This window comes from Ochotona curzoniae, unplaced genomic scaffold (genome assembly GCF_017591425.1).
Source record: "Ochotona curzoniae isolate NIBS_2020 unplaced genomic scaffold, NIBS_Ocur_1.0 scaffold_4505, whole genome shotgun sequence".
In the NCBI taxonomy this organism is placed as follows: Eukaryota; Metazoa; Chordata; class Mammalia; order Lagomorpha; family Ochotonidae; genus Ochotona; species Ochotona curzoniae.
In genome coordinates, this window is record NW_024467118.1 from 33,826,791 (window position 1) to 33,970,969 (window position 144,179).

The following is a 144,179-nucleotide window of genomic DNA, read 5'->3' on the forward strand; positions in this document are numbered from 1 at the left end:
AGAATAGAATCCTGCCTGGTAGACAGGATGTCCCTCATTTTTATAGAATGTATTGGTGTACCACTTAACAGTCACTGATGATGTGCTGTTTCTAAAATTCTTTTCTGTAACAGGTATTATCAAGATCCAACTATACTCAACGTCAAAACACATACACATTTTCCGTTAAATTTATATTTAATGCTTCTTAGAACATGTTAATAAAATAATTTACATGTCCTTGAAACCCTTGATGGGGGTAAACTATTTTACTCATCTTCATAGCATTTGAAACGATTCCTTTGAAATATAGATGTATAATAAAAAGCCTATTGGAACAGCATGTTAACAATCAATGTCCCACACTAAATTTTTTAAAATTGTTTAAACAAATTGCTTTATTTCAAAGGCAGAGAAGTGGGGAACAGGAGGGTGGACAAAGAAAGAGAAAGTGATTTACACTTCAAATGCACAAGCCAGCCTTACAGAAGCCAGGCTACAGTCGGGGACTTTGAAAACATTCCAGTGCTCCTACATGGGTGGTAGGGACGCAAAGGAGACTTGAGCCATCGTCTACTGCCTCCCAGGGTGCACATGAGCAGGAGAGTGGATCTGAAGCAGACCAAGAGACACAAGCCCAGGGACACTCAACTTCCACACCAACACCCACCTTTTCCTCTCCCATACTTTGCAAGATACATGTTTTCAAACAAAGCAGATTTATCACATAGAAGGAAATTTTTTCAGCTCCATGAACCCCTTTCCATTCTCTCACATAATTTCTATAAATGAAACTGTCAGAATGGGAAAACCAGCCTGTACTTGTACTCACCGTACACAAAAACAATGAAGAAGCTATCTTGATGGAGTTCTACATTAGGCATTCTAGAACTTACATTATCAGAAGAGTTTGAAATATGATTGTTGTCATACACACAATACTAAAGAATAAGCAGATGCATATGCAGTTAGCCTGGCCCTGTGGGCACAGGATCCATAGGAGCCAGCCCTGGAACCAATGACACCCTTTGCTAGTGTCCAATTTCCTACCTTCAGAAATGACCTAAATCAGTTTCTCGATATTTCCTTTGAGAGACATAACTTTCAGAGGTGCAATGAAACCATTAAGAATTTACCTAAAGACTTCAGCTGGGGCCCGGGTCAGTAGCCTAGTGGCTAAAGTCCTCGCCTTGCACACACCAGGGTCCCATATGGGAAATGTTTTAAATCCCGGTGGCCCCATTTCCCATCCAGCTCCCTGCTTGTGGCCTGGGAAAGCAGTAGAAGATGACCCACATGGAAGACCCAGAAGAAGTTCCCGGCTCCTGGCTTCAGATTGGCTCAGCTCCAGCCATTGCGGTCACTTGGAGAGTGAATCAGCAGCTGTGAGATCTTCCTCTTTGCCTCTCCTCCTCTCTGTACATCTGACTTCCCAATAAAAATAAATAAATCTCTTCTTTTAAAGTAAGACTTCAGCCTATGAAAATACTTGCCAGGGAAGCTGTCATCCCTGCTTTGTCCAGTGCACACAATGACATAAAACTGGACTCAAGGATAAGACTGAACTTTTCACCTCACCTGTGATGGCATGGAGAATAAGTGGGTTCTTCCTTCCTCCACTGGCCATCAGTTCTGACCAACTCTTCATCTCTGCCCAGCAGGCCAACTCAGGAGCTGCAGTTTGCAGTTTCTTGCCAAATCTGTTCCCCACATAAATGAATAAATACAGAACTGAGAACCTTTCTTGGTCCTTGACTCCCACCCTGGTCTCTACCCATCAGGCTTCATGATAATGCTGCCTTCTCTCACCCCACTAGCCCTCATATTAGTGATCAGCAAATTGACAGATAATCAGACAGAATTGGATATGAATAAAATATCTTGGTTGTGCCTGTCTGCCGCTTAGTTTGTATTTAAACAAACAAAAAGAAAATCCACCTTATGATTATTTCTCATCATAAACACGAATTACAAAAAGTAAAACATTGATCTGCTAGGCAAGATGGGGAAAACAAACCAAGACTTAGTCAAACTCTAGCATGTTAAGAAGCAAGGTGTAGAAATAACAATAAAAGCAAAAATAATAAAACCCATGGGAGGTAACAAAAACAATGTTGAAACAGACATTTATAACATCAGGTGCTTACAAACAATCAAAATGTCTCAAGTAAATGATCTAGTAATGCATCTCAAGGTCTTATTAAAAAAATTAAAGAAAGAAAGAAAGAGAGAAAGAGAGAAAGAAAGAAAGAAAGAAAGAAAGAAAGAAAGAAAGAAAGAAAGAAAGAAAGGAAGGAAGGAAGGAAGGAAGGAAGGAAGGAAGGAAGGAAGGAAGGAAGGAAGGAAGGAAGGAAGGAAGGAAGAAAGAAAGAAAGAAAGAAAGAAAGAAAGAAAGAAAGAAAGAAAGAAAGAAAGAAAGAAAGAAAGAAAGAAAAGGAAGGAAAGAAAGAAAAGGAAGGAAGGAAGGAAGGAAGGAAGGAAGGAAGGAAGGAAGGAAGGAAGGAAGGAAGGAAGGAAGAGAAGTCTATTTTGAGACTTTGTGAGTCATGTGGCTCTGAGTCATATAGTTTTTTGCTTGTTTTGCTTTTGTTTGCTTATTTTTATCCTGAGGAGTCCTACAAAATGTAAGGCTAGGAAGCTCTATTTCCAATGAAATATAGCTTACTGGAAATATAACCCCTGTAAAAGCACCAAATTGTGTTGCTAGTGTTAGAACTCTTCTCTCATTTTGATGATTTCTGTATCTCAACTACACACTCAGTTTATGTTAAGACATTTTCTTACTGAAAAATTTTATGATTTGGGTTCAGAAAAAATTAAGTTTCTACCTTTAAATTACTTTGAGCCAATTCATTTAATTTTTCTAATTTTGTTCAATTGCCTCATCTTAAAAATGTGTGCTAGAAGTAAGTATCTTAGAAGATTTTTCAGAGAATCCAGCAAGATAATGTATGTAAAAGTTCTAATGTAAATCACAAAGTCCATTAATGTTAGCTGGTATTACTGTTATAAAATGCCTAGGAAATGCAATTACTCTGATGACATGACGGTTCCAATGATAGAGTGTGGGAAAATCGAAAGAAATATTGGTTTGAGCCATAAATTATTTGAAACCTTCGAACTTTTCTTAGAAACTCCTATTTTGTTTGTGTGGGAAACTATTTGTGAGGAAAAGATGTTGTGGTTTTCTAAATTTCCACTTTCAGAGGAGAAAAACCATGAAAGAAATAATTCTTTTTGTTAAAAGAATTGCAGAGATCAGTTTTCAAATAGTAATTTTTTTCCTCTTGAAATTAAAATGAACACCCATTTATTTAGAAAAGGGAAAATAGAGATTTTGTTGAAAATTGCTATAACATTTAGTAAAAAAAAAAAAAAGGCAAACAAAAAAAATAGAATAGATCGACAGAGAACAACAAGGAAAGCTTAGAACCAGACAGAAAACGGTCAGCGTGGATTCACATATATCTTACTAGGTGGGATACAAAGATTAGTTACTCCTCACTTAGGTAGTGAAGAGTTCTCCGCACACCCCTCCCAAAACTGTTCTGCACCTCAGTTGTTGACATATGCCTTGTTAGAGTTATAACCCAGTTTAGACTATCCTAAAATCTGCCAAGTTCAGCAAAATAATGCTTCAACACTATAAACTGCTAAATACCATAACGAAAATAGACACAAGAGAGCTGAATAGTACCCTATAGCCATTTTAAGGTGTATAGCAGCCGGTACTGCATACAAACTAAAATTGAAATGCCAATGAAGTAGTCACAGGATGTGGTTAAAAACTTGCATTTTTTATATACTGGTTATCCAATACCATGTCAATTAATCCCATAATGTTGTAAATTGTTGTTGATGTTATGTTGGGGCTTTTAATGGATCGGGGTGATATTCTGCCAGCTCTACCTTCAGACCAGAGATGGTCTCCCCAAGAAATCGTTGAATTTATCTGGACAATAAAATGCTGGACTCTATGCTTGGTATATGTTTGCAAAGAAAGAATCTTGTCTGAATTTGAACTGTGATACTGCAACAAGGTGGAGGAATCCACCATAGGGGGAGGGCACGGGGAGGGGTTGGGGGAATCCCAGAGCCTATGAAACTGTGTCACATAATGCAATGTAATTATTAAAAAAAAACAATAAAAATAATCAACTACTGAAAAAAAAGAAAAGATGCATATTCAACTAAATATGAGTAGCTAGTTGTAACTGCAATCCTAAAGTACTGGTCGCTAACAGCCTAAAATCAAGGACTTGAAATACGTAAAGAGCTCTTACACATCAATAAAAATACAGTCCATTACAATTACAAACATGGAAAAGACTTTCAGAAATTAGGATATCCAAATAGATATTACATACATTTTATAGCTTCCTAATACACTAGTAAAATGAAAATTAAATACAAAATATAACATACACACACACCAGAACAACCAAAATGAAGAATACGGAGGAACGAGACATTTAGTAAATAGACCTACAAGAATAAATTAGAACAAGCAACTTTTGGAAACTGTTTGGCAGTTATCCACTGATACTGAATCTTCATGTTCTCTAGGGCCCTGAGACTTCACTCCTCTATGTAACCTGCCCCCTAACAGGTGTGCATGCTCATAACTGTACAAGAGACTTATACAAGCATGTTGATGACACCTTTATTCATGAAAGTATTCTTACATGCATAAGGAATCTGCAATTTGTGCCCTATTATTACACAATTACTCTAGAGCTGTACTATGTAGCTTGGAATATACCAGTCATTTGTATTTAAATCTGAATTATTTAAAAATAAGTAAAATCAGAAATCTCACTTACTTAGTAACATTAAATGCTTTCAAATGCTCACTGGCCATCTGTGCTAGTATCACCTTGGAGAGCAGAATGTAGACAACCGGTATCCTTCAGAGGTTTATTCAGAAAAAACAATGTACATGTAACAAGAATACATTTCATGTATAATAATGATTGAAAGAAGTCAGATGCAAAAAAAAAATCCATGGCTCAACAGAATTCCATGCTTATAAAAGTACTGGGACTCTGTCTAGATTTGCTTTTCTCAATCAGAAATTTTATTTTGTGAAATCTATCTAGCCATGTACTTATGATTCTATAGTTTTGGTTTTTTCTACACAAATTATCTGTCAATAAATATTTGTCTGAAGCTAAGTAAGAAATAACAATCAAAATTCCAGAAATAGGCCTGAATATTTTTCAAGAAAAAGGAGTGAAATTCCCAATAAGCAGGAAATTTTAAATATCAGTGCTAATTCTATACACACACACACACACACAGCTAAAACTAAGAAAACTCACAACAGAATATTGTGTACTGTTGATATAGTATACCTGGTATTATTATGCTGGGAAAATCAATGTATACATCTATGAAAATAACATATACATAATCTAAGAATTTCATTTCTAGAAATAAATATAAAAATTCAGACCCATGTGTACCCAAAAGCTTTTAATGTATGTTCTTGACAATACTGATCATAATAGGTAAACACTGTACATCATCCAAATGTCCCAAAAAATAGAAGGGAAAAATAAATATGAGTTAATTCATATCTGAAATAGTTTATATCAATGAAATGCTATTTAGCAAAATTAATAAACTACATACTTGACTTACAGAGGACAGTACAATTGAACCTCACAAACACAATCTTGAACCACCTAATCAAATACTCATAGTACTGATCGCTTTATATGAAGTTGATCAAGAAGCATACATATGAAATTAGACCTTAACACAGTGGTTTCCTGTGGGAAAGGAGTTCCTAGGGTTTGGGGAATGTTCTGGTTCACAGTCTGGGTAACTGGAAGCCTACCTCACTGTATACTTACAGCTCACACAGCTTTCTGTTTCTGTGATTTGCTTTGATTTTAAAGTTTAAGCAAAACATAATAAATGTCAATTTCTAAGGAATTTTATGAATCTTTAAAGGGCACAACTAATATCCAACAGAATAGGAGCAAATTCTTATTTTGTGAAATTTTAGAAGATAAAAAACAAAGCCTCAAAATTACTGGAGACATAAAATACAACTTGCACCATAATGTATTTCTCCCAAGTACCCTGAGTTTATCAATTTACAACGTGTGTGTGTGTGCACATACATATATATACCAAAGCATCAAATTATACTCAATAAATATATTCAATTATAAAGTATCAATAAAAATAAAATTTAAAACATTTGGGGCCCTCAACATAATCATTTAACAATAAATTATAACAAGCTTGATAACAAATGTATAATGTTATAAATATTAATGCTCTAAATTAAGAAAAGAAAATACAACAGAATTTTACTACCAATAAAAATGATCTTTAGAGAGAAAATAAACAAATGTGCCTTCAGATATAGACATATTAAGAAAACATTATGCATCTTGCAAAAGCATCAGTGAAGAAATATTGAAGATTGCATTTTAACAAGAATAAAAGACCCATAACAGAAGACATTTTTGCCTCCAGTTTTCATTAATGTGTCTCAACACTGTATGGGAAAGAGCTTAAAAACATTTATGAGATGAAAAAGGAAAGTGAACTCAGAGGAAAGCAGCAGGCTACAAAGAAGAGAGAAGAAATGATAAAGTATGTTGGCAAGTTTAATTCTAGTTATTGTCAATTTTTATATGTTAAAAGGAGAATTAAATTATAATAGGTAATAATAAGGACTGGAAAATGCAGTTTGATAGATAATAAAAAACGTGCCACATTAATGCTTAAATGCGGGGAAAGAGCACACTTTTTAAATTTTTGCTTGAAAACATGTACATAGGAATAACAAATATTTGACAGTAACCATGAACAAAATAAAAATAAAATACATGATCTTTTAAAAACACTATCAGAAAACGAGTAACTTTATCAATCCTGTAGGAAGAGGGGGAAAAAGAAGGAAAAGCAGAGAAAAAAGATAATAGAAAATGTAACATGCATGAAAGAAATACAGATCAATGAAACTAAACCTTTCAGTTATCACACTGCCTGTGGAGAGTGGAAAAGCATTTTGTATAGCAGGATGACACGGTTAAACTCATTGGGATGCCTCGTAAAACATCTCTGTAAAATCATGACCCAGAAAAGCTCCAAGTAAGTAGCTGAAAACAAATAAGCCCAAAATAATCTAAAACAAAATCAGGGTAGAAATACTAATATCAGCTCCTACGTCTGTATTGTGAAATACATGAAACTTGTTCATTTTATGTAAACAAAATAAGTTATAAAATAGAAGTGTATATTAATATTGGACCAAATAAACATTTGGGAATGATATTTAACAGGAAAAACAATGGAGTATTATACTTTGCTGTGGCATTAATGTTTTCTGTCACTCCCTCAACACCATGCACAGCACTGAATGAATAATCATGAACTGAAGTACATCTAGATACAGTATCAAATACGATAATTGCCAGAATAGGAGAGCATGTTAAAGTACATCATAATGGAAGACCTTGATTACTTATATTAGAAACTATCGTGTTGAGAAGATCTAAAATTAGTAAGAATGAATAATTCTTCCTAAGAATTGATTCAGTAGTAGTATAGCATCCAGCAAATGGACAGTATGCATTTTTCAAGCACATATGAAGCCTTTCAAAAATTAACCATAGAATACATCACAAACAAATTTAAGTCAGAAGGCCAGAATCCCACAAGGGCTCTGTGTTTCAGCCCTGGCTGCTGCACTTCTCCTATAGTTCCCTGCTGGTGTTCCAGAGGAAGCAGTGGATGGTGTCCCCAGAGTGAACATGCACCCACCTGGAAGATTTAGAAGAAGCTCCTGCCTCCTGGCCCAGCCTGGCCCATCTGTGAAGTGAACTATATAGAAAATATTATATATAAAATATATAATAGAAATATTTTCTCTCTGCGACTTGGCCTTTCAAATAAATAAATACTCAAGAATAGGCTTTAGTTAATATCACATGATTTCCCTTGATATCTCTGCAAGTAGGTACATGTCTACATGAAAGAAATGACTAAAATTTAAAACTAAAACACCTAATTAATATAAAGACTGAAATACATAAAATGTTTAGAACTGAATTTTTTAGAAATTCAATAGTATCAAGTATTAGAGTGCATTAAGTAGAATTCAGGTTTTTTTGTTTGTTTTGTTTTGCTATAACTGCAGTTGATGTGGAAGAAATTTTGAGAGTAATTTAGTAAAATGTCCAACTTGCTGAGATCCAAAGTGCCAGAAAAAATTATTTATAAAAAACAGATTATTTCATGCAACATCTTGATACATTTTCATGCAAGCCACAAGAACCTAAAAAGAAGTAGATTTTGTTCTTTATATAACATCCTAAAATAAAAGTTGTCAGGTAGAAATCATATTCGCTGTTGTTGGGATGTAAGGTGCACGAGGATAGGTTAAGGAGAGAGGGCTGTTGGGGTGTGGGGTGGGTGAAGGTAAGTGATCAGAACTGCTACGTATCAATATCCTGTTTATATGCTTTTCTATGGTTTTGTAAGATGTTACCAATGAGGAAACTGATAAAGAGCATAAAGGGGTTTTCCATTATTTCCTACAACTAGATGTGACCTATAACCATTTACAATAGTAATAAATTGACATAACGGAGATGACAACAAGACAGCATAATAGTGGGTCCCAGGCTTCACCCTCACCCAACAGAGAGCTCAGATGGCAAATATCCCCACACAAAAGCTTGAAATATTGAACCCTGATCCAAGATCTCACACAAAATCAACCAATGGATTAAAGACTTAAAGGCAAGATCTGACACTAAAATTCCTGAAACAAAACACAGCTGGGACAGATTCTTGGCTGAGTCTTGGCAATTATTTCTTAAATTCGACACCAAAAGCACAGGCAACAAACCCCAAAATAGATGAAGATTACAGGAAAACAAAAACTTTTGCACAGCAAAGTAAACAACATCAGAGTAAAGAGGCAATCTATTTTAGCAGTAGAAAACATTTGCAAACCATGCATTCAGTAAGAAGCTAATGACCAACATATACAGAGAACCAGGAAAATCCAGTAGCAATAAAACAATTAGATTTCAAAATGGGCAGAGCATCTGAACAGACATTTCCCAAAAGAAGACGTACCAATGATAAATAAACACATGAAAAAATGCTTTAAAAAATAGTCATTGCTTAATAAACTTAAAATCGCAGTTAGATTTCACCTCGCAGCTGTTAGAATGACTATTTTTAAATTTTTTATCTATTTGAGAAGCAGGAGGAGGGAGAGGAATCTTGGATCCGTTCACTTCTCGAATGTTCATAGCAACCTGGACTAAGCCAGGCTGAAACCAGAAGCTGCAAATTCAAGCTAGATCTCCCTCATGGCTAACAGGAATTCAACTACTTGCACCATCAACAGCTGTTTCCCAGGGTGCACAATCACAAGAAACTTGCCTCTGGAGCCAGGCTTCCTCAGGGAGTGCTGTCAGAATGGCTGCTGTCAAAAAGATGGAAAAAAGTAAATATGGGTGAGGACACAGGAAAAGGAACCCTTTAACACTGCTGCCAAGAATGTAAAGGAATGAAGGTTTCCCCAGACACTATAAATAGAATTACCATTTGATCAGCAATCCCACTTCTGAGTGGCTAGCCAGAGGGTTTGAAATCAGTATGTCAGAGAGATCTTAGTACTCATAATCATTGCAGTAATATTAACAGCCAAGTTATGAAATCAACCTACATGTCCATCAACAGATAAGAGACTAAAGAAGATGGTGTACATATATAGTCATATATAATATATTCATAAGCATATTACATAGCAACTATATGTTGCATTTCATATAGAATTTAAATAATACATCATATAAAAATGAAATCAACCTTAAGAAGAAATTCCTTCATTTGCAGCAACATGGATGAGCTATGATAAGTGAAATCTGCCACCCTAAAAGATGAACAGCACATGGTCCACTTCCATGTGAAATCTAGAACAAGGCCACTGTTAGAGTAGGCTGCTGGTTATCAGAAGCTGAACGAGGCGGGGGAATCAGATGTTCAAAAGTACAATATTTTTGTTAGGAAAAAAAAATCTGTTCTTTGAAATCTACTGCATAGAAGGTGACTATAATCAGTAGTAATGTATTCTACAATCCCTAATTGTTACGAGAATAAGCTTTAAATGTTCTTGCTATAAAAAAAGCAAAAAAAATTGAAGTGATAAACATTGTCTCAATTTCAACATTCCACATTATATACATTGTGGGTTACTACATTACTTAGTAACCCACAAATATATATAATAAAAACATGGATTTATCATTTAAATTTTAATTTAAAAAATAAAATTAAGAAATAAAATAAACTCCTGACCAAAATTAAATTATATCTAAAAGCCAATAGGAAGAAACAAATTATCAAAACTTCTAGAATAAAATAACTAACAGAAATAAATTAATCAAAATCTGTTATTTAATACTATAGTCTAAGGTGTTACTGCTAGGACAAATCAAAAGTAGTAGAAGGAAGTAAAGAAAAGAGATAAATGTACAAATTAATACAGAAGAATAAAAATGAGAAAAAAGAGATTATCAACAAAATCACAGCAGATATTTTATAACACATACATTGTGAAGTGTAGTTCATTTTTTTTTCAGATAGTAAAATTGGAATTGCAAATCAAAAGAAAAACATTGTGAGAAAACAACAGCCCAATGTTATTAGTAAAATCACTGGAAAAACACTTCTAAATAAATTTTTAGAATTGCAGGCATACAAAATAAATGTTATAATCATTTTATCGGTTGAAAAAATATTCACTATAAAACCTATAAATCCAAGTAAGTATAGTAATATCATGTGGTCATCTTAGTAGCTACAGAAATAAAAGACACTCTTATCTAAGATTACTTAACTAAAGGAAAATGAAAACCAGTCAATTTTATTTCTCATGTTTAGAAACTTGTCATTAGAAATAGCACCCAGCTGGCTAGCATTCTCAGCCAGGAAGGCTTTCTCAGACCACAGACAATGTAACAGTTCTTTCCAAGAACTCACCCTTCACAGTTGGTGTTAAAACCAGAATGTCTTGACCTCCAGTGTTTCCTTTGGACTATTAAAGTCATCTTAATTGTACTCATTTAATGGTTACAATCAGAAAAAAAAAAGATAAAGGAAAGTTTCAGAAAGTGACAAAATAAAAGGGTAAAAAATGTTTTATTTTGCTTCTTCTCATGCAAGAGAGGGTAAGACTATCCCTACTCATTTCTGAACCACGTTTTCTTTTTGAAAGAAGTATCGACAGTTAAATTAGCAAGAGTGGATAAAAACTTTGGATATTGATTCTGAACTCAGGTTTATCTTTCAGTACATGGGAAGAATAAGTATTTCGCCAGCCTAAAATTATACCATATTATCTACCGAACTGCAGTCAGAGAAATATAAAAAACACTTTTCGTCAGTGGTCATTCTACAGGGGTTCATCTCAGAACTTTTTATCATTGGTGCAAATTCCCTTCCTATGGGCTCATTCGAGTCCCACCTGAAGTATTCAGTATGAAAAAAAAAGTCCCTGAGAATAGCCCCTGTAATTTCTTTCATGAGATGAATTTTGATGACAGAGAAAAATCACTGATAATCAAGCTTCTATAAAATATGCAGAAAATATGAACAAAGTTTACATTTTCCCCAGGTATACACTGACATGTCATTTCTTGTTGATGAATGGGAGAGCATCTCTTCTTACATAAATTCATGAAGTTCATTCTTTAAATATCTTTAACAAGAAAACACAAGAGATACCATAAAACGCTGGCATTATGCATTAATTTTGGTCCTCCATGAAATAGACACTCAAACATGATTAATCATGCAAGCAATTGACTCGGGAAATGCCTGTGATTGAAGCAAGGAAGTCAGAGAAATCAAGGAAGGTCCAAACTGCAATCCAAGTGGTAACTCTGAAAGGAGGGAAACCAGGAGAATTGGGAAAGATAAAGTGTCAGATCTATTCCATTTAATTTTTAAAAGATGCATTTTTTATTTTTGAAAGGAAGAGTGGAAGAGAAAGGGAGAGGGAAAAAGAGAGGGAGACCCATCCACTGGTTCACTCTAAAATGCCCACAACCCTGGGGCTTCGCTGAGCAGAAGCCAGAATCCCAGGGCTCCTTTGGGGTCTCCCACATGACTGGCAGGGGCCCAAACACCGGGGTCAACCTCCACTGACTTCCCAGGCACGTCAGCATGAAACTCTAGAAGCAAAGTCGCTGAGACTCAGATCAGTACTCTGATATGGCTGCCAGCATTTGTTTCATAATCAGATTCAAATCAATAAACACATTTATGAGCCTGTAACAATCCCTCAGCAACAAAGGTAAAGTATATCTATACTTTGCATAGATCATTATTTGGAGTTTTTAGTTCCTTTATCAGAAGATAGTTAGCAAAAGTCTTAAGAGAATTTGATTGGCATGTCTCAATCCCATGTGCAATCACAGACCAAATTGTTATCTCCCTGACCAGTTGCACATTGATCTGACTCCATACTCTACTCTCATTGTTCCAGGAGTGCATGTATGCATAGTGCCCTGTATAGATATGGAGCAAAGTTACTGTCTGTGGATAATGAGAATTGGGGCAGATAGGAACAAAGACTGAATTATTTTCTCATCAAAGACTTCCTTCAGCAGTGCCTGTGCACTGTGCAGTTTCTCAGCTCAATAAAGGATTAGAACACAGCATACAACGTTTGGTTGGAGAATCGTGATTTGATACTGTGTCAATATCTTTGTGAGCAATGTTTTTCATTTTCCTCTCACTTTAAGGTTTTAAGCCTTAGAAGAATTAGCTGAAAAGCCAGGTCCTTCTGGTAGATACTAACATTAAGCCCTCTAGTCTGTTCCTTGGAATCATAAATCCCGGAAAACAGCTCCCAATTCCATTGTGTTTTGTTTTCTAAGAAAATGATGTACAATTTTTTCTGAAGCCTCACTTGCTAACTTTCTTTCTAGCCAGAATACAGTCAAACTGAAGAGGTTGGGAACATGTTAGCTATTCAGCACTGCTTCTCTAGCGTGATTGCTTCAGTGCTTCTAAAGACACACACACACACACACACACACACACACACACACACACACACACACACAGAGTCACTCACTCTAAGTTTCAACTATTGATCTACTCTCCTCAACTTCTGTCTGCCGACCAGAACCCTACTTATCCTTCAAATTCTAGGAGAACCAGTATCATCCCAAGAATCTGCTGTGACTCTTCTCCTTCAGTGGATTTCTTGGCCTCCAGCTCACCTGATTTCAACAGTAGCACCACCAAGTCCAGCCGGAAGCACCCTTCCCCTGACATGCCAGGTTCTTCAGAGCCTGGCTTTGACCCTCTAAAGTCATTTCCTTCCTACTGGGGCAAGTCCAGGGGACTAATATGATATGTTGACGCCTGCTGTGAATGCCCACTCAACCAATTTCAGGATCTTTAGGCCTTTGTCCAAGCAGAAAATATCAAAACTGTCTACACCTGAGGCCCAGGACCAAGGGAATCTGTCTAGACATAGCAGCCAGGGTGTTCACGATTATTTGGAGGGTTCTTCAAGATGAAGACAGAGAGGGCTGGTGCCATGGCTCAGCAGGCTAATTCTCTACCTGCAAGTGCCAGCATCACATATAGGTACCAGTTCATGTTCTGGCTGCTTTACTTCCCATCCAGCTCCCTGCTTATGGCCGGGGAAGACAACAGAGGATGACCCAAGTACTTGGTACCCTGCATCCTCATGGGAGCCCCATAAGAAGCTCCTGGCTTCAGATCGGCTCAGCTCTGACCATTGTGACCACAAGTGGAGTGAACCAGAAGATAGAAAGTCTTTCCCTTCCTGTCTCTCCTTCTTCCTATAAGTCGGTCTTTTAAGTAAAAATAAATAAATCTTTTAAAAAATACAGATAGAGGAGGAGGAGAAGTGGGTGCAGGAAAGGAGTAGCCAATGGGTAGAGCCAGTTCTATGTTGCCCCATTGGGTCACTGTGGTTTCACAGGGTTGAGTAAATGCCTAGTTCATTTAGCACATGCTCTAGATAATTCTACCAGTGTTTATGTATTAGTCTAAGCTAGAAGTAAACTTCACTTGACAGTAATAAACAAGATGAACAGCAAGGGGAAAGGGCTATCAATGTAAACAACAAGAGTTAACATGCATGATCACCTGCATATGACCCTAATACAAACATACTTCAAAAGCTTGTGGAAAATGGGCTGAAAAGTTTATTTTGCTTCAAGAGTTTTTTGGAACCCTTGCACAGTTTCAATTTTTTTAGATATGTCAACTTTTTAAGACTTCACATAATGATCTAGTGGTGTTTCACTGTCGCTTAAAAAATCAAGAGAGCAGAGCTCAGAAAAGCTAAATTCCTCCATGTTCTCATAGGAGGGGAGGAGACATAATCATTATGATTCCACATTATATTCTATGTTCACTCCTCCTAACCATGTACAACCATGTCACCATTCCTTAACAGTAAGCAATGGATGGGTGGTCCCTACTGGTAAATTATTAGCCAGCAACTAAAAAATTGGTTAGTGTTACAAAGACTGATAGTCACAGGTGGAAAGCAGATTTGAAGCACTCAGTTGGTGGCACACACACCTACACACACAAAAGAAAAGTAAGAAGAAAAACTTGTTCTGTTACTGACACCAGCAATTTCATCCATGGGGTAGGAAAATGTACATAGGATTGATTTTGGGGTGTAGTGGAGGGTGAGTTCCAAAGACCCTAATAAATGCTGACCTTAGGAAGCTCAGCAAGTTCCAACCTGTCATTCCTGCCAAAACACGACATCTCTGTAGCATGGAGCTTCAGAGAGAACTCACGTTCACAGCATGTTAGTGAATATGAACTGAATCAATGTGGAGCCCTTGTGGCAGACGGCATTTCTGAAGAACAGACACCTAACACACATTGAGTGGTAAGGTGTTAAGAGCTGTAACCTAGCCTCCTGCATTTGTGGGGATAATCTCAGAGGAAGCCAATGACATCGCAATCAGTGAGCCAGGGCTAGAAGCAGCCAGGTTTCCTGTCTGTTTGCCCATGGGTTTCTTCTGCAGTAGCAAATTCAGCTTTTGCGTGAGCAACCCATTGTACACAAATGTTTTTAAAATAATTTAAGTGGAATAAAATTTGGGATACATTTGGGATAAAAATAGGGATGAGAACATTCCTGTAACAGAGGAAAGCGTACAGTTTTTGTGCACAAAAACGAAATACAAATAATAGATCTTCAATGACCTCGAACTCCCAAACTCCCCCATAAACATTCCTCTACAGAATTTTGAAATGTATTGCTACAAATACTTTTCATAATACAAAATGCTAATAAATGTGTGATCAGAGAGAATTTCACTGGATATCACTGTTTTAAGCTATTTTTTTCATTGTCAAGCTCACTGGTAAGATTTAAGAATAGTATGTTTATCTGAATCAACAAAAATTAAAGACGATGACTTAAAAGATAAGAATCAAGCGGAGAAAATTATTGTATGTTCCTAATAATCTGAAATACTTAGTGTTTTCTCCAGTCATCAGGTAAACAGCAAATAATTTACCAAAAAGAAAATTAAAGACTAGCCCTACCAGTTTTTCATACTCCAACTATTAATAAATCAAAGTATATTAAAGAGAAACAACACTTTTTGAAGAAGACATTCTCATGAAAACGGGGGTGGGTGGGGACACATACAGCATTTTAAAAACAGTAAACCACTTGAAAACTTACAGTGGAAAAAAACGATTTCTAAACCCATGTGTCAGGTTAACCACATTAAGTGATGTCTTTCTGTAAACACAATCGTATTACAAAGAACTCTACTGAAATTTATCTAATTTTAGTTGAAACATCCGATGGTAGTGTAACACACCTCCACGGTTCAACCCATGCTTCTTTCTGATTTCATAGAGCCTAGACCACGTGTCAATGAGTCTAGCTGTTCAAAGTAACTTAGCCGAGCTTTTGTGTAATGGCCCGAGTGTTCATTTTTGTTAATTCTTATACTAAGGTAATAGAAGGAAGTTATTTACTCCCTCCCCCCACACGCACACATATGCAATGCTTTTAAAAGAAAGCGAGAGAATGCGCTCCATACAGGAGGGAATAAATTCTGGTTGTGCATACTTGGGCAGGTTGCCGCAGAGTAATACGGTAACAGCAGGAGATTACGGTACTAGCTGGGCTCCTGCTCTTGTTACGTCAGCGAGAGCTGCAAAGTTGCTCGCCGTTCTTTTCTGGTGTCAGGGATATTAAAAGGGGTGATAGTGGAGTCAATGCTTAGCTGCATTTTTTAAATTTTTCCTCTTTTCACTCTTCATTTTAAAATACCCAAGTGAAGTATGAGATAGGGAGCCTGGAGCTTGAAGACATTGGTAGTGGAGGGGTGAGTCAGCGAGTGCAAAAGCACTAGGATTTGGTTCCTTGGAGAGACGGTGCTCTTGCCCCCAACCCGTGAAGCAGCAGAAAGCTCCTGGGAGCGAAGCTGTGGCTATCGCTCCCCCCGCGCGCCTGCGGGTGGCTCGGCATCCGCGCTTCAGGTGAGTGCGCTGCGGCGCGGGGCGCGGGGTGCTGGCACCCAACAGGGCCCGATGGGTGAGGGCTGCAGGTCCCCAAGCTCCGGCGTGGAGGAAGCCCCGGCCGGCCCCCAGCTGGCCCCAAGCGGCTCTTGCTTTTCTCCGCGGGGTTTGATACCAGCACTTTTACCTCACCCCCGTTTCCCACGATATATTCTGGAAAGTTACTTCTAGCCAACAAGTGTCTTTTGAACCCCAAGAAATCGCCCCGAGGAGAAGGAAAATCAGTGTCTGCAGTGGCTTGCTGTTAATGACACCTGTGAGGTCTTGCGTGTGTGAGCTTCACAAGGGCCTTTGCGGAGAAGATTCCTCCTAAGAACCCAACCCCAGGAGGCGAGTAGGGGGTGAGGGCCCCGTACTCCGGCCGGGGATCTTTCCAGTTGCTTGCCGCTATGAAACCCCCAGTTTCCGACTCAGAACGTGTCTTCCCAGCCCCGAAAATCCGAGGCGTCTCCAGTCTGTTGGCAAGCGGACTGGGTTTTCATGTTTGCAGATTCCGCCGCAGTGACTGCCACTTGCGAAGCCCCTTCCGCAGCATCATGCCCCCACCCCCACCACGCACGCTGCACCCACCCGTTTTCCCAGAAGTCTGGGTGTGGCTCGCGGCTCACGCCCCTCGGGAACGGTCCACTCTGTGGTCTGGCACACTCAGGTCGCGTTCAGCCCTCCGGATCTGCTCGGATTTGCTCCGGACCCGGCCCCAAGACGCGCGCTCTCTACACAACCAAACGCAAATTCCTCAGGCTGGAACTAGTCCTGAGGTGCCTGGGTCGCAGCGGTCCCCTCTTCTAGGCCGCCCCCTCCAGATGACTGCGTTTGCAACCTGTTAACCGGCTAACCCCTGTGGATTGCACCTGCCGGGCTCCGGACAACACGTCCGCCCGCTGTACTCTTAGCCTTTGATGAGCCTTGGTGCTGTTGTTTCCTTTATTCTTTCTTCTGTTTTTGGCTTCGGATCCTGAACTTGGTTCAGAGGCGGCGAAGCGGAGCGCGTGAGGGCAGGTTCCCAACGCGCCGCGCATTCCCCACCAGTGTAGTCCCGACGCGGCGGCTCCCAGCTTCTCCTGAGCCGTAGAGGTGTCGGGGCTGGCGGCTGGGGTCGTGCTGCCCGCCGGGTTCCGCGCGGCCTCTCTCCCCGGGATGCCTGGCTCACAGTCCTGCTTTCTTTTTGCGTTCTTACAGGAGAACGCCGTCAAGCGCCGGTTGGAGCCTCTTGGGTCTCGACAAATATTTCACACCCGTGTCCCCCGGCCCGTGAGCCAAAAGCTGGAGCCAGCAGGAGTGGGGCGGACGAGCTGCGGGGAGCTGAGGACGGCAAGCTGAGCCCAGTCATCAAGGCTGCTTTTGTGCACCGACGGCCGACGGCCGAGCGCTGCTCCCCTGTGGTTGAGGGAAGCCTGGCGCTGCAATTTTGAATTCCAAATTACGTACACAATGCGCAATCTTCAGACAGTGCTGAAAAGCCCACTCGTCTCATTGTAGGACTGCAAAGCTCCTCCCGGAGCTTCACGCCCAGCTTCACGCCCCCGCGCCCCCTCCAAGTCACTTCGGGAGCGCGCAGCAGGTGGAGAGGGTCTCCGGGCTGCCGCGACTGGCCTTGGTCATGCCGCTGGTAACGCCCGGCCCCTTAGCTTGGCCCTCCAAGGGTTCCCAGGGCCGCCCCCGGCTGTTTCCCATTCTCGCGTCCTCTCCCGCCACCAGCCAAACCTAGCTGGCAGGGCCATCCGGCGCGGGGGAGACCTTTTGACTCCTCACTGCCTCGCTCGCGTCTCCGCCCCCGCCCGAGGGTGGCCCTTGACAGCCGGAGCTCTCCCGGCCCGGCCGGGACCATGGTGTTTCTCTCCGGAAACGCTTCTGACAGCTCCAACTGCACCCACCCGCCGGCACCGGTGAACATTTCCAAAGCCATTCTGCTTGGGGTGATCTTAGGGGGCCTCATCCTCTTCGGGGTCCTGGGGAACATTCTGGTGATCCTTTCAGTGGCCTGTCACCGGCACCTGCATTCGGTTACCCACTACTACATCGTCAACCTGGCCGTGGCCGACCTCCTGCTCACCTCCACCGTCCTACCCTTCTCCGCCATCTTCGAGATCCTGGGCTACTGGGCCTTCGGCAGAGTCTTCTGCAACATCTGGGCGGCGGTGGACGTCCTGTGCTGTAGCGCGTCCATCATCAGCCTGTGCGTAATCTCCATCGACCGCTACATCGGCGTGAGCTACCCACTGCGCTACCCCACCATCGTCACCCAGCGCCGGGGCCTGAGGGCCCTGCTTTGTGTCTGGGCCGTCTCCCTGGTCATCTCGATCGGGCCCCTGTTCGGCTGGAGGCAGCCAGCCCCGGACGACGAGACCATCTGCCAGATCAACGAGGAGCCCGGCTACGTGCTCTTCTCGGCGCTGGGTTCCTTCTACGTACCTCTCACCATCATCCTGGTTATGTACTGCCGGGTCTACGTGGTAGCCAAGAGGGAGAGCAGGGGCCTCAAGTCCGGCCTCAAGACCGACAAGTCTGACTCGGAGCAGGTGACGCTCCGCATCCACCGGAAAAATGCTCCCACGGGGGGCAGCGGGGTGGCCAGCGCCAAAAACAAGACGCATTTCTCCGTGCGGCTCCTCAAGTTTTCCCGGGAAAAGAAAGCGGCCAAGACGCTGGGCATCGTGGTCGGCTGCTTCGTCCTCTGCTGGTTGCCGTTTTTTCTGGTGATGCCCATCGGTAAGTCTGTACCACGCCTCATCTTACTATTTCGGGGGGGGGGGGTCTTCATTCTCCTCCTACCCCCAGACTCGCAGTGGCGGGGTTGGGAGAATAGAAGGGGCACGGCCTGCATTTCAAAGGGCACAGCCCGCAGAGTGGTTGCAAAAGGCTTCCTTGGAGAAAATGTGAATTTTCATTCTCTTTCGCCTCCAGTCTCATTTACATTCGGTCCTAGGACACCTTTTCAGCCACTCGGAGCTGGCTTCCCACGGATGTAGATTAATTGGTCTCCTTCGTGAGAATGTGGACTTTTCTTAAAGCCTTTAAGCCTGTGATTAATTTAAACGCAGGCACCCTCTTCCAAGTCTGCAGGAATCTCCACTGGAGAACTTAGATCACTTTAGCTCTGCTAGGGAATGGAAATGCAAATTCTCCTGGCCTGAAAACAAGCACAGAGCTTATTCTGGACGAACGTGTGGTTTTGTTATTACATTAGGCTATTCACAAGGTTGGTTTAATGGTCTGCTTATGTTCAGTATCTGTGTTAACTCAATTTTTTTTGGCCTTGACATGGAAAAAAGTATGGTGAACCACTAACAGGGCAAGCAAACTGATGTCCAATGTAAGCCATAAAAAATTCATCATAATGTTTCTGATAAACACTAATTCCTTTACTCCAGTCGTAAGTAATAAAACAAATGCTATTCCTAGGCAAAATCATCCAGAAAACTGCAGATGACTTTGTTTGAAAATAAGACTGTACTGTTACCAATCCAATTTTTGTAGATGCTAAATTGACTGTTGTCAAAGTTAATCAGCTCTTTGTTAGTATCAGCAAGTGGGTGCACTTGAAATAGTTATTAAGCTCAGAAAGGCCTTCAATGAGAGCCCCAAATGGTCGTTTGCTATTTTTAGTTTGTGAGATCAAATATAGACTCACGCTTTGGCTATCTCCTAACTCTAAGAAATAAAAAGTCATGGTAAAAGTTAATGTTTCAGGTGCTTTAGAGCCAAATTTAAATGGCGTGTACTTCAAGTGCTTCAATGTGCAACTCTGGGTAATAAATAGCAGCTATTATTTTTTGAGTGGCGACTGTGTTCCAGACATTTTACTGGGCTTTTCATTTCATTAGTCTTCTCAGCAACTCAATGAGGTATGCATTATTATCATGAAATGACAAGTGAGAGGCAGGGATTCCTCAGGGTCTAATACCAAAGCCACCCATCACATACAGCTATTTAAACGTGAATGAAGATTAAGCCACACTAGTGTCGGTTTCTCAGTCCCATTTGAAGTGTTCAATATTCATCTGTTGACCAGTGGCTACTGCACTGGATGGCAGAAATGCAGAACATCTCCCACTGCAGACATTTCCAGCCAGCAGGGCTGCTGGAGAAGCAGTCTTCTACTTGACCTTCACTGTTTCTGTCCATCACTGTTGTTTACTGGGCTCCTGGAACTCATCAGAGTTTTGAGTTTACAAAATAACACAGTAACCACCTGCTTGTTTATCGTCCTGTATCCCAGCCACACTGCCTGTTGAACAGGGCACATTTATCCATGCATGCGTCCACTCAGGTATTCATTGGGCACACTATTCTAGATACTTCAGATGGATGAGGCAGAGAAATCCTTATCCACAGGATGTTTGCATTCTCTTGGAGAAGATAGCCATAAACAGAGGTATCCTGAAAGGTTAGGAATTAGCATTATGCTATTGTAATAATATGGGGGGGAAGCAGTTGGGGGAGGGCTGGAAGGTGGGATCCCTGTGCCCAGGGAACCATATCATGGAAACTAAGTAAAGCCTGCAGAGTAAGAGCATGGAGAGAGACAAGGCTGATGGGTTGGGTGGGAAGGAGAGTCCTGACAGTGTTTAAGCAGGACCGTGACTGATGTGGGAAGCAGGATTGCAAGGTTTGGGAGGAAAAGCTTCCAGGCATAGGGAACAGCAAATAGAGATAGGAAAGAGCTAGACCTGGGAAGAGCAAAAGCTCTTATAGCTCGTGGCCAAGCTACAAACAAGAAAAGGAAGACAAGTTCAGTGAGAGGCTGGGAAGACAGATGGGATCGAAATCACGTTCAGTGAAGAATGTGATTTGGGGGAGGGCAGGTGAGGGAGGGATAAAAATGAAAGTGGGGAGTCTTCGTTCAAGAAGTCAGAAAGAGAAAGGTCACAATGTGTGGATTCAGTTGGAACAAGTGGAGGTGGTGAGAAGTGGTCATATTAAACATACTTCAAAGATGGAACTGACAAGTTTGGCATAGGCTGTGAGAAAAACAGAAGAACTAATGATAATTTTCAGGTTTAGTGCTTGAATAACTGAGCAAATGGTAGTCCATTTTACTGATACTGGGAAAAAACAGATAATGATACAAAAAGGCTGGAGGGGGTGCAAACTAGAAGAATTTACTCTATATAGCATATGTTGAGAAGGCTACTAAGCATCTAAGTGGAACAGTAAAATAGACAGACTTATGCATTTGGAGCTTAGAAAAAAGGGTGGGCTGTGGATAACTTGGGAACATATGAGCATATATAATGCCACAGGAAAGAAAAGAACTAGGAAAACAAAACTATTAAAAGACAGGTAATAAAAAAAAATGGCAGGGGAGGTGTGGCAAGATGGCTCAATACCTAAATCCTCACTTTGCATGTGCCAGAATCTCATATGCTGTCAGTTTGCGTCCTGGCTGCTCCACTGTCCATTCAGCTCCTTGTGTCTGGCTTGGGAATATGTGAGACCCAGAAGAAGCTCCTGGCTCCTGGTTTTTGATTGGCTCAGTTCTGATTGTTGTGGCCATTCGGGGAGTGAACCAGCAGATGGATTATCTATCTTTCCCTCTCTCTGTAAATCTGCCTTTCCAATGAAAATAAATAAATCCTTTTTTAAAAAAATAAAGATAAGAATTCAGCCTTGAAAGCATTGTGATACTTGGAGGTCAGGTAAAGAGTGAATTAGCAAAATCGACTAAGCAGAAAAGACCTATAAAAAAAGGAGAACGTTCAAGAGTGTGGGAGCATAGTGTCCCTGATGCTCAGGGCGTGGGGAAATGTTTCAGGAAAACAACAGTAATCAGAATGTCCCATGCAACTGCTAGATCAAGGAAGAGGAAGACTGGGAACCCACACTGATTTCCCAATAAGCTGGTCCTTGATGTTAGGAAGAAAGCATATGAGACAGATAGCTTCAGTGGAGTGGCAGGAATTAAAGCCTGATTATGTGCTTTCTAGAAGGAACAAAGCTGAAGGAGCTGAAACAGAGAAATAGACAAGTCTTGAAAATCTATGCTAGAGTAGAGCTGGGAAATGGGTGTAGCTGGAGGGAACTAAGAGGTTTTCAAAGATAAGGGTTGTGGAATCATGATTATATTTTGGTGAGAATGATAGGACAGAGAAAAACATGAGATGATCACTACAGGCAAGAGAGGTAGTGGAATCCATTGCATGAGTGGAGGTTGGGAAGTGAGAGGAAGACATGTGCATGAGCACTGAGGGAAAGGGAGACATCTCAGAATATTTTAACATCTTCAATCAAATTACAAGCAAGATTGTTAGCTAAAAGCAAAAATAAAAAAAGAAAGAAAGAAAAGAAAAAAGGAATGGAGAATGTTGACAATTTGAGGAGTAGACATGTGAAATGTTCATCTCTGAGAATAGGTCCATAAACATATTGTGGAAGTTTAGGAGTCATCAGGAAATCATGAGGGTGCATTTGATATGTAGGGTCATAAATTTAAAATACAGTAGTCAAGAAGGCTGTATATTGCTTTCTAACAGCTTAGTGCCTGAGAGATGTAGGGGTGTTTAAGTGACAGGGCTCTAGGAAACAAGATGAAGAAGGAGAGGGTGCTTGGTAAAGGGAACAGTTTGAATCAAAGCTCAGGGAACATGCAGAACCAGCTGCTGTAGAGGAGCTCCATGGAGGGCAGGAGACCTGAGAGTTCGAAACTTGTGGTGACTGAGCTGTATAAGATGTGGCACATCGGCTGGGGTCCTGGCACCCTAAATGGGAGGGTGGGTGCTCTGCTCTAATCATAGCTTCTCTCTTGAATCTGTGCTTTTGTGGTAGGTGTCAGTGTTAAGGTGAAGAAGCTATGGTGCAGAGAACTTGTGGTAATCAATGGGCTTCCTGCCAGGTACTAATAAGGTGGTATAAGACAATGAAAACTTAGAGTTGACAGAGAACAAAGGATTCAGATATCTACAGTGTGTGGCCTGCAATTTGTTCCTGATCCTGATGGAGCAAGAGACTATCTCCTGTAAGATACACTGACCACAAAAGAAGTACTAGACGTGGAACGTGAATCAAAAGATAACTCACATTCGTAGCCCTTGACAGTTTCATACTCTAGTTAAGGAGACAACTTATGAACCGTTAATACAAGTCTGTAAGGCTTCTGCTCAATGCAGAATTATTTAGAGGTGCTGAGGAATACAGCAGTTTTCCGTATCCGGAAGATTATTGTAGAAGCCTCCAGAAGTATTGCTGTCAACCAAGTAAGTACTTAAAGGTGGCACTACTTCTGCTGGTTCATCAACTGAGATATTATTTGTTTGTATTAACAATCTTTTTTAAAGATTTATTTCATTTTTATTGGAAAGGCAGATATACAGAGAGGAGGAGAGACAGAGTGGAAGATCTTCCGTCTGTTGGTTCACTCCACAAGTGACCGCAACGGCCAAAGCTGAGCCAATCCGAAGCCAGGAACCCAGAGTCTCTTCCGGGTCTCCCACTCAGATATAGGGTCCCAAAGCTTTGGGTCATCCTCCACTGCTTTCCCAGGCCACAAGCAGGGAGATGGATGGGAAGCAGGGCTGCCGAGATTAGAACCGTTGCCCATTTAAGATCCCGGCGCATGCAAGGCGAGTACTTTATCTGCTAGGCTACCACACCAGGACCTGTATTAACAATCTTAAGACCATTTTTCGTGCAAAACGTGAGCAGAAAAATAAGCGTGCCACTCTACTATCATACATAAGGGACAATAACTCTTAAGCATGAGGAGTGTTCTCTTAGGAAGAAGAGGGTTTTAGTCTGCTCTTAGCTAACAAAGAGCACAGGAATTAGAAACAGGGATGAGGCTGAAAGGTGAAGTGCGCACATGTGATAGGAATCAACCCAGGAAGTGAATGTCAGTGGACTCCCTCCTCACCTAAGATTCCATCTCTGTACTGTGATCTTGACCTCCTTACTGCCTTCCAAGTTCCCTCTCCCCCAAGCTCCCCCGCACCAAGGCTGGCTGCTGGCAGGACTGGTGTGACTGCAGATAGGACCTCGACTTGACTGTTTCAAAGCCTATATTTTGCTGGTCTTATTCCTTTTTTGCTTTGCTTTTATCCTAGCAATTTTGCTGAAATTCAGAGCATTTTCATCAGAAAAATGTCACACTTGAGGTTAGCCATTTATATCATGGAGTGAATACTTTCATGAAACAAGTTTTACAAGCAGGTGGATAGAGACATTGAAGGCATCAGCCTTGAGCACGTGAAAGAGAAAGGAGAAATGAACATTCTATCCCTCGGGGAAATACTCATACCTGAAGCCTATGCTCACACCTGTTCATCCCATAATCCCAATCCTACTGGCCCAAGAGGCTCTATTCTGAGTGGGAGCAGCATTGGCCTGAGATTTAAGTCATGGCTTCTCAGTGACAGGATGGGAGATGTTATCCAGGTTGCTGCCCAGCATACTTGCTTAGCATAGAGAAAATGGTAATAAATGCTAATTTCACCAGAATTCATATGATTCACAGATCATTACTGACATATGTCAATCAACATATGTATGTTGCCATGAAGTGTGGTCTAGAGGTCTGAAAAGAGAGAACATCAAAGAAAGTCATGAGGCAGCAACATTTACTGAACACTTAAGTTATGTGTCTAACTTTTGAGACTGTTTTCTGATTTAAATACAAAGCCTAACATTATTGTTGGACCTCAGCCATTCCTAGTCCCTGAATCAAAGAATACAGCATAGTACTGTGACATGGCTCATGTGTAATAGGATATCCAGGCTATGTTTCCAAAGAGATGGAGACAACCAGTGGTGGGTAGGGACAATATGTTCTTGGATGGGATATTTGTGGGAGGTAGAGAAGATGGGGACTTTTTGAAGGTGAGAGCAATGAGGTAGGAACTCATTACTTCACCAAGGTTCCCCTGCACATGTACCATACACCAGGCAGCTGAAGAATCACTGGAAATAAAGACAAATCCTTACCATCACGGAACTGCAAATCTGATCAATTAAATGCCAAGTACAGTTTCAGATGGTGATCTGTGAAACATGCAGATAAAGAGATATGAATGACAGAAGTATTGTTGGATTGCCAAAGCAACCAGGAATTAGGTGTGCCTCATTGCAGGTACCCAGAGACGAGATCCCTGATTCTTCTTATTTTATTTTATTATTTTAAGAGCCTTTATCAGCCAAGACTAGTTGGGACAGTTGGGACAGCAAGATGCTGATAGGCTACAGGTCCCTGATTCTTAAGGCAGCCATGAACCTCTTAGTGACAATGGCATAAAGAGAATCCAATAGCCATTTGGATTTATTGTAAGACAAAATGCCACTAGGGATGGCATGGTGGCATAGCTGTCTGATCTTCCACATGTAGCATCTGCATTAATATGGACACCAGTTCATGTCCTGGCTGCTCCAATTTCAATCCATCTCTACTAATGGCCTGGGAATGTAGTAGAGGATGACCCAAGACCTTGAGCCCCTACACCTAGGTGGGAAACCTGAAAGAAGCTTCTGGCTTCCAGCTTTGGATAGCCCAGTTCCAGCCACTGTGGTCATTTGGAAGAATGAACCAGTGGATAGGTCTCTCTCTTTTTCTTCACTCTCTCTCTCTCTTTAACTCTGACTTTCAAGTAAAATAAATTAATCTTTATGTGTGTGTGTGTGTTGTGTGTCTGTGTATAAAAGACCGTGTTTTTGGGCCCGGCGCGATGGCGCAGTGGTTAAGGTCCTCGCCTTGCACGCCTGGGATCCCATATGGGCACCAGTTCTAATCCCAGCAGCCCTGCTTCCCATCCAGCTCCCTGCCTGTGGCCTGGGAAAGCAGTCGAGGATGGCCCAAGGCTTTGGGACCCTGCACCCACGTGGGACCGATGCATAGCATTGGCTGTTGCGCTCACTTGGGGAGTGAATCATCGGACGGAAGATCTTCCTCTCTGTCTCTCCTCTCTGTATATCCGCCTTTCCAATAAAAATTTTAAAATTTTTTTTAAAAAGACCATGTTTTTGGTTACTCTAATGGCCCTCTTATGAAAACCATCTTAAAGCAATAGCATCTTATGATTCATGAGTCAGTAGACCAGGAATGTGTTTGCTCATCTGGCATGGCAGACAGGCCTGACTGTCAATCTTGATGTCCTCTCTTCCTGCAGTGATTTAAATCAGTATTCATGTAGCATGGCAATTCTTTCCAAGATAGCCAAGGCAGAAGCTTCTGGGGCCTTGAAGAGCTGGTCTACACCTGACCTTGCATCCCTGCTGCCTCATTCTGTGATCAGAGCAAGTCATGAATCCAGACTCTTCCCAAGGGGAAGAAAAAGTAACTTGATCTCTTGATGAAGTAGCAGGTGCATAGTGAACTGGGGAAACACTGTAATTCTTCTGTAGAACACTCACTTCCCAAACAAGTCAAGCAACATTTCTCTTTGAGCTGTTATGTCAAGAATTTCCCATGTGTTGGGCTGCATACTGTACTTTAAGTAAGAACAGGCAGGGTCTTGGGCTCCTTACAGACTTCTAATCTCTGGCTTTCTGATTATCAGAAACCACATAAACTGTATATGGTACCATGAAAGGCAAAGAAGTGGTGCCTTGAAATCATATACTATGGATAAGGGAAGTGTTGGGCAAGACGAACAGGAAAATCTGGCTGCCCATTGAGCCAAGGTCTGCAGGGTAAGTAGGAGTTTGATGGTTCTAAGAGGGAGAGTGTGTCCAGGCAAGCCTAGTGTCCATGAGATTTTTGTGGATGACCACTCTAGTTAGAGCTGAGAATCCAAGAGATAAGTGATGACAAATGAAGCTGGAAGCAGGGGGACCAGACTAAACAAACCTTACTAGCTATTATACATGGTTTTGTTCTCATCCAAAGAAGACTTGGGAGCAGGGATGACTTCCAACCCCAGGATTTAGTGGAAAGCGATTCTGTGGCTAGCAGAGTTGGGAGACCTTCCCGTAGTACAGAGAGATAGCTCATCAAGACTGCTCCTTAGAACATGTCATTGAAAATACTTATTTCCATGACCCACTGAATGGCTATAGCGTGCCTCTGTTGTCACTGCCTTCCAAGTTTAGATTTACGAGAAAGCTGTGCCTGTAGATCACAAACAATATAACAAGACTTGGCTTTAAATTAATTTGGCTCTGTGCGCAAGACAAGCCTGTCAATGAAGATTTATTGTCACATTCAAAAGAATGTGTTACAGGCTCCAAAGACCATGACAGTGAGTTCTAACAATGCTTTGAACGATGGCTGACTTAGGTCAGGCCATACAAAGGCAAGTTATGACTTTGAAGGCAGGATAACCCCTAAGTCACTAAATAACAAAGCTATTGCTCTTTTCTATTATTCCATAGTTTTATGGTAGGTGGGAGGACACTTTTTGAATTCTTTCTAGCAATTGTACAGTGTTTGGCCTACCATTTTGAACTTGCATCATGAGTTTTTTCACTTTTACATTTTATATATCTTTTTATTTGAACATTCCTTTCACATTTTCATTCCTTTCACTTATATAACTTTGGTGGATTGGCCTGTCTATTCTTATGGGCCACTTTTACATGGTGACATTTCTATTTCTCCTTTACTTGTAAGTTCATTTGATCCACTGACAATATTAGTCACTTCCCTATTATCATTACTGGGTTGCCCAATTTCTAAGGCTAAATTCAGATGTGCCAGAAAGTACTGCTTCTTTATCTCCCAAAAACTGATATAATTTTCTCACAGACTTCTGTGAAAACTCTCTCTCACACACACACACACACATACACACATACACCACACACATACTCACACTCTTTTAGTGAAATCCAGTAAACTCAGATCCAATAATTTATTATGCTTTTCAATACTCTGATTCTTTTGGATAACTCAATGTCTTAGTCCACTAAGGCTGATATTTTAAAACACCTTATATTGGCTAATTTATGAGCAATATATATTTATTTCTCATGGTTTTGGAAGCATGAAAGTCCTCCATCAAGGCTCTGGGAGATGATGTCTTTGAGAATGAAAGCCCACTATCTAATTCACAGATGGAACCTCTAACTGTAGGAAAAGTGGGGCAACTCTGTGGAGTCTCTTTCCCAATCCCTCCCTCAAATCCCATCTCCAAATGCCACCACAATGAGGGTCAGGATTTCAACATAGGCACTTTGAAGGAACTCAAATGTTCAGATCACAGCATGCCATTTTTGAGAACTGTTCTCTAAGCTGTTGATCAGACTTATGGGCCTGTATAATCTCACATAGTCAGGAAGGGATAGAAACTTGGGCCCTTGGCACTATTGGTGATTTTTGTTGTTTTTGTTTTTGAGTTGTATATGTGTGTGTGTGTGTGTGTGTGTGTGTGTGTACTGCACTTGGGGAAATTGGTATACTCTAGTGACTGTGGCACTATCCTCCTCATGCTGTTTTTTCCTCCTTTCTTCATGTTTGTTGTTTTATTTTCATTTTATTTGAGAAGGGGAGAGAGATTTATACAGTGAGATACCCCTCCTCCTTCCCAGGTAGCATCCATCTTCTGTGGACTAGCAATGGCAGGTGACAGCAGGAAGAGGGAGAGAGAGATTCATTAAAGGGGATAACTAGGAATCTTAAAATACTGTAATCCTGGTACATATTTTGTAGCTGTTTTTCACATTGAATTATTTGCTTTTTATTGCTTTTATGATCTTTACAAATATATTGAGACATATTTTGGGGGCCAGAGTTGTGGCACAAAGGGTTTAACTACCACTTGCAACACCAACATCCCTTATCATGTTCCAGCTCTTCCGTTTCCAGTCCAGCAGCTCCCTGCTCATGCATCGGGAAAAGCAGCACAAGATGGCCCAAGTGCTTGAGCCCCTGCCACCCACCTGGGAGAGCCGAATGGAGTTTATGGCTCTTGGCTTCAGCATGACCAGCCCCTACTGTTGCTAGCATTCAGGGAGTGAACTCATAGGTGGAATATCTCTTGCGCTCTCACTATAATTGCCATTCAAATAAATCACCAAATTTTTTTTGAAAATACATAGTTAAATGATTTTATTTGCTTCATCATGGAATGTGCCTTCTCAGGGACGCTTGGCATGGATTTTCCCAGCATCAGTCGGATAACCTCTATATCCTCCCAGCTCTCCTAGAGAATTGCTTGTCATTTACCTGGAATTTATGTTTATGCTTTGGTTGGTGAGGCCAACTGTATTTGTTTTTAAATGCTTAGCCAGATGATCTCAAAAGAGTTACTGAATAATTAATCATTTCCTGTTGTGTGTGGAAAACATGTTACATTAAAAATAATCTTGAATCTATTTTGAGTCTCCCACTTCTATTCCACTTATCTGTCTCTCTAACATTGGTGTCGCAAAACTGCAATGACTGTAGATTGATGACAGATTTTCATCTTTTCTGGCCTAAGTCCTCTGGATGAATGTTCTTTTTCAAAATTATCTTGTCTATTCTTATATTTCCATTCTTCCCAGAAATCTCTGGACTCATCTTGTCATTTTCTTCCATTACAGTACGACTTTCAAGCTCTACACTTTTAATCACACTGGCTGACATCTCCTAAAAACCTGATTATACATTGGAGCTGAGAAACACTTTCTGAATATTTTGACACTGACTATTGTCATTACATCATATTGTCAATATGATCAATACACTTTATAATATTAAGGAAGTATCTTTCTATAGTTTGTAGGACTGTAAAGATCAAATTTTAAATGCCTCTCACATTTTAAAATGCAACTATATAATAAATGCTGCATTTAAAAGCATAACTGTACATTTAATTTATTAAACCAACAACTTCATACTTTTAATCTATCCATTCATTCTTAGATTAGACACTTCTTGACACGATGACAATACTATTTTTGTAGTACCGTATTCTAATAAATATTTTACCTCTTGTTTACATTTACATTTCTGTGTAAAATGAGTCTGTTGGTTTAGTGTGCTGTTTTTCTCACGTTGTGGTGTCACGTTTATTATAACTTCAGAAAGCAAATTGTAGCACTTTTTTCTGTCATCTGTAACAGTTTAAATAGCAAAAGAATTATGTGTTCCTGGAAGGTTTGACAAACTCACCCATAAAACATTTGGGCACAGCTCCTTTTATGGGTGCATTTCTCTGAAACTGGTTTCTATTTCTTCCCTCGATAGTGATCTATTCTGATGTGTTAAACTTTGTTTTCTTATTTTCTATTTTACTTCTCACTGAGGTTCATCTTCTGAACATGTATGCTTCCATATAAATTCTGTTACCTTTCATTTTTTGCTGTCTTTCTCATGTCACACATGATGCACTAAAGAGTTCTTTCTTTTTGTCCTGAGACTTTTAGACCGACCATTTTATTCATTTTTTTTTCAAACTTCAGTCCTATACTTATTCTTCATTTTACTCTGTTTTGCACTTCATTAACTTAATCTCCAGAAATGTCTCTCACTTGTTTCCAATATAAGTTTAAGAAGAATGTTTAGCTCACGCATTTCAATTCAATCCTGTCTAGGATTAAAGGCAATCAAAGCTCTCTGTTTTCCTCTAAGCAAACTAGTTCCTTCCCTTAAGTTTTGCTAGGTAATATTCTCATTCAGTGAGTCTATATTCTGCTTTTTTTTATTTTTTAAAGATTAATTTATTTTTATTGTAAAGTAAGATATACAGAAAGGAGGACAGACAGAGAGGAAGATCTTCTGTCCGATGATTCATTCCCTAAGTGGCTGCAACAGCCGGAGCTGCACCAATCCAAAGCCAAGAGCCAGGAACATCCTCCAGGTCTCCTACACCGGCACAGGGTCCCAAGGTTTTGGGCTGGCCTCGACTGCTTTACCGAGGCACAGGCAGGGATGCAAGGATGCCAGGATCAGAACCGGCATCCATATGGGATCCTTGTGTGTTCAAGGCGAGGACTTTAACTACTAGACCACTGCACCAGGCCATATATTCTTATTTTGATTTCCTTTGTCTTATTGCATAAAAAAGGATTCATGTTATCTTACTGTTTGTTAATTTGAAAATAATCAGTAGTTTCCCTTCCACTCTCTAAAAAATTCATTTTAATTTACTGCATTACAGTCAGAGAGTGTTAACTAAATATTTTTTAGTTTATGGAATTATGGATTTCTTTAAGACATAATTTATAATCAGTAAGTAATATGTTGAATAGCAGTTTTTTTCAGGTCATCTTTACCCACTCTTCTTGATTTGGGCCATGATCCATCATCTGCTTTATCAAATATCAAGAGAGATATTATCAACTTTTCCACTGGTGCCAGTGTCTTCTAACTAGTTTGTATAGTTTCAACAGGTTTTGTTTCAAATATGTTGCTGCTATTATTTGATTCATAAAAGATTGCGTCAGTAAGTTTCATTTTAAAACACTCCTTTGTTCGAATTATTTTTTGTCATGTACATTAAAAATTAGCATTACAATCTTTAATATATCTTTGCCTATCATTTCACATATCGATCAAATGGATGGAATTTGCTTTATCAACTGTGAGAAATAAGGATCACTGTGCTTTTGTAAATAAAGTCTTATTGGGATACAACTATTCCCATTCATTTACAGATTATCTGTGGCTGCTTCCATGTTACAGGGGCACACATGAATAGTTTCTATGGAGACTGTGGTCACAATGTTTAAAATGTTTGATATTTATATTAAGGAAGAGCATAACTCCAAATAATATTTTACCAATAAAAATATGAGCAGATGACTTTTGTAAGCACCTATGGAGCTGCAGTTTAACACATGCAGGGCAACTTGTCTAATACAGAAGTAAGGTTAGCTATTTTTACATCTCAAACACTGTTTTCATTTTTTCTCTTTTATATCTTGTTTAGTGCTTTATGCATGACTTAAGGCCAATTCAATTATTATTATTTCTTGTTGGATACTCTCTTTATGTGTTCACTTTTCAGACAAGAGATTTACAAAATTTTCTGCTATCAAATTATATGTGTATAGGAGATTCTGAGGATAACTTTTTATCGTTATCACCTGGGATATCACCTAGGACTGAATGCAATATTTGGCTCCAAATTCAAAGAATCCGCCAAGAGTCACCTTCTCTACTCTGCTCTTTCTCAAAAGCATACATGTATAAGTTACATTTTGGATCTTGCATATTTACTCCCTTTTTCTCTCATATATTTTACCTCCTGAGTACTTTGGATTTCTGTTTGAATCTCTCGGGTTCAGGTTTCACTGTATCTGTTTGGCTTTAGTAGGGAGCACATCTCTGCTCCCTTCCGTCAAATACACTTCACTTCACTGGTGATCATCCCACCTTTACTAACACCTACACTCACTTCATAACCCAAGTTCTAAGTCTCAGTTCAGTGTGAGTCCAAGACCTCAAAAGATAGATCCCTGCTCAGACTCCTCAGATCCAACCCGCCCAATGAAGAGCTAAATCTTCTCACAAGGACCATCATTTTTCTCCTTTTGTTTGATCTCCTCAAGAAGAACTAGGCATATAACGGGAAATGCTCTGTGTTGGAAACTGGGTAAGTCCCTGTTCAAAATCTTTCAGATACAGATTAAGGAGAGAAGAAGAGGCTCGTTCTTATTATAGCTTGAATTTGCCAAGGCACAGATCTGTGCATGTTTATTCAGAGGGAGCAGAAGAGTTGTGCTTCTGCACAGCAGTTTCCTTGTTCTGTTTGCTCAGCACAGTGGGTATAGCAGCATCCTACTCTGGGTTCTGGACTGACCCCCTGGGAACCACATCCCAGAGCCACCTCCTACCCCCAGCCCAGGTTTGTCTGCTAACCCTGACAAAAAAGACCGAGGAAACTTCCCACCTGACACGGAACTTAGCATTGTTGATCTCAGACACTAGACTGCCAGCCAAGCTTATCTTTGAGAGCTGCCCTGTGCCCACCTGTGTTTCCAGTTTCTGTAACTCCAAGCCCTGGAACCTAACAGCTGGGAGCAGTCAACTTGGCCGCTTTCTCTTGAGATTAAAACAAGTCCTTCACTCAGCTGGTTCTGACCAAAGTGCAGTTTTCAGAAATTTCTCAGTAATTCTGGTTGTGAATATCTGATTTCCCTGGATTTTTGCCAGTGATGTAAATGTCACATACATAGATACTCTTTCAGATGTGTTAAGAATTTAGCAAGAGGATCTGGTAGTTCAAGTTGATCTGAGTCACTCACCATGAGAGCTTCTTTTCATGTGTCCTAGGGTAAAGCCACAATGAGACCCATGTGAAGTGAGAACTTCGCCTTCAATGCTAACGATGTTTGTGGGTCCAAAGCACACTAGTCACCCCACAGCCTCTTCTCAGTAAAGTTGGAGGAAAACACCTGTGGGGTCATAGAGCATCAGTGCCCCTGAACTATTCAATAAGCTAAACTTTTCATTGTGACTCTGATCACAAAGAATTAGTAAAGCCATGTGATGGGTATGTCAAGTCTCTTCCCAGAGAAGAAGCGATATAATCCACCTGTCTGGGGACATGTGGGTTGTGTCTTTATCTGCTCAATCCGCTATAACAGAATGCCACAGACATGGTTAGAATAGCAAAGCACATTCCTCCCACAACTCTGGAGGCTGGGAAACTGAGGTCAAGGGCAAGCAAGGTCAGGTTCTTGGTTAGGGTCCTTCTAGTTCGCAGATGGTCACCTTCTCACTATGTCCTCTCATGGTGCAGAGAGAGTTTGGTTATGTTTGCCTCCTTATAAGGACACTAATCTGATCATAGGGACTCCACCCTCATCACCTCATCCAACTCTACCTGCTTGTAGGAGGCCAAACTTCCAAACATCCTCCCATGGGGATCAAAGTTGTTCATGTTACCTGGGGATTGGGGATGAGGTAGATAGACACAGTATTCCATCCACCCATCTCACTGATACTTACATGACATTTATTTTAAGGCATCTAATTCCCATCACAAGCCCATAAGATGGAAGTTGCAATGCTGGCATCCACAGGAAGAAACTACACAACAAAACATCAAGGGTCATTCTGTGGGAGCCAGCTGGAATGGAGGGAAGGGGTCTGGCCAGGAGTGAAAAGCCCTGGGATCTCAGCTCATTGCGCACACTCTCTGCCTGCAGGTCCTGCTCTCCTCATCTGGAGGCAGAGGGGCATGCACTGGGCCTGTGGCTTTCAAACCACTCAGCATCAGAACGCTGTGCAAAGTAGCCCCACTCAGAAATCCAAGATATAAAACAGATAAAGGTGGCGCCGGCTTCAGCCGCCAGGGAACCGAGAGTCCTGGACATTCAGCGCTTACTTCCTGCTGGCAGCAGCTGCCAATGGGCATCCGGAGCACAGGTTACTCTCTGTGCTAATGGTGTCTGCTTCCAGGCTCATTAAATGATATCAGGAGAAGTTCTGGGAGGGGGTATAGTTTGCCTTTTCAAAGGAGAAGGAGGCGAAGCTAACAAAAGGCACATGGGCTGTCACTATTCTGGAATGCTAGCAGAGCACTAGTCTTTGCCCAAAAAGGGTTTAAAGAAGGAGCGTTGCTACTCACTTTTTTTTCCCCTGTGCTATCCACATTTAGCTTATTGCCAGGGCCTTTAGTTGCCCGTTAGAAACCTGCTGTTTATAACTTGACAGCGTTGCTCAGTCTTCCGGAAAGAGACAAGCTTTGAAGTTCACCTGCAGTCTCCAATGGTGGAGTTGTTTTCATCCCTCAGGATTTTGCTGTCAGTTGGAAATTACCTAAGGGTGATCTCACAAGTGTGGGGTTTTTTTAGAGGAAACTCAGGAGGAGATGAAATGCTCTAGTCCTTAAGGAGGTCATAGCAGGAGTTGTCCACCAAAGGCAATTTTCACCTTCAGGAAGTGTGGGCAATGTCAGGAGTATCACAGTGTCACATCTGGAGTGGAAGATGTCACAGGCATGTCAGAGTTAGGGCCGGGTTAGGCTAAACACGCTGCATTGCACAACAGAAAGTTAACTGGCTCACAGTGGTAATAATGCCAAGACTGATAAGCTCTGGTTTATTTTATTCAGATTCCCCAAATTTATGAAAATATTTTAGGAACACCAGTTGAAAGCAGAACACCAATGTTTACTATTATTCACTTTTTTTCTACTTGTTAGGTGATTCCAAAAAGGAATTCTGAGGTCTCTAGGTGTCTTAAGATCCCTGAAGAATCCCACTATTGTTTTTTGTGCTAAACATTCACATAAGTTAAACTCACCATTTTAACCATTTTAAATGGTACAGTTCAGTAGCATTTGGCATAGTTGCAAAGTTGTACATTCATCACTATTATTCCAAACATTTTATCGCCCCAACAAAACCCTGTACTCTTCCCTTCCCACTTCTCCCTCCCCAATCCCCGGCAGCCACCAACTTGCTTTTGTCTGTGTGGATCTGCTTGTCCTGTTATCACACCTACATAAATCATATAATATGCGACTGCTAGTGTATGACCTCTTTCATTTAGCCTCATCTGTGTGTCACCTTTATCAGTGCATCATTTTTATTTTATGGCTGAATAGTTTATTATATGTGTAAGCTGAATGAATGAAAACTATTTTTTCATTCATCACTTAATGGACCTTGAGTTGCTTCTACTTCCAGCTTTTGTGAATAACATTTCTATGAATATTGATGCACAAATTTTTGTCTGAATACTTACTATCAGGATATTCCCGGAACTGCCAAATTGTTTTCCACAGTTAAGCTGTCTCAGTTTACATTCACACCAACAATGTATGAGAGTTTCAATTTCCCACAACCTCACCATTACTTGTAATTTTTCATTTTAAAAATTGTTATGATATCCTAGTGGATATGAGTGTTATCTCAATGCATTTTTTACTTCTCCAGTTACTAACGATGGTAAGCCTCTCTTCATGTCCTCGCTGGTTATATATACATATATCTTCTCAGTCATATCTATTCAGGTTCTTTATTCACTTTTTAACTGGGTTGTTATTTATATATTCAGGAGGCTTACTGGATATATGATTTACAAGCATATTCACTTTGGGGCTGTTCTTTTATTTTTTGACAGTGTGCCTTGGTGTATAACGTTCTTAAGTTTTTATGAAGTCCTATCCATCTACTCTTTCTTTTCATGCTTCTGTTTCTGATATGACTTTAAGAAATCACTGCTGAATTCAAGGCTACAAAAATTATTCCCATGCCTTATTCTAAGAGTATTATAGCTTTAACTCTTCAGTTAGATCTTAAATCCATTTTGAGATTTATACACACATATATGTACACATACATATACATAGTGTGTGTGGAGAGAGAGAGGAGGTATTACTAAATACCATTTGATTACATTTGGAGGAACAACACTGTCCTAGATGTCAGTTTGAAAACCAGGTTGAAGATTTTGCCCTTTAAATAAAGGAAGTGGGGAGCCACAGGAGGCCTAAGGCAGTGAAACAGCATTAAGATAAAACCAAATGTGTAATGATGGCAGCATGTGCTCAACGGAGATTCAAACTGAGTGTTTAAATGTGAATGAGGGCTTGAACAGGGGTTAGTTGCAGGTGGTGAGGCAGAGTCATTTTAAAGCTTATCAGTAGAAACCAGAGGCTACTAATGAGGGATCCTAGCAGCAGTAAGAGAAAATAGCATTTGAGCTTGGAGGTGTCATGGGATTACAGTGCCACCAATAGAAAAGCTGGGCATGGACGAGGTTTGCTCATGTTCAGCCAAAAACTATGATGTCTAAGTGACATTGCCCAGTCTTGCTGTTCAGGAGATAGACTTCAGATACTTGACAATTTATTTGTAAATTAGACAAAATGAAAATTTCAACTCCTCAGTCAGGCTAACCACATTTCAATTCTCCATGGCTGTCTGTTTTCCTATATGGAAAACGCAGGTGTAAAATATATTTCCATCATCTCAGAATATTCTATTAAACAGACTGACCAATAGCAAATATCAGCATATTGGTAAGGTGAGAACTCTTGAGCAGGCAGTCACAGGCACAAGGAGATGATAAAGCTCACTCAGTGGATCATCTCTAAGGAGGAGGGCCAAGACTGAACTGCAGGGCACGTCTGAAATTGAGATGGATAGGTAGCAGAACAAGTAAAAGTTTCCTAAGGCTTAGGGAAAGTGGAAGGCAGCATAATATAAAATTTTGGCAATAGAAAGAGGAGAATATTTCAATTACAAGAGACTGATGCCAATTTCAAATGCAGCAGAGAAATGAAAGAGAAGTAGAAGCAGAAAAAAATATATTAAGGTCCCAGCACAGCAGCCTAGTGACTAAATCGTTGCCTTGCACAGACTGGGATTCCATATGGGCACTAGTTCATGTCCCAGCTGCTCTACTTCCCAGCCAGCTCCCTGCTTGTGGCCTGGGAAATCAGCCTTGGGATCCTGCAACCATATGGGAGACCTGGAGGAGGCTCCTGGTTCCTGGCTTTGGATCAGCTCAGCTCTGGCCATTGCGGCCACTTGGGGAGTAAATCAGCAGACAGAGCATCTTTTTCTCTGCCTCTCCTCCTCTCTGCATATCTGATTTTCCAATGAAAATGAATAAATCTCTTTAAAAACATATTCAGTAAATCTAGGGCCATTTGTGATATATTCAACCCAATGTAGCGTTTTGGAGCTATGTCATTTAACAAGAATGTCATCAGGTTTTCTCTGGCTGGTGTAGGAGCGAAGACCTAGGAATATTGTGGATATGGGGAACAGAAGTGGGGTGGATGAGCAAAGTCAGCAGCTAAGGGGAGAAAGGCAAGAAGTGAAAAGCTGGACTGGCAACACAAAGGACTTCAAGGTCAAATTTTGATTTTTTTTTTTTCAAGAAAAAGAAGAGATACAGAAGGGGAAATCGTCAGGTGTTGGTTGAGAGGATTAAGAGGAAGTAGGTATTTGTGACCATCAGATGCCTCCACGGTTGGCACTGAATGAGAACGAAGACATGAGGAGGGGGTTGGCTTTGGGAGTATGGGGTTCGGTTAAAGGGAGTTGCAAGAGACTTGGAACTGTTGTCCTCTGAAATGGGAACTGTCGTTTCAAACCACTGGTTCTGCTTGTTCTCATTGCTCCAGCTTCACCACATCCCTTTGCCTGAGTTATTCTTTTGATGGCTTTCCTTTGGGGTCTTAGTTTATTATGACCTGATACAAAACACTCAAGGTGCATAATTTCATTGGTCCATGAGATCATATGAAGTGACAGATGTTTTGAGTCACATTTCAAATCTGAGGAAATTATGGCAGAGAGTAGTGAAGTAACTTACCCTGGATCATGCACCCAGCAAAGTGGTAGAGTAGGAACTGAAACCTGGCTCTCCCTGGTGCCAAACTGCATGCCCTTCATGTCCTCTGTGTTTTCCAAGCCATGTGCTGAAGCAACCAGGCTATTCCTGCTATCGCGTGTGGCTCCACCACTCTATGATCATGCCCACATAAGGATGTGTTTGCTCTCTGTAGACATAATTCTCCTCTAGTTACTGAGGCGGAAAAATGGTTGTGGGGAAATAGCACAAATAACACCTCCTGGTGTCAACTGGGCTCCATGGGGGACAAAATGCTTAGCAACTCTTTCAAAGTATCCAAGACAAAACTTGACCTTTAAGCGGTTTCTCCGTTTAGAGTTAAATTTGTCTTCGGCAAATATGGCTTGAATAAATCAAGACCTCCTGTTTTAGCTATTTAACTGGGAAGGTAATATTTCCATCTGATTTTAAATTTCTCATTTGCCAAATTCTGCAGGGCAAGAGGGGAAAAAAGGAATGTTAAAGTTCAGGATAAAAGAGAAACTTCCCAAGAAGTGTGTCATCATAAATGTTACTTTTATGTTCCAACCAAAGTTTGGCATTGCCCTGATAACTGCTTTTACCCCAACTGATTTATATGGTTTATGTAGAAGCCATTGGCAGCATCCAGGTGTGTCACAAATATCAAATGGATCTCTAGGACAAATATCAGAAAGCAAGTATGGCACAAAGTATCCTCTGCTATCCAAACAACATCTTCCCAGACTCCAGCACTTTGGTACTTTGCTGACCAAGGGCCCAGAGCTTTCCATAGTTGACTATAATCTCAAAGTCTAACCACCAATAAATCCGCTGGTGATTTCTATATGTTTGCATCCATTGGAAGAGAACTAGAGGTATGGACTTTAGAAAATTATTTTTTGTTTGAAAGTCATATTTTACAAAAAGAAAAAAAGGAGAGAGACAGAGTGAGAGAGAGAAAGAGAGAGAATCTCCCCTTTGTTGGTTCACTCCCCAAACGTCCACAAATGCTAGAATTGAGCTGCTCTGATCCAAAGCCCAGAGCCAGGATCTTCCTTCAAGTCTCTCACATGGGTACAGGTACCCAAGGACTTGGGCCTTCCTTGTTGCTTCCCAGGCACATTAGCAGGGAATTAGGCCAGGAAGTGGAGCAGCTGGGACATGACTCGGTAACACTATGGGATGCTGGCACTACAATTGGGTGCTTAGGCTACTATGCCTCCACAGCATCCCCCCAAGCCATGAATTTACTAGTGTTCCATCCCTCCAAGTATTGTAGGGTAATAATATTTCATAAGAGTCAGAATTTTACAGTCTGACTCAGATACAAATGTAAGATGTTGCATGCTGCCTTCTTGTACTTCACCCAGGCTTCCAGATGGAAATAATTCCAAAGGTCAGGACAAAGCTCACCACAAAGGTGTCTGTTATGGAGAACATATGGTGTGAGGTTGCACTGAGGGTCAAGGCCTGTTTTTCTGTCCTCTTTCTTGACCTTGGCAGAGTAAGCCTACCTCTGAGAACTGCTTTCCAAGTAGGAGGGAACCACAGGAACAATTTATATCTTTGCTCACCCCTCCGCCCTTCCCAGCCCAGTCCTACTCCTACTCTGTAGACTTTGTGGGGGCATTAAGAAATATGCTACCTATCATCCAATCATTTCTACATTTTAAAATAAATCCTAGCTTTCCTCTTCTGGGAAGCCACTCAAAATATATTTTATTTACTTTCTTCAAAAAGCATATTGAGAGATTACTGGCTTCCAGGCACCAAGAGACCTTCACTTTAATATGAGAGTAACACATAACCAAGCCCAATAAAATGTTGTAATATTTGCACAGGTAGAGTCAAAGGAGGTTGGTTTTTTCCAACTTAGGGATCTTAGTGTCAAGACAGTCTTAACAGGGACTGGTCTCATGGAGCAATGGGTTAAACAGCCACTTTGGGGGACCCGCATTCCTTATTCAATTGCCTGGTTCAAGTTCCCTCTTCTCTGACTATTCTGCTTCCAATCCAGCTTCAAGATAATGTGTCTGGATGGCAGCTGACTATGGCTCAAGTACTTTAGGCCCAAATGTAATTCCTTTTTGCTGGCTTTGGCCTATTCCACCTCCCACTATTGTGGACATTTGAGGAGTGACCAGACATATAGAAGTTTCCCTCTCTCACTCATTCTTTCACTATGTTTTTCAAATAAGTAAAAAAAAAAAAAAAAGAAAGAAAGAAAGAAAAGAAAAATACATATATCTTTTAAAATAAATAAAGCACCAAGCCCATGAAGATATTTTTAAAGCCTTCATAGATGAGTTATATAACTAGCATGATCCACAGCCTCCTCATGTAGTTGATACATCTAATTCGTTATTACACCATGTGCTTTATTTTTTTTAATTCTCACTTAAATATTTTCAAAGGTAGATTCACAGAGAGAAGGAGAGACACAGAGAGAAAGATATTCTATCCATTGGTTCACTTCCCAAATGGCTCTAATGGCCAGAGTTGAGCCAGCCATTAATTACAAAGCCGGAAGCCAGGAGCTTCTTCCAGGTTTCCACATGAGTGCAGGTCCAAGGGATTTGGATCATCCTATGCTACTTTCCCAGGCCATAAGCAGCGAGCTGGATGGGAAGTGCAAAAGCATGACACGATATGCTGCCAATATGGTTTGCTTGTGCTGCAAGTGGAGAATTATTCTGTTGAGCCATGGTGCTGCTCCCTACCATGTGCATTAAATATGTACATCTGCATGAAAATCTGTCTTGACATCCTCTTAAGCAGCAAACAATCTTGAATGTAGAAAGCCTTGTCTTTATATTGCACTGGGTTTCATATGTGACTTGCCTGAAATCCTGCTGACAACTTGTAACTTCCATAATTTCCTTGATGTAATAGCATCTACAATTTAGCTATGGTTTCAAAATTCTGAATTTCCCTTGTTATGTGCACTTGGAGAGCCTTGGCTCTTAAGTCATCATCTCGAAAGCTCCTCAGTGTATTTCACAGCCCTAACCTGAATCAGCCTTAATCTTTACATTCTTGAGGCCTAAGCAAAGTAGTAAGGACTGAACAAATATTTGCTAAATTAAAGAGAATTGAAGTCCCATTCTACATCCCTGAACAGTGCAGAGATTCCAGGCAACTGTGCCATCTTGTGTGTGTGAGCTACAACCATCAGTTTGGGTTTCCCATCTGCACCAGAGATTTACAAAATGGTGTAACTGGTGGCTTGATACCGAGCTGCTCCAACCTGGCTTCTTCAGATATAGGTTCAAATAAATCTAGAGCTGGGCTTTATATTGTTATCTGAATGTATGGGGCAGGTGTTTGATTTAGTAGCTAAGCTGCACTTGGGATGCTCTGCATCCCATTTTGGAATGTCTATGTCTGAATCTCAGATTGATTTGCTTTTGATGCACACTGTAGGAGCTAGAAGGTGATAGCTGAAGTAATTATCCCTGTCACCTGTGTGAGAGACTTAGCTTGAACGCCTGGCTCGTGGCTTGGCCTAGACCAGCACCGGCCATTGTGGACACTTGGGGGTGGGGAGTGAATCAATGGATGAGAAAATCTCTCTGTCTCTCTGTCTCTCTCTGTCTCTGTGTGTGTGTGTGCACCACACACGCGCGCCTTTCAGTAAGTTAAATAAACAGGTTTTTAAAAATCTGAATGCAAAGGACAAAAGCACATCAATTACCAAAATCTTATAAACTAAAGATGTTTCCAAGCAACTTTCTGGGGTCTGTAAAGATAACAGGAACATAGATAAGACATCTGTTTGATTAAGCGACTATCCTTGGCTTCCCTTTACACAGCCCTGAGAAACAAGAGTCTTGTGATTGGTGTTGACAGACAACTGGAATGACTCAAGCCTATATATACACATATATGAAGAATTATCTCAGTTGTGTGTTGCATTGCTTACAGTAACTCAAAGAGAATTCTATTTCTGCATCTGGTACAGTAACTTTGGTGGAGACTAAAGTAATATACTGCAGTAGGGTCAAGGCTAGGAAAGGCAGGCACATTCTGAGCTGTATCTAAGAGTTACCAATTCAGTGTCTTCTCTCTTAATATTTTGCTGGGAAGAGGTGAGGGGTGTCAGAATAATTATTGCAAAAATATATTTAATAAGAATTTTAGTCATAGCTGTATAGTAGTATTTTCTCCTTTTATGAGTAGAAATTCTTCACTAGATTTATCAACTAGGTGACAAATTTAATGGTTAGATTCATTATCTAGATGATGATTCATTAGAAACTTTCCTCCTGATGCAGTGAAGCCACATAAGGTGTTTCCAGCAATTTAAGGACTACAGACAATTGGATGCTTTCTCTCCAAGATGTGATGTAAAGAAAAGTAGGAAGAGTCTGTGGCAATATTAGCACTAAGAATGCTTTTTTGGTCAGAGCTGTGGGATTAACTTATCAAGTCACACATTAATAGATCCATGAAAACATTGGAATTGGAATCAAGAATCAAAACATCCTGGGGTGCATTTCAGCTTGGCTACTAGTCACTTTGATTGATAGGAATGTCTCTAGAAGGACCTGTTTTTGTTACCTAAGAAACAAGGCTTTTAAAACACTACCCTGTTGGCCTAGAAGTTAAGATGCCAGTTGGGATGCTCATGTCCCATATCGAGGGTTGGGTTTGACACCCCTGGTTCCTGACTGTTCCTCTCTGCTATTGTAGAACCTGAGAGGCAACAGTGAAGCAGTGATGGCTCAAGACTGGGCTACTGGCTCCCAACTTCAGCTTTGGTTGGCTCTGGTCTTCTTGGGCATCTGAGGAGTGAACTAGTGAGAGGGAGTACTCTTTCTCTTCTTCTCTCTTGCTCTCTTGCTGGCATTTTCATTCTTGCTCCCACCCTTGTTCTTTTACTTTGTCTCTTTGCTTCTGAGATACATTTTAAACTTTTTCAATATAAAGAGAACAGATTTTGTGTATTCCATCGGCATAGTTCTAAGAAGACAATCATACTTCCCTCACTCCTCAAATATATTTTAAAAACTTAAAAACTAAATAAAAAACTGCTCCAACTGCCTCAGAAGGGTGTTGTTAGAGAGTCATGTGAAAGAAAGAATTTGAGCACTATAAAAAGAAGATGTAAGATTGTCTTGTAACATAGACCACAAGGTGTGAAGAGTCATTTGTTAAAATGGAATATCATGGGTTATGTAAACCATACAGTCAGTGGGGCAAGTGCCACTAAAGAGTCAGTCTTCAGAAACTTTTATAGCAATCTAACAGAGTAATTTCATGTCTATCAAATATACTGATAAAAATAGAGGCAAGTATTTGCTTAGCATTTTCTCCTCCCTTTTCTCCATTCCATTTTTATAATTTATTTTTCCTATGTTTAAAACAAATACTGGTACATGATGGGTTTAAAAATTACTGGCTCTTTATGCAGATGAATGAGAAGTTCTGGTATGTAAGATGCCTAAAGGCCAAAAGACAAATGGAAAACTAAAACAGGAATCTGTGTATGCTACCTCTCCACTGGAAGGCTAACAGGATGTGGAAAACACACAGGGTTCCAGCTTGAACGGCCACCAGGTGTTAGTGTCCTATGGACCTAGACAGATGATGTGCTTTGGAGTCTGACCATGAAGTCCGCCTCAGTAGCATCACAAGGAACAAATGTCCTAGCCACCAGGGTGAATGGCTTTTCCTAAGGTGGTGTGCTAGGACTGGGGAACTAGAAGCTCTTCTTCTGGGCTTTCAAATGACCCAAGAAGAAATAATTGCATCAGAATCTATGGTCAGCTGAGGAGGGAGGGAGGGAAGGAGTGAAGAGAAGGGGGAAGACAGAGAAAGAGAGCTAATTTCCAGATCCAGAAACATCTGAGAGAGCTGAATGACTAGCAGAAGACTCAATGGTTTCAATGTTAATAAGTGATGTGATTTTGTAATTTCGAATGGTGGTGCCATTCAGAGCCTCCTACATAGGGTTTTAACTTCCCATCTGTATTTATTCCTCCAGATGAATTTTAGAATTGCTTTATCTCATTCTGAGTAAACTCTAGGTTGAGATTCTGTTCACTTATATATTAAAATGAAGAAAACTGGTATTTTCATAATATGGACTTGACATCCAAAAGTGTATCACTTCTTTGCAGTTAATTTTTATAGCATTCTCTAATTGTTTGTTCCATACATCTCTTGTTCAGTGTACTCTTATGTGTCTTACATTTTCATTTCTACTGTAAATGTCTTCTATTACTTTATAATTCTAATTAGCTGGAATTAATTAAAATTCTAATTAATGCTGCTACATAAGAAAGCTGTAGATTTTAATATATTTAATTTTTACCGACGACTTTCCTGTTTTGTTATTCTACTATGAGTAATACCTTCCAGGCAATCCTTCTGAGTTACCCCCCAAAACAAGAATGACGTCCGTCTACTTAACTCTGCTTCTCCTTTGCAGTACCTAACATTCACCTTTTACTTGGCTAACGGCAATGGCTGTTATTTCCAGATAACACTAAATAAACGAAAAATATTCTTTTAGAAGATCAGAAGCATTTCTTTCTCATCAGAATTGAGCCACTTGGAAGCCACGCATCAGCCTGCTCATCCTCTCCATAGTTCATCAAACACCTGCTGATAAAAATAAAATCTTCTTCAGACAACTGGGACAGTTGGGAGAAATGTGCAGTTTGAATGTACAATGTCGGCTTCACCTTATTAACATAGTACAAGGAAAAGGTGGAATTTAGGGACTGATGACATGCCTAATTATGAGACTCCTACATTTTTTATAGCGTTTTAATTGGACTCAAGAGGAATGCCTCCCTGAGTCATTGTTGACCTTCTTCGTTAGGCCTGGATCAGAACAACTGCCTTCATTTGCAGTGCTCCATGCATAGCTCTGCCTCCCAGGGTCATCGGGGAAGCTCTTCTGAGATGTTGTCTTCGTATTTTAGTCCTGGCTCAAGTCAGAACTCATTTTCAAGGTACCCACCACTGACAAACAAAAGGGAAACTAAGATCATTGCTTCGTTCTATTTCTGACTTTCATTCATATTGGAGGCTAAACACCTGATTCTCCTTGTAATGAAGTCAGGGAAAGCCATCAGGCCGGTGTCACTTCAGAACTGTTCAGGCTGTGTGTGTCCCCTGTTTCCCATTGAGCTGGATGCCAATTAGGGCATAAGAGTTTTCAGTTTTAGAAAAAAATTTTCACTTTGAAATCTAATAGGTCCCTCCTCTGTTTATTCCCTTTCTTTTGTATTTACACACACACACCTGTAACTTCACAAATGCTTGTGCATACACACAATCATGCCCCATTTGGTAGATGCCATCCATGATGTGCTGTTGGGTCTCTTCCCCTCCATTGCCAAGTGAGCTGATGGCTGGCAGCTCGCAGCTGAGCCTCAGCTTCTGGGAACTGCCTCCTTAATGGAGTAGCTCATTGTGAAAGCCTGGTTGATGTCCTGATTCATTACAGCTGTCCAGAGCTGTGGCAGCTCCCTTAGGATGGGCTGAGTCTGTATCCTCACTGTTTTGCAGCCATCTTTCTTGTTTCATTCCCCCTAGAGGTGTTATATTGGGGAGTGAACTCCAATAAATCTCCTGCAGGTTTACCTCTGTCCCAGAGTCCACTTCCCAATGGCTTTCCCACAGTCTTCATCCATGACCTACACACACAATGAGGTTAAATATTTTATACTTTATCATTTATCCTTTTATCTTTTTTCTTTGCTTGAGGGTGAGCCACACCTATCTCTTGTTCTGTATACTTACTTTGATCCCACAAATGTCTCCCAAGAAAATATTTGTTCATGATCCTATCTCCATCTGCCTGTGTATTCCTTCCTGCTATTCTCATCATGTTTTTGAAGGAAGCCATCAATGGACATATACCTTATTTCCAGGCTTTGTGTCTACCACCAACATCTATTACTTACAGAAGTCCTTAAGTATGCTTCTATGGGACACACTCCTGAAAGGGGATTGCTGCTTTAATAAGACTTTGTGTTTTCATTTTTAAAAGATCTTCCCAGAAAACTTGCTCAGTCGTCATGTTACAGCAATGGAGGAGTGATAGCCTGCTCCTAACTCTTATCATAAGCATTCCAACTGCATATCAAGGATCCATCCACATCAGAGATGCTGGTCCCAACAGCACTGTTTCTCACTGTAGACCCAATCCCACTGCTTCCCTATTAAACGGGAGTTTGGTGAAAGAAATCTGTAGGCTCTTCTTCCTCTAAATGGATGAAAAATGTGGACTGGAGACAAGGTTCCTGCTGGTACTGCAGCCCACAAAGCATGCAGCCCGGCATCTCCCAGAAAGAAGCATGAGCAAGCCTGTAATACATGGCTACACAGAGCAGAGGCTGCTGCTGGCAGCCCCCCGCGTACGTGCAAGCAATTCTAAAAGGAAAAGGAGGGGCCAGAACCATGATAGGATGAAGTGGAATCGCAGGTCCTGAGATCTCTGAGCATGAGCCCTGGGCACAGCACTGCAATTCGAGCTCGGCATCATTGACATCTCCTCCACTTCTGCCAGTGTGTGAAATTCAGCTAACCCTATATGCTGTTCGAGTGACACAGAATCATTATCCATAATAAGCATTTCATAACACTCTATTTCTGCCAATTGTGCTAAATCTCTTATTAGCTATGTTAAGCATGCTATTATCTTAATCTTCTTAACATCCATGTGAGACTTTGACAAGTCAGCAGGGGATCTGGCCTTTGCTGCCAAGGATCTGTGATTAGGTTAGAGCCTCCAACGTTCATGTTAAGATGCCTGAATCCCATATAAGAGTGCTGGAGTTTGACTTCCCACTTCACTCCCAATTCCAGTTTCTTGCTAATGTAGACCCTGGAGAGATGGCTGGTAATGGCTCAAGATTTTGAGTTTCTAACCTCCCAACACAGGAGTCCTGGATTGAGATGCTGGCTCCTGGTTTTGGATTTGCAGCCCTGATCATCCTGGATATTAGGGTAGTGAAACAGCAACCAGAAGGTCTGCCTGTGTTTGCCTGTTATCTTTCTCCAACTCTCAAATAAATAATTACATTATTTAAAAGGACCTCAATCTCTTGAAGTCCTGGAAATAATTAAAAACAAAGACACACAGACCAGCACCTCAGGCTCTCATCAATTGTTTCAACCTTGCATACATAAATAGAAAAAAGGACAATGGTGAGAGATCCCTCACCAACCACGCCCATAACTGGGAGGTCCCTGCAATGATCCAAGCTGCAGAAACAGCCCTGACACATTCTGCAGGAGTGAAGCCCAGAAGCAGTAGTCAGTGATACAGTAGGACTGGGATCACAACTATTCTAGGATCATCTAAGGGTAGGAAAATGATTTGGATTTTGGCAGCTGAGGTGACTGGCAGAATGGCCATTTTCTTAGTCTGGTTCTTAAATAAACTGTGAGTGAGCATCAATTCTGAAATTGATTCTGAATAGTGGTCACCACTATTAAGATGCTCCAGCTACATGATGACCCTTGGCTTCCCATTCTGTTATCTCTTCCCTTCTTGTGGAAAATAATACTATGTACTTTCAGGGTTTCATCTACTCATGACCATTTTCACTATGATCCACATGTGTTGTATTCTCACAACAAGGAGCCCTGATGGCTGAGTTTGGGATTCTGGCGGTAGCAGAAGAAAACAGGACTTGGTGTCAGTTTTGACAGTGCAAGATTTTAGGGAGCATCATATCACAGCCAACTTCTTCCCCCATCTTTGAAATGAACAGATCCAGAGTTGCTTCCAAGGTTAGAAGGCAAGTGCAGAAAGAAATAAGCCAGAAAGCATCTTACATAAATGTCTCTCCTGGTATCCACCCAGACTGCAGGAGCCCTGCCCAGGAGCTATCTTTTCATGTCCAGCAGGGACAGCTGGGGTAGGAGGTGTTAATGTGGTGATTCTAGAACTCTGGTAAGCAGAACAGTCACCGAGGAGGCTTACTAAAAGCCTGGGTTCCAAGCCTCAACCATGAGAAGTTAAGCATCTTGGCCTAGAGGGGGTTCTCGGTGTTTCTGACAGAGTTGGTAGAATTGAGTCGATCTCAGGTTCCCTGGTCACCCCTCACATCAGCTTGGTGACCTCTTCAATCATTCAACATTCCTTCTCCTTGAAATGCCTCAGTTCACTCCTACACACACACACAAACACACACAGAGAGTTACATTTGGACAGTAGGAGCCATTATTTCCTGAGTGAATCAGGCATCGCCTGATTTGTCTGTGCCTTAGCTTGGGATTTTCCATGTTTCCTATGCAAAACTTTGGGGGGGGGCATGTTGAGTCGTCTATGAGTGACATGTTACATAAGTTCTAACACTTTCCTGGGCTTTAATTTCTGCTCAGTTATTCTGCTTTCCATTTCTGCCTTTTTACCCATCGATACAGTAACTTCCAAAGTACAAGAAGTGTTCCGTGTTTTCAGAAATGAGATCAAGGATCTTGTATTTTCTCATTGCATCCCTTTAAGGGTAGATTTATAAGGAGAAGGAGAACCAATGAGAAAGAGAAATCTTCCATCTGCTAGTTCACTCTCCAAATGGCCTCAGTGGTTGGAGCTGAACTGATCTGGAGCCAAGAGCCAGAAGTTTCTTTCAGGTCTCCCATACAGGTGCAGGAGCCCAAGTACTTGGCCATCTTCTGGCACTTTCACATTAAGCAGGGAGCTGTTTAGGAAGTGGAGCAGCCAGGACATGAAGCAGTGCCCATATGGGATGCTAGCACTGCCAGCAGACGATTAATTGCCTGAGGTATCAGTCTCATGATACAGCCCTTTGATATGTGATAAGTATTTTCTCCCATCACCTGTTGTCTGTCTTTTTTTTTTCTTTTTTCCACTTGTTTAATCATCTATCTTTTCCCTAACCATTTTTCCTTACTGGTAAAATGTATAATACAATTTTAAGTTTCAAAAAAAATCCCAGTAGAATGATGCTATGGGTACAGTAGGATGTGTCACCCAAAAATTCATGCTGCTCTTTAACTTTTGTCATTTAGTATTCTTGATGGCTTGGGAGAGGCGAGGCCTGTGGGAGGGCTTTGACTCACTGATGGCATGTCCTGTGGGAAAGAGACATGGTGCTTGTGAGAGTATTGATTGTTTAATTTCAAGCTTGGCCCAGGTCTTGTCCTGTTCCTCGCTCACCCTGTGACTACTGCCACAGCCAGCAGGATAAGCAGCTAGCAGACACTGGACTTTGAGCCACATGATCTGGAACTGTTTCCAATAAACTTTTTCTTCCCCAAAGAAGCTCCCCTCAAGTTTATTTGGGTTAAAGTAAAGAAAACAAATACAAGTGACATTTGCTAAAAATAAGGGATGAATTGGAATCTCTGCAGTATTCTTCAGAGGAACATCCATGCCTCTTTGTTGTCATATATATATGACATATATATAATTTAAAATTTTTAAACTACATTTTTTATTTATTGCTAACATGCATTCCGAAAAGCATGCCATTTATCTTAATGCCAGTGCTAATCAAGAAATCAAGATACAATTTTAGTCATCAAATATCAATCTTCATATGACTACATCTCCATGTGTTTGGCTCAGAGTCTACCAGTTTGTTAGATGTGCCATATTTAAGTGGTGAGCACACTGCAGTTACATTCTGTTTTTTTCCTGAAGTCATTATTTGGATCTTTCCAATAACATGTGTCCTGCAATTGGCAGCAACTGACTGAACACACACCATTTCCTAGCACCCTTCAACCTCTCTTGAATGAGTGGTTCACCCTGCATACAGTGGGGACACCCACTTTTTTCTTTGGTTTCCTTAGCACTGACAAACAAGGTGAAAATGGTTTTACCCTTATGCCATTACATAGCCTGGTGCCACACATGCATACCTCTTTATAGGCAACTAGGAGGAACTGTAAGAATCTTAAGAATCAGGCCACTGGGCCTGGCGGCACAGCCTAGCGGCTAAAGTCCTCGTCTTGAACGCACCGGGATCCCATATGGTTGCTGGTTCTAATCCAGGCAGCTGCACTTCCCATCCAGCTCCTTGCCTGTGGCCTGGAGAAGCAGTCGAGGACGGCCTAATGCCTTGGGACCCTGCACCCACAAGGGAGACCTGGAGGAGGTTCCTGGTTCCCAGCTTCGGATCCTTGCAGTACGGGTCATTGCGCTCACTTGGGGAGTGAATCGTCAGATGGAAGATCTTCCTTTCTGTCCCTCCTCCTCTTTATATATCTGACTTTGTAATAAAAATAAATAAATCATTAAAAAAAAATAAGGCCACTCAACTGTAGTTGTGGAATCCTTGGGAGCACCTTGTAGTCTCACACATTCTGTAATGATGAGAAGGTTATCTCCTGAGGAATGAGCACTGGCCTCACTGGATAGGCTGATCTCTGGTTTGCATTTAAAATTGTTTATGGGAAATGTTGAGGTTTGATGCCATGATTTAAAATAAGACAGATGTGAACAGCTCTGCACCAACTGGATAATGTATGACATGCTTTCAACTTTGGTGTCTTAGTCCATTCAAGTCACTATAATGGAATATTATATATTGAATGACTTAAAAACAACATACCCTAAGGGGCTAAAAATCCAACACTGTGTGACTGTATCCATGTAGTCTTGGGTGAGGGCCCCCTTAGCTGCATCATAATGCGGCAGGAGACTCTTTTCTCACTTTCTAGAAAGTTCCTCAGGATCTGTCTCATTTTCTGGCAGCCCCTTTTGTGTTATGAATACTACTGGTGGCCATTTGAATCTTCCTTCTTTTCAGTCTCTTCATACCATCAAGCATCAGGCCAGATTCATCTGGTTTCTCCCATAGATGAGACAGGCCCTTAGCTGTGCTGGTCATTGTGGATGATGGCTAAGTCTCTGCTCAGGTGACCACTTTAGGACACCTGTCTTCCCAATGGGTTCCCTAGCTTCCAGCAATCACTTATCCAGGGTGGCTGTGCTGTGCTGGGATGTAATGCTTTTGCAGAATTATTATGTGCTCAGACACTGCACACTGACTGTGTTCTACTCCATCCATTGAACTGTATAAGGTGAGCACCAAGATTAAGTAATTTGGCTTATAGAGCTGATAATCAGCAAGGGAGGATGGAGTCAGGTCCTGGGCTCTCCTTGGGAATGTCTTGCACATGGCTATCATGCGCCCCTAGCAAAGAGTGACAGGCATTATTGTGAGCAGAGGTCAAGTCAATTAAATATTAGACTTGAAAGAGTTGAAATGTTCACTCTACAAGATCATTTAATACAGAAGAGCTTTACCAGAACTGTGATTGTCTTAAATCAAGAGGATTTTATCCGATTAAGACAATTTTAGTGTCACAGAAAAAAAATAAATAAATCACAGAATCAAGGGGAGTCCTTAGCATATTAGGGCTTTCACCCCAGCTCTGCATCCTCAAATCTTTCCTCCTTTCCTTGGATGATAAATCTTGCTCTATGGAGACAGACAGGAAGCACATTTAGCTAATAATGGTTGATAAAGGGTTTCAGCATCACTCCTAGGTAGACAGTGTTTTTAATTGTATCTCAGAAGCAGCTAGAATTTTGGAGCTCAACACAGAATCTGAACCTTAAAGAAGCCTTGGGGCTTTAGTAACCACAGATAAACAGCAGGTATTGATAGGCATGCTAATTTTCTTTAAAAGCAAGGCAGCTCGTGATCAGGGAGATTGTGTTTTATGACTTGTGAAGTCAGGGTGATTAGTATCTGACTTTTTTTTTAAGATTTTATTTATTTTTATTGCAAAGTCAGATATACAGAGAGGAGGAGAGGAAGAGAAGAGAAAGATCCTCCATCCATTGATTCACTCTCCAAGCAACTCAACAGCAGGAGCTGAACCAATCCAAAGCCAGGAGCCCAGAGCCTCTTCCCACACAGGTGCAGGGTCCCAAGGCTTTGGGCTGTCCTCAACAGCTTTTTCAGGCCACAAGCAGGGAGTTGGATGGGAAGTGGAGCTGCCTGGATTAGAACCGGCACCCATATGGGATCCCAGCGTGTGCAAGGCGAAGACTTTAGCCACTCGGCTACTGCACCAGGCCCAGTGTCTGGCTTGACAAATTAGAAACCTCAGTGCTGCAGTTTGAATGTGTGTGCTCCCCTCAAGTTCTTAGGTTAAAGACTAATCACCTGTGCAATGGGATCAGGAGTTGGCAACTTTAGAGAGCAATTAGATCATGAAAACAGAACCTGATGTTTGGGATTAGTGCCCCTATGAAAGAGATCCCAGGGAACTCTCTCAGCCCATCCACCATGTGAATACCCAGTTAGAAGTCTTCATCCATGAGCAAGAAAGTAGGCCCTTTGCAGGCACAGAATCTGCTTACATCTGATGTTGCACTTCCCAACTTCCAGATCTGTGAGAAATAAGTATTTGTTGTTTTTAAGTCATTCAATATATGGTATTCCATTAAAGCGGCTTGAACGGACTAAGACACCAAAGTTGAAAGCATGTCATACATTATCCAGTTGGTGCAGAGCTGTTAACATCTGTCTTATTTTAAATCATGGCATCAAACCTCAACATTTCCCATAAACAATTTTAAATGCAAAGAGGCAAGAAAATCACAGCCATGACAGCATCCTATGGCAGCTCTTAAGAAAACACAAGTATTGGGCTCAGTGCAATGACTCAATTGGCTGATCTTTTGCCTTGCAAGTGCCAGGCTCACATATAGGTACCAGTTTGTGTCCCAGCTGCTCCACTTCCCATCTAGTTCCCTTCTTATGATCTGGGAAAGCAGTAGAGGATGACCCAAATCTTGGCATGCTGCACCCATGAGGTAGACCTAGAAGAATCTCTGCCTCCTGGCTTCACATCGTGTCAGCTCCAGCTTTTGCAGCCACTTGGAGAGTGAACTAGCAGATCTTTCCCTCTGTCTTTCCTTTCTCTGAATCTGCATATCCAGATTTTTTTTGTCAGTAATGCAGACCATAATTTTATTCAAATTTGCTCTCATTTTCTGATCCACGAATATTTACAAGATACATTACTTTTTTATAAAAACTTACATATGTAAGTAACAGATTGACCTGGAATACATGAATAGGCTTAGGGGCTCATGAACCTGTAAAATTGTATGCAAAGTCTAACATGTATATTGGCATGTGTATCTTTTTGGTGAGAAAGTATATAGTTAAATCAGAGTTTCAAAGAAGTCTATTACCCAAGAGAAGTTTAAAAAAAAGTGGCCTAACTAGAAACAGTCACAAACAAAGAAGAAAATCCAAGCAATAAACCCTAAAGATGAAAAGCTAATATTAATTCAGTGCTTGCCATATGCCAATTGCTGTGTTAAGAATTTCATATGGATCATCTAGTAGCTTCATGTAGTACCACAAGGGGGATTCTCTTCTTGTATTTCACTTTACATATGAGAACTTGCCCAATCAGACACAACTATCCTCCGTGTATCTTGAGCCCTAGCCTTAGGGAAGGCACAGTACAATGTGCTGAAGAGCTAGCTAGCAAGAGGCCTAAGACCCTGCTATTTGTCTTAAGGGACTGACATGTGAGTACCAAGATAGAAAAGCAAAGTATCATGAGTTGAGGCCAATGGCATGAGACTGGGTCAGACCACAAGGAGACAGGTAGAGGCTAGATGAGCACGGTTCCTACAGAACAAAGTATGTTTGGAAACACACAGAAATATTTTCATTTCTTTAAGATCAGAATTAAAAAAAATAGAACTTAGACAAAGGAAAATGTGATCAAAATTTTAGCCACTTTTGTATCAATGGAGTCCTAAAACATAAATTCTTACATGGAAGGGGTCTGTGAAAGCAAAAGCAGCTGGAGTAATGAAAGTCAGCACATAACCCTGTTGGTGCTCCTGAATTCGGGTAATGCCAAGCCCTTGAGGGGGCAGAGCTATAGGCGATAGGTGTCTAGGTCCCTGAAGATGACACAGAGGAGCTTGCTGATCTGAAGTAATCAACTACCACGGGCCCTCAGTTTATTATTCCAACAGTGCTCATTTCATTTTCTTAGGAAATAACTTCAAGTAGTATCCTCTGAAGAAAGGCACATAAAGAACTTCAACCTGTACGCAGCATGGACAGACTGAAAGTATCCAGTTGTCCTATAACACACCCTGCTTTTGCTATCTCCATGATGAGCTGGAGAGTGAAGGAAAAAGAAGCAAGCACACTGCTTGGGTAGAATGTGCTTCCAGCATGGTATGATCCAGGTCAGTACCTGGAACAGTAGAGGGATTCAAGAAATTAAACTCACATCCTCATGCAAATACCAGTGAGCAGAACTCACACAGAAGTTCTCATCTTTAAGCAGATGTCAATTAGAGAACCAACTCTTTGTATGCCATTGTATCAGAACACTTGTGCAAGTTATGAGAGAGATGTAAAACGTGGCCCCACCCTGTAAGGGTCAGTAAGGCAACAAGGGGTGTTTGCTGTCCAGCAGCAATGAACTTGGTACACAGAGCTGATAATCATACATGTGGACTGCTGCCTGATGGTCAGTTGCCATAGTTTACTAACAGCATCAGGCTTTTAAAGAATAAGAGTTACATAGGATAAGAGAAGAGGGTTTGAGGAATTACATACCAACAGCAAGAGGGAGTTGACTTGAGACTATGACAGTTCCCATATGCCTAGCTTCAATCTCGTTAATTGTTCCCACACCCCTGACTTGAAGTATCTCTCTGTGTTTTATAAACTAGGCCTACAGATCCAATCATTTGTCCTCCTACAATGGGGAGTCTAAATTAATATGCATGATAGATACACTTGTAAATAATGATGAGCTAAATTTTCCTTTTTCTGAAGAAGCATTAGGAACTCTGTGAGAGCTAAAGTAGTTTAGTATATTTGTTCAATTGGCATTCTCACTATAATGAAATACCAAGGCAGATTGCTTTATAAGAGAGAAATATTTGGCTCTTAGATTGAGGGTTGAAATTTCAACTCAGGAGGCCCTTTGGACTAATTCTCCATCCTATAAGAACTATAGTAACTGCCTTTGGAAGCAGTTGCCCCCCAAGGATCTAAGAATCTGCTGTTAGGCCACCTCTCAAAGATTCCTCCACCTCTCCATCACTGCACTGAGGACTAAGCAGAAGATAAGAATCTTTGGAGCACAAACCACCTCCATGGCACAAAGGAAGATTTTCTGGGGGAGAGCGGACACTTGGCCTGGGATTTAGAGATACTAAAACATATGTAGGGCTAACACATTGTGACCAAAATGGCTGCCAGCTGCAGGTGAGATAAAAACGTGGCTTTGGGAAGGTAACAAACCCTGTGATTACCAGAAGCCAATGTGTGCTATCACTCTGTGGGAAATGAAGTGGAACAGAATGAAGAAATGAAGGAAATCCATCTTCTTCCCTATTTGCTCTCCCAACCATTGCAAAACAGCAGTTACCCGCCCCCCCCCCCATTTCAATGTTGGCTAGAAGAACAGTCACAGACAGGAAGAAGAGAGGAGAAAAGAAAGATAAATCACAGCTAGAAGGAAGAAAAGAAGCTAGGGAGTGCAGAGGAGATATTCACAGCAGCCCTTGGGGACAAAATCTCCATTCACCTTCTGGAGAAAGAGCCATCTCCTCTTTCCCTCCAACCTGGAAGTGCAAACAAAGGTTGCTGAGAGTAGAGCCAGCTCAAGGTGGTACCTGTGTCAAGGTTTTCTTTGTGGTATGAAGGCCTCGTTGCTTTACATAATGCTTGAGTTCAAATACACAAATGCTGATGGGATGGAGCTGGCATGCTGTTGCAGTGGTCCATTTCTATACTCTAGATCTGCCTACTAGCTAAAGACCAAGTATAGATGCAATAGAAATCCAACATTCAGTCAGAAATGGAAGCTAATGCCTCTTCCTGCACCTTGTTAAAACACAAACATACCCATGGATGGGAGAGCCATGGTATTTTTTGTCCCAGAAATAAAGATGGGCTCATTTAACGTAATTTCTACCTGTTCTCCAATGATTAGTGTTTAAGTGACTGTCTCTGAGTATTAGTCACTCCGAGGAAATGAAATGATGCTACAGTAATTGGCCATGTGGTTTTCTTCTCTTCCCGGGGGATTTTATTGGCTCAAAAAGCACTTTTTTCACATAGGCGCTGTCTGCACTCTCTATTTAGCTAATTAGAGGGCTTAAAGGAATGAGCTGGCATCAGGACGAGAGTAGGAAGGAGAGATGCAGCATATTATAATAGAAAGAACATTCAGTTGAAGGGATATGTGTGTTCTAGTCCAAATGAATATGCTTTCTCTTCCATGGAGCTCTTATTTTGGACAGCTGTGCCACTTACATTGTCTCATCTATTCTTCACAGTAGCCTACACCATTGGTGTCATGACCTGCTTTTCAGACATGAGAAAAATGCAGTTCAGAGAGGCTGCCAAGGCCAAGGTCTGCCAGGTAGTAAGCAGCAGATCTGGGACCGGAGCTGCAATTCACCTTGATTTCTAGACTCTGCTGTCTGTTGTTAGTATCAACTTACTAAATTACTTGGAATCAGTCATTTCACCTCTGTGTCCTTGCTTTCCTTACCTGGTCATGATTCTGCAAAGAAGACAGCTGTTCTGTAATTCTAAATGCTGAACAGAAATTCTAAAATTCTGAACAGATGGAAACAATTAAACATCGTTGCTCTGTTTCTCTTTCTTTCTTATTGATCACTTTTGGTTTCTTCTTCTCTTTACTATCACATCTAAACCAGGACTGGTATAAGAGCTGTTGGTGGAGATGCCTGAGACAAGGAAGGAGAAATGAGCACTTCTGTTCATTATGTGCTTTGTTTTCAAGTTCATTTTCATTTTTTTTTATTTTCATTTTTAGAGATCTATTTGAAAGGCAGAATTACAAAGACAGGAAGAAATGGAGAAAGAGTGAAAATGAGAGACAGAGAGGGCAGGGGGAAGGAGGAAGGAAGACAGGTCTTCTTTCTGCTGGTTTCCTCCCCAAATGGTCACAACAGTCAGAGCTGCACTAGGCCAAAGCCAAGAGCCAGAAGCTTCTTCCAGGTCTCCTATATGGGTACAAGGACCCAAGGACTTGGACCATCCTCTGCTGCTTTCCCAGGTGCATTACCTAGGGGATGAATTGGAACTGGAGCATCCAGGACCCATGCTGGGACGCCAGCATCACACGTGGAGGCTTAAGTAGATTTGCCACAACAACAGTCCCCAGTCCTTTCTTCAAAAAGAGCTGAGAGCTACATACTATGGGACCAAGATCTAAGGGCTTGACATTTGAAAATATTATTTCCAGTTTTGCTACCATTTGCTCTTAATTGTGGTTCTTTAACCAAGCCCTAATGCTACTGCAACTGTGGTTCCTCATCTCTATGACTATAATTATTATATACTTCTGAGGGTTGTTCCATTGAAGTCACCAAAACAGGCAATGGTCAGGTATAAATACTGGAACTGGTGAGTTCTTATGCCATCTAGTCTTGATTCTCCATTTTAGAGAAAGAAGGGAAAGGAATTTCCTAATAACACAAATATGTCAAAATTCACATAGCCTGATGATACTTGGCCAAGAGCTTCTAAAATCAGTGCCGTTGTTCCCTTTCCAGTATAAGGAGAAAAAAAAAAAACTTTATCTTCAAGTACTTGTTGACTTTCAAATGGAACTAATGATCCAACTATTGACATACTTTCTTCACTAACTTGGTTAACTTCCTCTGAAAAGAACCAGTAATAGGATTCACCAGGCACCAGGTTTTCATGTCATGGCACATTCCCCTTGGGGACCTACCTCAATAATAAAGTCTGTGAGGTGATATCGTGGGAGAAAACAAGTGAGGGTTATCACCCATGCCCTGCCCCCAGTAGCATACCACTGTGCAGAGTAGAGTGACAGAGTGGAAGGTGAACTCTGTACGACAGGCCTGTGCTTCTCTCAGACATACTCTGCAGAAAGCTTAGCACATTCGTTGCTTTCTGACATCATCTTCACTCATTTCATTCATCCTTTCTGATGTCTATTCTTTCATGCCACTAACAAAAGATTGTGTAGGGACACAGCACAATGGCTCAGTGGTTAAATCCTTACCTTACAAGTGTTGGGATCCCATATGAGTGCCGGTTCATGTCCCAGCTGCTCCACTTCCCATCCAGCTCCCTTTAGTGGACTGGGAAAGCAGTAGAGGATGGCCCAAAGCCTTGACAGCCCACACCCATGTGAGAGACCCAGAAGAAGCTCCTGGCTACTGGTTCAGCTCCACTCATTATGGCCACTTGGGAAGTGACTTGGTAGATGGAAGATTTTTATCTCTCCTTCTCTCTGTAAATCTGTCTTTCCAATAAAAATAAATAAATCTTTAAAAAAAAAAAAACAGATCGTGTAGTTCATGGGGTTGGAGGAGAGAGTCTTTTTGACCTATATCCTAAACATTTTGAGTTATTATATGGACTACTAATATCACATTGAGCACAATGTCTCCAAATGTTTTTCTAGATCTTTTTTTTTAACTCCCTAAAAACTCTGCAAGGATTATTATAATCTTCTTTTATAACAACCTAAATCCCTGCTGTCTAACAACATGGCCATTAGCCACTGGTTATTTAAATTTAAGTGACTTAAGTTGAGTAAATTAGAAGTTTCATTTCCTCAGTAGTACTAGTCACATTTTAAAGTTCTCAATGGCCACAGGCTAAGCACTTGCATGTGTAATCTCTCTTAGCCCCTAGATAACCAAGCACAACAGTCTATGAAGTAAATATGGCATCACAAAAGAAGCTAAATCTTAGAGAGATCTGTTCACTTGCCAAGATCACATACAGTTGAAGTGTTAATCTGGCTCCAACATCTCCTCTCCAATCGCTTATGCTATACTATACTCCTATGAAGCAGCAGCAATACCAAAAATGCTTCTGAAATGAGGCAAGTGACTTCAACTTCTGAAAGACGGAGCAGATGGACTTTACCCATTCCTCTGGCTAACACAGCTGAAAACACTGGCCATTACACATAACCAAAGAAAACTCTGGAAAGTGAGTAGAAGATAGATCAGCCAAGGGACTTGAGATCCAAAGAATGATCCAGTAATAATTCCCCAGGTTTTATCACGGAGTTGGAGCTCAAGAAGACAGCAACTCAGAAAGTCAGACAAGCACAAATGAAAAATGGTGCCAGCTAATCTTTGCTTTCTCTAGCCAGACAATCACAATAGAGGCAGGAAAAGCAAGAAACATTTATACATTAGCTGCTCTACTTCACTGAAACAGCACAGGAAAAAAAATAAAAAAATAAAAAACAACTGTAGCCTACCCAAATCCATGCCAGCAAAGCCCCAGTGCTCCTAAACTTGCCTAAACTTACTATAATAAAGTACCTGAACGTCCCACTCAGTGGTATCAGAGAAGGTATAGCAGGGAACAGGAATTCCCCATCCCAACAAGATGTAAAATGGGTACTCCAGACTATTGTGCTTATCAGGCAATAGTGAAATACACTCCCCCATCCCAACCACAGCAGCATCAATGGAGCTCACATGGGGACTGGGACTCACACCCTCACCCAGAGGTAATGACGAGCCCTTCCCTTCACCACTAAGTTGACCATAGAACCAAGTGGAAACCTGAATTTCTGTATGTATCTGGTAACAACGAGGCAGTATGCCACTCTTCCCCTGCGGGGGGAATGGCTAAGAAAGCAAGATAACACAAACAGCTCGATAAGCTCTACAGTCTTTTTTTTTTTTTTTCTTTATTGGAAAGGTGGATATACAGAGAGGAGAGACAGAGAGGAAGATCTTCCGTCCGATGTTTCACTCCCCAAGTGAGCACAACGGTAGATGCTATGCCGATCCGAAGCCAGGAGCCTCTTCCAGGTCTCCCACGTGGGTGCAGGGTCCCAAAGCTTTGGGCCGTCCTCCACTGCTTTCCCGGGCCACAGGCAGGGAGCTGGATGGGAAGCGGGGCTGCCGGGATTAGAACCAGCGCCCATATGGGATCCCGGGCGTGCAAGGCGAGGACCTTAACCACTTGCGCCACCACGCCGGGCCCTCTACAGTCTTATAATATTTAACATGTGCACACTTGAATGGAAAGTCGCTCATCAGAATGAAAAATAAACAACAACAACAACAACAAAAAACAAAAAACTCGAATCAGTTGACTGCAATGTAGTCAGCTCTCCACAGTCACATGTTTCATATTCACATGTTCCTCATTCATAGATTCAATAACGATTTGTCACTGAGGCCAACATGTGCTATGTATTTAGGCCTAGAATGATTACATCAATATTAAACATGAACAGACTTGTCTTCTTATCATTACTCTTAAGTGTGAGTATAACAATTATTTACATGATATTTGTATTGTATTAGTTATTATAGTAAATATGATTTAAAATATTTGGGAGGTCATATGCAAGTATAACATCATTTTATAAGAGGGACTTGAGCATCCATGGTCTTGATATCCTGGTACATCACAAGTATAACATCATTTTATAAGAGGGACTTGAGCATCCATGGTCTTGATATCCTGGTACCTCACAAGTACAGATCCTGAAACCAATCCTCTGCAGATACCAAAGGATGATTGCTCTGAAAAAAGAATTGAGAATTATCTGACAAAAATTTTAAAGAGACCACCTAGAGAGGCTTCCACAGATAATCATAGACACGTTTTTTTTTAAAAATGAAGAAATAAAAAACTCAGCAAAGAAATTTAATGTCAACAAAAACATTAAATATATGCAAAAGAAAACTAAATGGAAATATTAGAATTGAAAACTAATTCTTAAAACTTGATGGACTCAAAAACAGGAGGAAACATAAGTCACTGAATGCACTGAAACAAACAATAGAAATGACTCAACCTTAGTAGCAGAGTATAATATGGACAAAACAGAACGTAGCTTCAGGGCTCTGTGGAATTATAGTGAAAGAGCTAGCCTTCTGTCACCAGGATCGTAGAATGCAAGGAGAAAGAAGCTTAGACTGAAAAAGAAGTAATGGCTGACATTTTCTTGCTCTCACAAAAGATAACCATGAACATTCAAGAAGCTGAGAGAACCTCAAATAAGATAAACCCAATGAAGTCATATCAAATATTGTGAGTGATATATATTGGTTAAAAATAAAACGATGATAAAAGATAAACCACAGAGGTGACAACCAAAAGAATGCAAGAGTCCTTTTTAAATTTCAGATAGAGTTCATAAAATAACAAGTTTTACAAACTTTGATAGACTTGAAGGATAATAGATCCAGAGATTTCAACATCTCTCTCTTGACAATTGGCAGAATATTTACACGCAACATCTGTAAGCACATGTAACAACAGTGTTTTACAACTGCAGAACACTGCCTAACAATGGCAGAGTACCCCAAAGGAAACATGAATACATTGATCATTGCTAAATGGAAAAAAAATCATTCTCAGCCAAAGATCCTGTTAAGAAGATGTAAAGTTATTTACCTACAGGAGAAAATATTTCAAAGCTATATGTTCAACAAATTACTGAAGTCAAGAATATGTGTAGGACTCTGAAAATTCAAAATCAAAAATCAACCCAATAGCACACTGAGCTAGATATAAGAAGACATTTCATCAAAGGTGGAAAATAAGCACCAAAAAGATGTTTGCATCACTATTAGGAAAATGCAAATTAAAACCACAACTAAGCACTGCAACACTCCTATCAAGAAGCCAAAATTCTGAAACTGGTGACAATATCAGAATCTGGCAAGAATTTTGAGAAGACTCATATCTGTGTTGGCAGCAAAAATGATATAACAGCTTGGGAAAGTTCAGGCCATCTCTTAAAATTCTAAACCACCACACAGACCAGCAATTATACTTCTGGGCATATATCCCAGGAAAAAAAAAAAAAGAAAAATCAATGCTTACAGCCAAACCTATGCAGAGTATTTATAGCAGCTTTATTTATAATAGCCCCAAACCCAAAAGAACCCACACATTCTGCAGTGAGTAGTTTAGCAAATTATGAAACATCCCTACTCAGCAATAAAGAGGAATGAGATATTGATACCAACAACATTCTGTGGGTGAATATCCAGAGAATTATGCTAAGAGAAAGGCCAATCTCAAATTATTTCATAGTGTATGACTATTTGCTTAACAGTATTAAAATGGCAAAATTATAGAAATGGAGAATAGATGAGTTTTGGCTGGAGAGAAGTACGTATGGTAACACAAGGGGTACATGAGGATTCTTTGTAGGGATGGAAAAGTTATGTCTCTTGATTGTCGGTATACTGGTTATAATTTTGTACTGTAGTTTTTTTAAGATGTTACCCTTGGAGGAAACCTGAAAGGAATATTCCAAATGTCTCTGAATTTCTTATAACTGTAAATCTATAATTAACTCAAAATTTAATTTTTCAAACCCATGATTAGATCTACGCACATGTTATATCTGGAAGTTTTATCTTCTCCAAATCTCAGTGTAATAAAGCTAAGTCTCTTTTCTAACAATGTTCATGTTTTGGGAACTACATGTGGCCATAAAAGTGAAAGTGCTCACAAATGTGTGGATTGGTGAGGCCATGACAGAGAAGTAAAAATGGGTAGTATATGCCAAGGGTGATGAATACATAGGGAGCTGGATGGGAAATGGAGCAGCCAGGAAACAAATCAACACCTATATAGGGGATCCTGGCACATGCAAGGTAGGGATTTAGCCACTGAGTCCAAGCCCTTGATATTAATTTTTAGTGTTTGGTAGAATCACCAATGAAGTTATCAAGTCCTGAAATTTATCTATTTCTTTCCAGTTATCTAATTTATTGGAATGGAACTTTTCATATTAGTCCTTTGTGTCTTTGTGGTATCATCTGTAGTTTGTGCTCTTTCATTTATAATTGTATTTATTCACATCTTCATGTTTTGGTTAGTCCAACTAATACTTTATCAATTTGTTTATCTGTTCAAAAAACCAACTCTTAGCTTTCATGATTTGTCCTATTGTTTTTCTGGTCACCATTTATTTCTGTTCTAATTTCTGTTGTTTTCTGCAATTGTTAATTTGGGGCTTTGTTCCTTTTTAAGTTATATGAAGCATAAATTTACAAGATTCATTTAAAATTTTTATCTTTTGTTTCCAATGTAGGTGCTTATTTCTTTATACTTCCTTTTAAAAGTGCTATACCCCATAAGTTTGATATACTGGGGTTCACTTTCATTAATGCCCTAAAAAATATTTTTGGATGTTTCTTCTGAAATCTTTCATACATTGGTTACTCAGAAACATGTTGCTTAATTTTCACATACCCAAATTTTCTGAGATTTCGTCTTAAAAATGTTTTGGGGCCCAATACTTTTACATGATCTATTCTAGAGAAGGCTTCATATATAATTTTTTAAATGTGTAGTATTCTTCTGTTGGATTGGGCATTATTTATGTCTTCTGGATTATTTGTATATCAGTGTAAATCAAGTCCAGAATTTATTGATTTTTTTGCAACTACAATGTACCCATTATTTAAAGGTAAGTATTAGTTGCACCACAATTGCTTCCTTCATTTCTTTTAGTATTTGCTTTATATTTGCAGAATTGGGTGCTCCAATGTTGAGTGCATGCACAATTGCAATTTTATTATCATAATAGATTGATCCCTTTATCCTAATCTAATGACTTGTTTTCCCTTCCTGGTTCTTCCTTTCTTCCTAGTCTTTTGGATGCCCCACTGTATGTATAATACTTCACTTTATGATATTTCCTAAATCTATTTTCATTTTTTTCATTTTCAATTTTTCTCTCTTATTGGACAATTCTAAGTTACCTATCTTTCACTTAATAGCTTCATGTGCTTGATCAAGTCTGATGTCAAAGCTTTCTGCATTTCTTTTGATTTGTGCTATTGTGCTCCTGGGTCTCTCTCTCTCTCTCTCTCTCTCTTTCTCTCTCTTTCTTACTGTGTCCGAATTCTCTGTTAAATTTCTCATTTTATTTGTGGGTGGATTTCTTGACATCATTAAATTGTCAGTCTGTGTTCTTTTGTAGCTTCCTGAGTTTCCACAATTATTTTAAACTATTTGTCAGGAAACTCACAGATCCTCATTTCTATGTCAGTAGCTAAAACAATTGTGTTCCTTTGTTGGGGTGATATTTCCATGCTCTTTCATGTTTCTTAAAATCATGGATTGCTGTCTTCACATATGAAGAAGTAGCCGCCTTATCCAGTACTTCCTGAATGGCTTAAGGACGGGACTTTCATAAATCAGCCTGGCTGAAGATTCTCCTGTCTCTTGGGCTTCTGACTGATTCACCTGCTCCACTTGTCTTGCTTCTTCCTGGGGTGCTTGTGGAGGCGGTCCTGATGATTGTCATCCTCATCTCAATCCTGTTAAACCCAAGCTCAGTGTTGAGAGCTTCTTGTTGATTTTCCCTTGGGTAGTGCCCTGAGGAATTCAGGGTTCAGTGCCTTCTCAGTCCTGCTGAGTTGAACGAGCTGTCAGCAGTAGCTCATGCACAATCTGCAGACTCACATGCTCCATCTGTGTGAGAACTTGTGGCATGCCAGCTCTGGAGAGGCAGAGCACACAGAGTGCTAGGGATGCACGTGAGCTGGGCAGAGGCAACCACAGGTGATATGGCTAAAGTGTCTATTTTTCCCCATTAATCACTAAAGCAACTTCTGTCACACATTAATATTTCACACATTTATACCTAGATTATTTGTTGTTTTCTATATTTGTCTATTCCTAATTGATCATAGAAACAGCTTATTTTACATTATTTTTCATCTTTTTGTTTAGAGCAGTTTTAGGCCTGTACCAAAACTGAGCAAAAATTTTAAACCTAGGTGGCTAGCCTTATGGCATAGCTGGTGAAGCTGCAGCCGACAACACTGGCATCCCATAATAGTGTCCTTCGTGTCCCAGCTGCCCCACTTCTAATCCAGCTTCATTCTGATCACCTAGGAAAAGCACCAAATGGTGGCCCAAGTGAGTAAGCCTCTACTACCTGCATGAAAAACCTGGAAGAAGCTCCTGCTTTCTGGCTTCAGCCTGGCAGATTGGCCATTGTGACCATCCAGTACTGATGGAAGATCTCTCTCTCTCTCTCTCTCTCTCTCTCTCTCTCTCTCTTTCCTCCTTCCTCTTTCTCTCTCACACACACACTCTCTGTTACTCTGATTTTCAAATACATAAATCTTAAAAAAAAAAGTACAGTGATAGCCCCTGCCCCTACATAATGTATGCCCTTTTCTATTATCAATGTGTTCCTCCAAAGTGGTATAACTGATGAAGCTACACTAGCATAATGTAAAGTACAGAGTTTAAATTAGACATCACATTGATAAACCTATGAAACACATAATGGCAGGCATCCATCATCATACTGCCATAAGGGGATATTTAACCACTCAAAGAATTTTCTGTGCCTTGGCAACTCATCACTACTCCAAAGTGGCAACCACTGATCTTTTTTAGTGTCTTCATAGGTTAGCCCTTTTCAAAAGTCATATAGTTTCAATAGTCACACCTTATTAATTTTTTCCGATTGGTTTCTTTCACCTAGTAATACATGTTAGATTTCCTCCATGGCCTAATAGCACATTTCTTTTTAGTGCTGTTTCATGTTCCACTGTCTGGTTGTGTAACTTATTACTTATCCATCCATCTACTGATGACATCTGGTGGCTTCCACATGTTAGCAACTTTGAAGGAAGTTTCACATTTATGTGTATGTTCTTGTGTGAACATGAACTGTTTACTCCTTTGAGAACATGCCAGAGAGGACAATTGCCAGACAGCATGGGAACAGGAAGTTTCATTTTATAAGAAACCAATGAACTGTCTCCCAAAGACAACGTACCATGTGTATTCCCACCATTTATCTTTGAATATTTATCTCATATTATAGAAAAATGTTGAGGTTTTTTAAAATTAATTCCAATAGTTTGCTGATTTTATTGGATTTTGTGCCTAGACACTCATTAAAGCTGTGGATAATTAGTTTGTGTCTTCCCACTTTGCTGCTTTCTCTCAGCTTAGAGCATTGCCCTGGGTTCCTGCACAATGTTGAAACCTGGGCTGGTCAGTAGCAGTCTTAATTTTCTCATTTAGGGTCTTAAAAGAGAATGTTTCTAGCATTCATCATTCATGACCATGAGTTTTCAGGAGAAACCTTTTATTTAAAAAGTTAAGATGGTAGTTCCTCATTTCTATTTTGCTAGGAAGTCTTGTCTTTATGAAATATTGAATTTCATTCATGGTTTTCCTGAGTAAAGATAAGCACATGATTTTCTCCCACTAATATGTTAATATGATGAACCATTTAATTATTTTTCTAATAGCCAAAATAATTCTGTCATTTTAAACTACCCCTGAAGATAAGTCCCAAGTCATGATTTATATTTTAAAAATAAATTTCCAATTCAGTTTGTTAGTATTTTGACCACTTCCCAAGTCTTTGCAAGTGTGATAGATCATAATTTCTCTTTCTTATGATCTTCTTGCCTAATTTGTTCCAAGGATATACTTGGCATAGAAAATGAACTGGGGAAGACTTTTCTTTTTTTCACATTATACTTTAAAAGACGTAAGTTATCAATTCCTTGAATGTTTGATGAAACTCATCCTTAAAATTTAGGGGCCTGCTGTTCAAATATGAGAAATAGCAGCTATAAATTTCTCACGTGATTTCAGAAAAATTTAAAGATAAAAAAAATGTTAATCAGGTTCATCTTTGGATAATGAGATAATCAGGATGCTTTTTATTTAACTTTATTCATATTTAAATTGATGTTAATTTTCATAAAGCAAAATTTACCTTTGTAGTACACAATTAAGCAATATACAGTTTTGTTAGTACATAGTTGTTAGGATAAATGCAGCCACATTAAACAAAAATTTGCTCAAAATACAATAAAATATAAAGTTATTGTGCTTCAAAAGCTTTGAAAACATACACATGAGAGGTGTTACAGACTTAATGAAAATGGATATTATGAAGACACTGCAAGGAATTTAAAAATGTTTTGTACCAAAATAAGCTTGCCTTTAATTCCTTCTTCCACAAAACTTCTGAATTCCTTTGTATAGTCAGTCACAGGACTCTATTTTAGCACATTGTTTCTCTGGATAACGATTGCGGAGATACAGACATGTGGTCTAATGGGCGCACTTGCCAAGAAACCAGTTGAATCTTTTCATGGCTTATCATAAAACAGCCACCAGCATATTAAAGCTTCATCCTTCATTGCATCTCATCATTCTCTCATTTTCGTGTCTCTTAATCCATGCCTCAGTCTTTGTTTTATAGGGAACAAACACGTTGCTCATTTATTTTCAGCTTTCTTCTTTTTTAAGGCTGTAAATTTCGAAGTCCTGTTTTGGCTAGATTCTACAAGTTGTGATGTGTTTTATTTTTGTTATTGTTCTATTCTCAACAGACATCTTTTATTCCCTATAAACCGAGTCCAAAATGAGTCAGACGAGGTTCCTACTCATCTATCTTTTCACTGAAGACCCAGATTTATGATGATCCTCACTTTATGTGAAAGAATCTGTTGCTGGTACCCCATTTGTATGAAAAACCAAGGCCTCATCCTCTGTCTTATCTCTTGTTTTTCAACAGCAACAAATGGGGACCTGGCACAATGGCTCAATAGCTAAATCTTCACCATGCAAGCACTGGGATCCCATATGGGCACCGGATCCTGTCTCAGCTGCTCCACTTCCCAGCCAGCTCTCTGCTTATGGGCCTGGGAAAGCAGCAGGGGATGGCCTAAATCCTTGGGACTCTGCACCCATGTGGGAGACCTGGAAGAAGCTCCTGGTTTTGGATCAGCTTAGCTCTGGCCATTGCAGCCACTTGGAGAGCAAACCAGCGATGGAAGATCTTTTTCTCTAGCTCTGTAAATATGCCTTTCCAGTAAAAATAAATTTAAAGAAAGAGAGAGCAACAAATGCTCTCTTGGTAGCTTGGAGTCAGTGGAAGTTTTATTTTTTTAAACTTTAGGAGATAGTAATCACTAAAAATACTTTTATTTCTTTCTTCATTTATTTATTTTATGGGAAAACAATACATATTTGATTAAAAATTGTACTGTGTTTGACATCTACATCTTCCCCATATTTAGTCTCTTAAGATGACAGGAAATCACACACCAATCATAAGTTTTGTCAAAAGTTTATATATTTTAAAATATTCTTAATAAAACAGATTTTGAAAATTTACTAAATTCTTAGACTAGAATCAATCAGAAACAAATTTTATGTGAAAGAGTGTATTTCAAAATTTAGCATCTAATTTATTATTTTAGAAATATTTTGCTGAGCTCAGGGTGATGTCTCAATTGGTTGATCCTCCATTGTAAGTGTCAGAATACCATATGGGAGCCGGTTCCTGTCCCAGCTGCTCCACTTCCCTTCCAGCTCTCTGCTTGTAGCCTGGGAAAGCAGTAGAGGATGGCCCAATGCCCCGGAAGCTGCAGCCATGTGGGAACCTGGGAGGGGACTCCTGGCTCCTGGCTTTGGATCAGCTAAGCTCCAGCCATTGCAGCCATTTGATGAGTGAACCAGTGGGTGGAAGGTCTTTATCTCTTTCTCTCCTTCTCACTTTCAATATTGCTTCCCAATAAAAATAAATATTTTTAAGACATCTTTTGCTTATCAAATACCTATGGACCTCAAGTTGTAACACTTGACTAATCTGTGAGTCACTTTAAGACAAGTAAAAAGAAATTTTTCTCCTCTTTTAGTCAGGAAGAAAAATATGCGCTCCCACGTCATTCTTTGTGTAGTCTAGGTTTTTATACTCCAGGCTTAAAAGATGTTTATGTATGAAATTATCTTTGTTTTTTTAATAAGATACAAGGTAATTAAAAGTGTATATAATACCAACTTGTTCTATGTATTTGTTGGTCACCTTCTAGTAAGGTGATTTGGGCACATTTTGGTAGAAAAAAAAAAGAGAAAGAATGAAAGAAAGAAAGAAATGAGGGAGGTAGGAAGGAAAGGAAGTAAGGAAGGAAATACAGTTGTTTGTGGCCAAATGGGCCAAACTGGAGACCATTATGCTAAGGGAAATGAGCCAATTCCAAAAGGTCAGATATTGTATGTTCTCTACTATAAGACAATATGATATCAAATCTAAGGATTTTATCTGTGAATTTTACCTTATTGCACTTCCTAGTTAGTTGTAACTTTTGTGATAAGATCTTGTGATATTACCTATTAATTAATCATCCATAAGAGACTGATTGCTTGTAGTAACCTGAAATTATCAATGTCCCTTTTATAACTGTTATTGCTATTTCCCATAAGTAACGGTGATCTAGTTCTTATTGCACATTCATTAGGGCTGCACGGGACACACACTGGCAGTGACTCACACAGGAAGCTGTTGGACACTCTTTCACCATCCTAACATCACCTTTGTTACAAACTCATTAACTTCATGGGGATGAAGTTTCACGATTTTTTTCTCCCTGTGATGGACTATACATAAGAAGATGCATAGTGGAATTATGGTGGAAATAAGTATGTTCACAGATGGAAACAGAGAGATATGTTCCTTTGCGTACAGTGCAGGGATGGACTTGCATCAAAAAGGCTGATAATCACCTACACTGTTGGGAGACACCTCAGTGGCAGCCTGATGGACTTGTGAAAATTCACGAAAGACACCCATTGTAGGACTGGAGGGGAACGGTGGGAAGTGGAGGAAGCCTGGGGAGGAAGAAGGAAGACTCCAGTGCCTACTAAACTGTGTCATAAAATGTTTTCTAAATGGTGCTTGACTTGAACTAGTGCTATATTATTAAAATGAATTAATTGTAGAATAGATGTTCATGGTGTAATATAATGGCCCAACTTCAAGCCAAGTATCTGATGGAGAGAAATGGATGTATGTATGTATGTATGGATAGATAGATGAATGAGTAGATAAGTTATAGATCCAATTCAACCACAGGTTCCTTCCAAATGGGATCTTCATTAATTCACTTTTTTGTAAGGAGGAGGCTCAGTGAGGCAGAAAGTTTGAAAAAAGAAAAGCAAAGGGGTGTCAAATTTTTGCCTTCTTCCCAATCTTGCCTTTAAATGACTTTCTTTGTAATGTCACTAAAAATAATTTACCTTCTGCTTTTTTATTTAAATTATATTGATTTCTAAAACATATAACAGGAGAAGGCAAATATTTATCAATTTTTACTCTTTCAAGGCAACTAAACAGCTTTCAGTGCTCTGGAACTCTGTTTTGCTATTAAATCAAATATACTCTTTCATTACGTGTTCCTACAATTGTCTAGAGGGTATGGCTGTGATTAATGTAGAAAAGTCAAAATTATCTTATGACAGAACATTGAGAATTGCAGACAGACCTATTGGTTCTCATTAGATTTTTTTAAAATTAGATGTACTACAAAAAGACAATATCCTTTGCAATATTTTTAAAGCTGACTTCCCAAGAAAGATGTTTATCTTGTGATTTTCTGGTATTTAAGAGGTCTCTTCTTCATTCAAAAACAATTTCCTTCAAGAAACATACTGACTTCTAAAGTTTATCTTTTAAAATAGATTATTTGTTTCTTCTAATGTGTATGCATGTTTGGGAAAGTAGTGTCATTATTACATAAATCTAAGCATTAGATATTTGCTTATTTGTTTTCCTGAATGAATACCAATTGAAAGAATATGGATAGAGTATACAGGAAAAATCAAAGAAAAATGGATTAAGTAGGAGTTGCTAGCAGAGGCAGATGAGAAGAAAAAGGCTGAGACCATTAAGGTCATAAAAGACACAATTTTGTCTTTATTATCTCTGGACTCTTCTGATCAGAACCCAGTTTTGACATCTTCCCATTTGATATGTCGCACTATGTTCTTCCAGACAAAAAATATATGAAATCTATATTTCATGTATTTCAAATCAAATCAGTTTGTTTTCTAAAGACTTACATTTGCCAAAGGATATTAATGAGAATGTTGGTAGCTCATTTACTAATAACAACCCAATAACAGGAATGATGCAAATTTTCATCACCTGATGAATAGTAAAATAAATTATGGTAGAGTCCAGTAGGTGAAAAATCATACAAAAATTTAAAAGGAATAAATTACTGGTGCATGTAACAGTGTGAATAAATCACAGAAATGTAATGTTAGTAATGAATAAAGTCAGACACAAAGTACAAACTGCAGGAATCCATTTTATATGAAGCTAAAACATGAACCAAGCTAAGTGTGTGACAGTAACAGCAGCATCAGAGTCTTAAAGACCCTGAAGCACTGCAAGCCCTGACCCGTACTCTCCTAAGGGAAGATTTTGGACTTTGTATTGATAATTCCAGTGGAAAAACTCAGTCCCACAGTTTCCTTGCGACTCAACTGCATTCACTGGGTAGAAGATCTGATTGGTCACCAGGACTCTGACAGAAGTACTCTGTGCAGAGGAATTGACATCGAAACTGGAGCATCCTGCATCTATCCCTTACTTGGAGCAATCTTAAATGGCTGGCATTTCCTTGCAACAGAAGTGAATGATATGTGTTTCAACTATGCAAAGAAAAATGTGGAACAGAATAACTTATTGGATCGTATAAAAGCTCCCTGCCTGTAGCCTGGGAAAGCAGTCGAGGATGGCCCAAAACCTTGGGACCCTGCACCCGCGTGGGAGACCTGGAGGAAGTTCCTGGCTCCTGGCTCCTGGTTCCTGGCTCCTGGCTTTGGATCAGCTCAGCACTGGCCATTACAGCCACTTGGGGAGTGAATCAGTGGATGGAAGATCTTCCTCTCTGTCTCTCCTCCTCTCTGTATATCTGACTTTCCAATTAAAACACAATAAGTAAATCTTTTTGAAAAATCTGAAAAAAAAATAGATGAGATTGGATTTCTGCTAGCATGTTTCAGGAAGTTGAGAAAAGTTTTATAAATGGGCTTTGAGAGGACCAGATTAGTGGTAGTGCATGAAGAGATGTTGGTACAAGAAGCAGTTTGTCTCTAGACAGCCACATAATGAGCCTTGCATGGGCGAGGTCCGGGCTTCTCTGTCAGCCTCATACAAAACGATGGTGCACAAGTGCCCCAAGTCAGCCTAGGCCTGTTACAGGACCTAGTGTCTCACACTGTTTTGTGTGGATTCACAGCATTCCTTTAAATTCTCATTTTCTTGTGTTAATTAACTATAAAAACTGGCTGAGCACAGGAGCAAATTTGTAGGAAACGATGAAAGAATAAAATGTCAGGTGAGTCAAGAATATTTTTTCAGGTACTTTTTCAACGGATTGACAAATTATAGTTGAAATTAAGCTAACAGAAATTTTTTCATTTTACTTCCAAACTGCTCAGGCTCAGAAAGGAGGAAGCACACTTGTTAAAAAATATTGTCCAAAGTTGCCATCCAAGGAACAAAGATGTGTGGATCACATAAGATAAAATCGGAGTGGGCATGTGGAGGTGTGGAAACAAGTATCTGAAAACAGGTTCCCATCTCTTCTCGTGTCCCAGTACCATTCCTCTAACGACCTTGCTTTCTACAAATAAAAGCATTTGGCATATTGTAAGCTGCAACATGCATGGTAACGGGATGCTAGCTAGTAAGAGTTTATCTTCTTGAGTTGCTTCCGACCATCCCAAGAAGCTACCTTTAATTAAGCTTCTTGGAAAATCCTCCATCTTTCCATTCCTTAGCAGAGTGCTAGAGGATTCTAGCAGCTGGTTTCATTCAGGATGTACATGCAGTCTCACTCCCTAGTGAAATAGAGCAGCTGTTTGAGGCTTGGTGCCTGTCACCAACTCTTTGGATAGAGCAAAGGAAAAACCCACAATCATTATTACATTCACTAGAAACTGCACTGGGAGTTCAGAAATGCAGCATGAAATTAACCCAAAGTGGAAATTGCCTGGATTGCTAAAAATTGCATAATGCCCCTTTTGTAAAAATTGCTTTGGTATTTATGATGGCTTTAATTGGTTAAGATCTTGGCCTTATTAATTTGACCTCTGAGCTTATTAATAGTTTAAAGAAATATATGAAAGCAAGCCAGTGGCACTTAATTTAGTAAAGAGCAGGAAATAACGGGTGCAGCCAGCTTTCAAGGGAAGACCTCTTCCATAGGTCCCAAGTTCCACTACTGTGACCAAGGCTGTAATCTAAGACAGAGAACCTAAGAAGGAAATTCCGTTAACAAGTTAGCACATCTAAGGACCAGCTTGCTCAAGGTTCTTTGCCAAAATTATTTGGCAAGGCATTTGATTAGCCATATGCAGAATGGTCACTCTTATCTTTCTGTGATATCATTTTGCTTTTATCCTCAATAAGTTATGCCCCCCTTTAAATAACTTTAAATACGCAAGGCTATTCCACTTAAAGCATGTTACCCAGTGGAAAGTGGGAGTTTATTATCTGTTTTAATTGAATAGAAGGGCACTGTATGCTTCACTAGAGCATATAAAAGTCTGTATCTTACAGTTACCAAATCTATATTCACGGGACCCACCCAATCTTCCTGAGAAGTTGCAAGGCAAGTGTTATCCTAGCACAGCTCACTGGGAAATGTAATGGGCTGTTCCTGAATTGAAATTTTGTATTTTTATCCATCTAGTAGAATCTGAGACAACAGGATTCTAATTCCATTTCCATCACTAAGGAGCTTTGGGGTGGGGGCAGAGGCTCTATGCTTTTAGGGTAATGAGTGCTTCTCAGAGGTGCTGATACATAGGGACTACTAGGTTTTCTGTGTGTGGCCCAAGTGACATATGAGGGAAGAGGGAAGCATATTTTAGGCAGAGAGAATGACAGGAAAGCAAAAGGTATATTTAGACAGTAGCTAAAATTAGCTTTGATATAAAGTCCACTTGAGAAAATTGTAGGAGGTATGACTGGAAATGCCTAATACATTATATTATAGAGACAAATTCAGGTTATTTATAGAGCACCACATCCTGGGAGGTACAAAATTATGGTCATGAGCAAGGTAGGTCTCTATTCTTACAGGGCTCATCAGTCAGTACAGAGCTACCTAAGTCTCTGGTTATAAACAGCAATGCAAATAAATGCTCTTCATTGCAGAGTGAAGTGCCCCTGATGGTACCAAAACGGCCCATCAAGGTACAGGGTTTTAGATGCTGGCTGGAGATCTACACGCCATGTCAGAGGGCCTGGGTTTGTGCCCATTTTACTCCCAATCTCATTTCTCTGATAATGCACACCCTGGAAGGCAGCTAGTGATGGCTCAAGGAGTTGTATCCCTGCTACCCAAGAGGGAAACCTGCATTTAGTTCCTGGCTCAATCTGGTCACAGTGGGCATCTAGGGAGTGAACCACAACATGGGAGCTCTCTGACAGCCTGTTTCTTCTCTCTCTCTCTCTCTCTCTCTCTCTCACACACACACACACACACACACACACACACACACACTTTGGATCTGTTTGTAATTTTCCAATAAATAAAAAGAATGAAGAAAGAAAAATGGTTCACTAAATCTGGGGGAATCCTTCCAAAGTTTTCTAGATGATTAAAGAAGCCATCTAGGAAGGAAGTGGAAAAATAAATTATTTACTGTCTAAAACAATGTTCAGGTATACATTAAAAAGAGAGTAACCATAAAAATAAAAAAGAAAGGACATTGTCAGAAACGTTGTGCATGAAAAGAAATGTACTTGTTATTCCACTGAATGTAGCATTGTGGGAAGGGTAGATAGCACAGACAAGTGTAATTTCTACAACTTAGTGAACATGAAAGTAACTATAACTCTCCTTGTAATAAAGGAAACCTAACAAGCAGAAAGGTGAGAAAAGAAAACAAGGTCAATCTGAGAGACTGTTGAGATATTTGTGAGCTAACATTATAATAGCAGAGAGTTGGAACCAGGGCAGTGGACACACATTGTTAGCAAGCAGGCTGGGTCACCAGTGCAGAGATTCCCTGGCCTGAGAATAAGTGAGATCAACAAAGGAGAAAAGACAACAACAAACAAGTGAGGGACCAAGTTCAAAAGCTCTTCAGAATGACTAACCATCTCCAGAGTGTATGCAACAGGAAAATTAGCAAGCAACCCAGGTATCTAGTAATAATGGTCTGGTTGGATAAACTATGCAAAATGCCCATATTTGAATATTACTCAGCTGCATAAAAGGATGAAGATCTACACATATTGTTGGGGAAGGTATTAACTGCATCAGCATGGTGTAGAAGTATGTATTAGTGTCTGACTTTAGTCTGAGAAAGATAAGCAAATAGGAATATATAAACACAATTTCTTATTTTAGTTTTATATAACATTGAACACTGGGTACATAAACTAGAAACTGGTAAAACTATATATATTTCCTACAGAAAATTAGAAGGAATAGAAGAGATGGAACTCAATGGATATGATTTATCAGAGTATGCTTTACTCTATCGTTCTTTTTGACATAAAATAAGATTTAATAATTTTTATTGGAAAGACAGCTTTTACAGAGAGAAGGAGAGACTGAGAGAAAGATCTTCCCTCTTCTGGTTCATTCCTAAAATAGCTACAACAGCTAGAGCTGAGCTGATAAGAAGGCAGGAGCCAGGAGCCTATTCTGGGTCTCCCACACAGTCACGGGTCCCAAGGTTTCAGGCCATCCTCCACTGTTTCCCAGGACTTAAACAGGAGCTGAGTGGGAAGTGGAGCAGCCAGGACATGAACCAGCGTCCATACAGGATCTTGGCACTTGCAGGGCAAGTATTAGCCAATTGAGCCATCATACCAGGCCCTTATTGTATTGTTCCAATCTTTGAACCAACATTAACACATTAGCGTTTCAAAGCATGAATGTAAAAAACCATGGGAGTACAAAGTACATAGTCCTGTGTCTGGTTAAGAGGATTGGGAAATTGATTCTGTTTCCCAAAAGGATCAGGAAGTGATGGAGGAGAGAACTGGTTACTTTGTGAGATTTGGAAAAGGGGATCTGAGAATTTACAGAGGGCTAGCAGAAGTGGATTTGTCCTAGCCCTGTAGGTGTATCTTTTACTCAGTCCTCCACAATCCCTGTTCTGTAGTCAAACCATCTTCTCCTGCCTACTTCTGCTTATTTTGCATTCCTGTTGAAGCAAACACCTTTCCCAGTCTTTTCCATCAATATGAATCTCTATTCGATAGATTTCCAGGCATCTCCTTGCATCACGGGACACTCCTTCCCTGGAAGGGTTCCCACTCTATTAAGGAAGAGAGACACTGAGATTAATAATGCAGCCTGGCCCCTGAAACAATTTTCCAGAGAGGTGACGTGTGTTCTAATTAGTAAAAAATGATCAGGGGAAGAGTTCCCTCTAATCAAATCAGAAAGAATCAGAGTGATACCACTTCCCTAACTAAATGTGCCTAAATATACATTATCTTGATTTCTTAAATTAATATCTTTAGCCACCGGTAATGCTTCGTCACCCTCCTACATTTCTACCTAATTGCCAACAGAAGCAGCTCCGTGAAAATAGTTGTGATCCTCCTCATTATACTAATGAATAAGGGGGAGAACAGAGAGCTAGGTGGCTTGCCTAAGGCCAAAAGCTAATTCCTTCCAGGAAGCCATCCTTACTGAAAAAGAGTTAAGTTTGTGATCCTGAAGAAGGAAAAGTATTACTCTCTGTGAAAAGTACTGCAAGGTTTTCTCTTCTTGTGTCAGTTCTACTAGGTAATGGAGACTTAAGTGAGCCAAGTGCTTCTGGAATTTTAGTAAGCTCTCATTGCACGTGTTTCTTTCGATAGCTCTTTCCCCTGTGAGAGCTTAACAGAATGAACAAAAGCAAAGCTGTGGAAGCCTTCAGTCAAGACACAGGTCGTCCATCATGTCTCTGAGGCCAGGCTTGCCTCCCTCCCATGCAGCTCCTTTCTCCGTCACAGACGCCAGCTTCTTCCCATCCATTCAGCTGAACTGAAGTGAAAGTCTCTTCCTTGCTGCTGTTTACTAAGGAGGAATCTAGGCTGTCACTTGTCCTTTTTGCAGATGCCTGGTCAGTGTTTCTTTTTTGCCAGGACATTCTCTCAGGCCACATTTAACCAGGGCAGCTGCACTGCCTGTCCTAGTCCACCTTCAAGGCAAGTGGCAGCCTTGCATAAACGGATGAGCTCTGTGTTAAGACAAGGGCAGCCTTAGGGAGCAACCTGGGATTCCCTGGTGATATCAGAGAGTCTGTGCTAAGCTATCAACATTTCATCCACCACCCCGTATGAGGCATGGCATCTTCCCATTAATTAGCACTGCCCCTTCTTAGTGATGAGTTACTATCTGGATTCCCATCGACCATCTGGACAGGGGCCTGGACACTAGAGAGTGTCTATTTTTATCAAGATCTGGCATGGCACTTGCATTCCATTAAAACTGAGCCAGGAGTCACAGAAAGCTGTATTTTCTCCACATAGGGCCACTATTAACCAGATATAGGACTTGTTGCACCCTGCTATCTATTATACTACAAGGGAAGGACAAAACTGAAATGTACTTTTAATTAAACAAAATAAACACTTGGTTGTAAACACAGCTTCTACAACTTGTTCTGCCTCCTCTGAAGAAGGCTGTCGTGGAAAGTATTTTGAGTTAGGAGGCTGAAAACAATTACGGCCCAGTTAAAAGTAGGGCAGTAATAATCCCCACATGGGTTAGGCCTGTACTGAAGGGCACAGTAGCGGTGGGGTGGACAGAAGCACAACAGTGATGTTCTTTCTCCTTCAGAGGAAGAAAACCAGTAGATGTCCATGCTAGCTCATTCCCCAATAAAGAGAATGCAGCCACTCACACAGTAGGACACCTGAGAAGAGGAAGACTGCAGAATGCTAGAATTCAAATGCATGTCTTCCACCTACTAGTCACATAGTTTTGAGCAAAATATTTAGCCTTTTCATGCCTGCTTCTTAATCTGTAATAGTACTAAAGTACTTATGGCCTCCTAGCATTTTTGGAAAACTAAATGAGATCATGTATATAAAGCATTGAGAATGTTCTGGGAACATGATGGCATCATGTAAGAGATCTTTTTTCACTTAGAATCTTGGTCTCCTTTTGTACAGGAACATAGTGATTCAGTGGACAGGCAATTTGCCTCACCTTTAAAGTGAAAACAATCCTACCTATGCATTCTAACCAATAAACATCAACTCAGTATTAATGTGTTGTATAGAATGAAAAAAATTATTTGCAGAAAATCAGGGAGGTGACCGTAAGTAAAGAACTAAGTGGGCATATAGGATACCCCCATTTTCAGGGGGTCACAATTAGGTACTTTATAAGTGACCTCTAATAATCTGATTATTCATGTATAAAATAAATTACCTTCACTACTGGCATTAAAAAAATGCCTCAGTCATGCCCCATATCTCCATAATCAGTTACTGTGGAAGCTGAGTGGTATATATGTGTATCCAAAATTGATTTTGATGCTAAGCTCTGCAAATGTGCTGATGAAGTGTGAAATTCCAATTTCAAGGCTTCCCTCTGTTAATACTGGACAATGAGAATAAATTAAATTTCTCTCAGGCCTAATAATTGATACTATTTTTCACAAGTCATTCTCATTTGATCTCTAACACAACCATCTTTGGAAACATCAGATTTTTTCTCCAGTGTGACCCACAGAGGTACCTGTGTCTTTCTGGAATTAGACCCCAAACTTGCAGGCACCACCATGTGTTCATTAGCCAAGGGTATGTGATAGAATGATTTTGACACAACTCTGGTACTGATGAAATCCATGGAATTACAGACTTTTGTCCCCAAGCAAATAATAAGCTGTTTTTATTGCTATATCTCAGCCTGTAATTTCTAGAATTTTACACTAATGGAATCACATTGTTTGTACCTATTGTTGCCTCTTTCATTCACCACAGTGATTCTGAAGTGCATTCATGTGTGTCTATCACTAATTTGTTTTTCTCAATTCTGCAGTAACACATCTAAGACTGTATTTCTACCTTCCTTTATTGAACATTGGATTATTTCCAGTTTAGGGCTATTACAAATAAGCTCACTTTGACCATTCATATTCAACATTCTCTGTGAAAATATTTTTTACTTCTCTTTTGGCTGGGTCATATAATAGATACAGTTTTAATTTTTCAAGAAAATTCAAAATACTTTTATGTAAGATGATTGCAGTGGGTATATATTCGTATGTCATCATAGTTTTAATTTGCATGTCCCTGATGATCAATGATTCTGAGCATTTTTTTGCATACTTATTGGCCATTTGTATATTGTTCCATATCAGATGTCTATTCCTTTATCTATTCCTATTTAGATTAGTATTGTTACTATTGAACTGAATCTCTGCCTATGCTACGGACACAATTACTTTGGTAGTTGCTAGACGGGCCATCATGTCTCCGCTATGGATTGAGCAAGATGGGTCTCCCAAGCTCAAGCAGGTGTTTCCAGTCTTACATTAGTTGTCGATGAGTTGTTGGCGCTGGCAGAGATTTGATCTAATAGTGGTGTCTGAGGGGTGAATGTACTGGGAGCTTTTTAGATCACCATAGATTTGCCCTTGAAGGTAGCTCTTGCAAAAGGGCTCACAATCCCAATCAAGTGCCACCTAGCTTCGCTCCCTGCTCTGTGGGTCCCTCTGTGATCATTCCCCCACACTAGCCTCACCAGTGCCAGCCTCCTCCAGACACCAGACTGATGGGGCTGCCCCATCTTGAGCTGTGAATCTCTAAACTGCAAGCTAAATTAAACCCTCTCCTCCCCAAGAAACTAATATTTTAGTAAAAACCATGAAAAACTAATTAGTACAGTCTCCTATACTATTTTAAGGGGAGCAAGAGTTTTTATTCTGAATAATTTTATTATATACTTTCATAATTATTGCTGAGTCCTGTCAATGAAATATTTCCCTACTTAAAGATCAAAAAGACATTTTACTGTTTTATTCTAAAAAACATTAGAGTCTTTGCTTTTATGATTCTTAACTAAAATTAATTTTGTGTGCGTGGTACATGGTATAATTCAAGGATTGCCTTCTCATGTCTGTATACCCAATTACTCTTATCATTTTTAAAATACTCTCCTTTCTCCAACTGAATTTATTTTGTACCTTTGTTGAAAATCAGTTGACTGCACATATGCGGCCTCTTACTGGAGTCTATTCTCTCCTACTCATCAATTAATATAACCTTATATTAGTAGAAGATTGTTTTGATTACTATACCCTTTTAGTAAGAAAGTCAGGCAGCATAATTCTTCCAACTTTGATATTTTCCAAATTATATTTTCAAATCAAGATTTTTTTTGTATTGCCATATACATTAACTTATTTAAATGTGCTCTTTGTTCTTAAATCAATTTGGAAGGCTTACTCTTTCAAAGAATATGTTCATTCGATCCAGGTTGTTGAACCCATACTCTAAATATTTATTATCTCCACCTCAATGGAGACTCCAGAAGCTACACCTGAGAGAAATCACAATTAAAAGGAAAGATGCTAGGAGGGAGACCTTGCTCTGCAACTTGGATTTGGCTGAGATCTCAGAAAATCTATCTTTGCAGTAGGCTGCTCTATCGCAAGAAGGAATGCAAGTCCTGGAGCAAAGTCTCAACAAAACTGATTAACCCAAGTGGTCTTCTAGCACATGCTTATCGTGTTCTTCCACAGTGAAAAGCTTGGCCATAAATCTGCAGAACCCTTCTGAGTATTAGGACTTCCCTGTTCAGCTTTCTCTTCCTTGATTTTAAATCTCTCTGTTTCCCTAACAAGCTTTGCACCCTCTATCCTAAGATAACAGGCTCTGCTAGAACTCCACTTCCCTGTGCTACTGTTTATAAAACACCCTTCCAGTGAGCTCTTCCCATGAGTCTCCTTTTCTAGAGGATCAAATCCCTAAATGCTGAAAAATATAGCGTGGCCAATTCTAGCTTTTGTTTGTTAACATTGGGAGAGTAGATCAATACTATGGACTGCAACTCCACAGTGAACTTCTGTACAACTGCAATATACTAAATGCAATGCAGCATTTTAGCTAATTACATTCAGTGTCTGTTACTGAATTTACTATATAAATGGCACAACATAAGAGAATGTTGTGTATCACACAGGACTAAAGCAGAGTATTTACTCTCAAAAAAATCTATCTCCCTGACCTGAAAGGGGAACTAGAAGGATGAGAAACTGGTAAATGCCAGAGGTTAAAAAATGTCAAAAGAGGAAGCCCCAAGTACCTGTAGGAGCACGGAGAAGACTTAAGAGAGTTCAAAACTAACTTGTCAATACAGACATAAGGGTGGTAGTAGATGACAAGTGTTTGGGGAAAAAAATTTTAAAGAAATAATACTTGGTCTGAATGTTGAAAAGTGGTAACCTACATAACTACCTCCCCCATAGTCTCATTTTTTGGTAAATTTTAGAATATTTAGTAAACTTGGGTCTTTTTCATGGGCTATTATCATGCTAGTCATTTTTCCTAAGACTCCAGATAGTCAAACAAGTTAGCCTTCCTAGGACATGTGTTAAATAATAGGTCAGGATAATGGATTATTATCTCTATCTGGAGAACTCGTTTGGAAGTGAAAAATGTCCTTTGAAGAAAAATTCAGTGAGGATGAGCAGGAAAGACATGAGAGCTGACAGTAGTTATGACTTGTATAAGCCAAGGGATACATAGATTTATATCTGCTTAATGTGTTAGGAATCCTTTTGCGAATGTGTTCTTTCTGCATGGGTTAAGAGGGCGGTGCTTTTCAGAGAGAATGCACGTGCCAAAGCCTTACCCTCATTTGCTTAAAAGAGCAGTTGACTTGAAGCATGCCTGGAAGCTGTTCAGACTCACTTGACAATGCAAGCAGCACTTGGCTTCTGATGTTCAGTCAGACAATTAGCTTGTCAGCACACAGAGGTCTTTATCCTGCCTGCATCATCTTCAGTACTGGGTGTGTTGAGTGCTTCACGATTGTTTATTGCAGTGATCATCATGTTGTGACTGCTTTCCCAATGAAATCCTTCTGCAACACTTTTCTCCCCAATATCAACAAACACTCTAATACAGCGGTTCTCAGATCTATCGGTCTCAGCCCCTTTCACCCTCTCAACACTAGGTAGAACCGCAAAAGACCTTTTGCTTATATATGTAGTATGCTTGTCTATATTTACCATATTAGAAATTAAAACTGTGAAAACTTTAAGATTGGCTCCTTATCTTAAAAAGTATTTATATATCCAAGGTATACAATAGAATGTTATCTGGATACATTAAGACAGTAAAATGTTTGCTACTGTAAAGCAAATTATATATTGCCATTTCACATGGCTACTTGTTTGTGTTGTTGGCTTTGTGGCTGGAGCAGCTAAAAATGTGTACCATTTTCAGGCTCCTGGGTACAGTACAACTTCATTAACTATAGTCCTCCTGTTGTTTGTACATATGTGAGCTCTCTAGACTTCTTCATCCAATTCAGCTATAATTTGTCAGCTTTCAGCTACGTCTCCCCAGCAGAGGTTGGGGGAACACTGTCCTGATGTCTGTCACCTAGCAGCTAAAGTCCTCATCTTGCACACACCAAGAAAATTTTTTAAAAGTCTAAATAATCCCTTTAAAATAATAAGAAAGTCATTTACACGCTAATACAAATGATATATTTAGGTGGAAAAGAAACTGGTTTTTCCAAATTCTTTTTTTAAATAGGTCTCTTAAGGATTTTTATTCAAGTTCCACTTCGGTCTCTCTATTTTATTTCCTTGATATTTTCATTTTTTTTAATTTTATTGAAGTAAAGAGGCTTTCTTTCACCTGGATTTTGTTGGCTCAATCCCCATAGTGACACTTAAGATTGCCCTCTTCTTACATCTCCTTGAAGTTGGTCATTACATTTAGAAGGTTTTGCCATATGTTTGTTCATTATCTTATGCTTCCATTAGGAAGTAACATGCTTTATGATTTTCAGATATTAGTAATAATAATTATCGCCTGGATGCATTAACTTTCTCTGTTTATGATTGCTGACTTTTTATCATTCCATCTTCAGTTACAAGGTATAAAATATCTATATGAGAGGGTCCAGGGAGATAGCCTAGCAGCTAAAGTCCTCATCTTGCACACATCAGGATCCTATTTGGGTGCCAGTTCCTTCCCTGGCAGCCCCATTTCCCATCCAGCTCCCTGCTTGTGGCCTGGGAAAGCAGTCAAGGACAGCCCAAAGCTTTGGGACGCTGCACCCGCATGGGAGACCCAGAAGAGGCTCTAGGCTCCTGGCTTCAGATCGGCTCAGCCCCAGCCATTGTGACCGCTTGGGGAGTGAATCATCAGACAGAAGATCTTTCCCTGTGTCTCTCCTCTCTGTATACCTGACTTTCAAATAAAACTTAAAATCAACCTTTAAAAAAATATATCTATGAGAGCAACTGTCACTCGTCAACTATTTAAGATGTAGATTTTTACACAAAAACAGTATTATGTCTTGATACTTTATTTATATGCCAATTTTTGAGATAATAAAGCTGTTATTTAGCCATCTTCAAAAGTAACACTGAGGTTTCTTTCCATGTTAGCATCATTAATAATTGACAAATTGAGTCACATCTATTTGATCTTTCTGAATCCTTACTGATTCCCAAACTGTATTGTCTTTGGTCAGGGACAGTTTATTCATGCTTTTACAGTACAGCTGCCTTACTTACCTGTAGCAATGAAATGTCTGTGCTTAAATGTCCACTGATCAGACCTAGAGTCAGCCATTTCCCCAAAATCTCTTGGTTCTGTTTAGTAGGAAATTGCATTTAGAGGTTACAGCCTATTGGAGTGTCTGTTAAAACTGCATTGGTCAATGTTTCTAGATCATTTAAGAAGCAAAAGTTAGGAAAAGGTATCTTGAAGATAAATGTATCACTTCTTTTCCAAATAACAAATCATTACTATGCAACAAGTTATCTTTTCAGTTTTATCTCCTTCCTCCTCACTGAATTGACTTAAGCTTCCTGAATACTGTTATTTGTAATTTTAGACACATTTGTTGTTCATATGAACATTCTTCATTGCCAAGACGCAGCAGAAATCCTTCTGTGCTCAGTTTTCACTTAAAGACTGGGAAAATTCTACTTGTGGTATTATCAAACTATAATCCACAGTTCAAATACAACCTGCTGCCATTTCTTTTCATGTGTGGGGGGAGGGGTGTGTGTGTGTGTGTTATGGCTGATGAATGAGTATCACAATTTTAAATAACTGGAGATAATCCTAAGAAGCACAAACTTTATGTCACTTATGAAGTATATAAAGCTCAAATTTTAATGTTCATTTACGAACTGCTGGAACACAACTACACATATTCATTTATGTAATATATGTGACTGTTGACATGACATTTTGGCAGAGTTGAGAAGTCACTCCAGAGATCACACAACTGTTAAAACCTAAAATATTTTTTTAAACAAAAAGTTTGTCCATCCCTGCTCACTTGATCAAGTATGATCATATTCTGCCTCCACTTAGTAAGCTGGCATATCCGCTAACTTGGGTTTTGTTGTATTCAAACTCTTAAGTGGAAGTAGTATGTACAGCATTTTTGCATTGTGGTGCTAGAAGATAGTTGATGTTTTTTGTTTTGTCTTGAGTTGCAACTTCCGGTTTTGGTGGTAGCATCATACTAGTGTTGGAAGCAGACTGGAAGGTTTTATACAAGCTTAGAAGTTGTGAAAACAATTAGATGGCATTCAGCACTAACCAGAAGCACAGAAACCCAGACATTTCTAGGCAAGTTCACCTTTAAGCAGCACCAGCAGGAGAAGCTGGAGCTGGCAGGTGTGGGTTTGAAGCCAGCTTCACAATTGGTATTTCAGCAGTATTGATAGGTATATTAAGCTTCTGGGGGTCTCATTTCCTTCATCAGTACAATAGGGATGCACAGAGCAAAATCAATAACATATGTCAAACACTTAGCACAGCACCAGACACCTGAAAATGCTCAGGAAGTTGTTCATGAGAGTCTCACAACAGCTACCCTAAGAAAGCAACAAGCAAAATGTCTGGCAAACCATTGTTCAGGTGATTGAAAGAACTGCACCATTTGTCAAGAAGGGCTCACAGACGGCCATAGCCATACAGCCAGACCCATCTGACTGTATGTCAGCACATCTCAGTAGAAAGAAAGACACACTCCCAGAGGTTCAAAAGATCTTGTTTCTGAGCTCAGAACTTATTCCCAAATGTCGAAAATAAACAAGATAAGCATGGATGAATGAATGAGTACTCGAACATAGATGCAGAGCTGACACAGGGGTAGGAAGACAATAGAGACCACAGCACATTTATTTATCTTTGTGTTTGTGTGTCCCCTATGTCATTCTGCCCTTTAATTAAATAAATACATCCTGAAAGAAAAAAAAACAGTAACATAAAAACCTGTCAGAACCACAAGTTCTAATGCAGTCTATTTCTAATGTTGATTCCTATCTTGAGACATAAAGTTGACTTCTAACTCATTCCAATCAAATCTGAAGAAGCAGACAATGAGTGTCATTATTTTCAGTTTGACAAACTATCTCAGCTTTCCTCTCTTCTCGTGAATATTTTTCTATGAGTGAGAGACAAGTGAACTAGAGCCAGGTAAAAAATTTGCTGCTTCAACACTTGCCCGGGGAAGGAATCAAGACATGCTGGAGTTACTGAAAAATGTCTCTGTTCCCTTAGAGCACATTCAGAACACTGTACCCACAGTGTTATCTGATGTGTTCTAGATTAATCGCTTAACTGGGGTAGGTAACAACTGGGCATTTGGAGCGGCATTACAGTTGTAGGAAATCATCTTTCCTTAGAAACCTAACAGTTTGGGTAGCAGAAAATCACTCCTGGCAACAGGGATTGTATCTTTTGAGACAAACTCTTGAAAACACTTGCCTCTGACTTTTCTCATTTCTTTCTGTATCCTTATCTCTGCTGCATGTCTCTAAGTTTTCACAGAATTTTCTGGAACATTACCTCTAATTGGAGTTTATGAGTGGTTTCTATCTTCTGGTCTTGGAAAACTTCTTTAGTACCAATGCTGTTGTCTAGCAGGCTTTTATTTATTTTGGGGGGCTGAATTCTAACACATATCATTCAATTCAGTTTAAAAATCCAATTTACCTATTGAGTTTGGAAGGGCACTTGGGAATCATGTTCACCTGCCTAGTTACCCAGCAAAGTAAATTTTCAATATTCAAGCTCTGTGAACCTAATAAGCCATAATACAGATTTTGTACTTCATCATGAATTTGAGTCACTGAAATGATTTAATCAGTAGAATATGTAATCTTGTTTATTTTCATGGAATCTTGCTAGGTACATTATGAAAAATGTGTTCAAAAGAGATCAGAGGAGCTGGCATGATAGCTCAATTGGCTTATCCTCTGCACACAAGCACAGGCATCTCATATGGGTGATGGTTCATGTCCCAGCTGCTCTACTTCTCATTCAGCTCCCTGATTATGGCCTAAGAAAGCAGCAGAGGAGGGCCCAAAGCTTTCGGACCCTTCACCCATGTGGGAGACCCAAAGGATGCTCCTGGCTGCTGGCTTCAGATCAGCTCAGCTCTGGTCATTACAGCCATTTGGGGAGTGAACCAGTGGATAGATCGTTCTCTCTCTCTCTCTCTCCTTCTCTCTATTAGTCTACCTTTCCAAAAAAAATTAATAAATCTCTTTTTAAAAGATGTCTACATTTTTTAAATTCTTTTTGTTTGTCATAACTGAAGAAAAATTACCCCAATATTTATCTGTTTCAAAATTATTTATCCCAGTTATATCACACTATAGCTTCTAAAAAGACATCTTTTTTACATGAATCTATTAAAATTTTCCCCCAAATACACATTATATATATCTACATGTACATATAGATACATAAAATATCTGTTTGAAAATCACTCATGTTTGATGGCAGTTAGGCAACATGCTGATCTAGGTTCGAGTCTAGCACTAGTTACTTATTTTACTGGAGAGAAGTAGCAGAGATCCATAGACAACCTCCACCAGCTTACACTGGGCAAAGCAGGGAGGCACGCAGGAGCTGGGAGAACAGAGCCAAGTGATATTCATATTCCTGCTTCAGCCTGAGCTGTATCATGCTAAGAGATGGCTGCAGCATCAGATGACATCAAGAAGATCAGGTATATCCTTTTCAAGGATTAAATTGTCAGAAGAACCCAGATTAAATATCTTTACAGCAGTCCAGAATTAAAAACCCTTTAACTGTTCCCCTATTCACTTCTCACTACACAAACATCAACTGACCCACAAGCTTCTTGGCAAGAACCAGAACTAGAAGCTGCCTTAGCCTTTGAAGTAGGAGCAATATCCTCAAGAAGTCTCAACTGCTTCTTTGGGAACTTGATTCCATTGTTTATGTCACTGCTTAGGATGTGTCCTTACACTTGCATCCCACAGTCAGGAGGAAAATATGGTAACTATCACATCACAATTACAACCTTTCTACAGAACCCTTTAAAACATATTTATAAGTACAGGAAGTAATAATTTTATGAAGTGCCTATAACTAGCAGTATAAATTATTTGGAAAATGGCCTTGTTTTAATATAAAAATAAGTGTCTTGAAGATTTAGAAGATAAATATTTGGAATGTGAGTTAAGGTAGACTTTCTTTGTCTACTTAAGAGTGTGTTCCTAATGATAAGTGGTTGAAGCAAGACTTTTATTCAACATGTCATTTTCCATAAACAGAAATCATCTTGTGACTCAATAAACATTTATTAAGAATTTTGTTCATCACTGAACGCTGTTAATGAACACTGAGGAGTTTGTGTCTTTACAGAGACTAAAATCATAGGGATTGGACATCATTCACTCATTCCATAGTTTTGGAAGCCTACTATATACTATAAACTATTGTAAGCATTGAAGATCTACCAGAAAAATAAAAAAAGAAACTCCTGCCTCACAGAGCACCTTTTCAAGAAATGGGGAAAAAAAAAAGAAAAATAAATAAACAGAAGATAATTATAAGCACTGTGGATCAAAGTAACTGGTGCTAAGTGCTTTGGGGAAATGGTGAGAAAACAAATTACACTGTACTGAATTGCTCAGGGGTGAGCTGGAGTTTGAACACAGCCTTAAAGACAAGACTTGAACAGGTTCAAGTGTGAATGAATGTGGGAAGAGGGAACAGCCCCTGAGAGAAGAGCAGGGTAATGCAGGGGAGAACCACAACCACAGTCACCCTAGTGACCATGGAAAGTCCACCATGACAAAAAAATCCTTAGTATTAGAAATTCATAGCCCAATTTAAGAAGCATTTATTGGCTATATTTGCAGAGTGTAAATTCTAAGGATGGGAGTCCTGTGTGTATTACTAACCATTCTACCACTAGCACTTGTAACAGCACCTAACTCAGAGAAGATGTCAAGTAAATTATTTGTCAAGTGATTCAGCAACCAAAGGATGAGGATGATGTGCTTGAGCTTAATCTTATTAACAGCAATAAAATAATACACAGTGTTTATCATGGCAGATAACACCATTAGGAGATTCTCTTAATCACATTATAGAACCCCTTTTAAAAGTTCCCCTGCTTTTAGTAATTTTTCTTCTAGAATGTTTTCTCATGACTTCTAGTCTTCTTTCAATGACCTTATTTAGAAACCCCAAGGAAACAGTTCAGGGTGTTCTTCCCAAAGTCTTTGCCAATTCCTTGGGTTTTCCCTCCTTTCCAAATCCTTTTCCCTTTTTCGATTATGTCCTCATTTGGTGTTCCTTAGTCATCCTGTATATTAGTTTGTTTTCTATTGATATAGCAAAATATCTGAGGCTGGGGACCTGGGTTTATTTAGCTCACAATTAAGAAGCTGGAACATCTAAACAGTGTAATGCTAGCTCTCACAATGTACCCCTGCCCACACTGCACCATGGTGGGAACATGAGCAAGAAGAGGAAGAAGAGGACATTGGCTGATAATATAGAAATCCAGAGAGGGAGAAAGGGCCTTTCACTACCTTTCACAGAAACCCATCTCGTGCAAGCTAATGTGAGTCCACAAGAACGGCATTAACCCTTTCCAAGGGCAGACCCCTAGTGGCCTAGATCCCTTACACCAAGTTGATCTCTTGAAGTTTCCTCCACCTTCTGATATCACACGGAGGACCAATAACCCAACACATGAGTCTCGGGGGACAGACTACCTTACAAATCAAGCACCCTGCTAAACATGGACCTATTCCTACACTCCTTTGACTGCTTCATATGCTTTCATAAAACAAGGGTGGGGATAGTAACCACTGCCTGGTGCAAGGTTGTAATTTTGCAGGCAAGGAAACAGTTCCACTGGAAGAAAGTGACTCATGCAGCTTTAAATCATGAGTCCTATCTGCAGAAGTGCTGCGGTTGGGAGTGAAGCAGAAAGGCATGTTTCGAAGGCACTTCAAAGAAAAGCATGAGTGGGACTTGGTGGCCAGTTGAAATGTCAGAAGCAAAGGTAGGGGAAATTCTGAGACACATTCTGCTCTTAAAACATGAGCTCTGAACTCTGAGCTCTCAGCTTTGAGCTCACACTGTGGTGCTAGAGAGAGACAGACATCACTCACTTCCTAAGCTCGGGGTGATGAGACAACCAAAGGAAAAAAAATATTAATAAAACCTGAAAATGGTGACATGCTCCATGAGAGATGCAAATCACAATCAGAGGTGTGAATTTGAGGACTATACCTCCATAGACTGGTGGTCAGGGAAGGCTTTTGTGTGGGTGTGGAAGAAGATGCTTAAAATGGGAGGCTTGTAAAATAAAGGTGACCTCAAAGAAAGTGACAAAGTTTGGAAAACAAGCCAGTTAATCATACAGACACAGCTTTTAGAAACAGCCCATGGAATAAAATAATTATTTCTTCATTGCTAGCTTTTGTCCTATAACAAATCATCAATTGTTAAGGTAAAGGAGGAAAAAAAAACCTCAATATTTCTAGAGAGTGTTTTGAATTATTTATTCAACACAAGGAGATCTGCTGGCTGGGGACTAGGAGGAGTGTTCAAGGTGGAACTAGCATGGCATGGTTCCAGGTTACATCTGCCTGAGTTACTGTGAGCCTTTAGAGCTGACCCATGCACTCTGTCAGATGCACTCTGCTTTTTCTAACAGGGACAGTGCTGCTTGGGCCTTTATCAGGCTTGAGAAAAACGATCCAGAGAGCACTGATTCAAGCAGCTTGTGACATCCCTGACTACAGAAGTTACCTTGGGCCACCAACAGGAAGCTGTAGACAGTGTTTTATCTGCCATTTGCAGAAGTATGCAGGATAAGAGAACATCCCCACCCCCCACCCCCATGAGCTCTCTGCCAGCCTGCCTTAAGAAACTGACTCTTCACACAGGAAATGTTGGCCAAAGTAATCCCAGTCCCTCGGAAAAGAGACCGCACTCTCACGCCACAGCAGGTGGGCCTACATCCACACACTGTGCATACACCCAACACCCTATGAACACCACTCCCCCCTTTATCACTGCACTTTCCCTTTCCTCCACTCCTCACCTTGCCTACTCACCATTCACACTTCCTTCCAGAACATTCAGGAAAGCCCCAATATACTCTTTCCAAGGAGCAACTACTTAACTTCATTTGGAGATGAAAATTGTGCAATTTGAAGGCCCAGATAAATACAGGAAGAAAAGATAAGGCAAGTCCTTTACAAAAAGGCACTGACAAAACATCTACTTGCCCCACTTTTGAGTCTGGTGGTCAAAAAAAAAACATACATGTTTTGTGTGGTGCCCCAGCCAGAGGTGTAGAGGATCCTCACAGGCTGAGATCCACACTTAGCCATCTTTCCTGTCAACACAGGCCACTGAAGCTGTCAGGAACTGAAGGCATCTTTTTAGAAGAATGTATCTTGATACTTAATTTCACAGCAAGTCAGTCTGTGAGCCTTGGGTTGGGAGCCTAGAAATCCAGGCAATGGCTTCCCTGCAGGCCTAGCATTCACAGAGACTCCTGGTTACCATTCAAGGTAGTTAGCTGAAAGACTCCTGATTGGCTGAGAACTTCCCAGAGGGCCCCATAGAAACTTCAAGAGAAGTCAGGCAAGTCACTGTGACACAGCCAAACCAGCAGCTCAACACAAAAGTATCTTGTAGGCTCTGGGAAAACAAGAAGCTTGAGTCTGTTTTTATACTCTGACTCCTACAACTTTTCTCTGGGTTTAACTGGATGGAGCAGCATTTTCTTACTAGAAAGAAAATGCACACCTTAGTGGTAAGAAAATGCCAGACTGCCATTGTAGTATATTGAGTAAAATAGCTGCCTGAGACATTGGCATTCCATATGGGTGCCAGTTCATGTCCTGGATATTCCACTTTTGATCCAGCTCCTTGCTATTGGCCTAAGCAAAGCAGTGGAAAATGGTCCAAGTGTTTGGGCCTTTGCCCCACATGTGGGAGACCCAGACCTGGACCAGCGCTGGTTATTGCAGTCATCTGGGAAGTAAATCCTCTCTAGCTCTCTCTTACTTTCTCTCTCCCTCTTTCCCTGTCTCCTTCATTTACTTTCTCTGCCTGTAACTCTGCCAAAGACTTTCTTAACTGTGACTTTCAAATAAGTAAATAAATATTTTTTAAGGCACCAACCTGTCCTGCCTGAATATTGCTTGGCACTGGAGCTTGTTGTTCATGGGAACTAGCTATTTATTTGTGTGACAAGTTGTTTCTCTCCTCCATTCATTTGGTGTATACAGTTCCAATCAGAGAATCTACTAGTTAGACAATAAGAAACAACTAACAGTATTTTATCCTATAGTCATAAAACATCAGCTTTTCTTTTAAAAATAAGAATCATTTTAAACTCCAATTTTTGGAATATGATATACTTCTGACAAGCCCTTTAGAACAGTATTTTCTGGCTTTTTAAGTAAAGTAGTTATTCATGCTACTCTCCTCCTTCCTCATTAACTCTATGAAACCAATTGTTATAAATTGAAAACTAGACATACCACCACTATGTCATCTTATGTTTGTTATGTGGCACCAAAATATCAAAAGCAGAAATGATAAAGCAGAGAAATGAGGCCCTAACTAGGCCTCAAATTAGTGATTTTGGGTCATTCCCCTTTGCTCAACTCTTCCTTCATCAGTAAAGTAGGGATTGCTGATATCAAAGTTCCTCAGTCCTTACAGTCTAGCACTCTGTGAATCCAGTTAATCAAGTAGCATAAGAAGTTTCAAGTTGTGTCATTGAGATGTCAAGTTTTCAGGTAGGAAAAGAAAGGCCTGAAACTATGGCACTAGGGTCAAGAAGACCAACTCATAACTTCCTTCTTCCACACTCAGTGCATGGTTTGGACATGGTCCACCTGGGTCCTCCAACAAGGTTCCACTAGGATTGGAGAATAGTGGTGTTGGGCGATAGTGGATCCTCTAAGAGATGTGGCCTGGCAGGACATCCTTAGGTCATTTGGAGCAGAAGATAATAGTTCACAGGAGAGAACTGTTGCTTCTCCCTCACATGTTCTGTCATCTACAATCCACCATGAGACTGTTCACAGAGCCTATGCTGTTCCATTTGGACTTGGACTCACCAGAATAAACTAAATAAATCTCTTCGCTTCCTAAATAGCCAGCCTCATGTTTCATGACAGTGACAAAAGCTGACTGATAATTGTGCATTAAGGTACCCTGATTCTGAAAGAAACAATAAACTCTAAAAGAACCCCAAAATTCATAACACAGTTATAAGCCAAGTATTCCATTTCTGTTCTCATTGAATTTTGCACTGGAAAACTGATGTAGCAGGCAGTATATTAACAATGGTTGAAAAAAACACGATTTTTTTTCCTGATAATGGAGCATAGAGGGCAAACTTTTTTCTCTAAGTGCATGGTTCAAATATAATTCCAGTGGCCAAAACTCTATTGGAACGAATCCTGCTGTCCCAAATAACCCTATTAGATGAGCCCCTGGGCCAAAAATGTGAAGTTGAATGTTTCCAGTGAGTAAGAAAATAAGTGACAAGACATACAGGCATCATGAATTGAAGTTGAAATCATCATTTCAATTTGCCTTTGAAATCTATAGGCCTCCACAGAAGAGGTGACAATTCTGAATCTCCAAGGATAAGGATATTGAAGCCAGTTAGGCCTTAAAATCCTACTCTACCCATATCCATTCGATCTTGTCAGTTTTAAGACAATCAGGGTGTTTGGAGGGTTGGAAAAGATAGACCTCCTGCAGCTGAAAAAAATATTGGAAGGAAATTAAGTGAAGGGAAGAGTCCCAAGGGCTTGGGGTTTTTCCAAGGCCCAAGAATAGACCAGGCAAATTCACATGCAAAATGACCTGACATGCAATACAAGGTGTTCAGGGAATTAAGCTGGAAGCTGTTGCCTCTGCTAAAATTGAGTCCGAGTAGGGATTGGTAAAGGGAAAACACAGCTGTGGTGGAAAGAGAAATACCAGTCTGGCTTCTCATGTGGGCAATTCAGAAATGTAGCTTTTCCTACAAAACTTTATGAGAAAAACCACAGTATTAGATATGGCATGATGCAGCAATGAAACAAGTAGGGAAATACCACAGAGATAATCAAGAAACTGAACAAAAACAGTGGGCAACAAGAAAGAGAATAAGAACTCAAAAAGTATAAAGAAATCAAAGTTAGGGAGTGCAAGGGCTCTGGTTGTACAGGTAGGAAAATCAGGTATGTGATGAAGCACAACCTGGTACAGGATATTCATTCAATCAGTAGGTCAGTAAATCAAGAGGTCACTCACTCATTCAACAAGGGCTCAGAAGAGGCCTTCAAGAGTCCCAGGGTGTGCTAGAATCTGGAGCTCCATGACTGTGCAAAACTAACATGGTTCAAGAACCAAAGGAATCTGCAAGCCAGTGATGGCTCAGACAACATCAGTCTTTGATTAGACTGGTCCAACCCTCATGCCCCATACCACAATGAGTGGAAGACTAAAAGAAGCATTTTTAATTATTTATTTTTATTTGAAAGTCATATTTACAAAGAGGAGAGACACAGAAAAAAAGATTTTACATCTGTTGGTTCACTCCTCAAATAGCCACAACAGCCAGAACTGAGCTGATCCAAAGCTGGGAGCCTGGAGCTTCTTCTTACTCTCCCACATAGGTGCAGGGGCAAAAGGACTCGAGCCATCTTCTGTTGCCTTCCCAGGACATAAGCAGGAAGCTAGATCAGAAGTGGAGCAGCCAGGACATGAACCAGATGGTATGAAATGCCAGTCAGTGCTTGCAGGTGGAGGATTAGCCTACTGGACCATTGTACTGGCCCCTAAGAGAAGGATTCTTCAGTTGTCTTCTCACTCTGCAAAGAAGTATTAGTCCTCAATAAAAGTGAATCTGAGAAGAAATTCAGGTTGGAGATGAAAATGATAGGAGTCTGGAGAAGATGGTGCAAGTGGGAAGGTTTGGCAGAGAAGTAGATAATAGGATAAAGGACCTTAATTGGAACCAGTAACTCTCCCAAGCCTGATTCCAGCCCTGGCTCCCTTTCCTAAGGGAGGAGAAAAAAATGAAGCAAACAATGAGATCTGAGGTCATTGATGGTGTAAATAACAAGTGAAATAGTCCTTTGCTGTCCACGTTTTCCCTCCGGAAAGTTCCTGAAGGAAGTGGAGTTATGAAATCCCTCTCATAATCCCAGCCGCCCATCAGGAACTATCAAGTGGGAATCACATGGCTCCCCTCCATGAAAATAATGCTCCAAGCAGAACAGATGGAGCTCATGACTTGCCCCTGCTAGAATGGTCAGGTTAAGGGTACGCAAGTCTGTGTTAAGCTTAGACACATCTGGATGCTGTCATACGATGAGATAAACCAGATGGTGTTGTTAATGTAACGTTCTCTGATCTGGAAGCATCTCAAACTGATGGTCCGAAAAGCCAACATCAAGAGATTTATTTGGATTAATAAGAAAATATCCCTGGAGGAAAAATATTGGAAACTGATGTCCAAAATTTAGTGTGGGTTAGTATTAACCAATGCCTCCTTTTTGCTCCTATCTGAGCTGCATAGAGGAAATAAAAAAGAATGTTTTGACTAAGGTAGGTAAGAAAGGGGAGGACAGTCATTTCATCATTTCTCCAGAAAGTGTGAATTCTTCAGTGAGACTACAGGAGAGAGCTGAGTTCTGGGTCAAACAGAACAAGAGTTAGGGTGGCATTCTAAAAAGGAAAGAAGTGATGGAAAGATGACAAAGAGCAAATGTTGAGTTTTATTGTCACAAAACAGGGCTGTGTAAAAGAAACGGAATATTTGAAGGAATTTTGGCAAGTCTCAAGGTTCTCAAATCACTATATAAGCATTCACAAACATATTTCTTATTTTTTTCCTTTATTTTAACTTGAAATTCTCCAAAAACAAACAAAAAAAAATACACTGCCTTAACTAGCTGATAGGGAGCAGTGAAATTTCCAAAGATAGTTTTTCATATGCCCAGCTCATGCATGCTTACACTCATTAGCATAAGATCAGGCAGGAACATTTGTAAAATGTGTTCCTTGAATCACATTACTGTCACTGTTAAGAAGAAATATTAGACAATATATGAACATCGGATTATAAGATGAGTTTTTCTAGGATGCATTATGTTCAAACAAAGCCATAAGTCATATTAACATTGACCAGTGTCTCACTTCTACGAGGAAATTCAAAAAAGCACCTTTCCCAAGGAATCAAGATGGCAGAATAGGGTAAGGGCATGTTTAAACAGGCAGAGAAAGATTAGCCAGTATAAAGAAGAGAGGGCACATCCCAGGAAACAGGAGAGGACAGAACAACAGCAGAGGAGTACCTGGAGACTGATAGACACAAGAAAGCCGTGAACACAATGGTGTGATGGTGCAATAACCAATACCACAGTGGCATTCAGTGAGTGCTGATCTGAACTAAATGGGCAGCCGGAACTCCACCAGCAACAAGGTGGGAAGGGACGTTCACTGGGAGCTCAGGAGGTGAACCCAGACAAAGAACTGCCTGTCTTGCTGGTCTATTTGTTTTAACCAGGGGCAGAGACAGAGTGGCAGGTCCCAGATGGGCAGTGCAAAGTCAGCACTGGATTTCACAGCCCAGTCTACCCCCAGGAGCTGAACCAGGGGTGACATTTAGTTTAAGGAGGTAAAGGCTATGGGATAGGACTGTTTATGCACTGAGCTGGAAGTGAACTCATTTCAGGTTCAGTGAACTGCAACAACGTAGCATCCTACAGATTCCACCCAAGATAAGTCCAGATAGTCCCCAGACCTGTCATCCAGCAGATCAATAACCCTAGTAGTGGCACATCAGACACCATTTTGTATGGTGTGGCAAAGGCTTTAAAGCCTGCAGGGACAATAGTGAGCCATGCATGCGCTGAGCTGGGAGCGAAAACTCACTGAGCTCAGTACATAGCACTGGAAAATAACTGACTTTGACATCGTACAGGTCAAAAGAGGTCCATGTGGTCCTCAGGCCTAATAGCCCACAGGTTCCATCAAGATCATCACCACTAACAACCCAGCTATATAGGTCTTCTGGTGTCTCCCTAATCCTGGGATCTGCTCAAACAGGAAGTGGGAGATAGGTTGTACAGACAACGGTGCAGATTCGGCACAATATCACAAGAGGTGGAGACTGGTAAGCCAGGAGCTGGGGCTACAGGGACCATGGTGGAAACATAAAATAAGAACTCAGACCTGGAACTTGCTGGAAGGAATGGCACAAGTGACTGCAAACAAAGAGCCATGTGCCAACCACAATAAGTCAAATCGAACTGTAGACCTATGGGTGACACAGCTTAGAAACCTGCCGCATGGAGAAGATTCTGCTAACCAGAAGTACCATGACCAATAGCAAAAGAAGAGACAAAGGCATAATGAATATTACTGCAGACTCCTCTGCAAAGGAGCAAAAGCCTTTGCCAACCTCAGAGTTAACTGAGGAAACTTCGAAAAAAGGGGGATAGAGAATTCAAAACACTGGTTATAAAGCTTCTGATCAACAACGAGAAGCACGTTTTACAGGAGTTCAAGAAATTTAAGGACTGTGTCACACAAGAAATGAATCAAATAAAAGCTGATAAATCAACAATGAAGAATATAGTGGAGCAAATTAAAAGCACAGTGGAGAGTCTCCAAAATAGAATGAGGCATGCAAAAGAAAGAATCTCAGAATTGGATGATATTTTCTGTCAGCAGGCGAAAACAAGCAAAGAACTGGAAGCAGAGCTGTGTCAAGCTTAAAAAAAAAAAAAAGTACTCAAGAAAAAAAGACACTATAAAAAGTCAGTAGTACTAGACTGGATTAAAATAATAAAACCCATCTGTTTGTTGCCTCCAGGAGATATATCTCACCAACAAAGATCAGTGGAAATTGTATCTCATGGATTTTTACTTTTTTTTAGTTTCATCTCTTCAAAACTCTTTCTCATTAAACTCTTCAATGACTCATGGATTATCAGTAGCATCATTTTCTTCAAGAACGTTCTTAATTTTCATTTCTTCAGTGATACATTGTCATTCAGTAGCATGTTATTTAACTTCATGGCATTGTTAATTTCTTTTTTCTTCCTGTTATTGATCTTGTTTTGTGGGTTTTCATTTAAGGGGATGTATAGTAACTGTGTAATGGAGAGTATCATGTCTAGTAGCATGCTATTTAACTTCATGACATTGTAAATTTCTATTTTTCTTCCCATTGTTGATTTTGTATTGTGGCTTTTCTTTAAGGGGATGTATAGTAGTAACTGTGTAATGGAGTCTATCATAACCAGATGTGAAGATACAATGCAGTAAGCATCTTTACTTCCAGACCAAAACGGACTCTCAATGACACTATTAATTAATCTTGACAATAGGATGCTGGACACTCTGCCATTGTTCCTGCCCACAATGATGGACATATGACTGTTTATGAAGAACTAAACTATAGTGATAATTTAGGAGAATTCAGTGAGGGGAGAGGGGATGGGAAGGAGATAAGGGAAATCCCAGGACCAATGGAACTGTACCATAAAATAATAGTAATAATAATAATTAGAAGAAGTAAAATTTTTTAAAAAGCACCATTCCAATTTAGTTTCTCCCAGCTATACACTCAGCACCCCATATATGGAATCCACCTTTCGCAAGAACTGCCTTCTTCAAGTATATGAGACTTCATAAAAAATCATGGACCCTAAAATCAGATTCTGAAATTACAAGTCCCAATTTTATCAATAATTGTCTGGATAAAGTTGACTGTGCTATTTAACCCTATTGCACTGTGGTTTCTTCATTTGTGGGACTGGACTATTGATGGGAAGCAGGTAAATAATGTTAGTAACAATAAGTTATATATTAAGTGTTTAGCATGGCGCCTAGCCCAAACAGGCCCTCCGTGGTGGCCAACTTAATTAAAATGATAGGACAAAAATAAGAGCTTCGAGTTAATGAATAAAATTTTCCGTTACCTAAGTAAATATTGTGTGTGTGTGTGTATAAATTTCTTGAGACAAATTGAACCCAGCAAGGAGTGTGCTTCAGTGATAATAAATACTTTAGTAATCAGCCAGGACACCATTTTGTCTACTTTAGTTCCTTTAGAATGTATGTTAATTTTTTCTTTGTTTATATTTATGAGATCTTCTGCCAAGTTTCAGAGTGTTGTTTGCCAGAATGGATTTTAAGTGTACCCAAAAGTTTATCAAGACTCTGCTGCATCCACAGTACAGAGAGAAAAAGAACAGATATAAAATCAAGGGTATAAGCTGAAACTACAGGAAAAAAAAAATTGTGTAAGAACATTGGAAATTATCCATTCAACTTGTTCCTTCCTCTGGAGATTCAGGTCCTTCTTCAATCTGAGACCCAAAATGCATCCAAGACCACTTAGCTTAACATACATGAAAGTGTGACTACAATCCAGAAGAAGAACAGGAGTTTGGGAGTGAATAAAGAAAAAGCAGGGTCCGGTGTGGTGGTTTACCAGGCTAATCCTTTATCAACAGCACTAGCATCTCATATGGATGCCAGTCCATGTCCTGGCTGGTCTACTTCCGATCCAGCTCCCTGCTAATAGCCTGGAAAAAGCTGCAGAGGATGACCAAGACCTAGGGCCTTTGCATCCATGTAGGAGACCCAAAAGAAGCTTCTGAGTCCCAGCTTCAGATCAGCTCAGCTCTGGCCATAGTGGCCCTTTGGGGAGTAAACAGAGAGGATGGAAGAATTTTGTCTCTCCTTCTCTCGCTGTAAGATCTCCCATTCAAATAAAAATATATCTCTTTAAAAAAAAAAGAAAGAAAAAAAGGTGAAAGTAAGATCAAGATGTTCACCTACAACCTATCTGAAAAGAGTGAAGATAGTCAGGATTTTGTAATTCATGAGTTAGACTTACTTAAAACCACTAGAGAGACCAGTGTTGTGGTGCAGCAGCTTAGGCTACCTACTGCAACGTCAGTAACCCATATTGCAATGCTGATTTAAGTACCAGCTACTCTACATTCAATCCAAGTATCCATTGGTGGGAAATTGTGGGGTTCCTGTTGCCTACAAGTGCCTGAATGGAGCTTCAGGTTCCTGGCTTCAAACTGACTGTTGGAGCCATTTGAGGAGAGAACCAGCAGTTGGAAGATCTCTCGCACTCTCTCTCTCTCTCTCTCTCTCTCTTTCTCTCTCTGCCTTTAAAATAAATAAATATTTCTAAAACTTCTAGAATAAATGCTAAAAGAACTACTTGAAGTCTAGGAAAGGAAAAATTAAAAACACTGGACTGAATTAGGAGTTCTATGTTTCCATTGGACCTGCTTCTCTAATTGGTGGTTTCTACAGTTTGGATGTGGTTTGTCCCCTAAAGATTCATGGTCCCCAGGGCAGGTATTGGAAGGTAGTGGGACTTTTAAGAGATGGAGTCTAGTAGGTGACTGGGTCATAGCCATCCTTGTGAAGGTACTAATACTATTCTTGTGGAGTGGGTTTGGACCTCACCAGAACAGATTTGTTCCCTCAAGAATAGGTTTTTCCAAAAAAAGGCCACTTCACAAATGCTTGGCCGTTTCTGCATACAGGTATTTCCCGTTCCACTTCTTTGACATAATATTGGTCATGCAGGTGGTGGACTTCCAGTCACTGAAACTGTGAGTCAAATAAAATTCTTGTTACAGCAAGACACACACATACACAGAGTACTCAATTGGACCAAGTCAGAATTGTCTTTGAGGATATTACAAAGAGGTTATATTCACAGGGCTAGTCGGTAAAATGCAAAAAAATACAAACGTACTTTGAGTTATTTGAAACTTTTAAGACAGAAAAGATGTTTGCTTGTTTTCATAATCAACTGTCCTGCTGGCTTGCAAATAATATGTATAAATCTGTCTGTTTTCTTCCAGGGTCTTTCTTCCCTGAATCTAAGCCCCCAGAAATTGTTTTTAAGATAGTGTTTTGGCTTGGATACCTAAACAGCTGCATCAATCCCATCATATACCCGTGTTCCAGTCAAGAGTTCAAAAAGGCCTTTCAGAATGTCTTGAAAATCCAATGTCTTCGCAGAAAGCAGTCTTCCAAGCATGCCCTGGGATATACATTGCATGCCCCCAGCCAGGCTGTGGAAGGACAGCACAAGGATATGGTGCGCATTCCAGTGGGCTCTGGAGAGACCTTCTATAAGATCTCCAAGACAGACGGAGTCTGTGAATGGAAATTTTTCTCTTCCGTGCCCCGTGGATCTGCCAGGATTACAGTGCCCAAAGACCAATCAGCCTGCACCACAGCTCGGGTGAGAAGCAAAAGTTTTTTACAGGTCTGCTGCTGTGTAAGGTCCTCGACCCCTAATCTTGAAGAGAACCATCAAGTTCCAACCATTAAGATCCACACCATCTCCCTCAGTGAAAATGGGGAAGAAGTTTAGAGGACCGGGAAGGGCAACTGAAAAGGGGAGCCATCCTAGCTACCAACCCCTCCCCCTTCCCACTTGGAAAGCCTGTTCACTTCTCCTGCAAAACAAAACAGGCCCAGCAAGTGAGGGAACCACCTGGGAATGGGATGGGGAGGACTCAACTCATCAGACATCAGGTAGGCACAAGGAGCTGCCAGTTCAGAGTGATGCAGAATAGCATTTCCCTGCAGCCAGTGTGCCCTCAGTCATCCTCTGATCCCACTGTCCACAACTAGCCCTTTCAATGAAAAACACCATGGGAAACAGAATTTCATACACAACCCAAAAGACTATAAATATAAGATGATGATTTCATCAAGAGTATTTTGAGCACATGCTCTAAGTTTGGAGCTATTTCTTGATGGAAGTGCAGAGATTTTATTTTCAGGCTAAACCTACTTGACAGCCACATTTAGCATTTATGAAAAACAATTCTAGAAAGGAAGAGTTGTAAGACAATGGCTGATATCCAGGTTCATTATCTTTAGAGTAGGTTTGTGAATTCCACTATTTCCAATCCATCCAGTTTCTCAGGTTGGATGACAGTTGACAGTGGGGTATACTTGGCTGCTCCTTGTTTCCTAAACATGGCAGAGAGGTGCACTCATCATGTCTCAGAATACAATGGTTGCACACTCTCTGCTCTTGGGTCTAGAAGGGATGGAGAGAACCAGTCAAGTGGAACATGACTTTTTCCAAAGAAGACATTAGTCTTCAGGCTCATTTTTTTTCAACTACTAATGACAAAACCTATTCGGATTCCAAGATCAGATGAAAGAAGTTGTCTTTTGTAACATATTTAAAAATCAAGAGATTGGAATGAGGAGGATACTGATTTCATGCTCAAATAGATGCTTCCAAATGGCCCCATCATCTTTTTGACATGTCCTGGAATGGTTCTGGACAAATCACTTATTTCTTCCAGAACTGTTATGAAAACCTACAACCTATCATATTTTGGAAGGAAAAATAGTGCTTCCATTTTCTTCTCATCTGCTTCACTTAATGAATTGGGTTCACCTAGGGCATGTTGGAATGATTCTTGTAACTCAGATATATACTTCCTGAACTTTGACAGATGTTCATACTTAGCTTTGGACAGATGCTGACTGATCACCAAAGAACTGTTTTTAAGCAGTAGTTTGCAGACAGTGTCTGACAGAACTTCGCTGATTTTGGAAAAAGATCCAGCAGTCTGTTCGCCTCATCTATCCCCACTTTCTTCAGGGACATGGATAACATCAGAATCTTTTGTTCTATATATACCAAATTTTTGGAACTCTTAATAACTTGGTATATTGTGAATGTGGAAGATGGTAACTATATGTAAAAATTTAAATATGCCTGTCAATCCACAATCAGAATTTAAAATAGAACTTATGCTTTGGGAATCATTTTTGGCAAGAATAACTAGTCTACAACTACTGGCCATTTCCAGGTCCTCTTTCCCCTCTTTTGGCAATGTCCTCTAAGAATTTCAAAACAGATTGTAATTGCTATGACACAGTCTCCAAAGTAAGGGTCATGAACTTATTATTTTCCCTTTTTCCCCTGTAAAAAAAATGATCATTTCCTTAAAATACTTCTAGAAGACAAATATTTTTTCATGCTGCAATAGAGGATTATGGCTGCACATGAATCTGGGTTTGTGGTTGGTTGTGTTTGGACCTAGAATATGAATGCTTTCTTGACCTTTTGCTCGAAAGCATCTTCTAATTGGCTGGATAGAAACTCAGTCTTGTGTTCAGAATTTAGATTCTGGCACTTGCATACTGACTGGAATTCTATACTCTTGGTCTCTGCATGTCCAATAACAGTTTCACCAGACATGGGTATCCTATTATAGAGGCAGACATTTAAGAAGAACTTGAATATGCAAGCCTTACTTTCCTTCTGCCTTAATAGAAAAAAAAATGTATAATTGCTGAAAGCGCTGCTTTCAGGAACTGATTGAGAAACCACACTTGATCAAGCTTCCCTCTTTAGTAACATGTGCTTCTGTGCTAGAAATGGTCTTTATACACTTTTACAGACAAATCTAAATTTTAGATATAGAGAAGTTTCAGAGCACCTGAAACCTACTGTCCAGGCCACTACTAATCAAGATAAACAACTAGAAAATCTTTCAATCAACAGAAAAAAAACCAGGACAACTGTATCTATGTAAAATCAGCCATAAATAATTGTTTGTTACCTGTTTCTCCAGCTTGTCTCCATCCAGGGAGGCAAATTTTAAGCAATTTTTTTCCTCCTTTCCCATAGCAAGATATGGGATCTAGATATAACAACTTTGCGAAAAAGTTGATGACATCACCCAAAACTTCTATATGAGTTGAGTACACTTTACTCATCCACAGAAATCTCCATGTCTTTCAGCATGCATGCAAAAAAACTTTCTAAAGTTGATACAGTCAAGCAAATGATTGACATATTTATACTCCAATGTTTACTGTTCTGGTAGGAGTTTGAATAATTTACCCAAAGTAGAAGTGGTTAAAATGTCTGGGTTCATATGGTATAAAAAGCAGCTGCCTTGGAATTGTCTCAACATCACAAAAAACAACCTGTCACTGTGGGAGAGGCAAAATTTGAGTTTGTTCTGCAATTCAAATTTCCACATTAAGACAGACCTTGGATATCTCTAGTCAAAAAATTTCCCCAGGCTTTTACATATATTTCAGAAAAGAAGCTTCCCTCCACTGTTTTCTTCCTTTGCCTCTCTCAGGACTCACCCGAGACTGGTTCTGCTCATAACCATAATTTACAGCTAACAGTCTCTAAAATAGTAAGCCCTCAACCTTCCTACCACCAACATGAATAGTTCCATCCTGGATAGATAACTTTTCTTTAGGTTTTTCTCTTAAATTCTACTGTATACCTATCTGCAAGGCATGCCATACCTATTGTCTAAACCTCGAACAAATTCCACTATTCTAATTTTAGAGATGAAATAGGGGAGCTGAGAGACATTATAGATTTCTCGAAGACCAATAAGAAGCCACAATTCACACCTGGGTTTCCCTAACACAAAACCTACACATTTTCAATAGCATCTTTACTTTCTAATAAGTAGAGATAAAATTTTTGTTTCTTTGATATTTGCCTTCAAGTTAAATTTAATAAATGTAAGACCAAACCTCCAACCCAGCCAAATCCAAGAATTGGTCCTTGTTGCAAGGGTTGATTTGTACAAATCCACCAGGCCTTCATCAGCTTCTTAGGGGTTAATGATACAAAATGTTATCAAAACCTGATAAGGACAAATTTTACTCAACTGTGAACAGATGGACATATTAGTGAATACAGTAGATGTTATCTTTGACTGAGAACAGCAAACCAAAGTTGTAGATAGGAAATACTTTGATTAAAGTGTTAAAATTATTGATTATCGGGCACTGTTAATACAGTTTTAGGTAGCTTATCTCATTAATAATAAATGATAGCAAATACAACATCCCTCCTCTCATTCACCTGTATTTCACATTTTTGAGTTGGAAAGAGGGGAAAGGACTATAGGCACTGCACGGACTTGTCAAGTATGTGAATGTCATGGATATCGTCATGGAAAAGTAGTGTGGAAAGCTGATCTTCAGCAGCCAGAATCTCAGGAGATCTTTGAAAATGAGGCATTGATTAGGAGTTTTGCTGTTTATGAGGTGACATCCACTTGCTCCTGGATTTCCTTTTACAAAATAAGGCTGTGTGCCCTAAGCACCTTGGCTTTTCCTCTCAAAAATTGCACCATCACATAAACCTAATGATCCAATAGGCTTCATGGCTGTAGCCTGAGAGTAAAAGCACTGTAGGAACGATTTGCTTAGCCAGGTAATTGTTCATTCTTTAATCACAGTTACTTACTCACAGCGTGACAAACATTCTCAATGGCTTCGGGGGCTGGTTCTGCTCTTGTCTTCTTGCCAAAAAAAAAAAAAAAAAAGATGCTGCTTCTGCATCTGAATATTTGCTGACTTGATTAAGGAAGAGCTCTGCTCATCAGCAAAGGGGAATCCAAGCAGACAGAAGGCAAACTCTTCAAGCAAAAGCCAGGGTGACTCAAAAGAAGGCAGAGTGACAGATATGGGGACACTAGAGGTATGCTCACTGGTTACTGGTTACTCTGATCTCTTTTTACACTACTAGGACTTCTAACCATGAAACCACCTGCACACACATCTAGTCATGCTTGATTGGAACACTGCACCTGTTCTGTGTCTACAAACTGCTGTGGAGCCAGGCTGAGCTAGTCTGTCATGATGCCATCTATTCTCAAAAGGCAATGGCAACAGCCTTTCCTGGTTCTGAAAAGTTCCTGCAAGATGAGTGAGTAGAGATGATCACTGTGGGTTGGGTGAGCAAAACCAAATTAGAACTTCAACAAGGACACCGACTCCTGGCCAATGCTGCCATCAACTTAGTCGTGCAGCCCAGGCCCCCCCAGTATCAAAGGGATGGGCTCAGAATAGGGCCCTAACTGTCCTATGCAGGAAAATGTGATCTCCTCTTTGCTGCTGCAATGTAGATTACTGCTTCTCCCCTTTAAAGGAAAGTTTATGTGGTGGGGGGAGGGGGACTTAACCATAGAAAGTGTTCAATGTGGAATGGTTTAGAATACTTTTTATAAGTATTTGCAAAAATACTGATGAGAAACTGTCCTGCAACCATTGGATTATTCATTCCAAAGACAAAACAATTGTCTATTTCTTGTGGGGCTCGGGAGTTGTTCAGTCACTTCCCTAACCCTCCTATCATAGCCACCTTACAATCTTGAAATAATTGCTAAACTGAAAATAAATCTTATTTCATTAGGAAAAAAATCTGAGTGCAAATTTACACAACATTTTGGAGAAAAAGAAGCAACTGCCTATCAAAACGTTTGAACACATAGACACATGCAAAATTAAGATAGAAAATCCCAACAAGTTGAACATTTCCTCCCATTTATGTAGCACCTCATGCTTGTTCATGTACTTAGAATGGGAAGAAACATGAAAGAGGTAAAACTTAAGGATTTCCTTGGCTATCCCCTTATCAGGCCTCCAAGCCTTTTTCCATGACACCTCAATGTCCCCAAAAGCCACTCTGACTTTCAAATTGCACTCATTTGTCTCTGACCAATAACTCCAGCTCTATTTTCACTTTCTCTCCTCTCCTCCCTCTCTCTGGGCAGCCCAGGATTATCCTAAGGGCCAAGTTCATGTTTGTTTATGCTTTACTCCTTGGCTAAAAGCAAGCCTGTGTAAATCTGTTCTTGTTCCCAAATAGGCAGCCACAGAACCAAGGAAACAGGCAGGGCAGGAGGTCCTAGATTTGCCCCACAGAGTGACACCTAAGACAAAGCCAACAGTGATGGTCACCTTAGGTCATCAGAAACCCAAAATTCCCAAAGAGAATTGTGGGAATACTTCTTTTCCCAATGAGCCTGCAAGTCATTATGTGAACACTACAGCAGCAGCAGCAGCAGCAGCAAACTGCCTCTCCTGCACCCAACATTGCACTTGGCACAGAAAACCCAGAGAGGCACAGACAGTCCCAGCTTATGAACTGGATGGATTCCAAGCTCATGAGAAGTAGAGAAGCCATGACTGCATTTTTCCAAGAGGCACTATTTTACATGGGGGAGGGAAAGGGTGTTCCAAGATGAACCAAAAAAAAAAAAAAATCTATTTAACATCCACCTGAAGTTGGCAAACCTTTTCTGTAAATGGACAGACCAAAAAATAATTAGGCATGTGGCCTCTGTGGTATCTGTCATGCCTTCCTATTTGCTTTGGTTTTTTTGATAGAGAGAAATAATCCTTAATAAAAAAATTAAAAATTATTCTTGCCTAAATAAAGTAAACTTCAATCCAGGTTTAGCCATGCTCGCAATAACTACAATGAATAATGCTAAGTGGTGGTTCTTCATGTTCAACATACAAGCATCTTTGTTAAAGTGAAACTTAATCTATCAGGATAAGGCCTACTGCATAGATCACTATGATGGAGGTATCAGAAGAGAGGCCTGGGCACATCTGCCTTCCCCTGTTAGATTCTGTAGGACAGACAGGTCTGCAGAAGCTCAAGCTGAGGCCCTGGAGCCCCCCAGTTCTTTAACTCAGCAGCAAAAGCCCTCTAGCTGGGCTGACTCAGAGTAACATAGTCAAAAGATGGCCCTTCACCAGGGCCAACTGAAATCCACCCAGATCTAGGTACACACTGAAATGTAGATTCCCCAGAGGCCTCCCAGAGACTTGAGGGCCACATTAGCTTCTTTGGGAAGCCTCCTGACCACAATATACAGAAACAGGTGCTTGAGGGAAGGGTATATTCCAAAAGAGTAGGCTTTCTTCTCCATTGATTCTTGCTTTTCCTGTTTTTCCTGCCTATCTAAAATAGAAATGGTATTGCTCTGGGGAAACAGATTGGACCTTTTCCTGGGAATGCCAAAGCTACAGTTCTCTGAGCTAACACTTTGTTGGAAAGACCTGCTTCTCCTACTCTCTGTAGTGCTGGTAAGTAATAAGGAGAAGGAAAATGTGCTCCCACCACCCAGGGCAATGCAGGGAGGTGAGAGTCCATGGCAGCAGCACTCCGAGGTACAGCATGAAATAGGAATGAGTACAGAACATGCATGAAAGGACCTAGAAACATTGAGGCCATGCAGTAACAACATCACTGCCTGCCTCAAGAAGAAAACTGAAGTCTTGGGCTGATGTTAAGTGGGAGCTTCCCTTTCCTTCTCCTCCTCTTTGTTTTATCTTTTGCCTCCTGAACCCTTCCTGATGCCACCCTCTCAGCCCAGAATCCCACCCTCACTGCTGGCTCCCCTTACAAGCACTGTAAGCTATTAGGTAGGTACCCTTGCTTCATGTTCCATGTAGAGCCCAGGTAACAAGAAGAGGTTTCCCTCAGCAACTCTCTCTCCTTCCTGGGTCTGGCCTGACTCAGGGAGCTCTGACCCTCAGAGCCTCTAATGAGCAGCCCAGGGCAGACACTGGGACCTGCTGAGAAGAGGACATGTTCAAGGTCCTGATCCACAAGGACTTTTCCACTCTGCTCATGTGGTTTTAAATAGTTAACTCCAAATGATGGGCATAGACACAACGCACAGCCACATTCCAGACAAGGGTTGGCAGTGACAGTGGTTTCTGTGCTGCCTCTATCCCTTAACTGGTTGCCACCTCCTACACTCTAATGGCACAGACATCCTTACTGGGCCCTTCAAAGTTACATTTCCCTTCCTTTTCACCCTTTGCCTCTTGTCTTTTGCTGTTGCCTCTTTTTCCTGTGAGTGACTTAGGGATTCAAGGCCTTGATGAATCCCATAAAGTAAGCACAGTTTCATGATAGCATTGAGCAGACGATTCATCCATCAGGAGGTAGAGCCCAGGCAAAACTGTCAACGACGCAAAGGATGTTTTCTCTTTTCAGGGACTCTGCTCCTTGTCCTTGTCCCCACTAACCCCTTTGCTACTGGATTATGGCTTCCCTCCTCAGTGTCTCCTTTGTGCATGCACAAAATGTATACAAAATTCTTTTCCCAGATTAGAAGTTCAAACTCAAATCCTCTCCAAGTTCTTATAACAATTACCCATAAAATGTATTTGGCAACTAATTACATACACTATTGTGATTTTTCTGTTGCTTTTAAAAGTCCACATCTATCTAAAACATGCCTTCTATCTTCTCACTTTCTTTTCCTGCTGAACTAAAATAGAAATGGGGGTAAGACTAGCTGAGTTCTGGGGCCCCTGATGTACCAGCAAGGAGACAGGGGAGTGGAGTGGAGCAGTGATGGAAAAGGGCTAGAAGATCCACAGAGACACAGAAATATCAGAGGGTTTGCCCAGACAGGCTCAGATCATCGTTGATAGCCCTGGAATTCCTGAAAAGTCACAGTTAGATCTGATTTGTGGTACACAGCCCAACAGTGAGGAATTCCTGACTAGTCACCATGTCCAGTCAAGTGGACATGTGGTTACCTCTGAGACATCTACACCCAGCAAAGCACAGTTCCATCTCTGAGCACAGGTGAAACACAACAAGATGTGACCAAGAATCCACAGAGCCTAACCCCAGGAACTGATTCACTGAGGACAGCATAAGAACCCTAAGGTCGTGCCAGGACTCCCAGCCCAACTGTAGTCTGAAGGTACTTCAATGCTGACTGTCTATATCAGGGTTGAATGGAAAATGAGTCTCAAAAGGCCTTCGAATCGTTTCTGAGCAGCTTTCCTCTACTCTGTCTCATAGGACAGAAGACAGGAAACTACTTTGATTTGATTTGACTTGATAGTCACAGCCACTCCCTGCTAAAGGGTACTTTAATCCAGACCTGAAGACCACTTCCCACCCTTAGTGCTTAACTTTCCAGGGACTACAATGTTGTAGTACCATAGTCCGTGCTGCATGGACTTAGAGAACCTTGTCCTGTCCACACTGCTCCTCTTGTGAAATGTTATTCCATTTATATTTCATGTGCTCATCCAAGCTCTTTATTATAGACAAATCTATTGCCCTAAATTGGGATTAGCTTGGATTGTGCTCCCCTGACTGCCATGAGGGGATGTTTTCTCTTTTATCCTGGTTTTTGCTGAGTTGCAAAGGGCATTCATCCTCATTTGGAGGAATCCTGACAGCTCTAACTGCATAGTGTCCGCTGTCATGCTTTGTGAACAACATAAGGCTGCTTTGTTTTCTCATGTCCCTCCCCTTCCCCCAAGACTCCCAGACTAAAAGTATTTCTGAACCCGCAATAACAATGACCATGGAACACTCTTATTCTGGAGCAATGTGACTCACCATCCTCAGTCCCACCTAGAAATTAGAGGGCAGAAATCACAGGAGAAGGCAGGTCCTGTGAAAGGAGTCAGAGAATCCAGCCCAAAAGGCATCCAAAAGCAGATATGAATTAAGTGTAGCAATGGTTTATTGATTTATCTTGGAAAATAAATTATCTTTCTTCCCCCATCGTGGTCCATGTTCCTTTGGCTAAGCCTAGCCTTATCTTTCATAATGAAAAGATTTCATCTTGGCAGCCTGGCTAATGCAAGTCTCAAGGGTTGGGAGCCTGTGACCCATTCATCAAAAGCTGAGCATCAGGATGATGCTTCAGAGTGTGTGCCCTTCCCCCACCCCAGCTTCACACCAGGGGTGACAGAGGTTATAAAAAGCTGAGAAAGAAAGGGCATTGATTAATGGACAGGAAAATAAGCAGCTTTGATCTACAAATAAGGATACCCAAATTAAGTCTGATGAGTCAGAAGTTCAATAACAAGTGTGCCTGTGAAATATTTTTGAGAAAAACTTCAAGTATTATAAATATTCCAATAAACTATGTTTGTTATTTTTGACATATTTTTCAAGGAATATTATATTGGGAAGATAGGGGAGAAATGAGGTCCCACATTTGCCTTCACTTCCATTTCCAGCAGTCACCTGATTGTTGCATCACTATGCTGAATGTGATAGCATACTCTGGCACCTAAGCTGCAAATGCAAGCTGTCTTTCAGCAACACTGCCTCAGTAGTGAAGGCCTGAATGAAAACATAAGCTCTCTTCATCAAAGGTGGAGGAGAACAGCTCTTTGTGTCTCTGGGAATAGTAAATTACAGCAGTCCACTTGGCAGTATTGCCACACTAACTTCACTGGCTCTTACAGGCAGCACAATTAGTTTCCTGCCTAATGAATTGTGCAGCAGTAAGGCTTAAATAGCAAAAACACCATCTTCAAAGCATCTACTCCATGCCAAGTCCTTTGCACACTCTAATGTGGTGAGGGATAAGATTTTACAGTCACATTATCAAAGAAATATTCTCAAGAGAATCAATACAACAACATGTGTGTAAAGGAGAAACAGGATAAGGCCTACAGAGAGTTCAGAAAAAGACAGACTAGGGAAAGTTGAGTTTACATGGACTGAGTCACAGGCATGAGCTTCTTTGAGTCCCCATCACTGAACTCATTGGACCTCTCTGGTTCCATTTTCCTCACCAGTGAAATGGAGCAAACAGCGGAAAAGGTATACACGAGAATGCCTCATGAGCTGATGAAATCACAGTAGGCCTCCAATTCATGCCAGCAGCTTTTCCTCACCTTCACTTCCCCTCCCAAGTGCTAACTAAGTGAGGCATTAACATACATTAGGTCCCATCCCACTTTAGGATTGTGTTTCCAAGAGTTGGCCTTCACCCACAAAGCATGAGTTTCTTTGTTAGCAGGTCACAAAGCAAATGCCACACCAAAGCTTAGGTGCTGCCATTCTAAAGCCCAGGTGCTAGATGCCAATTCTCAACCTCAGTTCTTCCCACCGGGAAATTTTGTTTTCATTTCTGAACATAAGACTCACAATACTATTTTGAAGGTTTCCATTGCATTCTCACAGACAGCCTAAAACAACAATACTTACTGCTTATCACATCTGCCATCTTCCTCACCCTGGCTATTTGGTGAAATGAAGTATTTTGGTTTACCATAATTACTCTAAGAAAGATAGTTCAAAAATACAGTCACTATGTAAAGGTATATGTGTATGCTAATATAACTAATGTTACAAGAGAGAAAAGTTATTTTGGATCCCAGAGAGAAGGCAGAGAATTTGAAGCAAAGTTTGGGTTTCAAATGTTCCAGGGAAATAGAGCTGAGCAGTGCTTGGCAACTGTCAGAAGTAAATGTTTACAACACAAAACAGTAAATCCCCAATCCTGGACAGATGCAGTTTTGATTTCAGTGGGAACTGAAATCCATATCCAGAAAGCTCCAGGACACAATCCCAGTTCTAATTTCAGGTCTGCCAGTCAGAGTCTAGGCATTTCTGCAGACCCCTTTCAATGGCATCCAAGAAATGCTCAGGGGCAGGTACCTGTACAGGACAGGGCAATCCCAGCTCCCCACAACTCAGTCTGGTGGCCATCCTCCAGGGATGGATCTAGCAGAGGCTGAGCACCTGCTTCCTGCCAAATGGACTCTCATGACTCAGGATCTCAAACTTGCTCTAAACGCAGGGGAAAAGTCACTTCCAGGGATGAGGCTTTTGGCCCAACTATGATTCTTATAAACACAGTCTCTGGCTATTTCAGTCTTCTGGGATTTGAGACACAGCAGCTGAGTGATGCAAAGGGTGAACAGCTTGTTGTTGGCCCCCAGTTAAAATGAAGAGCTTTCTTTCAGTGCTTGGAGAAAGAAAACTATGAACATCATCTTGCAGGGAGCAGAAAGTGATGGGCCTGGCTAATGTGAAAGAACAGCTCCTTCAAGGCCTGAAATTGTAAAAATTGATACATTGGGTTTATAGTAATAATTCTGAATCTGAATAAGAATTAAATTTTGATCACATAATTGTATGATGCTGAGTATATTGAGGTCTAACGTGATGGGTTAAAGACCAACGTATCTTGTTCTTAAGGGGACGTACTTGCTTCGCATGAAACCAGTTTCCTGTTCATCACTGCTGTCCTCACACCACCCAATGAAGCAGGTGCAGCCAGTCTTCTTTCCTGCTGCCCTGACCTTTGAATGCAACTCAGGAGTCAGAGTCTTGCTGTATGAATTAGATTTGCTTCTTTATCAACAATTCATCCAAGGCGCACAATCTAGCATATTGATGTTGCTTATACTGACACAATAATAACTCAGGAAGTGATTGTGACTGCTAAGAGAAAGAATAAGTATGAGGACAAAGAACCCATTTCTTAAATAAACATAAACTAGTTTCCTAGTTTTCTAGTTTCCTCAAATTCTAGCATATTCGTAGTAGAGGAAGCCGCACTGCAGAACAGAGTCATCAGCTCCCAAAGGACGCCTCCATCATGCCCCACTGCTCTTTCATTCACTCATTCGTCCATTCTGTAATATTCAATGAGGGTGTGGAAAACAACGATAGTGGACAGTGTGCCTTCAGAGCACCTGTGCTATGTTGGGAAAGAAACAAGTCAACAACTTATAATACCCAGTCTCAAAATTGGGCTTTCCAAAACAGTAACCTATATGTGGGATGTTGGAAGGCAAAATGGAATGCAGAAAAGAGACATTTGTTCCATCAAAGAAAAGAACAAATCTGTGCAAAGACCCAGGAACTAATGAATCTCGGATATGTGCTACAGTTGCCACTCCTCTAGACTGTCAGGGCACATGGAAACCAGCCTTGCTGATCACAGTGGCCGCTGGCCTTCAAAGTCTTCAGCCCCCAGGCTCTACAAACAAACAACACCAGCTTTTCTTCCCACTCTTTTTTTAAGCTGTGGAAGAACTCACAGGAACATCAGGACACAGTGAGTCCAGGAGGCTTTCCTGATAGAGCTATCATGTTTAGCTTGGCTGGAAATCAAAAGACCATGGTCACCCACTTGTCCAATTCTCTTGTTCTCAAGGTTTAATACAATGTTATAATGACAGCCAAACATAAGAAAAATTTTTTCTCACTGTATAAATACACATTTGTTCAAACATGAGGTGGCTAATCTGTAAAAAGAGAACCAAATGCCTCAGATGTCTTAACAAGCAAATTACATACAAGATAATCCAGTGTTATTAAAACTGAGTTGTTTGTAACAAGAAAACATTGTGCACTCTGTTTTCAAGGAAACAGAGGTTTTCCCCTACCAATAATAATGCAGAAAATCATTGCATCACTACAATACCCCAAAGTCAGGTTTTCACATCATCATGGGAGAGATGGCAGCATAGGCTCTTCCAGGGCACATAAGAGCAAAGCATGCATGGTCGAAAGTGAAGTCCTTAAATCTGTCCTGTCATCAGGAAGAATCTGACTTGGTGGCACTAAGGCAAATAAACGTGGACGTGCATTTTACCTGTGAAAATTAAAACTGTCATTTCATAAATAAAACTGATCCCATTTTAACATGAACCCCAGGACATTTCCTGGCTTGCTGCAGCTTCTCTGCTTGTCTCTACATTAGATCTGCTCAACATACAAACACGGCATTTCTGTGTTATCAGAGAAGTCAATGCAGGTTGCCTGGCTGATTGTAGTGCTATTGGTTTTGCTATGCAGCCTTTACAATCAATGTGACACATCAGATCGTGTAAGGTTCAGTTTCAAATGCACAGTGCTGTGAATCACATCTGCCTGCTCCAGGTTTGGTCCTTGGTCTACTGAGCTGATGACCTGGTTACCTTTCCTTTGATGTTACAAACAAATTTCATGCTGAGTGTTAGGTATGTGTTGTATGCTAATCAGGGATATTCTCCCTCCTATATCAGAGTAATATGTTCATGTGTGTGACTTGTTATACTTGAATTCTTGGCAGCATTTCGTATGGATGCATATATATGACACCCAGGCTGACTATAATGGCTTCAAAGTATTTAATTCCTTTTAAAGGAACCCTGTATCCTTGGAATGTGCTATTTAAGTGTTTCTGAATTTTCTATGCCCCCTTTTTACAGGTCCATTTGTTTGTACTGTGATGTAGTGACCAATCATGTTACTATTTTACATTTTTTGCTTTTGTGTTTTAGGTGTGTGAATGTACATGTGACTAAGCAAATGAATAAGTTATTGAAAATGTAGATATCATAGATCATGCCCAATGTTAAATATTAATTCATTTTATTTGTTTAATAAACTGATTGTTCAGACTATAGAAATTTACTTTGTCCTTATAAATATGAATGCCATATATTTAAGTGTTGTTCAATATTGATGTACGTTCTCTAATAAAATATTTTAAACTTCTTTCTCTAAACACACAATGTCCCCATTCTTCATTTGTGATGTGTTGTCAATAATACATCTGTTGAGAAATGGAGTTGGGAGTTTGGTCATGGAGAACTGGTATCTTCAGCCAACCCCAATAACTTGGACAGTCAGTGTTGGGGGTGGGGAAAGAGGTGGTACCTATATTCAAGATGTAGGCAAGAAAAAGAAAACATCAGGGCCCTTAGAAATAGGTAGCAAATGATGGTGATAATGAAGGTCAGACCTTGAAAACATTATTCATCATGAAAAAAAATGTTTTTCAACATATTCATGATGAAAGTAGGATGTGGTAAAATGTCCCAAAGTACTAGGGTAGAGGTGCTCATGGTTATGGAAGGTCATCAGCAACGAAGTTTAACAAGAGTGCTTCGATAGAAATTCTTGTCATAGCATGATATCAGAATCTGGATGTCCCCAGGCTGCCCCCTCTGCCCCATTCTCTCAGTGATATTTCCTCAGTAGTATGGTATCTCACTGGGGACATGCACTCTAGGACAGTTTCCAAACTCTTTCAAGTCACATGTCATCTATCTGATCTCCAGCTGGTTATTCCCACCTCTACATCTTCATCTCCTCTCCTCCAAAATGGGAATAATTACATAACTTAGAATTGCTGGGATAAAGAAAACATTGCATAGAAATTTGGGGGAAAATGTACAACATATATTTAGCACTTAGAAATTACAGGTTGTTCTTTTTGCCATCGATCTTGCTGTTTTTATTTTGGTTCTCACTTTGGCTGTCCTCAAAAATAAGCATCTGCTTCCTGGTGAGGAGGGATCACTTTATACCCAAACTCCTTAGCATTTAAGTGTAATGATAATGCCACAGTCATGTACTGATGTGGATTTTGACAAACAAAAGCATGTTTTACAGATGCCTTTTTGTTCATCATCCAGATTCAGTGACAACACATTGGCATCACTCTCCAGAAACACAGATGGTAAGAGGCCATCCTAAGATACACGAAAGTTTTTAGTTGCTGAGACTTTTCAAATTAATATCACTGCACTGTCCTAATGGCATCTCTTTTAATGGTTTCTATTTTCACCCTTGTATATAGACCATGGAATACAAAAAATCAGGAAATAAGATAATTTTGTCTCTCATTAGCATCTATAAAAGTGGAAGAATAGATTGAAATACTGTATTAGTCCATTTTCCATTATTTCAGTAAAATACTTTAAGCTGGCTGCCTTTTAAAATAAGAGGGTTATTTAGATCACAGTTTTGGAAGCTGAAAGTCTCAGCAACATAGCACCTGTTCATACAAGAGCCTCATGGAGAAAGCCATCATGAGAACAATGTATGTGAGAGGGAGAAATTACAGGACCCAGACAGGAAGACAGAAAGCAGGTTTGGGGGGTGGGATACAGCACTCCCAATGACCAAACCACCTCTCACCAGGATCCACTTCATAAAAGTCCTACCAACTGGAGCAGGCATTTGGCATAGCAGTTAAGATGATGCTTGGGACACCTGCATTTCATATGTTAGCCCAGAGTTAAGTCCCAGCTCTGTTGCTGACTCCAGTCTCCTGCTAACAAGAACCCTAGGATACAGCAACGATGGCTCAAGGACTTAGGTCCCGGGGCCTGGCGTGGCCTAGTGGCTAAAGTCCTCACCTTGAACGCACCAGGATCCCATATGGGTGCCGGTTCTAATCCCGGCAGCTGCACTTCCCATCCAGCTCCCTGCCTGTGGCCTAGGAAAGCAGTTGAGGACGGCCCAAAGCCTTGGGACCCTGCACCCTGTGGGATACCCGGAAGAAGTTCCTGGCTCCTGGCTTCAGATCGGCATAGCATCGGCCGTTGTGGTCACTTGCGGAGTGAATCATCGGACGGAAGATCATCCTCTCTGTCTCTCCTCCTCTGTGTATATGACTTTCCAATAAATAAATAAATCTTTTTTAAAAAAAAAAAGAACTTAGGTCCCCCATCATTTACACTGAAGACTTGAGTTCAGTGACTGCCACCTGGCCTTGGCCTCACCCTGCCCTGTATGTCATCTGGAGAGCAAATCATCAGGTGGAACATTATCTATCTATCTATCTATCTATCTATCTATCTATCTCAATCTCTCTGTGTTTTTCAAATAAATAAAACACAAATAAATAATATGTGATGATGTTAAAAGTTCCACAACCTCTCAATATCACGACACTGAGAACAGAGCTTTCAATACTTAAGTCTCTAGAGTACAAACCACATTGAAAACACAGCAGATGACACCAGTGACATCAGGGACATATCTGTGCTGTGTGCCTTTTAGGGTAGTGCTAGCATTTATTATGTAAAGTTCTGCAGTTACCAGTCTAAACGTACCATCATATTTAAGGCTCACAATAATCTACAAGGAAGCACTAAGAATAAATTAGGGTGCATTGGGCTACAAGGAATAGAAGAAAAAATGAAAGTGATTCACACCACACACTGTCATTAATACTGTGGTATGTTTTCATGCATCCTTGGCAAAGTATTTGCTAGTCCAACTGCTTAGGCTTGAATCTTGTCCAACAAAATGTCAGTCATGTTTGGCAACCAGCTTGCTAAGGAAAAAACAAAACACTTCATGGTTTATAGCCTGTGTCAATTCCTGTGGTATACCTTCTTTCCCTGTAGTTGATTTTAACCTGACAGTATGATGCTGAATGTGGTGTGGGAAGGAGTTGTGCACACTGGGCTGTCAGGAACCTCTAGGAGCAACAGGACACTACCGCTCCTATAGTAGGTGTTCATTTCTTCATCTGTAAAAGGGATAGTGATAGCTTCCTTTTTTGATTGGCATATGCAAAGGATTTTTATTGCACAGTAAACATTTCATGCACGACAGCTATTACTGCAGCTCTGCTATTGTTTATGCAACACAACTTCATATGAGTACAAGGCACAATCCATTTCAGAAGAGAGAAGTTGTTCATCCATGCTCACTTCCTGACAAAGTGACTTCTCTGAGATATATGAGGCAATACTACAACATTTCATCGGATGTTATAAAGCACTGACTCCTTGATAACACCCACAGTGAATGCTTTGGACTCTGAGTCGCCAGCTTTTCAGTGAATAACTCTGCCCTTTACACTTCCCTTTTAAGCAAAGTATTTAATGACTCTGTGAACCAAACAATCTTAGTGCCAAATCATCCTGCCAGCCAGCTATCATTATCATTCCTGTTTACAAATTTGAGTACAAACTGCCTCTAACAGAATTTATGAAAAAATAATTATTCTCTTGTGTAGGTGGAGCAAAAAAACAACATACTTGTACTGACTCCTCACTTGCTATTATGCTCTGATCCATACTTCCATTTCCAAAATAGCATAAGCGCAATGGTGCATTTGTATATGCAGAGGGTGAACTGAACAATCAAACGCTTGAGGTTGAGATGAGTACTGAGCTCCTGAAAGCTATCACAACTCACCTAGCAGCTCTCTGTACAAACTAGACACGAAAGAAGAGATACAGGGGGAAAACCAGAAGTTGTATTCATGCTCAGGAAAGCTGTGTTCCGCAGTTCATTGCTTCTCTGCTGAGCTACTTACTCACACAGCTACTTACACAGCTACTTACTCACACAGGGTTTTCACCATCCATCCAGATTGAAGGAATACTCTAGGATGACTGTGTCCCTCCAAAAGTCACAGTTTGAAACCTAATTCCTGGTGTAAAAGTATTTGGATGTGGAGTTGTGGGAGATGGTTAGATCATAGAAATTAAGCCCTTGCGAATGTATTTATGACTTTATAAGAGTGGTCCTGGAGAACTGTTTTGACCCTTCTGCCATAAGGCAGCACAACAAAAAGATTGTTATACTTGGGGCATACATTGTGGCATAGCAAGTTACATTACTATCCCATTTCAGAGTTCCTGGAATCAAGGTTTACCTCTGCTTCCAAGTAAATTTCCTGTTTACTCATACCCCAGTATGTGTTTCCTGCCACCTATGTGGGAGACCCAGATGACGTTTCTGGCTTCTGGTTTCAACACGACCTAGGTTCATTTGAGGAATGAACCAGCAGATTAAAATTTCTCTCTCTCTCTCTCTCAAAAATAAATAAATAAATAAACAAATAAATAAATAAATACAAATTTTTTAAAATATGAATGCCTCTGAACCAGGAAACAAGCACTCACGAGGCACCAAATGTTGCTTTTGGAAAAGTAAATGTCTGTCGTATAGAAGGCACTCAGTTGATAGTATTTTGCTTTAGCAGCCTGAATGAACTAAGACAATGGCAAAGTCCATTGCCCATGTCCATCCAGCCCCATGTACAAAACTGCCAGGTAAGCTGAAGGTGACATTAAAGTAAGGCCATACTTACTTTGAAAGTAAGACCTTGGTAATAGAGATTGGAGAGGGATGATAAAGTGTAGAATCCTGCCTGCTGAGAATACATGGTAGAATAGTCAATCAGGTGGCATATTCCTTCTTGCTCTGGGTAGGGGCTGATGTCAAAGAAAGCACAGGAATGGGAAATAAGGGATAACAATGGGAAAGCAAGGGCAGAAGCTCCTTCCTCTCCTTCAGCAAAAAGTACAAGCTATACGGAAGGAAGCACACATTCTTTTCACATTCCCACATATATGTTACATGTGGACACAAATTCTGATATGATAGTACTACCAACCTCTAGTCCTATGTCCTATAGGCAACCAACCATCTTTTCTCAACGCCTGTCATTTTAACATCTTTTATATACTAGTAATCATCCTGGGAAACAACAGGAAAGAAAAAAATGTATGCATTAAACATTCTGAACCACCAGCAATGCTCTATACAATGCAAATTTCTGACTCTTTTTAATATCTTTATAAAAATGGAATGAAACAGATGTTCCAATTAGCCAGATGACAAGTTTTTTTAATAAATGGGTGATTGGGCAATTGATCAGGCCCTGATTATCTTAGAATCCTGAGTTTTTGCCTAAAAGCACCACATGGTAAAAGTGAGGTCCAGTCTGCTGCCCTTTGGAGGCTACAGTTGATACTATGAGTCCAGCAAATTTATTTCAAAGTTTATCTTTGAGTTTCTAGCATTTTTAAGGGCTATAAACTTATTTCAGCAGTATTGCCACTGCCTAAAATATTTTTGGAACTCATTTGAGATTGCCTTTAGAGTCAATTTATGTATGGCACCTCCCCCAAAAACTCCCTTATTTACTTATTACCATAAATAGTACTAGACTTGACCATGAATGGTCCTTCTGGAATGCGGAAGGTGAGCCTTGTCAGCTGAAGGGATGGCCTCAGAGGTCCCCTCTATTTGACTCATGGATGTCTGGTGCACTACATTGGCCAGATACCTCTGTCACCCTGTTGGCCAAACACAAGCCATGAAGGTCAAAATACTATAAAAAGACATTCTGGATAAAGTCAGTGGGAAAAAATTAGGTCAATAGTTTTCTAACTTTTTTTTAACAGTACAATCCTTTGAATAAAATCTTCCTCAGGAACCTAATATGTAAAACAAGGGAAAGCAGAGCAATTCTAGAGTGACATGGGGAGTACACTAACACCCAAACCACTTTTACACACACACACACATATGCCTTCCTTTTCCTTGGTGTCTATAGTCAGTTTCTTCTGGGACAGTCATCATCGCATCTTCTTATAGACAGTTGGCCCATAGCAATCAGTCAATAGGTTTCCCCCACATGTGGAAAACGATCACACAGTCAACGACTTTGGGGCTTGGCTGTGGTGTCTCCAGAAGTTCAGCTTGTAAAGAAGTCCAGTGAAATGGGAAAAAAAAAATGGCAAGGAACCCCAGATAGCAGAAAAACAGTAGTTCCCATCATAGTGGTTTCCTATAGGTTGAAAGGCAAAGCAAGCTGGCATTTAAGAAGACTGTTTAAAGGGACAAGGAGGTTATACTACAGCTGTTTGAATCAATAATGTGAATGAGTAGAGGCTAACCCATAGCCTGGGGAAAGGAGAGGATGACTGGTGACAGAGAAGAAAACAAATACCCAAACTCCATTTTCCGCAGCACGGAGAATAATCTGTTCAAAAATCAGAGAAATAACACACATATATTAAACAGCTACTTATGGGAATTACAACCAAGGCAGATGGTATAGTAGGCAGTGCCTTAGCTCGGAACCATGGTCAAGGAGACCAGAAGAGGAGTAGGACCCTGAGCAAGGTCTCAATCATTTGGCAAATACACAGTTAAACACATACTTATGACTTACCAGAGGCAGGCACTGTTCCAATGTTTTATACATACTAATTCTACTAATGCTCCCAATGGAACTATAAAATAGATTCTGTTATTGGGTTTAAGAGTTTGTAATATTTACAAATCAGTAAGCTAGAATTTGAACTCAAGGCTCTGACTCCAGAGATCAATTTCTCAGTCAAAATGCTACAATGCCTCCCAGAATCCAAGTCTGCATTATTGCAAACAAGGATTCAGATTGAAGGAGCCCACTCTTGTCTGTTGAAAACACAAGCTTCATAAGGGCCTGTCTTGGCAGCAGGGCAGTCCTGGAGTTTAAGGTGGACAAGAAGGCATCTACTCAGGAATGGCACAGCCTGAAACATGGAGGGTAACTGTTGACTCCCAAAGGTGCAGTTCCAACTGCCAGTTGTTTTTGTTTTTTGTTTTGTTTTGTTTTGTTGGTTGGTTGGTTTTTTGCTGAATTTGCCAATCAGATTAAGCCACTCCCTCACAGCATGGATGGAACTGAAGAAGTAGAGGGAAGAGGACATTGCACGCTTAACACAGAACTCACAGGAAGCCCAGAGCGGTCAGGGAAGGAATGGGACTCAAGGTTGGATAAGAAACAAAATCCAAAATAGTATCAAGAATCTAGTAGAGGAGGAGGTCTCTAACAATAAGAGAAACTCCAGGGATGGAACCAAGGGCAAGGCAGAGATGAAGTGACCAGCATGTTGGTCTGGGGGCTCCAGATACCTTCCCATGGCAGACCTTTATGCACCAGCTGGTCTACTCATCACAGCAGGCTTCTGAAATCTGTACTCTGTTCCTTTACAGATGAGGAAACTAAGGCATAGCACTTGCTCATTGCCCAAGGCCTGAATTGTATTTCTTCTCACCCTCTGATAATCTCTCTTCTTGGCCATGAAGAAAGAAACTGGCTGCAATGCAGAATATTCAAATGTTGCCCTAAATTAGAGCACATCGATGAAAATTCTCCTCTGTGTGTAATAAAACTCATCATAGAGCACTCAGTGCTGTTTCTCTCCAAAAGTACACTCACTGCCCACAGTTGACATCATGTCTCCAGAAACTGGGGCATATGGCTTTAAAAACAAAACAAGATATTTAGACATGAGGCATTCCTGGACATATGGTTGCTGTCACTACGCCAGTTCTCAGTTCCCAAAGCAAATATCATCAGTTTAACAGTCTCCTGTGTTCAGCCATTTTATGTAGCCGCTGAACTAATTTCATAATCCTGCAAGTAAATTACAATGTGATTCCCCAACTTTCCGAAGCCAATGAGAGGCCCAGCACTAGTAAAGTGCAGGAAAAGAGTCCAAAGTTATTGCTCCTCATGTGATGACTCTAGCTGTGGGGTTGGAAGGCTTTTCCAGAGTTGAAATTCTCCAGAAAGTAAATATTGTTTCCAGAAAATGTTCCTCCCAGAATTCATCACAGTAACATTCTTTTTAATTACTTGCAAAATAAGTACCAGAGTTAATACCCTGGCTCCCGGATAGTAGGTGATTGGAGAGTTGCTGATTTAATCACTGCTTCCTACCTACATGGAGGATGTGAGAGGTTCTGTTACAATATGATAAATATATGCTAAAAGGGAAAGAATTTCTTCTGCAGGCTCATACTCGTCAGAAATACTAAGATGTGAAAAGAATCCACAAGCATATTTAGAAGACACATCTTCACTCCCTTATTGGGTTCGCACAGGTATGGATCTGGAACAAAACGAATCAGGATAAAGCAAGGAAGACAGGGACCTCCTGTCTCAAACCTAACAGCTCTGTATACAGTTTTGCATTGTGAACATCTGAAAAATAGACAACACAAAAACAAGAAAAGTACCCTGATGTTCAAGCATTACTCTCTGACTTTCTGAGCCTGGGCAAGAGGAGGCTACAAAGGACCTTGACCTTCTGAAGCCTCACTCTTGGATAAGGTAATAATTCAAACATCCCCAAACTACCTAGACCAGGTCTCAGGTACTCTAGATCTGAAATTCCAGGTCTAGGTGGCCCTGAGTTGGCTTCCAGAGTCTATTCAGACTCCTTCCCAAGCCCATCTACTTAGGTGCAGCCATAAGGAGTTGTTTATATGACTAAGGACAGAGTCTGGACCTGCAGTTCAGAGAATCTAGATAAAAGTACACAACAGAGCAGGAAGTCAAAGGGGCAAATCAGCCGCAGGCCAAGGGCCAACACATTTCAATCATTTACACCTCCTTTTCAGGATCTTCTGGGCAAAGTATACCTCCATCAGGACGGCAGATCACAGCACTGGGCATGGTATCTGCAAGAGTCCCATACTATTAAACCACACTGTTTGATCACACTTGATTGAGTCAGCTGGTGTTCAGGGTCAGAATGGAGAGTAAAATCTATGTATGAGAAGATTGAGGGCAAAGCAAGAGTTAGAAGAGCCTTAACTGGAGGGAGGGAGGTCCTTGAATCCAAAAAGCCAAAAGGTCACCAACTTCATTGCTGTGCAGAAAGACAAGGATGTTCAATATTGAGACATCTATGACCTTAAAATCCTACACACTGAAGGTCATTCTTTCTGAGTTGAATCCACTAGGGCCTTTCAATTGAGTCTCTCTTCATTTTAGGAGCAGCTCTTGTCTACTTCACTGGGGAAATTGTCTACAGGTGAGCCATTTTCCCAGCCTGACTGTTCTGGTCCACAATTCATCACTGGCATCCAGCAATACCAGTTCTTCCTATCAGAACATTTCCTACAAACACTGGCTCTCCTCCCAAGAGAAGCCCCCAAAGACAAGGGCAGTTGGTCTCCAGCTAACAAGAATGGAAGATCTCTCTGCATAATCTGTAGGACCCAGGCTGGGGCACTGACATCCAGCATGTAGGGACTGGAAGAACTCCAAGAAAAGGGTAGTCAGCCACAGAAGTCTTTCATTTTATTTTGTCCACAGTTATCCATGATGGGTTTCTAGGTCATTTAAACCAAAAGGGTAAGACCAGAAAAGTGACAACTAATCATTACTAATGAGGATTTGGCCCAAATCCCTCCTTGGTCTTCTGCCAAATCAATCATTTCTCTTAAGCTTAAAACTCTCCAATGAATTCTCATTCCTCAAGATCAAAACCTAGACCCCTTAATTTCTGAACTAGCCTCCTCTCTCCCTCTACTATGCTCTCCCCAATCCTCTAACTTTCAGTTCCCTGAACTCAGCTGCTCCTTCCTCCATACTTGTCTTTCCATTCTTGCTTAGCCTCTTTCTGCTCATTCTTATATTTCAGCTTTGATACCAGTAGCTCCTTCCCAGACCCCAAGACTATGTCAAATCCTCTTCATACACACATTCTTTTGTTTGTTTGTTTGTGTGTTTGTTTAAGATTTATTTATTTTTATTACAAAGTCAGATACACAGAGAGGAGGAGAGACAGAGGAAGATCTTCCATCTGATGATTCACTCCACAAGTGACTGCAACGGCCGGTGCTGCGCTGATTCGAAGCCGGGAACCAGGAACCTCTTCTGGGTATCCCACACGGGTGCAGGGTCCCAAGGCTTTGGGCTGTCCTTGACTGCTTTCCTAGGCCACAAGCAGGGAGCTGGATGGGAAGTGGGGCTGCCGGGATTAGAACCGGCACCCATATGGGATCCTGACGCGTTCACGGCAAGGACTTTTAGCTGGTAGGCCACGCCAGGCCCCATACACACATTCTTAAAGCACCTTCTTTGAAACACTTATTGAACTGTTATTAAATAATTGATTTGCAATAGTTTGGTCAACATTTGTCTATCCAATTAGATTCTGCACTGCATGTGGTCTAGACAAGACCGAGTCTGTTGGAATTCCCACTGTATCTTCTGTGTCAAGCACAGTGCCTGACACAGAGCAAGAATTTATCAGTTGACTAGGTGAATAAACTCAATGCATTCCACCTTTTGTACTAACCTCCCAAATTCCAAACTTCTTGTCCATTTACTTTTCTACTTTTCATAATTCTTGTATAGGGCAGTCTCAATTCCCCTAATAACCTCCCTATCCCAGACTCACACAAACAAGCATTGGGAAGCAGCCATGGAAGTTGTATTATTACTTCAGTTCTCTCCTTGTTACTTTAATATCATTTTCTGTTCGAAACTTCATAAATCGGCCTCTCCAGTTCTTCTCACAAGCCATCAGCCATGGCCTTTGAAATGCTTTCTTTTTCCTTAGCTTTTTGTTCTTAAAAGAATGAAAGGAATTAGATCCTTTATGTGCCATGGCCCCTGTGCCTTGGCAAAACTAACAGGCTACAAAGAATCTTTTTTCTGGCAAACTCTGAAGTCCAGTCCCAGAAGAGGAAAACACCACACTGGGAGGCCTTGGAATATAAGCAAACTTCATCCCTGAACCAGATCGTCTCCACCTGCACCTCCAATAGTAGGATGCCACCATTATTAATTATTCTTCTCTCACAGGGAGAGAATAGAGCATTAGATACAAGTATGGAGTTAGAATTTAACTCAGATTCTGGAAGTCCTGATCTTGTGTGGCCTTGACCAGTTCATCTATCCAAGATTGGGTACTTCTTACTCTGAGTAAGGTGGCAACAACACACCTTACAAGGCCATGGGGGAATAAAATGAAAGAGTGCCTGTGAGTGCTTATGATAACTGCTGGTCCTCTGAAAGGAGGTTATGGACATCATCAGCACCACCACTGGTCTGAGTCATCTTCATCTAAAGAATCAGATCTCTAACCCGATCTACAGTGGGACTCCTCATACCTCAACCTCAGAGTCCTCTGGACTGATCATGGAACCATAGGAACCAGGGACCATGTTAAGGGGAGGGAGGAATAAATATACCAGCTAAGGGTGAATCTCTAAGGATGCACACATTCAAAAATTAGCTTCACTAAGTTTAGTTAAGCACAACAATGACAAATACTGAATTACATTTTCTAAATTTGTTATCTCCTAAGGTTTAGATTTCACAATACCTAAAAGTCTAACGTCAAACATTTTTCCCACCAATAATCCTCATTTCATGTGGATGGAGTTTATGAGAAATCAGCTAAATGTCCATGACACAATGGAAATCACAGAAATGACTTGGGCTATTGAAATGCCCTTCTGCAAGCAGTTGTTCCATCTCTAGACTGTATGGCACAATCCACCTGTACACCCCCATGTATTCATTTCCTAGAGCTGTCATAACAAATTGCCACCAACTTGGCAGGCTAAAGCAATAGAAATTTGTTCTTTCATGGGTCTGGAGGCCAGAAATCTGCAGTCAAGTTGTGGGTTGGCTTTTGCTACAGACTGAGGGAGAAATTTTCCCATGGTTCTCTTCGGGATTCTGATACTTTGCAGCAATTCTTGAATTATTACTGTATTATTCTAATCTCTACCTCCCTTCTCTGCACTACTTTGTGTGTTCTATGTCACTTACAAGGACACCTGTCATGAGATTTAATAGCCAACCTAATCCAGAATGATCTCAATAGCCTTAATAATATTTCAAAGTTTCTTATTCCCAATAAAGTCATATTCTGAAAGTCAGATGGACATATCTTTTGAAAGAATTTCATTCAACCCACTTCACCATCACACTAATTTTTCTTAAGTATCATTTGGAAAGCAAATGTTCAGGAACAATATATAACTTATAACATTAATCCCAGACTTTTGCCTGGTTTATGGTGCTTTCCAAAATTTGGCTTCAGCCTACTTTTCACTCTTTAATCTGACCGAAGACAGGACTCTCCAGAGACCACAGACTTTTCACCTGTGGCACACCTATACTAAAAAAATTATCTCTAAAATTCAGTTGAGAATTCTTTACTTTTATTTGCTAAATCTGGTCAACTGAGACACAAGACACTGTGTGAATATTAATATGTTTGCATTTGTTGCTTACATCCTTGGCATACTCAGAAAGATATAAGGGGTGCAATATTGAGTCAGCAGGCGGCTGAGGGCATACAGGCAGCAGTGGGTACCTTTTCCTTACACAATGAGTCAACATTTGGGCCAAAAATTTCTCCTCACCATCAAGCCACAGTATCCTCCCTGACATCCATCCTTGAGATGTCTTCTCTTTTTTTCTCATTCTTTGTGACAACATTTAGACTCCAACTTCTCCAAAATGGCTTCTCTGGTAATATTTGCATGAATGACATATATTCATTATGTACATTTTCCATTTAAAGACCACTCGCATAGCCTTGAGAAGCTGTGCTTGTATTTTCAGCAATTATTCTTTATTTTATTTAACCTATTGTATTTCTGCTTTGGTACTCCATATTTGAAGTTGTTCTGAGTTCTTTTGTAAGGTAAGTCTTTTCCTAAATTTCTGGCATTCCCTCCCCTCATAAGGAACCAACTCTTGCTACTTTGATTTAGATGTGTTAGGCTCCCACTTGAACACTATAAACTGCCAAATATAAATATAATTTTAAAAGATATTTATGTAACTATGACTTATTGAATAAAATTAAAGAGCAAAGACATTTTTAAAAAGAGTGTGTTAGGCAGGATTCTCCAGAGAACTGGAGTCAATAGGATGTACAAATGTACATGAATACATACACACACCCATATAGAGAGAGAAATGACAGAGACAAGGCTTTATTATAAGAAATTAGTTTATGCAGTTATGAAGGTTAAGAAGTCCCAACCCTGCAGGCAAAAGGCTGCAGACAAAAGAGAGCAGATATAAAGCTATAGTTTTAGTTTGAAGATGGGAAAACCAGGTCAGCTGGCAGTGTGTGTCCCAGTCTGATAGCTGGTAGGCTTGACACCCAGAACGGGTTGATGTTTCCATTAACACTGAAGGTTAGAAAAGACTCATATTCCTCTTCCTCAGACTTCTTACTCCATTTACATCTTGAGAGTGTTGGATGAGGCCCACTCATGGTATGGAGGGAAACTGACACACCTGCTCATCTTATCCAGAAACACCTTCACAGACACATTCAGATCCTGTTTGCTTATGTGTCTGTGGATGCTGTGGCCAGGCCAATCAACACATAAAATGAATCATCACAGAGAGATATACAAGTGTAGCACTGACCCCCAACTCTACTAACAAGTAATGCATTGCAGACCCTAAATTCAAAGACCAGGTAAATCTTCTAGTAGGTTTGCTCTGGCTATGATCTGAGTGAATGTTTTTCCAGAGTCCCTTTGGATTGGGGTGGCAGCAAACTGATCCTCCTTTAGTAGCTCCTGAAAAGGGAGCAGTGAAATGGGGAAATATTTATCATTTGTATCAAGTCACAGTATAAATATCAGCTGACATCTCATCTTTCCAACCCCCATCCCAGCTGCAGTGGGCTCTGATGATTTATGCTTCAAAAAGACTAAGAAATCAAGCTCATAGGCTCTGTAAGGAAGGGTTGTGATTCCCTTGAGAACCTCTCTGTGCTGATGAGCCATATCTGGAAGGTCACTTTAACTCTAGCAATAGAGGTCTAATGCCCTGTGCTTTGTACATAACACACAATAAATAGCACCGGATCAATAACTATACAGTATCTACTTTTTGCTTTTAGGCTTACTCTGCAAAAATATTCGTAGCTTATGAATGTAATATTGTATTCCATTTCATCATATGGGAAGATTTATAGAAGCAAATGACACTTTGATATTATGATTAATACTATGAATAGAAATATATTGAAAATAAAATAAGCTTTTTCAGTACAGTAATCTATCACCTACTATCTCTTCCTATGTTTCAATATAATGTCTTATCTAACATCATATTTTTTCATTCTTGGCTTAGAAAAGTTTTCCTGTGACATTCCCCAGTGTCTTTGAAGCCCATTTATTTCAGGATAATTTTATACTGTGCCTGTATCCATGAATCTCCAAAGAAAAATTAATTCATTTTAAACAGGCATTTCTTATTCCCCTATTACCCATGATGAGCAGTGGGCTACAATTCATCGGCCTGTAAATCAAGAGCATATCTCCTAACCTCCATCTGTCAGTGTCTCACCTGGAAAACAGACATCACTCTACATATAATCTCCAGGGAAAGATGATGCCAGGAACTGTTTTAAATGTGTTTTAATGGCTGGAAGGAGACCAGGACAAAGAGCCTGGAGGAAAGCTAAGGGAACAAAACAAAGACAATTTTCATGCAGATATCAGAGAGCTGCTGTCATCCCTGGCCTGGACTCAACAGCACTAGGTGTGGAGATACTCAGATATGGAATATACTCCAGTATGACTGGAGGAATTTGCTGCCCACATGTCCTGCTAGCAATCTCCTCTGCGCTTGCAGCCCACAGCTGCCTGCTGTCCCACAGCCACCACAACAGCTGTTCTTGCCTCTCCAGGTGTTTTCCATCCTTGCCTGGCTTGCTGGTATGTCAAGAATACAAGTCCCTAGGCACCAACTAACACAAAACACCGATGGGCATGCAGTATGCTGCAAAGAAGTCTGCTAGATGTAGCAGATAAAAGCATAGAACCCTCAAATAAATTGTAATTTCAGATAAACAATAAGTAGTTTTTAGTATAAATACATACTATGAGTTCTGTGTGTGCAATTCAGAAGTTTTGTGTCTTCTGCCATATTTTATGGAACATTCCTTGTCAGATTCTATGAAACAGCAATAGACTAACTTTTTGGCTTGTAAAGAGGGTAAAAGTCAAATCCAAGATTTCATCCTGGATAGCCCTAAACACTAGCATTCTCCAAGCCTTCCAAGTCTGAACTTTATAGTTCACACATTGAAAATTTCTGAAATGAATCAACCCACACACTCCCAGCCCATCCCCAATTACTTAATTCTCCTATGAGAACCTGATATGAAAGCTCATGCAGTGTATGTCTTGTACATGCCCAATTGTGCAACCAACTTTAGAAAAAACTACTTTAAAAAATTAAAAACTTAAATAAGTTGGTTGAATCTCTTTATGATTACTATTATGCTGTGGCTCAGACACATTTAGTCTGATAATTCAGTCAAGCTCCTAGTAGATCATTTAAGCTGGATCACTTCACACAAATCCAAGTAGAATCAATACATCTTAATTGAACTCAGCATGTGCCAGACAACGTGAAACGTAGCAGAAAAGATTCCTGACAACAAGCAGCAGAAACCAGCTCTCACTAACTTGAAATGTATTATAGGGACATCAACACTTTCAGAAAATTGGAAGAAAGGTTGAGAATCACACTGAGAGAAGGAACAAGGTCCATCAAGGATGTCCAGGGAGATAAATAGGTGAGGTCATTCCATGACATCAGTTCCAGGAGGGTACCTTCTCTGCTGCAGCCAACCTCAGGTGGTAGAGGATAACCAGCCTGTGGGAGACTGGCAGCACCTCTCTCATCAATCTGCACAATTTGCCAATTCACTCTGTGAATTCAACTTTTCCAGAGTGACAAAGCTTGGGCGTGTGTTCCCATCTACCTGCCAGGCATGCAGAGGAAAACCAGCGTTTCTGGTGCTTCAGCTTCCACTTGTGGAGCCCTGTTCTCCATCACAACTTACATAAGTAAGAAGAGAACAGATTCAATGGCTAGATGGGCAAATAAAAGGAATAGAGGCAGAGAATAGCAGTTAAGATGCCCACCATCCACATAGGAGCTTCATTCCTGGTTCCCACTCCTCATTCAGCTTCCTGGAAAGTAGGGATCAACTCTCAGGTAGCTGGATTGCTGCCACCCATGTGAGAGATCTGGATGGAAATCCTGGTCCCAGATTTACCATGATCCAGCTCTAGCTATTGTAAGCACTGGAGAACAAGACTGGAGCTTTCAATCTCTCTCTCTTTCTCTCTCTCTGTCTCTCTCTCTTTCTCTCTCTCCGCTTTCTGTATGTGTGTGTGTGTGTGTTTGTCTGTCTGTCCATCTCTGTGATAATGTTTTAAATACCAATTATGACAAATGCTCACTTTGGAGTAATGCCCAAAAAAAATATGATATAACTCCTACTCCTAAGTGATTTAACTCTAGCCCACAAATACAAGTAATAATGCTAATAATAACCTTAGCTCTAAAGAATGAAGTAAAAGAATTAGCAGTTACGAGAAAAGGGAGACATTAATATGAGCTGGAGAAGTTAGGGTAGTCTTGTAAGTCTTTGGCAGCTGGACCACATTCAGAATTCAGCTGCCAAAAAATGAAAATCATCCCATGATTTTATCATTTTAAATTACATAAAGGCTGAAGTCATCTTGCCCCCCCAACTTTCCTCTCCCTCTAATCCCAAGCACAAGAAATCTCAATTGACTACAATTGTTTTCTGACTCCAAACTTTACATAGCTATATACACACAAACACACACACATAACTACATGCATGCATTCATGCACACAAATACACACATACACATATTTATGTATAATTTTCAAGTACTAAAAGTTATCCTGCTACTCAACATAATCTGTATTTTCCCTTTTCACTCAATAAGGTAACCTTGATAGATTTTTAGATGAGTTATCTGACAACCTTGAACCTGCCTGATAAAAACCACAATCATAATCTCAATTTTTTAACAGAAAAATGTGCATAATTTATTTCCATTGATAGTCTAGTGTCACTGTTACCACAAGGATACTTCCACAGTCCCAGGTCTACAATCTGAATATTTTTAGGTAAACCCAAAATTGTAACATCATTAAATCCCTGATGCCTTCTCCAAGTCCAAAAGAGGCAGCTAAATTAAATTAAGAAGCCTAATTTTCATATTCTTAGTCTCCTGGTATTATCTTCCACTTCCATTAGAGAAAACTCAACTCTGAATCTTGCCCCCAATGCATTTGCTGATTAAGGCTCTGCGGACACAATGAGCTCAAGAGGCTTCCTCGCACTCATTCTTCAGCCATGTCTGAATTCCAGCGCTCTTGCCACTCCTTCTTGAGGACAAGATTTGAAAACAAGAGGGGAATGTCCACTAAAGAGATGGGGGGAAAAGGTCAAGTACATGAAGATAATCCTGCCTCACAGCCAGCTCATAAAAGGACGTGGGATGTCATTTCTCTGGAAGGACTCCTCCCCAGGCCCCTGACACAGAGGGATGCTGTAAGACCCCTACATTTTACCCTCAAAACTTTTCTGAGGTTCTTCCCCAGTGAGTTTGCTTCATGGCAGACGGCACCTTTATTAGAATCTCATTGTCACCATAGTCCTAGTTCAAGGATAATGTTACCAAAAGAAAAGAGAGACAGACTTTATCATATTCTGGGAGTCTTGCTTTTGCTTAGAGAGATTTGGCAACAGCTATAATGTAACTCACTGGGACTGAATGATTGGTACCTTGCTTTCTTCCCTGTGTACACACCCCTCCTCTTAAATAGTTGCACCACCTCTCATATCATCACACCAGGGGCCAAGCTTCCAGAACGTAAATCATGGGAGACACCTCAAACTATATCCAAATCGTAACGAGGACTCTCCAATTTGTGCACAGATCCTAGGACTCCAAGGGACACAACTGGAAAACCAGCACATTTGCCCACGAAGCCTCTTTTCAATCCTCAGAGAATGGGTCTGATTTTTTAGGAACAGTTAATAAGCATTAAGAATGAAACTGTCGGGCCTGGCGTGGTGGCGCAAGTGGTTAAGGTCCTCGCCTAGCACACCCGGGATCCCATATGGGCGCCGGTTCTAATCCCGGCAGCCCCGCTTCCCTTCCAGCTCCCTGCCTGTGGCCCGGGAAAGCAGTCGAGGACGGCCCAAAGCTTTGGGACCCTGCACCCGCGTGGGAGACCCAGAAGAGGCTCCTGGCTTCGGATCGGCATAGTATCGGCCGTTGTGCTCACTTGGGAAGTGAATCATCGGACGGAAGATCTTCCTCTCTGTCTCTCCTCTCTGTATATCTGCCTTTCCAATAAAAAATAATAAAAATAAATCTTTAAAAAAAAAAGAATGAAACTGTCCCTGACATTTGATTTTTTTAAAGCGATAAAATGTAATCTAAAAGTCATTTTTTATTACAAGACTTTTAATTGGTAGTTTCAAATGGAAAAAAAAAAACAAGAAAAAAACTGCAAATGTTTCATAAAAACTGCAAATTGTTTAATCAATTCATTTTTTGAAATAAAGACACTATTAAAATCAATCCTTTGAGAAGAAACATTTGAGTAATTTCTAATTTTTTCAGAAAATCCCCATAGCCTAAATAAGCAGTACCAATGGTGAATAAAACAGATGTTTTCTTTTAAGAGAGACCTGAGTCTGAAACCCAGATCTACCACATGATACTTAAGTAACATTAGTCAAGGCACTTAACCTCATCGAGCCTCCTGTGTAAAGTGGGAGTAACTAAACATTACACAGAAGAGGGAATACCCAAAGCCAATAATCACGTGGGAATGTTTCACATGATGCTGTTCAGGGAAGCGTAAACTAAAGTAACGATGATGTTCTATCTTGTACCCGTTTGGTGAGAAAACAGTGTGAAATGCTCAGATTACTAGGTGCTAGAGAACATGAGAAACTACTGTATTTCTTAGAGATTACTTATAGATAAATAGATAGGTAAAGATTTTTGAAACCACTTTGGTGTACTTTTCCAGAGCTGTACATTTATATACATACTTCATCTCCTAGGAACACACAAGAGAAAAATTTACCCATGTACAAGAATGCTCATTGCAACACTATGAAATTCTAGATAGCCCAATGCTCATCAAGGGGTAAGCAGATAAACTGTCATGGAGTGACATCATGGACTCCAACAGAGCTAACAAAATGCACTATAGCAATCCACAACAGCAAATTAGTGTTGGATACAAAGAGTTGATTTCAAAAAATACAAATGGTTTGCAATGGTTAGGGAAGATTGAGACGTGTGACTTTGCTGTAGATGAGCCATCAGGAGGAGGGCAGCCCTGAACAGAGGGCGGAAATTAGACAGCGGGACTCCACAGGTAACAGTGAGACCAGCCCCCCACAAAGTGGGAACACAGAGGCCCTAGGTATGGCTCGGGAGCTAGTCTCAGTTTCTCCCCTTAATCACACACACACAAACACTTTCATATTTCTAATCTAAAGGCAAGACAGTGAAAGAGAAAGCTTCCACCTTCTCATCCATTCCCACAAATAACCACACAATAGCTAGGGCTCAATTCAGGCTGTCCCATTGGTGTGAGGGGCTCAGTGACTTGAGCCATCATTCGTTGCTGTCCATGACCTGCACTAGCAAGCAGATGGAGTCAGGCACCAGAGGGCAGACATCAAACTGAGGCACTCCAATGTAGGATGTAAGTGTCTTAGTCAGATACTTAACCACTAGGCCCAATGCCTACCCCACACATACACATTCAACATACACACAACTCTTCTAGACAACCCTAAAGCAGAATAAAATCTGTCCGGAAATGTTCACTTTCTTCAAAAGAAACTGGATGAGTGCACACTGATGTTGCGTTTCTTCAAGATACCACCCTTATGGATACATGACACATTTGAGTGTCTTACAACCAGTCCTATAACAAGTTTACTGATCCTCTGCTATAAAAAATATCACTACTCAACTAGATCAAGTGAGGTATGTAAGGGAGTAGAGTGCTTGATTCATGGCAGACACAGTAGTAAGCCAGAGGAGGAGGAGAGAGAGGAATCCTCACAAACCACTGGTGAGAGAGAAAACTGATGCAAACACTTTGGAAATCAGTTTGTCATTATCTAACAGAGTTTAAAATGCATATTCTTGCAACTCAGCAATCCCATGCCCAAGTCATTATCTCCAGAAAAAATTCATATTTATGTACTTCAACATATGGTCATAGTAGCTTAAAACTAAAAATAAAATGCTCACAACAGCTATACAGAGCAGCACAGACAAATTTTAAAGGCAAAATATTGGGACAGACATCTGGCAGCACAGTGAAGCTGCCAGTTAGAATATCCACATCCCAATATCATCAAAGTGCCTGGGTTCAGGTCCTGGCCCTGCTTCAATTCCAGCTTCCTCCTAATGCATGCCATGGGGGGCAACAGGTGACAGCTACAGTCATCAATCCCTGACACCCAAGTGGGAGACTAGGCGGTCTCCAGCAGTTCAACCAACACTTGAAGCCTTTATGAAGAAAAAAAACTGAAATTCCCAGAGAAAGAAGACACTGCATGTGGATCCTTAAGAATCAAGCTGCAAGGTCAGCTCTCACCAGGGTCTCCAGCCTCCCACCTGCTCTATTGCTCTCACACTTCCCAGTCTCCCGAATCATGTGACATCACAAGCTCTCACTCTTGCTCTCTCTCCCCCATCACTTCCTCTCCCCCACCTGCCATTCTCTCTCCCTCTCCCTTCTCCTCTCAGTCTTGCGTTTGTATCCTATAGATTCTATTTCCCTGGAGAATCCCAACTAACACAATCTAGAAGGGGCATGTAGGATCCCTTGGATTGCTAGAAATAATTAAGGTCTTGTTGTGGATGCCATAAACATTCTCCTCAAAATTCATTCATTCTCTATGTGTATCACATTTTACAATAAAGATGTTACTTTCCAGATGGCAATGAGAAGTTTACAAACGTCAAATGGCCTACCTCATACTGGAGGGCTGGGAAGTCACAACAGAACACTCAGCCATCACCAGACAAGTCCTCTTCTAGTGACTCAGCCTTGGGTCCTCCACCCTCTGACAATTCAGTCCTCTTCTTGAGTGCTTATCCATAAAATACATTACTTTGGGCCCAGTGCGGTAGCCTAGCAGCTTAAGTTCTTGCTTTGCATGCGCCAGGATTCAATATGGGTACCGACTCTTACCCCAGTTGCCCCATTTCCCATCCAGCTCCCAAAGCTTGAGGCTGGGAATGCAGTAGAAGATTGTCCAAAGCTTTGGGAACCTGCACCCATGTAGCAGACCCAGAAGAAGCTCCTGGCTCCTGGCTTCAGATTAGCCCAGTTCTGGCTGTTGTGGCCACTTGGAGAGTGAACAAGTGGACAGAGGATCTTTGTCTTTGTCTCTCCTCTCTGTAAATCTGACTTACCAACAATAAATAAATAAATCTTTTTTTTAAATCACTTTGTCTATCCCTTTTTCTACCTTGCACAAATTCTAAATTATAAATTATAAATATTTTATAATATAGAAAAATCATATGAAAATTTTACACATTATATAAAATTATATAAATATAGTATATATAATTTATATGTTATATAAAAATTTTATAGTATAAGTTCTAAATTACAAATTCTATAATTTGAGCAAGGAAAACCTGAAGGACAGGAATTCCCTTCAGAGAGCTTATACAGACAGATGCGAATGTGCAAGGCCTGTGGAACAATGCAGCGGAGCACACAGGCTCAGAATTAAAGAAACACCAGATTCAAAAGAGAAACACGCAGGAAGTCTGGGGTCTGGGAACTGGTTCGCTAGGGCTCAGAAACCAATCATTATGTGCTGACAGTATTTGCTTTGTACGCAGACAAGTTTGGAGAGGGGAACAGTGCAAACTCCTGTACTTTGTGCAGTAGGAATCTTCCAGACTGGAATGACTAAATTCATGTTGATAGGATTCCAGAGCTACTAATTTTGAAGGAAAAGACTCCTTGCTTTCAGCGAGAGAGAAACACAATTGGTACTAAGGCATGAATAGAATTTTCAAACACAGCAACAATCCCCTTGGGAAAGGAGCCTTTGAGTCCTACCTGTAAAGGAGAGAATACAAGTTCTTGCGTTGAGTTATTTAGCACAAAATACAAAAGGTTAAGCCTGCAGAGTGGTTAGACTGAATGTTCTCATAGAGTTGAGTTATATGTTTCGACTATTTAAGCGGTGACTTTGACATCAAGTACACTGAAGTCTCACTAACAAGTGAGAGATTTCCACATTTTTGTGCTCTCCTTTCATAGGTTCTCACGTCTAGGAAAATGAGTAGCCTCCATGATGATACCATTTAATGGCATGGAGAGATGGGCAGCTTTTAGACAATGGGTTAGACCACAGCTTCAGCTGTTTCTGTGCTATTTTTCCCAGTGCAAACTTTCTGCTTGCTTTTCCTATTCTTAAGACATAAAGGAACTCCCAATTCACTTTTCCTAACTCTATAGCTTTTTTGTCTGTTAGTTTATTATATTCAGAGAAAAGATAAAGTGTGCTTTCCATAATGGAGTCCTATTGTAACACAGAAAAAGTTAACAGAATTAAGAAAAGCAGAGAAAATGGGAGATGAGAAAAGAGTCTAACAAATGGTTGAAACTGTGGGCAGTTTTCCAGTTTGATTTATGCTGCTCTTAATTGCCAATTCCCAGGAGCCTCTTCTGCTTGTTGTTTAATAGGCAGAAGGATGAGCTATGCTTTGACCTAGGATGAACCTGCAGTGATGGATGGCAGGGGCTTTAATTATTACACTCTGCACATATGAAGGAACTCCCCGACTAGGCTGAAAGCTTGGCCTGGTGGGTTTATCATCCCACGAAGGCAAGAACCCAGGCTCAGCGTAGACCTAAATACCACATTGTCATCTCATCTATTTTAAAGCATGGGATCTGTCCCAGAATTCACAGAGAATATTTCATTCTCTAACGCAAAACTACTGGAGAAGTTCATTTGAAAGTAATCATTCCACATAAGATGTTTTAACACATGTCTTTCCCTATACTAAAGTAAAATTTCTTTTGATAAAAAAAATACAGTGAAGCAAAATTACAGCACCTTGTCTGGTTACACAGATGTAACCACCACTGTAACCTTGTTCCCCTATATCCGTCCCACATATCATATGTGAAGTGCTGCTATGCACTAAATGTTTCTGTTCCCTCAAATTCCTTTATTGAAAACCTAATCCCCAATGTAACAATATTAGGAGATGGGGCCTCTGGAGTCATTAGACTTAAATTGGGTCCTTACAAAAAGAAAGAGGTAGCAGGCTTACCCAAGACTGGGCTTTCATGTGTATGTCCCAATAAGTCACACTGTGATCTTGCATTTGTCCAATTCTTTCTTCAATCTTACAGACTCTCCTGCCTTTGTGGTCAGCTCTTATATGCTAGGTTTTCCTGAAACAGGAATCTTTTCAACAAATTCTGCCAGAACAACTGGCCATCGAAATGCAACAAAAATGAGCCTGGAAACACAGACATTACACCTTCCTCAAAATTAACTCAAAATGAGTTGTGGACTGAAAGATAGCATGAAAACTGGCACAATCACTTTGGCAGTTTCTCACAAAAAAAAAAATGCTCATCCTACACAATCCAGTCATTGTATTCCTTAGTATTTACCCAAATTGACTGAAAACTTGGACCCACACAGACACCCATACATTTATAGCAGCTTTATTCACAATTGCAAAACTTGGAAGCAAACAAGATATCTTTCAACAGGTGAATGGACTGTGATTTTTCTACACAAAGAACTGCTATTTTACTACTTGATCATGGAAAGAAATAAGTGATCAAGCTACAAACAGATATGAAAAAACTTAACTGCCAATTGCAAAACAAAAAAAAAAGTCAGAAAATAACATGTCCACCAAAATGTTCCAGCTATATAACATTCTGGAAAAAGCCAAACTATGAAGACAATAAAAGGATCACTGGTTGCCTAGGACTTGCAGAGACAGAGGTGTAGCCAAGGGGATCTTTATTGCAGTAAAACTATTCTGCAGGACCTGCCTTGGTGACTATGCATCATTACGCATTTGCCACGTCTCTATAGAGTGTACAATACTAAGAGGAGTTACAGGTTTAGGGCTCATCAGTTGTAACAAACGCACCACATAAGGAAAAATATTAACGGGGAAACGGAGTAGGAGGCAAGTGGGCTGATGAAATGTCTCTAAACTAAAAGTGTTCTAAAAATATAATACATATCTAACATTTTTGTTTATTTCAGTAAATTTTGCCAACACTCACCTTTTTCCATAAATGAAAGATTTAGTAGACAAAAATGGGATCAGATTATCAGTGTTCTTTTGTAGGCTTTGTCATTTTGTAACTGTGTACGAGGAAGACTTTCTAGTTACTAAAAATTCTATGTGATTTTGTCAGCACTGATTTCCATGAATACATATATTCAGTTTTTATGTTAAATTTCCATTATGAGATATTTAGGCTGATCTCAGTTTTTGGTAAATGAATAAACCTTCCTTCAATTTTATCTGCTTCAAACGTGAGTGGTTCTTTGGTTAGGATAAGCTCCTAAAAGCAAACTTGTCTGATGTCATGTGTATAATTAATGCCTTACAAACGTATTGCCAAATTTCCCTGCAGAAGCATTCCAATTCTCACTGTTCCTAATCAATACCCTTTCCTACACGGAGTATTATCATTACACAAAATCAATAATAACTCCATAGGCAACAAACAGCTCATTAATACTAGTTTTAGTGTATTTTAATATTAATGAGCTTAAACACATTCTAATATGTTTTAAAGCCATCTAGAATTCCCTTTGATCATTTTACTGAAAAACATTAACATACTAAAGAAAATGCTGACCAGAGACACATTTTTATTTTTAAAATGTTTTTTCAAACAAAATCTCTTAATCTATAAACCTTCATATCTAGTAAGAGGAATTCAATGTTTGTTTTTAAGTGTTGGAACTAGATAACAGTAATTAACTTTCTTCAAAAAGATTTAGGCTTATGATTTTCCAATTCAGTTAATGGTAATCTACTGGTTAAACAGCCATAGCTCCAATGAAGCAGCTCCATACCAGCTGAACATTGTAAAAGTAAGACTTTCTTACACAGCACATCTCACAGAAAAGTATTGATGTATAGGAGGATAATGGAAACAAAGCAAATGGTCCAACACAGGAAAGCTGCCTCACCCCGACCTCTTCATGTTGCCTGATACAGGGTGAGGTTGTGCTAATTGATTTGAATAAATTATTTTTGCAGTGGATCATCAGCATGGTCTCCCTGAAGGGACAGAATCATCACCCAAACTACAGCAGAATGATAAATCACCCATTTTACTTACTTTGGAACTCAGAATCCTTCTAATGTACTTACAGCTAATCCTTGATTTTTGTTTGTTTGTTTGTTTCTTTTTAATCCTTAATGTTTTAACAAAGGAATAGGAGCTCAGTGTCGTGTAAGGGGCTTCAATACAGCTCTGGAAGGTAGGAAGCAAATGGGCATGTGTATCCAGTAGAACCCACTGGAGCGTCCATGACTGTGAAGCCAGCTGTGGAAGCCACGGGCTGCTCTGCAGAATTGGGTCTCAGAACAGGGAGGTCAAAAGCAGACCTTTCATGGAAAGTCCATACCCACCGCAAACTAAGCGGGCTGACTGGGCATCTACAGTCAGCAACCAAACACCCAAGACTGCAAGACCAAAAGAAGGGACCCAACAGCCAAGCAAGGGCAGTATCAAGACTCTGAGGGGTGATAAGTCATGATTGATATCCTGCCCGCCCACCCAGGTAGTGAGTCCGCCCACTCTCCCAAAGCCCCACACCAGTGTATTTATCACTCACATGCATATATCTATCAACAAGCAAAGACAATGGTCCTTTAGGAAGTTCTACAACAGAGAGACTCTCAATGTACTACATTCTAAATGAGCTGGTTGCAAGATTTCAGCACATTTTGTTCCTAAAATTTCAGTATAACCAAAGCACACAAGTTCTAAAATTTCTGCTGCTAATATCTCTTATTTTACCCTCTGTGAACAATTATACACAAGTATAAATTTACTTACATATGTCCAGTGGATGGCTAATGCTCTTTCCCATAAACACACCCAGAAAGTTTCTGCCGCTGTGACTGCTATACTTTGAGGGAATGTGATGTCACCACATACCCCAATATTTTCCATAAATTCAGGAAAGCTTAGGCCATTTTCTATTACTATAGCAGAATAATAAAGATTGGGAAACTATATTAATTTTGGATCACAGTTTTAGAGGAACATCCAAAGCATGATGTCATTGTGCTTGACTTCTGGTGAGGACTTCCTATTGGAAGAGCAAACAGGAGCACGTGGAAGAGCAAAACGGGGTGCCAAGCTGCCACAATAGTACTTCATCCATAGGAGAAAAGTATTTATCCATGTAAGCCCTGCTCCCCAAGACCCCAACACCTCCCACCAGGCCCTACCAATGAATACTGCCACATTGAGGAATTAAGTCTCAATGGGTATTTGGGTGGGGACAAAAAAATCCAACGTGTGGCACAATGCAACTCACAAAATATTTGCAAGATCTAGATTCATACTAAATAGCTGCTATTCATGTTTTAAAGTTCTGGGAAGAATTAAACACTATTAGTTAAAGCCATTTGATAGAAAACTAGAGTAATATTAATTATATATATGTGTGTGTTGATTTTTACTGTTGCATTGTAAAATCTTCATTCCTCTTGACATAAATCAAATGATACAACCATTTGAGTCTCAAGAAATAAACAGGGAGTAAGATGCCCTGAGAATTCCTTTAAGTTTCAGGGAGGAAGACAGCAATGTGGTGCAGTATGTTAAGCTGCTGCTTGAGACACCAGCATCGCAAATTGGAGCAACGGTTCATGTCTTGGCTGCTCTGCTTCCAGTATCACCTCCTAATGTACTTAGAAAGTCATGGAAAACGGTCAGAGTGCTGAGCCCCTACTGTCTAGCTCCTAGTTTTCAGCTTAGTCCACCACTGGCTATCGTGGCCATTTGAACTAGTCAATGGAAGATCTCTATTTGAAGTTCAGATCCTAGGCATTGAAAGCAGTGTTGGTACACTTCTATCAAAACCCATTGTTTTTGCAAGACACCAGGAAATGTCATCCTTCTGACACTTCAGGTTCCTTTTTCTTTCTGCTGATCAGGGACTTACACTATTGCCCTATTTTTCTTTTAAAATAGAGCATCACAGCAAGTAGGTGATGTGATTCTTTGGCATTTTATAGAGAGCCATCACAAACAAACCCTTCTATTTAAAGTTTAGTCCTAGTCATTTTGGAGGTCTCTGTCAGTGCTCTGTATAGGCACTGCTAAACTGCCTACAACTGAAAGATGAATGCAATTCTAAGCCTTGTGCAAAGCTCACATGTAGAATACTAATTTTATTGCAGGAAGTAGACTTGAAGCAATTTGAATCAGTTCTCAAAAAAGAATGGAAGGACACAGTCTCCAGTGTCTTGATTCTAATCTTAGAAAGTGAAAGCACTGTTTGGATTCCTCCTGCTCCCTAAGCCAGGACCAAATACAATTTACTAACAACTCCTGCTTTGTGACTGCTAAAAAGATTACAGTACTGCGGTCATACTTTCAGGAAAAGAAATTGGAGTAAGCAGCGAGGTACACAAATGGGGAGCACAAAACCGGCTAAATGTCTCTCCATATGGCATTCACAGAGGAAGATCGCTGATACCCCCCCACACCTACAACCACTGTCGTGTGCTTGCAACTTGTTCTCACACAGACGTCAGGGCATTTACCCCAGACTCCCTGAACACACCAACAATCTGCCAAAGAGCATACACGGCCTGATCTGCATGCCCAGCTCTGATAAACTACCACCTAGACCCAGCACGGAGAGGAACTCTGAACGCTTTTCCCAACAGTTCACACTTTAAGTGAGCTCCCCAGGCTGAGCCTTAGGAAGTAAGTGCTCTCCAAGGTGTTAAGCGTCAGTGAAGCAGCTAGCACTTCACTGATGCCATTAGACGTCAGCCAAAACCTTATTCACCACGCACAGTAACTTTTAAACACCTTTTCACAGCTCTTCCTAAAGTTGTAAGGAGTTTGTTCCTGCCGTGAGTGAAGCTTGTCACTGAGGATGTGAAGAGGCTTCCCTGAACAATACAGCTTGAACATTCACACAGGCGCTTACAGATGCTTACAAATGTAGGTCTGGATTTCCAGATCTGGAATCTAAATCCTAGGCATTCAGAAAAGCAAATACTCCAATAGCAGCTGTTTGACCTTCTATACAAAATCAGTAAACACTGGCAAACTAACTCATTGCATTTAAAAGATCACTACATGAACATCCCAGAAGCTTCCAGATAATGACGTATATCATCAAGGACTAGAAATAAAGCTCTGAGCCTTTTGTTGTTCTCCCAGAAATGTCTAGCAAAATACACTCCAATAATTTGTATTTTTTTCCACCAATATATAAATCACAAGACTATAAATTTCCTACGAGGGAAAATAAACTCAAGCCTGCTGCAATATTGAAAATATCTCCTTGAAATTTCATTAAACCCAGACCAACATTCTTAAGTTCCCTGGAAGATACCCGTATTAATTATACAGTTAATTGTCTAGAGTCATATCATCCAGAATGTGCCCAAATTCATCTAATCATATGGTTAATTGAGTGAAAAGAGATTAGCTGCCTTTTCCCAACTGCATCATTTTATGATGAAAAGGTACAGGTTTCACTATTATTACCAAGCATGTGAATTAAGCACTAGAGCTTGCATAACTTAGTTCTCCCTAGAGCGCCAAAGAGTCAAGACTGGATATTCACTGAGGTTCTGATTCTTAGCAACAGTCTGGGTTTGCAATAGAAACTACAAGGATCCCAAAATAACAGCATTTACACATTAGCACACAGCCAGCAATGCACTGTCTCAGTTCTGCTCAATATTATGAATTCTTTAACTCTAAAGAGATAACAAGACCACAGATGAGCTTTCAGCAAGTATAGAAATATGCAAATGCTACTGTCACTGCCTAAGGACTATAATCAAAATTGTGGCACCTGTAACCATCTATATTCCCTGAAACTGTAAAGCATCTCCTGCAGTCGATCCATTTGCCTTTCCCACAACATCAGGGCAAATTTTTGTTTTTATGCTGAACCTCATAGCAGATACAAGGAGAGCATTCGCAGCCCTGAAATACCAGCATTCTAAAGGGCTCCTGTATCATTGGATCCTGCCTTAAAAATCTGTTAACTTCTCAAGACAGTCATGGTGGCACTACACAAAAGGCTGTTGTCTGCATCATCAGCATCCCATATGAGTGCTGATTCAAGTCACAGCTGTTCCACTTCCAATCTAGCTCCCTGC

At 40.3% G+C, this 144,179-nt stretch overlaps 1 protein-coding gene across 1 annotated transcript; it reads left to right on the top strand.

The window, feature by feature from the left end:
• Nucleotides 1–18,205: 18,205 nt before the first annotated feature.
• Nucleotides 18,206–101,399, top strand: ADRA1A (adrenoceptor alpha 1A). The gene is made up of 2 exons (XM_040966035.1): nucleotides 18,206–19,278; nucleotides 100,870–101,399. The coding sequence occupies exons 1-2, from the start codon at nucleotides 18,396–18,398 to the stop codon at nucleotides 101,385–101,387; spliced, it is 1,401 nt and encodes a 466-aa protein (XP_040821969.1). The 5' UTR covers nucleotides 18,206–18,395; the 3' UTR covers nucleotides 101,388–101,399.
• Nucleotides 101,400–144,179: the final 42,780 nt, after the last annotated feature.

What these genes read in the sequence shown, in the direction of transcription:
- ADRA1A (XM_040966035.1), top strand. Translation starts at nt 18,396, where the DNA reads ATGGTGTTTCTCTCCGGAAACGCTTCTGACAGCTCCAACTGCACCCAC. An exon ending in TTTTCTGGTGATGCCCATCG is followed by an intron (nt 19,279 to 100,869) that starts GTAAGTCTGTAC and finishes GTTTTCTTCCAG; the next exon opens with GGTCTTTCTTCCCTGAATCT.